We start from the raw sequence: 144,179 nt of genomic DNA on the forward strand, positions 1-144,179 counted from the left end.
GTTACATCAACCAGGTAATTAAATGGCAGTTACTGCGAACATTATCTGACTTTCGCATCTTGCCCAACCAATCTCGATAAGTTGTATGTAATTAGTATGAAATTTAATCAATCTTAATTTCAACCTTACGCAGAATTGCTGCTTCGCACCACTCAGCAAAAGCTTCACGCAGACGGTAACGGGCTGTGGTCATTTGCCGCACGTACTAGTTGGCCATTAACATTAATTGCATTGCATTTACCATTTTAGGTGCTGGGTGGCTAATGTCTGTCATTAAATCAATCGTTCTTTTGCAGCTGAGGATCGACGGAAAATCGATCCATCCGTTTCCGTGAGCTTTTAAAATATACGAGTTTAAATATATGGTCTGTCGGTGGTTTCGAGCTTTATTCTGTCACACAGCAAAGTCTTCTGCTTGAGGCACGTCTGTAGATCAGAGGTTAGCATTTACTGACATTTAAACAACTCGCTCCTGTACTTTTTGATTGTGCCGATAATGTCAAAACAGTTCAAAGTTTATGACGGTGCGTTGTTGAGTAGCACCTAACCTAGAGCAGCATCCTTTCCGGAAGGTCCATCGTCATACCTGACCAACGCCACTTGATGTGCAGGTGCGAAGCGGAATTTTCATCCGCATTAGTTAACGTTTATTATGCTTGCAGATGGACGGTTCGGTTCTCTCGTACGCATAGATAAGCAAGCGTTTGCCTCACCATCAAGGGTTGGTTGAAATATTTCACGGTAATGATCATTTGAAGGGTTTCCCTTTATCCTTTCCCTCAATTACCAATGGGAAAGTTGCTCCTGCTGTTGGTGACGCTTTCGCTGTAATGATGATGCGGTGTGGGTGGAAAGTCATGCAGTGAATTGTCCCTCCAGCCATGTCTCCATGTCAGCCGGAAGCCGCCTGCCGGCACAACTCACCTGACAGATGAAAGACAAACGAGCAGGCAGATGAGTGGTTATAAATTTTCATAGAAATAACGTGACATTCAACTTACCGGAAAATGGTGCACAAAATACAGGCCAGATGTAGATCTCGAATTCAGCAGCCAGTACAGGCAAGTAAATATTTTAGCTCAAGGCGCTACCAACCTCAATGGAGGACGCGCGCGTTTGGCTGTTGGCTGTTGGGTGTGGAATTGCAGGCGAAAAGCTTGTATTTTAGGGAAAACGATTGACCTCGATACCGGAAGGGAAACGGGCGTCAGAATGGCTGGAAGGGTTGATTAATTATGTTATGGAAATCTACAAAATATGTTTTAATTTCTCAAACGTCAACGTCATACACAGTGTTTTTGTGGAAACTGTTCCGGATGGTTCCCATTTTCGAGAGAAGACGATCGTTGTTTGTGTGGTTGTGTCTTCTGAAACAGATTGCATTTGGGTAGGAATAAATGATTCTGCCTGTTTTTGGTGGTTAGATTGGGTAGATTAATAATGAATTTAAAGGATGGATAGCATTCGTTCATAATTTTAGTAGAATAGCTAAATACACGCTGCATATCAAGAACTACTACACATGTGTTGAGGATGTTTTTGGCATTTCCATCTGACAACGCATATGAAGTAAAGGTTTTTTTTTAAATCATTCATGAGTAGTGTAATATGTTTTAATGAGAAATTGTATGAAAAATTCATTTCAAATATTTCTAAATTATAATAGTACTTATTTTCATGCTAACCCCTGCACAAATGTTATTGATTGGAAATATTTTAAATCGACATTTTCATATTTTAAATATCACTAAATACTCTTATCTACATCCCTTTAATAGCACAAAAGAGGGAGACCTCCCTCTTTTTAAATTAAAAATGACAAATATTCCGAATCAAACCCTTCCGTCACCATATTTATCATCACAACACACCGATGAGATAATTTTTCATACTCAATATATTTGTGCGCTTTATCATGCAAACCTCACCTGCCGCCGGGTTGGTCCACACAGGGCAAGAGCGTGGTACCAGCTCGTTAGCAGTGAAATATGAGCAAACGGAGTGGCTCCTTTCACGCAACGCAGCTACACCGACCGATTCCGCTTGTCAATGGGAGTCAAGTGTATTATAAATGATGCAATTTAACAAATGAAAGCAGTCATTGTGGCAGTTTGCTCAATTTGCGTTCCGAGTTGTAGATTTCTTGCAGAAATGGTGAGTGGAAACAAGTGCGAAAGAAATAAAAAGAAAAAAACGAAGGAACTCACACAAGAATACGTTATCGATCGACATTTAATTGTTTCGATCAATCATGTGGATTGTTTCGACAGCATTGAGCAAACTTTCGGCAGATGGACTGTGTTGTGTCACAAAGGGATAGAACAGTGTTCGGATAAAAAAAAGCTATCCAAAATCAATCATTCGTTAGACCTTGGAAGCAGCTAATGATTTGTTTGATAGAAGAAAAATAATGTCAAAGGTTGAAAAAACATTTTGAAGTTTGCACCAGCTGAAACTTTCATAGTAATTTATTGTTTAAGAAATAGTTTTATCCTTTCCTTCCTTTCGAGTCGCTACGTTCTAAAAGTCGCCGTAAAAGGGAAAAGAAAAATGTCTCCATTTCCAGCGTACAATCATTTGATACAATCGCAATCGTCACCGAAGCCAAAAACAAAAGAAAAAACAATCCACAAGCAAACGAAAGCCAACCTGGTGGTGTTGCAATCTGAAAACGAAAAGTTAAAAGTTCGCTTTCTTTACCCTCTTATGCAAATGTCTTAAACTGTGCACCACCTGACCTTCATTTCCGACGCTTGGCACCGGTGGCTGCAGGCACTAGCGAGAGTAATAGATGGAAATTTAATTCAGAAATCAATCACCAATATTGTTTTTATCCGAAATCCAAATCGATGAAGACGCTGCGCTGCGAATGGAAATCCGATCGTGCGCGGGAATGATTTCGGTCCGTCATTATAAGGGCCTCTAGCGCGAGGGACGGTGCATGTTTGAGTTTTTTCTCAACTTGTTTTTCTTCTCCATTTTGCTGAAAGTTAGTTGACCAGTTGGCCGACCACCGGCTGTGTGGTTGTGAAGGGAAAACAGTTGAAATAACAAAGACAAATCAAATTGTACGAAACAGTCGGAGGGTAATGAGGATGAAACTTTATCGCCCAACCGACCGGGAACCTTGGTATGATCTTTGACTTCCTAGGAGAAATAAAACTTCCACCGAAGCGGACCGGAGGTTGAGGCAATCTATTTTTCGTTCGATCTTTCCAGGCTGTCCACCGTCAGACTGAAAATTCGGATAGAGATAGAGGATCAATTTGCGGCACAGCTAACCGTAACGATTCCATTTCTCTACCGAAGAAAACAACAACATTGACAAGGAACGGACACAGTTAATACCGGACCGAGATGGTGCAACCGGAAAGAAAATGGCTCCCACTACGAAGGATCGTTACCGGCTTTTGGCTTGCGGGTAGGAAATTGAAAACAATTTGTTTGAGCAAACGTTATCCGAAAACGTTTGAGTGTGAGTGGGAAGGTTTAAGGGATGGGGTGGGTTGTACGTGGGGTTGTTAGGGAGCATGATGAAGGAAAGGGGGGGGGGGGGGGAGTCTATTATTATTGTCAATACTTTTGAAGCAATCGGGCGTACATTCGATTGCCGCCCGGAGGAGTCGTACGTTTTACTAACGATGGCGTAGTTTATGTACCAGTAAGCAAATGATGATTGATTTTAGGAAATATTTTGATTAACTTCATTTGCTGCCGGATAGTCTTTTCTCGATTCAAAAGAAATGGTACAATCGTGTTGTTTTTCTATGTGCTATTGCATCATAATGTCAACTCGAGAGCAAACCATCATTATGAATTTGAAGAGGAAAGCATCCTTAATTAAGCTGAAGGAAGAAAACTTTCGTTCGCTTACAAATTTATGCAAAGTGAATATTTATTCATATATTAAGAGAAGGATCCACAAAAAAGAAACAGTAAGTCACCATGCTTTTCCGCAGTGCGTCCAAGCTTTGTGTGTCTCATAGCTCAAAAGTTAAGTGTTGTCTTTCTACTGGTATACAAAAGCAAAGAAATTTTCGGTAGGATCATTCGTTCGAAGCTAAACGGCAATTATTGTATTATGTAGCTCAAGCCAATTAGTGCGGCTATTACAGCTTAACATTCAGCGCCACTTTCTTTCAATACACACTATGTTGGCTTTGCGAAAACGCACAACATACAAAAGGGGCCAAATCTAGCACAAGTGACTGCAGATTTGGTTACGATTTGCTATCATTTCGAACAAAACTCCGGCAGAGGACAGAACCGTCCTTTGCAGCGAAAAATTGATACCAGAGAGCTGCAGAACGGAGACATAATTATTTACGCTCATCAATGTTGCTGTAATACCGGGAAGCGGTGGACAAAACTTTACAAACAAAAAAAAAACAAAACACACAAAAGGGAAAAATTATGCTAAATGAGTGGGCCTACCAGGGTAGCAGTGAATTAGATGCGACAAAATGGAGACCATTTAGGTGGATCGTTTGGAATGTCGTAAGCGTTTCGTAGGCTTTTCCTGTTACTGGCGACGATGGTTTGATACGGTTTCCGTAGTCAGTTGGAAACTGTCGAATGTTGCACGGCATGGTAGCAGTACAACTCAATGGATGGTGGGGAAATTTAATTGGCCAGTCTTTTGTGTACTATTCGCGTTTTGGGTTGTGTGCCGGCAAAGGTTTGGTAAAAGTTTTCAATGTACCGTACTTTTCACCAGCAACGTCGAAACCGTTGGACCTTTTCGTTTGGTTCTTTTGATGCTTATTAGACATGGTATGGTATACTTTTTGGGTTGTGTGCCTGTGTTTGGATGATGTCCTTTTTGTGCTATGGATTTGATATTGTCCATTTTAGTTTGAGTCTAGTATTTTTAAAACTATTGAATTGTTGTTGGAATTGTAACAAGCCAATTTCCTTTTATTTTTGAATGGTTTAAATTCGGACTTTATTACCTATTTGGAAACATTTGTTGTAACTTTTATTATTGCTTATGCTTGGTCGCGTATTACTTTATGCTTGATGAGGAAATAACAAGAGAGCAGTATGAAGGTTAATGAACGCACTCTAGGGGGTACGATCAGTGGCATTTCTAGTAACGCAAGAATAAAAACCGGCTCCATTCAGCTACAAATGCTACACATGATCGTGTTCTCCCGATGGCAATGAAACCTGTTTTAGCGATCGCTATCGCCAAGGTCGTTCAGCCTACGTACTTCTACGTTTCGTACGACCGTGTTACATTATCAGTGTTACGGTTGTTGCGGTGTGAGAAAGATGCAGCTCATCAGACAGACATTCGTTGTGTTTATATTGTTTCTGAATCGTTTTAGTGAGTGGTCGAATGGTAAAAATATGTTTAACTGGAATTATATTAATCAAAGCAAATGTTTACAGGTCATGGAGATCGCTCGTTTATGGCATATTTAGAGCGAAACCGGATCGAACAAGTGATGATGCCAAATGTTCGTGAATCACTAGATGGTGAGTGTTAAATAGGAGAAATTTAATATCTTCCGATGTATGATTAATTGTTTAAATTATTAACGCATTGTAGATTGTCATATGAGGTACTACAAACACAATATACCGACGCAAGAATATTCTGTTTTTGATCGGCCCCGTTTAAAGTTCCGCGAGATCCCCCATCTAGCGTTGATTGGATGGACTGGATCGGATGGAATCGTGCAATGGAACTGCATCGGAATGTTAGTGTGGGAGAATTTTGTGTTAACTACGGCTCGCTGCACTAGAAACGAAAAGTATGTGTGCGGAGGTTTGTATAATTAGATTGGAATTAGCATTTTAATTTTGTACACCATCCAGTCTCGTGGCTCCCGATGTGACGCGTATGGGAAATCCCAATCAACAAGCTGCTGGTGAAGTGCAACAGATAAAAATCGCCCAAGTTATACGGCACGCGGAGTATAGGGAGTATAGCCGGCAGCATGATATTGCTTTGTTACGATTGGAGACAAAGGTGGAGTGAGTAAAGGTGCAATGGATGCCGGTTGTGATAGAAAACTAAACGCTCCCTTTTTACAGACTGGACGCTTTAGTGGTTCCGGCCTGTCTGTGGAACAAGGAAGAGATGGACTTTCGTAACTTGGAAGCGGCACAATGGAGTGTGGTAGGATCTGAAACTGTTTCAAAAGTAACTGTTCATCCTGTATCAGTTGATTGTGATAAAGCCGTAGAAATGAGATCGCAAAGTAGCAACGATACTGTGCAGAGTTCTGATTTGTGCGTTGATAGCATCGAGACGGATTCATGTTTGGTAAATAGGATTAAAATTTTTGTGGAAGTTTCTCGTCTTTAACCTGTCTTTTTATTACAGAGTAACTCTGGTGGATTTCTTCAAGTATCGTTACACCACAATTCGAAGGTGTCTCCATTCGTCGTTGCCATCGGTTCCCCTTTCAATGGTTCCTGCGCAAAATCAAAACCTTCACTTTATACGAAAGTGTCCCCATACGTCCAGTGGATACGTTCCACGATTGAGGCTAGTGGAGAAGAGTCATGGGGTTAGTGCTAATTCAAAACCATAACAGGCGGCAGGTTTAATTGGAAATTGTTGTTACAGAGTGGAAGTTCAGAGAAGCCGAGTGTGCTCTTCGCTATGTAAACCTAAGACCCTACGAAAAGGATGTGTTGATCGGTGAAACGGATGCCAACGTGTTGGTGACGCCGGCTAGTAGACATATCGAACCGAAGTACACACATGCGATGGTGGAAATACACTTCGGATACTTTATGAACACGCAGGAATGTCATGGTCTGATAATAGACGAGGATACCGTACTGACGTTGGCCCAGTGCACCACCAAATATGGGTAACGAAAGAACCATTCCAATTTTATGAATAGTATAAAGTATAAATTTGGTGATCTTTCCAGAAAACGAGCTATGTATGTTATGTACCTGGGCAATGAGCGGAACTCTGTTGTGAAGCATTACAACCATCCGGGATATCGCGAGGGACAGCTTCACAATGACGTTGGATTATTGAAGATGAAAATGCACTTTACTTTCTTCGCATCCTTTGTACCGTACTGTATTTGGCATGGTGACGAACTTCCTGAAGGCAAGGTAGAGCTGACCGGTAATGGAAGGCGCGATCTTAACTACTTCAGCCTGCACGATAAATCTGTGGATGTGTTTGGTAAGAAATATCTTAAACTCAATTTCCACAGAAAGAAGTACATATGTGTTTGTGGTGCATTTTTCACTTTAGAGCCTCAATCTACTCAGTTGATAACACGTGCTGATGTGTTTCCTATTAAAAACTGCTCTTATCCGGAGGAGTTCTCGAGCAACTTGACACGAGGATTAACTGAGGAACATCTCTGCTTTGGCAACGAACCGTACATTGTTCCGGAAACATGTGACCAAGCGCTCGGTGGTCCAATCGGAGGACAAGTGGACAAATTGAACAAACCTTTTCGATACGCGTACGCACTGAATTTGCATGGACGAGACTGTGGGTTTGGTTGGTCTTCATTAGGCGTACGGCTCGCTGGCCATGCTAACTGGCTAAAGTCTATATTGCTACCCGACTACAGGAAAGATAGTGGATCACTACACTTCTTCCATTCGGATTTGGAAGAAAATGACACCTGCCGGCATGTAGATGGTACGGATGGACTCTGTGTGGATGTGGCAAGATGTCCCAAGATACGGTATGAATTTTCAGTCAACCGTAGGGTGGTGTTTTGTAACGCTTCTAATGTTGTTTGCTGTCCGTATGAAAATATGTTGAATGAAACAACGCCGGCTGGTCGGGAGCTGAACGAATGCGAAGATCGCTACAAGGAGGATCGTATACGTACAGGCGAAAAGTTGCTTGGATCTGGACCTGTTGGTGATGAATTTCCACATCTTGTAAGTTGCTAAACTGTTATCTTTACACACGGGATTCAGAACATTAATACAATTTCTTTCTGTGCAGGTTGCGATCGGTTGGCAGATGAATGGATATGGAAAAGTGCGTTGGAATTGCAGAGGAACCATCATTACCTCGACAGCAATTTTGACGAGTGGGAAATGTGTACAGCAACAACCAAACACACCGTCTTTTGTTCGGCTAGGAATGAATGATACAGCTCCGATGGTTGATGTGCAAGAAATAACCAAACATCCAAAGTATGATCCAGTCACTGGCAAGAACGATATAGCAGTGATTAAATTGAAGGATTCTATTGCACAAAGAGCATCAACGAAATTTCCTGCCTGTGTCTGGACCAACCAAACTCATACACCCTTCAAAATGATTCAGCTTGTGATTAGTAAGTGTCGAAGGCCGGTGAGTGAAAGTGAAGGGTATTAACCTTATTTTTCATCCACAGATGAAACGGCGGACTCTTACGTTTTCCCAACCGCTAAATACAACAAAGATTGCGAAGAATTAGTGGAAGGGATAGCCTCCAATCAACTTTGTGTTGATGTACAGCCTCCGAGCACGATCGTTTCCGAAGGAGATCCTATGTTTTGGTCTAAAACACTACAGGACGGTACGAGCATACAGTATTTGGTAGGAATTATGAGTTATGCTGCAGCAAACGACAAATCGGTGAATGTTCACAGCCGCATGTCATCGTACTTTGAGTGGATAAAGAGTGTTTTGTAGATGAACTACTTGTTTCACTGTATTACAAAAATACACCCATTTTACAATCGAATTCAATATAATGAGGAGATGGAAAAATGAAATAAACTTGATTCGTTCAATCGATCCAAGTGTGAACAGACCGTCCAACCGTAGAAAGAACTGATTATCCTGATACGTGGTAAAAATAAGCCAGAAATGGCCGACACGGCCACGGAGGTCGTTCAGTCAAGAAGAAGAAGAAGAAGAAGAAGAAGTTGTACAATGAAGTATGTCTGTTAGCTTCATATAGTATCATAATCTACAAAAAACTAGAATGCGTAAACTAGATGTGCAAACTGGTCAAGGCAATATGGGGGTGCAATACGATGATGATCCTCTTAGTTACAAAACCAGATGTCCATGAGAAAACCTTAATCAGCTAACTGGAATGTGTACAGACATCATGTTATGAAAATAAAACCGGTAATCGTTTCACTGCACTTTGCATCAATGCAATCCATAGTGTAAATATGCAATCAATACAGTGGGAGTGATAATCGTTACGACGATTGCATGATACCTTCAGTAGTAGTTTGAAGCTCGGCAAGATGCATTCGCTGATTACGATTCTGTGTTTAATTATTTGTTTGCAATTGGGTAAGCAATCATTTCTAATTTGACTAATAAAGGAATAACTAAAATAATGTTTTCTCCTTGCACAGAAATAGGAAGCGTATTGATTCCGGGAGGAGATTTAAGTGCTCCTAATATAGAGGATATAGTTTTACCTAACAGAAGGGAATCGCTAACTGGTGAGATCGCAATTAGTGTAATTTTTCCGCGTTCCATTAAACTTTGATCATGTTTTCAGATTGTTTCTTCCGTTACTTCAAATATGGTAAATCATCGATCATAAAACCTGCCTACGGGCAACCAACATACCTACGAGAGTTTGCACATATGGCAGCGATCGGATGGACGCAACCGGATAGCAGTATTACGTGGAACTGTGGTGGATCGTTAATATGGGAGAACTATATCCTAACGGCAGCGCACTGTGCGGAGGATACTCAGTTAGTAAAAGGCGAACGGCAGAGGGTTGACCAGATAACACAATGAGCTTTAAATTTGCTTATACTTTTAGAAACAATAAACCGGATGTGGCAAGATTTGCAGATTTGGATCTGTTCAACGACACAGACGATCAGTATGCTCAGCAGGTAAAGATCGTAGAGATCATAAGACATCCGGAACATAAGTTTCGGGCGCGTTACCATGACATTGCCCTCATGCGTCTGGAGCAGAAGGTTAAGTAAGTTAGGACAGTAAGAATGGTTATGAACTTTATTTTATTTATTTCTTTATGCGTATTTTACAGAGTTCATGACACTGTTGCACCTGCCTGTCTGTGGATTGATGATGAGATTCGTTTCAAAACCTTTGAAGCCACCGGCTGGGGTGACACAGGATTCGGTAAGGAATCCGATATGGAAGGCAGATAACGGAAAGGCGCTAATATTATTTATATAACAGGTGAAGAAAGGACACCGATTCTACAGAAGGTTTCTCTATCTCCGGTTGATAATGAGCGCTGTAATCAACATTATCTGAATCTCCGAGGATTGCGAGACGGTTTGCATACAAATCAGTTGTGCGCTGGGGATGCTCGTATGGACACATGTCCGGTAGGTGTCTGTGTGTTATGTTTATGAGATAGTGTTGAAATAAGTTCTACCAGGATGTATATCATAGGAATTGCGATGAAAAATGTGTCTAAAAGTAAATATTGCAAGAGTTCTATTGCTTGTTTTAGGGTGACTCCGGAGGCCCGTTGCAGGTTAAGCTGCTCCACAACACCCGCATTACCCCGTTCCTTGTCGGAGTGACGTCATTCGGGACTGCGTGTGGTTTATCTGTGCCAGGAGTTTATACAAGAGTAGCTCCTTACATACCATGGATTAGGAGCGTGTTAAGCGATCGCGGTGAAAATGCGACAGGTTAGTTTTGTGTCAATCGGTGTGCAAACTGAAGACAATTTACCCATTTTAATTGCTACAGAATGGAAGTTTCAACCACAGGCGTGTGCGTTACGCTATGCACAGTACCGTGAATACGAACCGAGAGTTGTTCTATACAAAGAGAATGGACAAGAGTCGGTGGATCTATCTGAAGCTCATCTGTTTAACGAAGCATCCGAACAGTTGGTATCAATACATTGGAATGACACAGACGATCGGAAGGAGTGCTTTGGTGTGATAATAGACGAAAGTACAGTGGTTACTCTTGCCCGATGCACAACAAAGGAAGGGTATTTTTATGTTCCATTTGGTGCGATGTTGTATAAAGCGAATAGATTAACATTATGTCTTTTGCAGAAAACAGCCATCTTATGTGACATATCGAGCAAATGAGACAAATGTAGTTACTCGCTCCTATATGCATCCCAATTGGACCGAAGGTTCGCTTTATGGAGATGTAGGACTACTCAGACTGAAGGAACCAATTCAGTTTTCTTCGGATTTTACACCTGCCTGCATATGGGAACGGGATGACTTACCTGATCCCGAATTTGAAGTATCTGGTCGTGGATTGCTAGAGCTCAATACCATCTACGTGGATGAAGATCCTTTAGAGACAAGCGCTTGTAAGTTGGTTTTATGTCACATTCAGCACATCACCTTAACATGACCGAAACTTCCGTTACAGATCTTAATCGTACTGTCGAAGTGCTCGGTGTGGTGCAGTTCCACAACGGTACGAACTGTACTGCATTACCTGGTTTGTTAGCGGCAGAACATCTTTGTTTCGGAGAAGTGTCGTTCCTTGTTCCGGGTACTTGCCAACAAGCACCAGGAGGTCCGATACAGCGTGAAATTATGCGATCCTCCCGCAGCTTAATGTATGTGTACGCGTTGAACCTTTTCGGTCGTGACTGTGGCTATGGAGAATCGGCTGTAGGTGTGCGATTGGCTTCCCATATGCCATGGATGGAGTCGATCCTGCTACCAAGAACAGACGAACAAGCCGACCCAACTGAACCATTTATATTTTTAAACCCTGATCTGGAAGAAGGGGACACTTGTACTGTTGACAGTGGCACTGGAAATGGTGTGTGTACCAGTGCGGTCAATTGTCCCATCATGATGTATCGCTTCCGTCAGAATCAACCGGTGAGATTTTGCCAGGCGGGATCATTGTTGTGCTGTCCGCGTGAGTACATTCGGAACGAAACGGATGCGGAATGGAGAGAGATAGAAAGCTGTGTAAACAATCCGATTTTTGCAGAAGATCTTAACCGACATTTGGTTGGTTCATCTGGAACGTTTTGTTGTTGCGTACATTATATGTAAGTGCTCTATCTGCAGGTAACGGTTCGTTGGATGGTCGGACAAGAGACGCGTGGTTGTATCGGGACAATGATCACTAGCAGAACCTTTTTGGTAGCTGCCAGTTGTCTGGATGATGGAATTATTGAAATGTATGTACAACTGCAACTTATTGAACTCTCAACGGAAATATTGATGGCCGTAGAGAAGCTGATAGTACACCCAGAGTACGATAGTTCAACAAAGCGGCACAACATTGCACTGGTATCCACTTTTAATCGTACTGAAACATACTTCGGAAAGGTGCCAGTATGTCTCTGGAGCAACGCAACCCATACACCATTTTATCTTCAACAAATTGGTGTGGCAGGTAGGTTATCATTTCATTCGGAATTTAAACTAAAAACTGTAACATATTTATTCCCTTGGATATAGAACAAGAAGAACTGACAACATCATTTGCCTTCACAAAGTTCAACACTGACTGTGATCGTAAGTTTGGAAGGACTCTGGCATCGCATGAATTGTGTTTGGATGTAGAACATCCCGAGGATAGATTTGTAGTTGATGAAGGTTCACCTGCGTTCTGGACACAGCAGGGATCCGTCAACTACCTGGTTGGTATTGCTAGTCACAGTGCTCCAAACGATAGTAGTGTGTTCATGCACACGCGTATAGCACCGTATGTATGCTGGATTAAAAGTGTCTTGTGAGATGTGGTTGGTAGGGTAGATATCCTGACTTCAAACGGAGGAATTTGAAAATAAAGGATCTATTTCATCAAGCAACACAAAGCGACGAAACCAGTTGCATGCTCAGTTAGACTTACTAAAATACAAAAAGAACCCAGGCAGCTGAGCACTACAGGTCTGCAGTCAAATGTTGAACACTCGTATTTTTGGGCATATTATTGTCAACTGCAAGTTGTTGCATTAATTCAAAGGTTATAAAAAAATATATGTTGTCAAATTATTTCTGATAGTTAGCTGTATATCCATCACTTTTAACATGATCCGTTGATTTCCTTTCATGCAATAAGTTTTCATTGTTTTTACGAGCAAACTTTTGCATTGTTTCCCATCTTTCTTTGTTGTCAATCACAGGCGGAAACAGATTTCCATAGAAGATAATAAAAACGGTCGGTCACGCCTAATGTTGTTATCATTGTGAATTAGAGCTGAACGGAAGGGAACAAAGCTCATGTTTCGATTTAGAATCGCTTACCACTCTCTTTCTATCAGATGGTTTTACTTTTGCTCCTCCGTAGGGCAGAGCATATGTAGTTACGAAACAAACAAATAAAAAAATCCTGAAACTTTCTTGCCGAGTTTTTCCATAATGTGTACAGCTATACAACTTTCAGCATGATATCAACATCCGGGCGTATATCCGGGTGGACGCTAATTGATTTCTTAGTATTGTGATTACTTGCAACGATTTACAACGCTTTTGCCTTTCATTCGATTTCCGTCGAGATATCGTTCAGGAGATAGTTGTAATGCTCATGCAGATGATACGGATACGATAAAGAACACTCAAATGGTTAAACTAATTGAATAATAAATAGAATTACAGTGGAAGGATAAAATACAACAATCTGACATGGAGTGTGAAGGAAACTGGAACACAGAACGGGATACACTAATGAACTCAATCGAGCGACATAATTCACCATAATGGCTGGAATCGTGAAGATGGGAACAATCGAAGAAGGTTTCATTTTTTTCGCTAGAATACAAATAATTTCTCGATTGAGAGGAAGTTTCTTTTTACCGTTTGTAGCCTTACTGAAAATATAGTTTGATTGCAGAGTAATATCATTTTGCCGTTGTCACCCGGAAGCAACGCCGAGCACCCAGAACAGCAGGTGTAACGATAGACTGCGTACGTAGCGGAAATTAATGCCACCAAAACCCACCAACTGTCCGGAACTGATGTGTTGGTGCTTCCGAGTGGCGTAAGTAAATTTTCTCCCCTACCGGTTTGGTGCATTCGGGACGGGCAACTTTAGCATGTTCTGTGAGCTTTGCGGAGAGGACTTCGACGACGGTAGAGTGCTGGAAGAAAATTAGATAAAACAACAAACTCGCACTGCCGCCCAAGTGAAGGTGGCGTTTCGTTTACTCTGCTGTTTCTTGGAGTGATGCTGGCGGCTTACACACTTGCTGTTGTGACAGTGTGTGCCGTCGTTTGGATGATGACAGGAACGTTCAAGGTTTTCCTCCAAGAAGGAATAGTTTATGGTGGAAATATAATTACATACGTTGATAAACATGTTTAGCAGCACTGCTTTTTGCTGTGGGAAATGTGCGTACGTAGTTAGTTTTGCCGGGGAGACTTGTTAGATTGTGTGATTGGTAAATGAATTATTTAATTTTCAATTTTTACATATAACAGTACAGAAGCATACGAAATTGTTAAACAATTTTAAATAATTTTTTTTCTTTTTCAAGCAATATTTTTTTATTTAACAAATATTAAAGCTATCAATGGTTGCACGCAAAAAAAAACTCCTTAAATGTTAACTTTTTACGACAGAAAAAATCCATAGTACCATTTTGTAAATCCTGTTAAGTAGACACATGTAACATGTGGCACTAGAAAGCGCACCGGTAATTCAATATGTTTCATTGATTGTAGGAAAGAAATCAAACCATCACTTGAGGAGTGTACATTTTGTTTTGCTGGAAGGCACGATGGTTATTTTTATCATCATGAAGTATTAGGAAGGCAAGAAAGGACAACAAGAACTGCTCACGAAACGAACGCGCCAGGAAGACGCACGTGTCTATAAGTGCCTTCTTAAAAATTTGCCAAAAAACGAGACACGTTCTGAAGTTATTTCTCTCGTTACGTTTGCGAACGTTTGGCAGTGGTAATTAATGTACACTGTGCAATACGGCACTTACTTACCTTTGGTGTTTGTTGTGTGTCCGTGTGTCTGTGAGAGACAATTTAAATTGAAATGATTCAAAGCAGATGCTCATTTTCAGTAATAAGGCTTTTCGTAGGCTCGCTGTCTATAAATCTAGCTTTAAAAGAAATGAACAAACTTACTTCCATTCTAATTACACTTTAGCAGCGAAATCTGGCAAGACAAGGATGTACAGATATTTAATTTTCGCATTATGTATTCCATTCTCTGGTTCGTTTAGCTCGTTGTTGGTGGAACTGGTAAACTTTGAAATGAAGCTTTATCAATTGGTCACATTGGAAATGCGAACAGCCCCATATCTTAATGTTTGCAATCACTCTGCGTCAATATTTGCAGAGTAATCGATCAAACCCGTCGATGAAAAGTCCTACTGGATGGAATATGCTACAGGAAGGTTTAAATATGCGAAGTGTGGACCTTGTGAGCTGTTGTATTTTAAACTGTGTTGTATTTAAATTTACTCAATTGTAGTGATTTATTTGGTTGAAGATTTCTTTTGAGTTTTTAATTAATATTGAAATATAACACATATTTTAGGCATTAAATAAGAACGAAATATTTCCACACAGTTGAATCTTTTTTAATATGTCGCTGATACCAGGTTTATGACCTTAAGTGTGAGCTATTGAAATCTCCAATATCTGCATTGAGCTCCGAAGAATCAATATGGCTTGATTAGTGTTAATTGTGCCGCTATGCTACAGCTACAGCTGTCTATCTATCGATGCGGTGTTCACCGTTCAAATAGACTGCTCGTCCGGGTTGGATGTTGGTTGAATAATTGATCAAAACCCAAGCGGATACAACCATTCACCTTTCGGTTCCATCATCCAGCAGCACCAGAAGTTGGTTTAATTATTTGGCGTCAATCATTTATGCATCAGCAACGCGTTGATCGGAAACGCTGTTTGGTGCGATTTTCGATGCAACATTTCTGTCGATAAACTTCTTGACCCGGTGAGAGGAAAATCAATTCCGGTACTTCATTCACTTGTTCTCGAACGGTTCCTTAACGGTTGGCACCATATGCCATTTGAATGAACTGTCGAGCGTTTGATGCGAAGCTCGAAACAAGTTTCCTCAGTCATAAGAATAGAGGGTGTATTCCCTCGACGGCGCGATCAATTGACATTCAATACCCATGGTTTGGCTTTTCTCACCACATTTAGGCGTGTTGGATGTTTTCACCATCGAAAACCGGGAAGCCATCAAACACACGCCTGGTATGTAGCTTTGACGTCAAGCACAGACGAAATGGGCCACTGTGTTACATCTTCTTCAGTGATGAGCAGAATCAGCTCATGCAATGCACGTCGTTGTACTTTATGACCTTAAGGTACGGCTCGAGCCGTCCGAGGGTTACGAACGGGAGGAAAAAGGGTACGTGAAAAGAAAATCGACCCATCCTGACGATGATTGCCGACGTCGTTTCGTGTGCTGTATCTGCTTATTGCATGTTTTTGTTTTGCTCTGTTTATAGTTTACGATCCTCAGTACTGGTTGGTGTTGTCAGGGAAAGTCATAAAAATCGACGTGCTGTATGACAAAAGGGAAACGGTACTGTAAATGCGACTAACTGAAATGTACATGGTACAACTCTTTTGAAGGTTTAAGATGATTCATTTTTGGTTGCATTTCTGTAAATTCCAATTTAATTTTAAAGTCTTTAGTACGTTAGTTTTTTTTTTAACTTTTTTAAAAATATGTTTATAGATATTAGAGGAAGCAACATGAAGGAAAGAGTTGCCCTTTTTTCACTTAATATTTGTATTAGTTTTGGATTTTTGATATGCAATGGCGTGAAATTTTGCCCATATTTCTCAAGTTCAACTACCTAGAATAGCTAAGAAGAAAACTTTAACAATATTCTTTTATTTTCAAACTACCAATACGAGCTTCTTAAAACTTCTACCATCATCATGACGATGTGACGCGTCGTTGCGTTTTGTCACCGGGAAAACAGCTCGTCGTAATGTTTCTGCTCTCCCTCACTCTATCTCTCTCTCTCTCTCCTTGTACACAAATATATACAGATGTAGTAGTTCCGGTTGTTTTATAACTGTTGGAGTTTCGGTTTTATTTCCCTTCATGCACTATGTCGCGCGAGAGCATTTCAAACTCCAAACCATACACACATGGTAACAAATCGAAAGAAATAAAACTAAAATCAAGAGCAAGTTGTTCTTTGGGTCGACCAAGGGGACGACCAAACATTTGCCCTTTTGTGATCCACGCTTTCCCTTTCACCCTTTTTCCCTCAAGCGTTCACATTCGCTCGTTCTGGGTTTTGTATCCGTCGTCACAAAAAGTAGCCCCACCATTAACGATGCATACATGCAACCATGCATTTGAATACAAACTTATCTACGTTGCACATGAAACGTGTACATCTTGTTTATTTTATAGCGCACGAAGAACTGTATCCCATCGGTCACAGGATGCGATGAGAAATGGGTGTAGAGGTATGTGGGAAAAGGGTACATTGGGGCCCCATTTTGTATGGGTTGAATTAAGACTTTTAGCACAACTCTTCAACATAATTCCCTCATGAGTAAGCCCTAACTCGTGGTACACACTCGGGTGCCGAGTTCAGTTAGTTTCATGCGGGATTCTTTTGTATTGCTAAAAATCCCATAAAACCAACGTTAGCAGATAGGAATAGCAGTGAAAGGGGTGCGTGAGCAAAAGTGTTCGGTAGGTAAAATTCTGCAGTCGGGTCAGTCACGTGCGTGTAGAATTCAGCAATAACAAAAAACAACTCATTGAATATAATGCTGAATAATGTTAAAGCTCGGACACAACGTTTAAAACACCGTGGACCACAGATCGAAGCTCTCACCGGGTGGTACACATGGAGTTCCATTTCGCAGAGGTGCAAAATACACAATTTACAGTGCCGGAGAGTGTTTTTAGATGGGTGAAAAAGTTATTGGATAGGCATAATACCCACGAGTCATATCGCTGTTGGTTTGGTGTACAAAATTTCGCACATTTGAGCAGCACACAACCTAATCTGTTTGGATGATGGCGTTTCTTTCACGTCCGTTGTGTTGGTGGTGTGTGCCGGAATGTGATCAGTTTGGTTCAGATGATGCTGATGGTATCTTTCGGCGTGGAGCGTTGATGAATATACAAGTTAATAATGTTGTTTATACTTTTTTACGACACTGTTGCTAATTTTATGTGATTATTAATACGTGTAGAGACACAAGAAGATATGCAAAGGGAATGACGGTGGTAGTAGTTTGATAAGGCTCCGCATTAAGGCATTAGAAACTATCGGTAAGTAGATTGGATAAGTTTGCCCGAGGCCGCTATGTGACCTACTACACGATATGCATTTTAACGGAGGGTTTTTGGTAGTTGGTGTTCGTGAAAGCATGCAACGCAAATAGGTTAGTTCAAATTGGATTCATTGCCACGTCACATTTTGTCGTAACCTAACTAAGCCTCACAGTTTTGTTTTCGATTAGTCGTTGTTAAATCTTAAAAGAAATTTTATTGGCTAAAGAATGATAAATTGCTATTGGCTCTGATTCATTTATTCTACTTCAAACAGAATGTTGACTGTTTACATTGATGTTGCTTCTTCCGGTTCATTATTGGCTTTGAACAATAACATTCACAGATGAAAAACAAACAGTCATCAGTCAGCATCCTCTCTGTGGATCTCGACCTTTTCTCATTTGTAGAATATGCTGCAAGAGAGCACTCAGTAAAGCACTTACCTTTTAAAACGTAAACAAACGCTTCTTGTCTCGCTTTAAACGCGTGAGTGTCATATTGAGTGGTTGAGTGGAAATTCTATTCAGAGAATGCGTGGTTTTGACCTTGGGTAAGCAATTACTGATGAAAAGCGGGGAAGGTACTCTCAATTGTGCTTTCAATTTGACACTCAGAGTGGGTTATAATGTGTACGCTTCGATGTATCATGAGTTTACTTATATGAGAGCCAGATTGTTCACACATCAGTAGCACAATCACAGCAGAGACGAAGCTGTTACGGAACCGGAAATGCTATGACATTTTGTCGTCCTATTATTAATCTCACCACGAAGATCGTTACAATCGGTTGGTGCGAAAAGCATTCTTTGTAGGAAGTTTAGGAGATTATCTCATTATTGTATTGACTCCCAGCAGGTTTCAACGCAGAATTTGGTTGGTGTGAGTGAATAAGTGTACTGGGAAGTGTTATGATTAAAGAATCCGGGGCGTGGAACGGGAGACCTTGGTAATTGAATTAGACAGGTACCATTGTTCGGGCGGCCGGGTTGTTATGCTTTATTTGACTGGATGCGAGATGCATATTAGTTGAACGAAACTAATTATGATGATAATGTGTTTATGAAAGATGTATTCTACATAATATGAATCTCATATCGCTAGGTTTGTTCTTGTGCTACCTCTAATGATTTCGTTTGAATCTGTTTGTGTATTAACAGCGTTTGTTTACTAGTGCTTTGAATACACTTATGATGAAGTGAATTTAAGTTGATATTGTTCAAACGCTCAAGGAAACATGTTACTGTCTGCCAGTCGCTGGTAGGAAACTTTATGACATAGTTTAAAGAGGTCAACAGTGGAGTTAGCGAGGTGTATGTATCTGTGGTTATTAGTGCGGTTACTGTAGTGCGGATTAAAACTGTCCGACAAAGCATACCGCACTTGATGCCGTTCGTTTACCAAACACATCGTGAAACATCAGGTGATGGTTGAGGTTCTTGTTTGTATATTATTAAATTCTGAGTGAGTTCTTTAGTGTGTAGGTCACGGACAGTGTCTGTTGCGTTAATTGACAATTTGTGTTGTGGTCAGGAACAGAGCCTGCAAGCAACGATTGCAAAACCACATTATGCTACGTACAACATAGCAAGATATTCTGTATGCTTTTTTATGGATAACTGTGTAGTGATAAACTTCTGTTTAAATGATGTATTATAATGTATAATTTGTATATAATAAACTCTTTGAGAATGGCGGTAAAATACTTACATTAAACATTATCCCAAGCTAGGCGCCTCCATCGCTTGACATAAAGTACTGGGCGTCTCCATCAGAAAATATGAACACTAAACGGTAATAAATGGTTTTGAAAGTTTTTTCGAAAATTTATGTTTTCAGCAAAAAAAATCTTGTTCATTTTTTCAATGAATTTGCTTTTTGAGGGCATTTTGAAAATGTTATTAAGGTGTTATATACGCAAGATGGAAAGCACTTTGCACCTTTTCAAGCAAAGTCGGATCCATAAAAAGGAGCGTATTCCCACAGTGAAGAGAAGTGTGTTTTATGATCCAATTTGTTGACAAATGTCTTGCATGCTACAGCTTTCAAGTATCAGTAGCGCAGAGCACTGATGGACAATATTATTGTTTCGTTTGAAGCTTAAATATTTTGATGGAAACCGCCCAATAGACAAAGCGAAACGTTTGGCTGATTCCGTAGAATAACAAAATGAAATTTATCGGACGCACAACACCAGAAAGAATGCTGCAAGAACTTGAAAGCATTTTGGAGAAGCTTCTTATCGTATGTTTTTAGTAAGGACATACCTCCTGTGTCATTTTTGAGCAGCGAAATTGGGGTCGCTGGCAATGGTAATGGTAAGAACACTTTCAACAAGTGCCAGTAGGACGGATAAATGGGAAACAAAATTCTAGGCGCCGGTGAAAATGATTGCGAAAAAAATTACAAGCATCAGTGATTAAACCTATTGAAGTGGGTTTCATTGTTTTTTTTTTGGGAGGCTTTTATATTTATAGACCGTAAATAAAGTTTTGAAGGAAGGCGTAAAATTCTAAAATGCCCATGAAAAGAGCATACGAAAAGGGAATACGGCGGTATAACGACGGGAGCGTGCTTATGTTTCCGTGGGTTAATTCGGTTGATCTGCGGTTGTTTATTGTGATTTTTAGCACCATTTGATGGAGATCCATTACATTTAATGAGAAGTTTTGTATAACATTGTTATAGACGTCCAGCTGAGGGATGCTTTTATAACCTTCTCCGTATGCTTTCCTTATGCAAAATCGTCGAAGTAAGTTAAGATACACACATCCTGGCAATGAAATTAGTGTTTTATAGTACTAGGTAGATAAGATAATAGGTATGATTTATTACAGATGACTTTACTGAAGGATTTTTTATAGGAACAAATGATAGGAGATGATAGCAAATGTCACTCAAAATTTAATTATTCTTCAATTTTTTATTCTGTGACCAGATTAGTCGAATTGATGTCCTTCATTTTACCCACACATTTCTTTACAATGGCACACGACTGAAAATGTTTGGTCCAAAAAATCTACGAACATTTCATAGTGTTTCACCGGTGAATTTTCACCCATGCACGTGCTCTGAAAAGAAACGGCTCGATTTTGGACTAAATTGATCCTCCAGCCTGTTGGATGCCGCCACTTCAAGTCAGAAAGTTCGCTGGTGCTGTTATGTGGTGCCCAGCTAATGGTGCAGAAGATAATACGTTTCTTCGGTGGAAATTCTTCGTAACAACACCGGATCTCTCCGATCGGGCGGTAAGAATTTCAATTTTCCCATCACCGCAACGTCTAGACAGAATAAGCAATCTTTTGAAATACCACCAGCCCGGGGTCCGTTACGTTCGCATGAGAAAGCTTCCCATCGATTACCGGTTTGGTTTTATGGCACTTAGTTAAGCCGCGAAACCACACAGCACACGTCGCTCAAGTACACCGCTGGTATGGTTTGATAGTGTTTTTCGTAAGTATGTACAGTTTATCCGTTTTCCTTTTTTAATGTAAATCGATGGCAAACGGTTGAGATTTTGCAGCGCCAGAAAGTGATTCAACGTGTAACAAAACACGTCTGGCGAATGGAAATGGTTGTGCTATACATAGGTGTTGGAGCATAGCCTATTACACCTTTACGAAGCGAGAAATCGTAGAAATGTTCTTCAACATGAAAAAGTTTTTCGCTTAAAGTTGAACGAGTCTTAAGTGTGACAACGCGATCCATGAGCAAGGATAACAACAGACGCAAGCCATTTGAAATCTTCACCCTTTCTTTTGTGAGTGAAAAACTCTTTGATTCAGTTTTGGAGTGGATGAATTATTAAATCGAGTCCTCTGTTAATTAAACAGATTGCTTATCCGATTACCGTCTGAATTGACGATGGTGGATACTGTGCGATTCAAACCAGGTGCAAACATCTTCATCAGAGCATCGGTTTCACTGCAGCGAATGGACGAAAATTAGCCTTTCCGTTTCTACTTCGCATCGCTGGTTTTTAACTTTGATACTCTTTTAATTGGAAATTGGGAGAAGGGGACGGCAAACGTGGCAACTTTCGTCGCAATTTGAGAATGATTCATTTGTTTGGTAATTAAGCTAAGGTATAGTGAGTAAAGGGTTAACTTTGCTGAGGTTTGTCCAATTATTAGCAGAGATGGTTTAAGTTGATTACAGCTCTTTAAGTCGTTACAGGTGGAGGATAAAGCCACCAATCTGCATAACGAGCCAGGCTGAGAAATGTTCAAAACTAGTGAGCTAGAATGATTACACTTTAGCGTTGGCAAAAAGTAAACAAATTGTACGGAGAAAGGTACCCAGGTGCACTATCTCTCCAAGAAACTGTCATAATTGAAACAAGTTCATCCAACCCACCGGTCGACCGCTTGGGTGGAGATGTCCCTTTCAGTACAGTTGCTGCTCAACATAAACGGAGACAATAAAACAGTGTTGTTCATTGTTTAAGAAATTCTTTATCATTTTTTTAAGCAATGATAGGCGAAGATAAACTTTTCCACTCAGTAGTTGCTGTTCCAATGGGTCAGCTCCATAGTTGTATGGTAAAATAAGCAGCAGGTACAACGTTATCTATTGCAAATGGAATAAAGTTTAATCAAGCATGACGTTTATCCGATGAAAATGTCAAGAAAGTTCTAGACTGTTTAAAAATAATATTTTTCAATACATTTGTTTAAATTAACAAAAATGTTCTTCTTTTTACTCGTTTTAAATTTTGTTACCCTGCTTTAAATCTGTGTATAAAACTACATGCATATAATCCGGAAATATAAGTATAATTTGCAAGAAACAGCGATCAAGCGGCTGCACCGAAATGTGCAGTCGTTTTGCACGAAAGTTTATGCATCGGCAAAACTGCTTTGAAAGCAACGAAGAATGAGAAAATATTAGATTGATGTAATCGGCTTTGCTGGCGGTCAAAACGATTATGATACAGAAAAAAAGGAGTCGTTCTCTGTTTGTACAAGGCAAAGGCAAATGGTCTATGTAGTATAGCACTGATTTTACGAAACTAAATGAAGAAAAATGTAAGCACAAAATATGGTTAGAATTATATTGCTAATTTTGGTTCAAAATTGCAAAGGTGATTTAACTATATTGGGGATAAAAAGTGCAGTCAGAAGTATCGTGATAATGGCATTCGTTTCAATATTTATTTATGTAGAATGGACTTCATCAGATTATTATATAGATTATTATTCCAGATTATTCATATTTTTAAACGTAATATTACTTTAAACAACCTATACGGAAAGTCTAAAAGAATATTAAAGAACCCAACGATTTTCTATGATTCTTTTGATTCTGATTTCTTTTGATTTTGATTCTTTTACTTGATTATTTGTTATGCTGGGTGAATAAGGTAATTTGCTATAACGAACACATTGTGAAAATTCTTGTCATTACGTTGGCTTTCTGCTATTAAAAAAGGTTTGTTCTTAAACATTAAACCTTTAAAAAAAAAAAACAGTTAAAAACAGTTATCCATCATCTCACATAAATATTACTCGGTTGAAATTGGAAGAGTTCGTATAGTATGAGCAATTGTGAAATTCGTCTAGCGAAGTTTTCAACTGGCTTAGCGGAAATGATTTCATGCTCACTTTCCCTATTCATTGAATTCGCACTGATGTCACCGGTGATGGATAGAGACAAAAAAAGGTAAGCTGAAGTGATTTTCCGGTGGCATTTTAATTATCACAAGAATTTAAGAAGTTTTCTCACCGGCAGGGAAATTCAATTACCCATTCATTTCATCATTCGGTGTGCGTGAATCAGTAAACATTGCTTGATTGTTTAAAACAGTATGTAAAAAATAATCATAGATAAATGAAAATAGAAACATATAACAGTAGAGAAGGAAGAATGTAAAATAGAGGGTTTTCATCATAAATGTTATTTTATTTGAAACACTCTTTTACATTTGATGTTGCGCATTTTTCATACATACTTTTTAATATGTTTGAAATGCTAATAATGTGTTACATCAGACCATTATATTCCAGTTTTTTTTATACTACGAATGCGTAATACATTATAAAAAAATGAGATTTCACATTAGAATGCGCTTTAAATATCCATCCCTGCGGTATGTCAACCATGCATAGCAATGGTAGTACAATGTATCTGGTGTGTATGTTCCGCCTCGACATGAACACTAATTAACAAAAAATCATAATATTGGAAAACGTCTGTACCTACCTACCATTGAGGATCGTATGCATTAGTAACACATGAAAAATTTTGAAGTGGTCGTTATTTCTTTCTTCACTCATTCCTTGTAACACTTGGTTGTGGTTGATAGCTAGACATTTAGAAGTTTTTGCACGCGATAAGGGTAAAATGGATTAAATGTGTTCAACGTCGGTGAAATTCGTAGAGTTTGGTAAACATTTTATTATTTTGACTGTTTGCGGTAGTAGGTTTAAAGAGAAATACCTCTCTGACGTTAAATTTCTTATTTGTTCGTTTAAATTATTGTGAAATATTAGATAGTAAAATGTTTTAGATTAATTTTTTTTAAATAGTTAAAAAAATCTTTAAAGTCTTATTTAAAAATGCTGAATGTAACTTTTCCTAATTTTTCAACAATTCTTTTGAAGAATTATTTTGTTGTGAATAAATGCCTAAGGTTATAAATTTTCAAGGATATAGCTTTTGAAACTTTTTACAGTTTTTCTTTTTCATTCAGATCATTCGGAGAAAGATGAACAGAAAGTTGTGCTAGGTACGAAGGTTCTTCTGTACTGCTGTAACAAGCACGCTCGCGCATGCATGCGTACGTGTGGAGACGTAAAACACAAGCGTTGTGAAAGAAATGTCGAACTAATTAAGGACTGATTTATGTCGCACAGCTCGGGGGAAGCGAAGGAAAGTTAGATGGGATACTTTTATTTTCGGTTGCCATTTTGACGACCAAGAGCACGTAATTGACGAAACGACGGGCTAAAATGATGATGAAATATTTTGAAAGGGTATGTAAGAATAAAAGTTCTGCCATGCCCTGCTGCTAGAAGTTTAATGAGCAGGAATATATTTTACGGAATAAAATTGATCTAATTGCAATTTGTAATTTCGTTGCTAGCATAGCATAGCAATTGAAATCCTTGATTTTGATCATTCAATTACTCGGAAGTTTGGCATTATTTGTTGGAAGTTTGGGATTTCTAAAGATGACGGTACTGATGTTGTACGTAGTCTCAAATGTTAAACAATCAACAAATTCTCATTTCTTGTGGACAAATTCCCAACTGCGATGAAGAACACCTAATGTCATTTATGATCAACCGCCACTCGTTTATACTCTTAAAGGAGAAATGTTTTCCGCAAAACTGACATGAAACACAAAATAATGCAGCATGAGAAAAAAAACGAATGAACTGTTTCAGCGAACTGTGATGAAGAAAGATAGCAAGTAATGTCCAATGGTTGAAGAAAGCATATCCTCCAGCTATTTGGTAGTGAACTTGATTAGTTTCCATTCCGGATGACGGTACAATGCCCGGTAGAAACAAGATTATTAATGACCAATGTTCAACAGACATAAGCTAACATGATCTGGCAATTACATAAACTTACTGTTGTATGATCCAGCTTGTTCGTTTTGCTGCTGGACATGGTTGCGTAGCCACAAACTGGTATGATCGTTATGCAGTTAGTACATTTGCATATTCCAGTACAATGTGGTTCCGGTTCCAAAATGTGCATATGTTTACATTAGTATGTGGTGTACCGTGGTCACCGAGGTGAAAACAACCTTCTTGACAGCGAGATATAACCCACTGAAATATTAGGGTTTTGTTGCGTTAAGGTATTGTAGAGATGGATTAGAATGTATGTGGAATTCCGATGTTTAACAGTTTGTTTGCCCAAAAAAAACCATTATTTATAAATTTTATGAAGACAATCAAAAGATTCTCCCTTTCCTCTAAAGTGCAACAGGTGTTGGGTATTCTATCGCCTTGCAATTTACTTAAGAGTAAATGCAAATACTGCATCTGTAATTGCATTTCCTAGCATGATCCACAAAGCTGCCCGAAGCAATCAGTGCTTCGAACGAGAGAACAAAAACCAGTCGATGCATAACAACTGCTGACAGACCACAAATCCTCAACAATAACGAGCACCTGCGACCGGATTCTTCCATCGACTCGAAATCGTGCTGATGTAACCCAATGTAGAGTACACTCGATTGAAGTTGACATCGAAGTTTCTTGATTCGTAGCGAAGCAACGTATTGCAATGAGAGGCATGGCACAACGATACAATAACATGCAGTAAGTTGTTGCTAGGAAAAGCAAACAAAACTGCCCAATACAGATGAACATGGCGCAGTGCAGTTAGAATGACACGACGAAAACAGAACATCTTCCAAATGGTGGTGCAGTGTGGGGATAGTAAAAGTGTGTAGAATAGTTGAACGAATGGAAAAACTTCAAAATAAAAAAGAGGTCAGTTAAATAGGGACAATGTAAGAAGCCTTTCGGAATTACCACTGTACTTCATCCATACGAAAGCCATATTTCTTAGAAAAGCAATCTCAGTATCACATTCTCAGAGTTTACCAATTCGTTGTACTGTGTATTTTCTTGACCAGAGTATTCGTTTACAGGGCCTGAAAGAACGAATCGAAAGAAGCTTCTGCAATGCTTTATTTTCATGCTGGAAGCTGGATATTAAACTTGTCTATGGCTGGAAGGAATATCATTGGTATTGATAATATTTCACTATTGCATGTTCTCCTGGTTGTCACTAAAGGAAGCTCGGTTCCTTAAGCTGTCGTATGAAGGTTGGAATTGGAACTAAGAGCAATCATCCGACTGGTGTTGTGGTGTTGCATTCCGTAAATCTCCTCGCTTTTCTGATTTTCAACACTTGAAATACGAGTCGCTTGCTACGGGACGAGGTCAAATGCACGTACGACCAGTTGACATCGAATGTACAAGACACGAAGAAGGGTGCATTTAGCTTGGAGAAAATCGATTGGTTCGAAATAGAAGACACTACTAAGAGGCTTCTGCTATGTGGTAAACTGGTGACGGAATGTATTTTCCCAAGAAAACGCTTCTTCGTGCGGCACCGGGTGTTCTACACGAGATAATGATTTTCCACGGTATGTTGGCTTTTGTTGGTGCCAACTCTTATTACTGGTGAGATCTGAACTTTTCCCCAGCATTTGGATAAGGTTTAGACACCTCAGATGTTTACAGAGACCTTGTCACAAATATTTTCATGGACGAGAAACAAAATTAATGTAATTGATACAGCGATGTTTGGATATCTAGAAGGAAACGCTGACGGATTTGTATTCATAGTCACAAACAGAAGTGCAATACTGCGTGCTCTGAGTGTGTATGATCCGTCACGAGTAGTAAACGTCGTGTCTTGGCCGAAATCTTGAAGATTCTTTCAGCCATAAATGACGCTAATCATGACAGTACAGGCATTCGTTGGGCCGTTGTTTTATCCCTACGCCTCTAACACGAAAATCGCTCAAGAAAGATGAATGGCCACAGATTGATGACGGCGCTCTCGAGTCACTGTGGCATGCCTCACAAATGTTGACCAATTCAAGCCGATGGGAAAGGAATTTAAGAAAGAAAACCTTCCTTGTAGAAGAGAAAAATCTTGCTCAGCAAAGAGAAAAGAAGAGCCAGAGAGCTTTGATTTGGGACAGCAGGATGTGTTATTTAATAGAGACACAGGACGACATTATACTGGAAGGCACGGAGCTTCTGGCGACATGTTGAATCCAAACAGAGCCTTGGGGCGTGCTATTTTCCGTGTTAGATTTATTTTTATTTTGAGTGGTTTTTGATTTTGTTGACCAGTGAAGGCAGGACAGGATGGAGGAACAGGGCTGACTGTTCTGTGGTTGACGTGACAGCAGCAAAATTATGCTGGACAGTTGGGGGAATAAATGGGCTGTTCGCATTTCTATAGTTTTCATTCAATTTGTTTTTTCAAGGTGATAAGTAATTGACCACGAGCAGTCGAGAAGAAAGTAATTTGGAAAGATGATGAATGCCGTAATTGAATGTTTGTTTTATTTATAGAGCATCGATTGAAATAAGGAGATGTTTCGTATTACAATTCCCGTTGCGGCTATAAACACGATTCCACGCGACGACAAATGTTGCATAAAAAGTTCAAGAAAATGTACCACAACTGCAATACATTAATTTACGATGATACGCCGAACCATAGGTAAATGTTGTGTTAAATGACTTGGACAGTATCCAACATTCACGTTAATAGGGCGTGTGATTTACAATTTGAATTTGCTAGACCCGTGTATATGTTTACGACCGCAGAGCTTTTACTTTACTAGTCAAAAGATTCGAATCATAATGGTTAGGCATAAAAAGTTGGGTTATGCGAGCACGCGTTAGTAGCATGAATGTATAACTGTTTATTATTGTTTTAACCAACTTATTTGTATGATTTTAAATCACACTCAAATCACTGTAAAGTTATGTATGCATTTTGTTTTTTAGACACGATTTTCACCTCTTTCGGGGAATGGAATCGAATTAAGTGTAAAAGATTATATTAAACCGGAATTCCATTACAGCACGGTTATCCATTAAGGATTTTCATCCTTTGAAAAAATCAGAACAACTGTAAGGGAAAAAAGAATTATATCCCATTGTTATTCCGTAACGGTCTATCTAATGGTTGCGTGTTGGTACAATGTACGGAATATTTGTATTGCTACGTTACAACGTACCTTCTGTTTCTCTTGCTTCGTATTACGATGAAATTTATTTGCCTTTGGCTTACCTTTCACATGTAAAGCGTGTTTCGCTTTATTGCAGATGGAAGCTTTTACAAGAACCTTTGAACACTATGCACGAAGGCGAACTGTATGATTACGGTATTACCTTGACAGACAGTAGACTTTCGCTTGTTGATCTGTTTCCACATCAAACCATCATTATTTCCCGTAATTCTTTTCTGGAATGGACAACACGATGATGCACAAAGTATTTTCTTCTTCTTTATCTGAAGCACAGTGAAAGAGTCAAAGAACGTGTTATGCATTTAAAATCAAAGTTGGACAGCTCGCACTGATGGTCTCGCTTCATGTTATGTTTTGGTCAATTTTGCTGGCCTCAGTTTTTTTAGACTTGCGACAACTTCCTCTAACTGTTATTTTAACAAGGTTTATACTTAATACGACATGTCCTTGCTGTGGTTAATTTAATAACAATTTCCTGATTTACCCATAGTTCCTAAAGCAGCAGTCAAAGTTTACTCTCCGAAATTGACCGGCAATTCAAAGGAAACCCAAAATGATCCGGTCGTATGAAAGTTCACAAGAAGAATGTTACACACCAACGCTAATCGGGTACGTAGGCTCGTCTTCACGATGTTTAAACGGAGTGTTCTACAGGATGGACTAGTTTAGGTCAGGTCGAGTGTGATCATGATTGGAATAGCATCAGGAGAACTCCATTTTCTTGGTGAGTGAGTTTTACCGTGTCAGCCAAGTTGTATGCAGCTTCAGCTTAGTAGACATGCTGTGAATATCGAATGCAATGTAGTTCCATGAATAGTGAAGAAGTTTGAGTGAAGAAGGAAATCCACAAACGTTGAAACCTCATTCACAAGGCTTTTCGGATAGGCTACGAAATGAAATCAGGGCCGGATCTTGATGCAAATGAATGGTTGGAATAAAACAACCCCATACTCTGTTTGTAGGCAGTTGAAGTACTGCAGATGAGTACGATTAGTGATGGTTGGGTTTGGTTTAGAGTGGTGTTGATTTATCATTTAAATTTGCTTTGTTTCAAGATTGTTGTCATTGACCAATTCATTGGAAGTACTCGAATTCGTTCTGTTGACACTGACATCGAATAACAATCAAGGCAATTTTGTGATGCGGTAAAATGTTAGCTAAGCCCAAAAAATACTAATTAATGATAACATGATTCACATGTTGTTTCAGAACAGTCAAATTTAGTTCAAGCATTTGCCTGGGTCGGATAAATGATGTTGCTTGCCTTGGGCAACAACTTGCGTTTGCTAAATTCTTCACGTCCTCGAAATAACTCTTCCAACGGTGAAGAACTTACATCATACATCCAAATGTATCGCACTTGATACATCATTTTATCATTTCGGTTTCAAAGAAATCATCCACAAAGTTGATGATATTCGTCTCTGAACCGAAGTGCCTTCAAGAAACTTCCTTTAGGCATACTTTATATTGGTGTACTCTACTGTGAAGGCAACGTATGTTGGGAAATGCCCGTTAAAGCTGATTTGTAGCTGAATCGTTTCCAGCCGCTATATTCAATACGCTATTACCACGCACTGTTACGAGTATAACAGTCGCTCTAAGTCACACATACAATTGAAGTTGGATAAAATTTGAAATGAACAAAACAGATTAACAATACACGAGGGAAAGAATCAATGTGCTCGATCATGAGAAATTTCTTTGTTTGTAAATATAATACAATTATATCATCGTGGCATCGATTAACTCTGATAGTAAGGAAGGAATCATCTTACGGGATTATATATTTTGCAAAAATACATCAGACATTCATTATGAAGGATTACACTTACTCTTTCTCTTTCTTTCACATGCATGTTAAACTTACCAACCAGCATATTAAGCGTTAATTTAAAACTTTTTCTTTTATTTTACGCTGACGTCGAGAGCAACAATATTTTATTTATTTCCAGCTTCAAGTTATACTGCCTACTTGAGAGAATATGTTTTATAACAAATTTTCTAAACAAAAAAGTTGAGTGTTGCGAAAGAAACATCTAAACATCTCTGAAAGGAAACGCGTTTAAAAAATAAAAACATGTTTTTCACAAGACGCAAGAAGCCATGATTTAAAAGCTCAGTACAATGTTTGTTTGTTAGGTCTGCAAAAGGAGCGTGAGAATATAATTCCCACCCACATCAATGTAAGCTCCTCGGGATGGACCAATGTAGTCAATAGGGTTTCGCACGCCATTTTCTTCAGGCGACTGGCAGCTTGTTGATGTGTTTGCTTTTTCTTCCGTTTTAGACAGCATTCGATACGCTTTCAATTTCATCGATAACATTGTGCGAACGTACGATCGATTCACTCGAGCAACCATTAAGTTGATCCATATTGTTGGCGACAGTGTGGTCGTGCGCTTTTTAGTCAATAACATAAATCATTTTCTAAGCGATTCGAACTTTTAGTCCATACGTACTTATGTGGCATCATCGCCGACAACCGCAATCGATGGAAGGTACAACGACTTGAAGTGTAGCAATATTCGAAAGACACTCTATATCGAGGGGCATGGATTGACGGACGGTTTGTGTGAGATTTATCATAAAACGGCCTACGGCTGGCGTAGCTCATTCATCTGAGTGCTGCACTAGGAAGCTAGATTTATGATCCAAGCTAAACACTTGCTCACACGGAAGCTCTTTTCTATGGAGAGCGCTTTGTAAAGCATAAGTGAGGCGTTTGCGAATAGCTAATGGTTTACGCTATCTACAAGCTTTCTTTCATCGACTGTTTCAATAGCTCGTCCGGTGGAGACGCTTGGTAGGCTTCAAGGTAACATGATTTCCCACGGTTTATCCTGCATTAACTCGTTGGGTTGACTGAGACGATTACTTTCTCATTCAACATATTGTGTACATTGTGTCATTTTTTCTTATCAAACGACACCAAGTGATAGAACAGCTAAACCAAGCAATGTCTATTGACGAAAGATCCAGGAATGATTGGTTATCAGTATTGTATACTGATATGGGTACATTGAAACTTTATTCATGGAGAAAATTGACACAGATGAAAGGTTTATGTACTGTTGTCGAAACGCTTTTCGTGTGACACAAAGCAATTGAATTTGACGATCGTTGATTCTTGATATGGTGAGGTGTTTGAACAGTCAATATTGACGCCATTGAAATTTCTTTTTATAGCGTGTGTGTAGCGCGGGATTGAATAAAGTAAGGCGTACTTCAAACACCTTTTTTCACTAATGCAAAAGCTATTTGATGTTTCATGTGTTGTAAAGATTATGGCTCAAGTGCTATGCCGTTATGATGGGAAAAGAATTGGCCTTAGAGATAGTATTATTGGACAAACACATTCTATGCAATCAACTGTGGCGATAGGATTTAACAAAGCATTAATTTTGTTGATTCAAAAATGTGTTTAAAAATTAGAAACAATAACATATATTACCACTTTAAACTGCAGCCAAAGATGGTATTCGAGGCAACAAGCCAACAAGGAAGACAAAACAAGTTTCATGCCTCCTAATGCATTCCAAACTGTGTAAGTGTGTGCAGTTCTGTCGACTTCCAGTTGCTATTCCACAACGTTTTGCTACGACGTTTCGTTGCAAAAATCGATGAAGTGAACAGGAATTGGAACTGGAGCATATGCAATCAGATGGTGTCGGGATCGTTTTCCATTTCTCCGGTTACGCTTGCGGTGCACCATGTCAAGCATGCATACTCGTAGCTGTAACCCGAACTCACAGAAGAGTTTAGCAGCAGGAAATGGATGGTAAAGAAAGCCAAGAATGATTCTTTAAAAGCATTCCGTGCTATTCGTTTTCTCTCTATCATTCGTTTAGCTGGCTCTCAAGATGGTAGGATAGTCTGGCGCATACAGAGTTGGGCAAAGGCATAGTGGCACGAGTTTTCCAATCGATTTTTGGTTGTGTTTGTATTGCTCAGGCTTTGCAAATACGCTTACGAATTTGGACAGAATTGTAGATGAGTTCGCCTAATTTCGATGTGGTCTTGCCTTTTGAATTCGTACGTTATATTCAAAATGTTTTGTTGGGGACGTCTTGTAGCAACATAGTGATAATAGAATTTTTTCAAATGACAAATATTCGATCATTTTTCTGTTTTACTGTGTCATCATTTTTTTCACCAAACACTATATGAATAATGTATCTTCACTTAGGGATCATTTTTCAATGGCTGATTGGTCATCCAAAAAAGGGACGGACAAGCATTGCAGTTTATGACTTGGTCGATTTGTTTGATTTTTTGTTATCATTTTGGTTTTGAGATTAGAATGGAAAATTTTCTCTTTCATTAAGCAGTCATCTTATATGGTTTCTTTATGTGTGCTCTGACAAAACACATGTGAAGCATAATAAAACGTGTGCTTTATGTCTTGTGTTCCATATTCCATTGCCATCCCTAACTATCTCGCTTTGCGAAAGGCATTGCTGAATGAATGTGATTGTTGCATTTCAGTTTGGGCTCTCTTGAATATTTTTTTTCCTAGTTTATGACCGTTTGTTTATGACGATGAAAGGGTTGAATAATTTTCATGCATATGTATCTTGATTATGCATAATGGGTGCTGCCAATAAATGTTTTTGTTACTGTTTTTAGCATTACCACAGCTTGTCTAATCATTTTATGAAAATTACTAGTTTAATAGCCTTGTGAACCTATAGAAATGATTTTTAACACTCTGATTGTGAAGAAAACGATTGGTACTAATAGGGTTTATTGCAATGTTGTTTTGATGGTGTTTTAAAGGCTTTTAAAAGTTTTTTTAAACTGCTGGCTGTAAAAATAAACCCATAGTAAACAATCAAAAAAACATAATAATGGAAAAAAGATGTCTGAATGAACTTTTTATGATACGAAAGCGTATGAAAATACATTCTTTTGTTCCTTTCAGCATGTTAATAAATAATCAGCGAAACCATCATGCTGCGTTTTGGTTCCTTTGCAAACAATTTATGCTAGGTTATAAAGAGGATAATTATTGCTGTATCAGCTGAATCGTAAAAAAACCCACAATTTCGTATCGAGCAGTATGATCATTGGTAATAGGGAACGGTAATGGCGCAAGTACAGCATCCGAAAGGCAATGATACGAACGACCGTTGGTTGTCTGTGAGTCGGAACTCCTAACCTTGACGAAGAACAAAGGATCATCTAGCGAGCAGTTGCTTGAGTGAAGGTAATTATGTATGACATTCAAACGTCTGCAAATCCAGCAGAAGTTACTCCCATCAAAAAGCTCTGTATCAGCTGTTGTACACGAGCGACGAGTAATAACTCGTTTGCTTATGCTTTTGGTAACAAAAAAAGCATTAAGTCCACCATGTCTATCAGAGTCCCCGTGATATTTTTTTATTGAATATTGTAGCTAAATGATGCTAGATGTGCAGGCCAGCGTTGTGATCCTTTAGAAATAGCAGACATGGTGGCTATTGTACATATGTAGAATTGAAGAAATGGTTGAGAAACAGTTTATTGTACTAAAAATCCCTGCGTTAATTGAAGTTAAATTACGAACCTTATATTTTTGTCCAGAGGACCGATCAACGCACAACAAACTTCAGCTACGTTGACTTTCTTACTGGATGAAAATACAAGGGCAGCTTCATTTGCATTGATCTGAATTGCTTATCAGATACACGTGTTGGGGTACTTTCCTTTTCATTCGAGCGTGATATTTTTTCCTCATGAACTATTTCTACACGATGTGCCTGCATTACTGAGCACCAATCATAAATCTTACGCTGAAAAAAAATGAAAGCTTCTCGGAAGGCATGATTTAACTGTTGAAATGTTTCATTTTGTGTTGGATTTATACTTTAAACATACCTGATCCAAAGGCAACCTCGTATAGCATCGGTCGCCAACTGAAGAATGGTAGATAAGTAAAAAGAAATAATAAAAAACAACAATCTCACAGCAAAAAGCTTCTGCCCGTAGGGATTTTCATGTAAAATGGACGAGAAAATGCTTTTACATTATCACCGTTGTTTTGCAATCAGGTGAGTATGATACCAGATTATTTTTGACCAAGCAATGTTATTCTCGGGCTGTACAAATGTAGTCGTATTTGCAAGCTTTAGGCTATACCGCTGCGTGATGAGATACAAATGAGACGACCCTCTTTCGAATCCGACTCTCAACTGTTACCTCATAAAGGTTGGAACCATATTTGTCATTTCAATTACAATTTATTGCTTGTTTTTTGGGGTGTTCCTGGAAGGTACGAGTCAACTATATCGTAGAAGAAGAAATAAAAAAAGCATAGCATAAGCGTTACAGAACACCATCTGAAGGTGTATCAAATACCCAACACAACGAAATTAATAATTTTCAAAACAATAGTTTTCAACCTCCTTGTCGTGATAGCGCTTTAAGATTGTTAAATAGCTTTCCAAAGTATGTAAAGTCTTCAAGAGACTATCTCGAAAAGGCTTATTGATATTCCAAGATCTTCTAGATATATTCTGTTATGCTACATAATTTGAAAGATCCCATTGAAAAGCTGCGACCTGGAGGTAATTTAAACATCTCGTAGAAGTTAATAATTAAAGTTTGTGCGGAGGCGTGGTGTCATATGTACGCTATGGAGCATACTATCAATAGATGCCATCGCTACCGTACCCTATAACTTATGCTGGGGTATCAGTTTGTGTAGGCACAATCTCGCGAATATCAAAGGATTATGTTGCGCAGTGTTGCTTAATTTAATTAGCGACACTGCAGGCAAAGTGTTTGTGTTGGGTTCTTGGTTCGTGAGCTGCATATCGGTGTTTGCGACCGAGAAGCAATATCGAACGATGGATTTTGCGTGTGGAAACAAGAACCTTTTTGTGGGTGTGTGAGGATATATATGCTAGAGAATGTTTGTATGGTTTTGATAATATTATTACAGCATACCTTAACGCAAACGATTTTTTTAAAATATGTTTGGAGTAAAGTATATGAGCCAATAATTCATCTTTAGCTTTTTATTCATTGATGTTGCAAAAATCTTTAAAACTAGGGAGTAGTAAGTTTTATTATTTAGCCGATTTTTCTTGTTTGAAAGACACATGCTGTAGTTTGGCGAATATTTAGCAATTTTAAATGTGTTTATGTGGTTTGCAGTCTATCTCAATCGCGAGGTTATTTGTGTAGTAAGTTTTGAGAGAGTTTTTACGTACCACAATATTGAAATTCAAAATCTATTTAAGGATAATAATTTAATTTTATATTAAAACTTTATTATTAAAACTTTTTCGTACACCATTATCCTTAGCTTATGCTTCTTTCTATTTAAAAAAAAAAATAAAACAAGAAAAAATATCAGATAATAGAGTTTAATTAAAATGCTTAACTCGTTTCGTATGAAATTTTAAAGTTTTCATACTACATAATGCTTTAATGGAATTTACTACGGAACTTTCTCAGGTTTATCAAGTTGATAGACGTTTGCACAAACTCTCACGCGCAGGTGTGACTTCGACAACCGTTGATTGTTTTTCTAGAAGGTCTCTTGAATATTGGAACGATGGTTCTCACCAATTTCGACGGTCGAACAAAATTGGCGGTTAGAAAATAGTAGGAAAAACGTCAACGTACCGATTGGTTTTGACCTGAACTATCACTAGACTGGGGTAGGTAGGAAAATGTTTCAATGAACCTCAACTATGCGCGCGCCGGCATTGGAATGTTTTTGCCAATGGCAGTCTGCGTATATTCCTGCTCACTCTTGTGGGATGAGAAATTTGTGGTTTTACTGCCGTTCGTGAGCACAAGAGTCTTCCAAAATGTGTGTAGAATGCAGGTCAACCGTTAGCCGCTAATGAGTTTCCGGTGTGGATGTAAAATTCAATGAAAAACGACCGCTGCATCGCTGTGAACCACGAACTACCAAAGTGTGCCAGCCTCTCGATATATCCGCAATGAAGGTACGGTATCCTACACAGCTGGAAAAGATAGGAAAACAGTGGCTTACTTTCACACTACATCATGAGTAACGTGCACGCTGAAAAGAAGACATCCGCATCACGATAACAGTTGCACGTGAAACATGAAAATTTGAATATTGTCTACCATGGTGCTGCCTCCTCAGGTCATTTCGGAAAGGACCCTGTGGAAAACCGTGCGTGAGGTCAGTTCCTGTCGGTGTGCTTCGAAAATGATCATCTAGTGAGATTTCGTTTTTCTCTCCGTTTTTCCCGATTTTCCATCGGTGATCTTGTGCATGATGCATGTTATTCTATTAGCTACTCGAATGGTGCCGATGCTAGTGTTAGTGGTGTCACTCTCGACAGTCGCTGATGGCGGCATCTCTGCTCGATGTGCGTGTGACATTAGCCAGTTGCACAATCAGCGAAATGTGTCCTGTCGGTGTCGTTGCACGAGTGGCAGCCGTTGGACATGCTGATGCAATAAATCATTCAAATGTTTTGTATCGACTGCAGATTTGTCAGTGACAAATTTCCTAATGTTGTTTTCAATAAGTTTTACTTTCGTTTTATTGATTGTTAGTAAGGTCATAAGTAAAATAAAAAATGTCATCGATGGTTTGGAGTTTTATCAGATGTGGTGCTTTAATATTTGGGTTATTTAATTTCGCTAAATGTTATTTGAAAGCACTTTTGATGAACTTTCAGTTTAATAGTTTTTAAACGTTACAACATGTTTAAAGATTTATGTTTAGCTTTAACCGTACGTTTCTAATGCTGGACTGTACTTTATGTTTGTTTGCCAAATGATTCATCGTGCAAGGGTATCATTTAAATACTGTTTGGTTTTCAAAAATCTACCGTCATGATTTATAATTATTCTCGATTCGAATGAAATTGAATCGGTTTCGAAACAGCACTCGAAAAATACACTGGATGAAAGACTGGGCGCCTCCATTGATCGAAGGGTTTTGCGGTTGGTGCAAACGTTGAGTTAGTGTTTGCGTGTCGATGAGCTAAATTCATTCACCGATTCATGTTTAACGCGCATCATTCATCGTTGTTGCCGTACGCTTTCACTAATGAACGTTCCGAAACCCTAATAAGCGAGCCATCCGTATAGAAGGAGCGGGTGCGCAATTATTCTAAATACGTTTCCATTTCGGGTACGGGTTTAGATACGTTATTCCCACAGCAGCACAAGGTCAGAAGGTCAGCCAGTAAATCATTCCTGCAATTCGTCAATGTCAATCAACATACCGTATCTTAAGCTTGTGCTGGCAAGCTAGTTCCCGTATCGTTCGCCATCGTTTTGGCTGTGGAAATTGGGGTATTTTGCTAACCGTTGTTATGGACCTTCCAGCCGTTTGCGTCACGGATACGGCTGACCGTTTTATCGCGCGGAAGAATGGAAAGGTCGTCAGAAGTGGGACAAACGCAGATTCGTTTCAACGTGCATCAAAGCAACCGGTCATTAGCAGATCCCAGTTCTTGCAAAAGGATGATGACGATATCGTCATGGTGGCTTGCGGGGTTTTGTTGTTGTTGTACTGATGCTTTGCTCCTGAAGCCGCGAAGTAAACCCGGTACTACACGTAGCGTGTGGACAAACCAAGCAAACGGAAACCATTACTTTCATTTGAATAATTTTGAATTCATCTTTCATTGGAATGCAAAATTTCTCGGAAAATTGAAGTGGTTAATTTTTGGGTCTACTTGAAACCGTAACAAAGGCAATCGTTTGCCGGTTAATGGAAGATTTGGTGGAAGTGAGGCAAACGTTGAACAGTAAAAAACACTTAACTTTGATGGTGGCTGATGTTTCGGTTGCTTTTAAATTGAAACGAAGGCGTTCTAATTACTGTATCAAAATGGCGGGAAAATAGAAGCGTTTCAGAAGCGGCGTAAATGAAGTAATTGTATTAATATTAATAAATTCTATATTTACATTTGCTGGGAGTGCTACCATTCCTACCTATTAAAAATTTCTATTTGCGGTATATTCCGGGTAGAATTTACCTTTAACAAAATGTATCCCGAAGTTCGGGCAAATGCACAAAAAGCGGTCTGAGCAAAAAAACATTGCCTTAGATTCGAATTTACTAACACACGAACGCGCACATTCACAATATACAATAAAAACATACACAAGCAAACAAATATCAGCCTCCGGTTGATTGTATTCGAATTTAATGGTTTCGGCCTGCAGCGGATGGATCTGAAGCAAATGAAAATGACAGTAAACGATAAGGCCAGATAAGAGGAATCTTGTTATTCATTTTTTGTCATTCTTATTATGCGTCCGAAAAAGGTATAACATGTGTCGGTTGTGCTTTTGCCTGTATGCTATCACACTGATTGGAAGGGATGTTTTTGGGGCAAGAACAAAATGTTGAGATATTGGGTTTATTTCGGGACTTGTTTCATTCCCAAGAGTCACATTCAGCCCGTAAACGATATTTGATGCAATCAAGGCCATGTCAATAGTGTGTTTTGTCGACAATGAATAGTACGACAATTATTTCTATAATAATGTGGTTTTAATACAAATTTTTTGTTTACTTGAAAATATTTAAAATGAGAAGGTGCTCAGAATGAATTGGTTTGCGTTTAAAGCTCGGTTCAATTTTCGTATGGCGATTTTACTTCTGTAATCATCATCCTCAAAATCTGGTTTGAAAGCATCGTTGAACTGTTGCGTGCTAAAATCTCACCTAGATCGTTATTATTCGTACATTTCTAGAACGGATTTACAGTTAGGTATCGTTGACCAACGTGTATCATGACCATCAGTTGAGTGCTGTTTCATCATATCGTTGAATTCTTTTTAAAACAACATGGTGGTGGAGTAAGGTTCAACATTTCACCAAACGGTTGAGCCGCTTATGATTTTTACCATTTTTTGTGGTAGCAACACAGTTTGGTACCACATTGCGAACGATGGAAACTGACACAAAAGGTGTAATTTAAATAAAAAATGGTTCGCTTATGTGAATAGCCGTCGGGAAATTGTTATAGGCTTCAGTACTCTATACCGATGTGTGGTCATTCGCGAGCACAGATATGCATCGTGCCAATGTGCCTGAACGGTTCCTGATGCAAACGATTCACCAACCGGTGGTTGATGTTGTTTAATGGGAAATGCTCGGCAAGCACACGTGTAATGTTTATTATTGTTAACAATTTACAGCGCTCTCGTCCAATTTACCTCGTGCGGCTGTTTATATTAATGTGATACAGAGTGAAGAAAAATTTGTAATTAATTTTTAAATCAATGTTTGGCTTCATGGCGCGTGATTGAGGTGGTTATTTTTATTTGTTCTGGTCAGCGGAATGTAATGATAGCTTTGAAGGCTGAAACGGCTGAAACAATTCAATGTAATATGGAAGATTTAATTAATGCTATAGACGATGAGTTGTAAAAACCAAATTAACCTTTTTTCTGTAAGAAAATGTGCTTTACACATTTCTTTAGACTTTTATATAGATACAATCAATATGAGTATGTTTTAAGGCACGACAATATTTGTTTTATAGCAATTTTATAAATAATTTGTTTTTTTTTTGTTTTTTTTTTATGGGAACATGGGATGCAAGAGATGCAAAAAATATGGATTCATTAATAAAAGTTAATTTTGTAACAGGAAAACTCAATTTACTGTAAGGTTGGTTCATCAATAACAATCAGCTGTACTTACGTTACTTGAATATGAATTGATGTCTTTCACTCTGCTGAGGTGTTTTCCTTATTCAAGCTCGTGTTTCCTTATTCAAACCCGAAACCCCAATAGCATATTACAACAAACACGAAAGATAAAGAAAATGGCTTCTATTTTTATTAGCACCTAAGACTAGCCAAAAGCCGTCCTCACAATTTGTGGATTGTGTTGTAATGGGATTTCTGCGCTTTCATTTTTTGTTTCTTTCCGTTTCGGTTTCCTTTCGTGTTTCCGTATACACACACACACACCATCGAGGCAGAAAACATAAAATATCAATTTAAAATCGAATCAATTGGATTGGAAATGAGCCAGGCAATGTGCGATTAGGTTTGTCATTATTGGAAATAGCGTGCTATTCGCAGTTATGCTGTGAGTTTGCTGATTTCGTTTTCTGACTTTTCCATTCATTCATTTCGGATCGCGGAATTTTTATGTTTATAAAGTGTGGAAGAATATTTTCTTGTTTTCATAATTTATAGGATACATTTATTTGATTCTTAAAAATGGTCGCTTTTTTATTAAATAATAAATTTAAAGAATTTAAATAAAAAATTAATAGAAACTAAAACAAAATTTAGTTTGAGATTTTCAACGTTTGCCATGGAATATTTAGCAGAAGTAAACTTAAAAAAAGTTTTGATGATTTTATTATTTAAGGATAATATTTCCTACTTGGTTCAACAAACATGAATGTTTCATTCAATGCATGCTTTAACTTTCATTTGTGGAGCTTAAATACATATCACTCAACCAACTCTGCTTCTCGTGTATATTTTAAATAACATTAAGCTGCATTCTCGCACACAGCAAAATGCATTAATATTTAAACTATCACTAATTCTCTATCTGTGCACATTCATCCCAGCCACGACACTCTCGATTAGCTCAGACGGTTGATTTATGTTTCACATCTGCGATAACAACTCACACCTTCCCGCAGAGGTGTCGCCTTTCATTGACTTTTTCGGTTTACGCTGGTGGACAAACAGTGCCAAAACCACAAACCAAGCGACAAACGGTGGATACTGGGAAAGAAGATTGATATCAACGATAAATTAATTCTCACTCTCAGCGACGACACTAATACATCCCAAAGGCATGCACCAACCCGGATTGAAAGACACACTGCACAGTCCGGGTGGTGTCTTCTTTCATTCGGGTAGCTTCAGAACTTTAATGTCGCCCGAAGGAAGGATACTCCGACCGGGCTTAGGATGTCCCAGTCGGTGTCCATTATGGTTCTAGAGCTTTTGTCTGACGCATTATGCTTCGGGTCTCGCAGTAATTAATGTTGAAAAGGTTGATGTACTAGGTGCTCGTGTGTCTTTTGTAGAGCTTACGGCTTCGAATCGTTCATTCTGTTTGGTGGTGGGTTGTGTTGTAAAACAGGCGAGTAAAGCTCAGAGATTAGAGAATATCAATAACAAATTGTTCTTCTGACACAGGATTACATAGATATTTTATTAGACTGCTTCATATAAGGTGCGTAGACAAGGAAAACTTAAGTCTTCTTAGTCAAGAAAATACCTCTAGACCATTAAGATGAAGGTGAAAGAACCATTTTGGTATCTGATATTTGATTACCGATCTGGAAATAATTGTTTGAATCTTATTTTAAGGGAAAGAAGCGTTCCGTAGAGCCATTGGTGCTGCCTAAATGATAGGCCTAAATATCCTTGGTGCCGAAACGACCAACGTTTGTTAATGCATTTATTTGAAAATTTCAATATACTAATAGGGTCTCATTTTAGACCAGCTTTCTGATCATCGATTTGCGTTTGACGCTTTAAAGTTGAAAGTTCTAATTTGTATTTACATCCTCTGTCATTCCTAATCGTTTAATTTCTCCATGTACGATCTATGACGGCCTGCCATTTAAAACCACCTCGCATTCACAGGCATTGCAAAGTCATTGCAAATCTATTCGAGAAAACAGTTCCTGCTGATTGGTAATCGAAGTAGCTCACAGGGAGCTCATCTAACAGTACGCGATTGACCACCGTATCTTGGAAACATGCACATTGGCTTTCACCAGCAACACCATCCAGCACCGGAAACGAGTGAGAACGAAATTTACGACTCGGATGAAAGTAGTCCAAGCAGCGCTCGGGTCGGGAAGACGGCCTATCTCCATTGCCGGGTGAAAAACATCGGCAACAAAACGGTAAATTTCAATTACTGTACTGCACTGTGATCCCTCTCGGTTCTTATTGGCAGCAGTTACGATTCCATTCCAGTGGTAATCCAAATATTTTGCAAAAGTGTGGTTCGCTGAATGGTTTCTTAGTATTTAGTTTTTTAAAAAGGAGTTTTTATTTAAAATAATAAATTTGAGCAATATTATGCTGTTTGGAATCGTTTGGACAAACTGATCGATCCATTCGAGGATTCAATTATCACTTCTCTGAATTTATGCTCTCATAGGCGAAAGGTAGGTCATCGTTAATGGAAATAATGGCCAGAGGTGCAAACATGCTGATCTTTCCCCAGTGCCCGCCGTACCCAAATGCATTTGCTATATGAACACGTTACCAAAAGAAAATCAAAATATAGGTGGTAGGAGTGAATACGCAAAAAAACACATTTTGAACTCCAACTTTAAAGGATATGAGTGAAATATAAAATATTTTCCACTGAATCCTATGTTTACCTTATTTGTACCTGATTGAAGGTTTTTTTCATGTATGTCACGTGCACACAAGCATTTTCAACAAAATTGTCACAGAAGGATCGATTCTGTGTGCAAGGGAAGGTGGTGAGAGCAAACGTGTGGTGTGGCAAAAAATTTAATAAAAACGTGATTTCAGTACCAACTTTCACGATGACTGAAACGCATCGCACCTATCATGCCGTTCCCATATTTACGAGGGTTCATGTTGCATGCGTTCATTGCATCAATTCCCGGAGTAAACACCAATGTGACCATCTTTTTTCAATGAAGCAAGCGAAATAAAATAACACAAAGTAAGGGGTTGTAAAATGTGTGTAATGTAAAGGGTGTGTAGGTTAAGGGTTTGCGGCAGTAGTCCATCTATAGTTGTGGTAGCAATTTTATAGCTCTTTTGATTTATTGCTTGACACGGGAACATGTATAACCAAGAATAAATAGAGAGATAAAGAAGAAAAAAGTTATTATTTCCATTCATATAATTTTCATTTTGCTACCCGAGGTTGACATTCACGTTCATAAAATGTAATTATTACGACTTGCATAAATTTAAGAAATTTGATTCAATAAATTAAAATGTATTGAATGATTTTGGTAATTATTGATGGCTGTTGCACAAAAAATTCTAACTATACTTGCTTAACTAAAATAAGTCACAGTTGCAAACTTATTTTTATTTTTAAATTATTAATATCAGTTTGTAAGCGGTTTAAAAGTCACTAAGAAAGGTAGCATTAACACATTTTAAGCAAATTTATCACCTATTCGTCAGTTGAGCTTCAAAACGTGTTAGAATAGAACTTATCCCCGTCTCACCAAAAAACACTGAATGCAAGTGGAACGATTAAGCAATTTGTTAAAAGTTAGCTGTGACTTTTACCCCATCAAAAACCACGAAGAATGCAACTGGTTCCAGTTTACGCTGCAGTTTGTAGCGTAATTAGCTTATCAGGATTTTGTTTGTGTAACACTTTCTTCACGCTTACTCATACAAACGGAAGACAATAGAATGAGGGAAATATAAGAATTGTGCAATGGCAAAACGCGTTTTTTTTTCTTTTTTATAGTCGCCAAACTTTTTGTGCTAAGAGTCTCGTCAACGCTCGGGGAGCTTAATTCCAAACATCTGTGGGATTTAGTTAAACGACAAAACTAGTTGGGTAAGTCTTTTGGAAAGAGAAAGAAAAGTCATGACTGGTGGAAAATGTCTTTTTTTATTACCAAAACAACGTAGAGTTTTTCGCTAAGATGATTATGAAGCGAGGAGATTAAAAGAGAACATCCGATTTTCGGTGCATGGTGTGCTTTCAAATAGAACGTTCTAGGTTGGTGGGCGTTAGGTTAGGTTGTAAAGAATAAAATGCGAATTAAAATGCGTTGTTATTTGTGCTGTTCCCTACAGAAGCTTTGGATGATATAAAGTGAAGTGTAAGATTGTGTTGACTTTCTGAAAAAAAATAATAAAAATTTGGTTAGAAACGCTGAAAAACTTGAAAAGCTTCGTATCATTTGAAAAAGTTTCACTCAGTTTCAAACCATGCGTGACAATTTTAAGCCAAACTTGTTGATATTCCTTAGATGCAAAATGGCAACGCTTCGTAGTCGCTCAAATGCATTATCGCACAAATTCCACACCCGGTAAGCGAACAGGTTACAGAATGGCAAAGCCAAGCAAGCAAGTGGCTGACCGAAACGCTATAATAAAAGTAAATGAATTGGAAAGAATGCATTCCGCAATGGTAGAAGCTACATTTGTCCTTTCTCTCGACTCGATCGACTGCAAGTGCACTCGTGCATGCACGAGTATGTTTCCGGGATCTTTAGTTTTATTATATCTCGAGTACTACCTGAGCAAATCCTTCCATGGTTCCATCCCATCGTGGTGATGATTTATTGCTCCGAAGCGAAAGCACGCGTTGCGCGTCGTGTGGAAAATGTGATCCGGAAGCGGGCCCGGAAACTAGGGCTAGGTGGTGTGTGTTTCCGTTTGCTCAATCGTCAAGGATGTGAACTTCTTGCCCGCAAAGAGGAGGTTCCTTTATTGCATCCTACAGGTAACTCGTTACGTACCGATTCTTACTCTCACACACGTTTACGCTCGAGTTAAATTGTTGGAACGGAAATGAAAAATAGCAAACTTGGTTGCGGTGGGATGTGCCAGCACGCCGTGTGCCTATTAAAGTAATGAATGTCTACGGTATTATCCTGCATTGGGATTTGTGATTTTTTTGTATCCCTTTTTGCAAGGTCACAAGCAATTGAGTGTGCCCGATGTCGCTAAGGCAATACGGTGGTTGCGGTTTAAGAAGTAATATATTTTAATTTGGTATTATAGGAAAGGGTTCCCGTGGTGAACATGGCTAGTGCTAGAGCTGTGAAAGCACATTTCGAAGCAAGGTCAATAGTGAATAATCGTTTTATATAAGGTGTTTGAGCTCAACTTGCAAATTAGGAGCCATTTATGGATTCTTTTAAAGTTAAACTGGAAAGTGTTGAGGTGGATTTAAAGTTTTTCATACTTTAAGTAATTTTCCTATTCTGAAATTCTGTTCAAAGCATTCTCCACAGACGCATTGAATGTTTTGCAATAGTGTAAATATAAGAACAAAATTCCTTGTAAAGAACTTCTGCTACAGTTTATCTTACGAGCGCCTTTTTAATACTTGAATGGCATGTCCTATACAATATTATGTACATTTATGGTATATCTAATACAGGTTATATTGTTTATATAAAGAAAACAAGAGGAAAGTTCGAAGCTATCGTTAAAGTGTTATAATATTACTGGAAATGTACCTAATATCGTGCATTAAGTTCAAATTGATTGTCTTTTTATTTTTAGTAAAGACGACGGTACCGTAAAACACGCGGTGTAATAACTATCAACAGTGTAAGACGTGTTTATGAACCAGTTGGTGAACGTTCTTTTCGCAACGAGACGCATTGGGTTGATCGAAAAGGATCATGGTTCGGATGTTCATTTGCTGGAAACGTTTCATCCACTGCCAAACCGTTTCACATTTTCATGTTCTCACTACCGATGAAGGATGGTTCGTCTCAATGGATCCAAGTGCTAAAATTGATGTACCATCGTAGTTTACCACACCGGATCACCTGTACACGGACGAGCAAGTTTATGAAAGGGTCCGACGGTTGCCCCAAAAGTTGTTGATCTCGAAGAAATCAACCGACGAGACATTCATCGGTCTTTGGTTTTCGGAGGGTTTTCGAATTGGCATGTTCCGGTCGGTGTAAACCATTTGACGTTCTACAAGAGGATGAGTAACCGAACGTGTTATAGGATAACGCACTTGGCACCGAAGTCTGTTGAAAAGGAGCCTTCAGTTGGTTGATACTGCCAGCATGGCGTAAGTTTCGTCGGCACTGGCGTGTTAAGAAGTGACGTTCGTTGTGGCACTTGGTGGTGATGGCAGATGAGAACAAAAGCACTAGATAGGAGGGTGTTGAAATGTGTTGAGGGAAAAGGGGAAACACTATTGATGGATAAAATCGAAAAACATGACTTTGTACGGTATGTACTGGAAATTGTTGAAGGGCATTGAAGCTTTCTCGTGCCTCATTGTTCAGACATTTTGTGGCACATTTTGCAATTGAGGAAAGTATGCGTGCGATGTTTGTGCCGTACCTTACGGAGTATGTATGGTAAAATGTTCGATAGAGCAGGGATTGTTTGTAAGCATTTGATCTAAAGGTTTGTGATTTTGCAATACATTGTTTGGCGTTTGCTGAGTAGTTGGAGTTTTTGACATATATCCTTGGAACGTACGTGAAACGATTGGATCCTGGTCTAATCGGTTCCATTGGAAATTTTGAAGAAATTGATATTTTTCGCTTAAGTTAAAAAACAAATTGTACAAAATAATCTCCCAATTGTAAAACATTACTTTATGTTTTAAAATTTGTGAATATTCGAGAACGTTGTGTGGTGTGATTGTAGTAGTACTGCGGAAAAACAATCCAGTAGCTCGTACGTTTGACACGATGATGATCAGAGGACGTTATGCAGATGTAGATTGCTTGTTTACATACCATGAAACCTTGATTTTCGATTCGGTTACCGGCAAGAAAATGCGAAAGAGGCTTCAGGAGACAGTTCAAGTAAAAGCGTTCGTTTGCGGTTTGCTTCAGTTTATGGAAATGCGTTTCGATTGGTTATCCCTAGAAACTAGCATGGGTTATGTATCATAAGATGGGTTGGTTTATGTTGCCTGTAGGCTATTTTCAACGCCGAATAATCACTCGAAATAAATTTTTGTTGTGGTAGGAAGTAGTTGATGATGATTTGCAAAACGGTTTGGCAGGGAGTGCATGGGCTTGTTTGCAAAGTCCAAGTTCAGATTCCACTGAAAACCGTTTTTCATATGATCAAGGAAAAGACTAATTAGCCGAACTTGTTAGGCGAATAATGTTCTTATGATTAATTTTCTTTTAGTAAAATTAATTTCAACCAAATTGAAAGAATTGCAGAATAAAAGTTAAGAAATCTGCTCCAAAAAAAGGAAACGCATTTCATTATTTTGATAATAATTTAAAAGATTCTATATTTTTCTTAGAATTTAGAAAATTTATTAGGCTTCATATCCGGTCTAGTCAAGAAGCAAATGTTTAGCTGGATCTGTCACAGATTCCCGTGTATTTATATTATTAGTTCTATTATATCGGAAATCAGTAGCTCCTTACACGGTGCTTCAAGTAAAAGTGCTATGACTAGCACAATCATACATCGAAAAACAGGCAAACCCCCCTCAAAGACGACAGAAGGCGCTGTCTGATTGTGAAAGGAAATGAAATTATGTTTTCTGTTTTATTCTCAGCACTTGGGTTGTCATTTCTTCCCATTTAGTTTCTATTTTCAGTTGTGTGGTGAAGTCAGCAGCAAGAACTAAGGTTCGGTGCTAAAATTAGATACAAGTACTGGAACTGACAATTGGAACCGTTGGGGATAGATAGAGACCGCAAAAAGGGCAAAACCTGTAAAAAGAAACCTGTGGGGTTTTTGCAAAGCTCTTCACCGGAAAGCAGCTTTTCCTGTGTTGGACATTTTCAGCTTAGCCATAGGACGTAGCTGACGCTAACCGCAGCCATACAACGGCTGCAATGATTGCTGATGTTAATTGTTTTGTTTATTAAATTTGAAAACTTTGCTTCATTTTATGATTGCACTGCTGCAAAGGGGAAAAGCTTGCCTTTGTCGGTATGGGGGGCAATTTTGCATGTATGTATGCTCTTGACAATATTGGATGGTTTGGATAGCATTAGGTGTTCACGGATGGGAAGTATTCAATTTTCACCACTACGGTAACGAGCGCCGTATTTGATGCACAAAAAATACAGGGTGTGATTCTTTAATTATAAATTCATACCCTACCGCTTGTTAATGATAAAGCTAGGGCAAGTTGATAGCTACTAGACGTCGTGTTTATTTATGTTTATATTTGGCTTAATATAGCATTACATTCTAGTTGGTATTTGCTGTATAATTGCTTCTGAAGAAAATCAATTACAATACAAGCTAATACTATTCGTGACCTACGTCATTTCGAACCAATATGAAGTTAAATATAGTCTTCAACTAGTTGCAGCGATCCATGAAATCAAAAGGGATACAGAAAAATTAATTAAAAATATTATTAAACTTTCTGGAACAATTATTATTTCGCTGGGGAAACAGAATGGTATCTCTTTAAAACATCTAAACAATCAACCAGTTACAATTGTATTTTTCCAAACAAAATGCAGCGAGTTTTGGAGAGAAGATAGACATTTACAAACAATATATTTCTACAAAAAACACACCTGAAAAGAAATGCGCAGAAAAGATTGATGATGTTGGAAGTTTATCACCCTGAGGTAATAACGAAATACACACACCAAAGGAATGTGTTGTTTTAATTACAATCTTACTGTTACCTGCACCACAATCAGTGTCTGGGGAATTGTTCCGGGTTCAGTTTCGCATGATTGTGAATTGTTTCCATTTCCTTTAGCGACGTGATGCCCTGATGGTACAGCAGCTCTTTTGGTATACAGTAGAAGGTGTGTAACCACTTAAAACCATGTATGCTTCAAACATAGCACCAGTTTGGTGGTTTGGTGAAATGGAATACAAAGTGATTAAATGTAAATTCAGCAGGAACTCAGACATCTACATTTTAGGCTACTTTGTGAATCGAAAATGTCACTGTAGTAATCATTTGTGTAAATTAATTGCTCAATTCGAAACACAAATCACCATCGTGCGCGGAATGTCTTTTCGGTTTCGGAACAGCTGTAAATTAATCTGTATTTGTACTTTGATTAGTGTTGCGTACATTTCATACACGACAAGTTGGTGGTTGTAGCAAGACTAGGTTTACCTTCCTGAAATCAAATAATTTTCAATGAACTAGGGATTGCTGAAAAAGGTGTGTTTTGGTAAAAATTAATTCAAACGAATTTAAAGAATACGCATAACACATAAATATTCCACAGCCAGGTTAAACCATAAACGAAGATAAAAAAATCTTTTGAGAAAACAGGATTGCAAGGGTCATACTGGAGTCCGTTCGGATTGTCGACATTAATATTCCACGTGCAGGGTTTTTCTTCTTTCACCGAATAGGCGCAAATCACTTTCGTTTGTTCATCAATAACTGTAAGAAGTTGCCTCAAATGGTTCTTTGATAGGGTACAAGAAGGATCATTTGTTAGGCTTCTTACTATCTGTTAAGAAAAGGGAAACGGATTCTGGAGAAAGTTGTTTCGTATTTAGGCACGTAAAAACAACATGCGTTCAGCTCTCTCGGTCTAAGAGGGATATGACCTTGTCTATCATTTTTTTTACCGTGCAAATGCTTAGTTCAACAGTCGTTTAATTTGTGGACCTTGCGTGCTGATGGATACACTGTGCCAATTAAATACCAAAAGTTATGACTGCTTTATGATGAAAAGCGCTGAAAAGAAAATACAATAATCAAACTCATTTTTAGGTTTTAGAATGATAGTTAACAAAGATGTCTTTTGCCTTTTTAATGATTCGCCAATCCCATCGATCGTATACGATACCAGAAGAGAACCGAAACTGAAATGCACACAGACATTGAAGAATTATTTTGATGCAGATTCCAGAAATATATTTCAGCTGATGGTATATCACAATTCTATTCTATTTTTAATGTACATAGAGAGCTAATGAAACAACTTTCCATTGCAAATAGGTTAATATTACAATCTACTATCGCAAGTGAACAAACCGAGTAAACCGAGCAAATGAAATGGAACTCTTGATAATATCACAGTTGAAATACGCCACTGTCGCAATGGGAAACAGCAGTAGGCTCACCCAACCAGTGTGCAGCTACATTTCTGGTATCATTCTAAAGCGTGGAACAGCACGCGGGTACTGGAAGGGAGGAAAAATTAATTGGCCAGCTTAGTGTACCGGTCGGATGGCAGTTGCGGCTCTTTTAAATGTTTTACTGTAATTGGGACGACTCGGTACCAATTCGCAATAACACTTCCGGGTTCTGGCAACGTTGGGTGGAAAATTTGGTCTCTGGAAACGGTTTCGCGATTCCTTTGATTCCCATTAGGCGCTTTTGGGTCCACTTGGGGGCATATTTTTGTTGAATTTTCTTTTTTTAACTATGTTTTAGAAAACGATTCTTTTCTTAATTCTACTCTCGTTTATCGTTAATGACCTTAAATTATACTTAATTTTCCTATTGTTGGGAAATTTTAATTTTGCGGTGATATTATGTTTCTAAAATTCATTTTCTTAATACAATATTGAATTTGATCTATGAGATGCAGACCACATATTATTTAAGAACAATGAAATCAAAATGTTGTGAAAAGAACAATGAAAACTCCAAAAAAGTATTTTTAGACTTGTATGGTCTTAGAAGTACATCGTTCCTATGAAAAAACACAGTCACGCTTACCATTTTCGTTCTTTCATCCTTCAAAAATACAACCTTGTCTTAAGAATAAAACATTTCCCTTTCAACAGCATGATCACGCATGCTTTCCGTGCTAACGTTCTGCTCTACTCTCGGAGAAACCCACAAGGGACAGCATGTGTTGGCAGTAAATTTGCAATCCGAAGCCACGATTAAGACGGAAACGCACGAACTATGTTTAGCTGTGATTCGGGAAAGAGGCGTCAGATGAGATGTACAATTGGTTCCGATCTTTTGTATGTCCGCAGCGAACCATACATTTCCGGGACATGGTCGTTCGCATGAATGGTAATCGATTTCGGGGAATCTGATTATTTCCTACGATTTTCTGCAATTCGGTCCTATTCTTTTGGAAGGATTTTAATGCTAGATTCTGCAACTAACTATGTTTATAACTATACACATACAACATGACTTGAAATGGCGTGTACAATAAAGATGCTAGCAAATATAGTATTATACTTTCTTGTGCGAGGTGTGTGGTTCAGTATAACCATGTTTCGTTTGAATGACAAAAATAAATGCACATTTAATTTCCCATCACAACGCTCTTCCTAATTCGTGTATCGCTCGTAATAGCTGCCACTAAAACTTTCGCAATGTGCTTTTTCTGGTTGCAGGTTTTATTTTTCGCTCCCGGAAGAGCAATAAACGTTGCCACCGCCTTAACCAAGTGTTTGTATCTATGTGCCGGAACCTACGAAAAAGCAACCCAAAAACTGAGCCAGAGTGTGCGTTACGCGGAAATTAATGCTGGCACACTGAACGTAACCGTACGCGGTGTACACGGTTTCTTCGAGCAGAGCAGATGGAAATTTTCTGTCACAGCCGCCGTAATGTCGGCAGGAAATAACCAGCTTTCGGGAAACAGGGTCGACCGCAACGCACAGGAAGTTTTGCGTCACCCATCGCTGACGTCTGATGAACGGCGACAAACGAAAGCAATGTCGTGCTGTGGCAAGTACTACAAGCAAAATTAGATAAACCAACAATCTCCTGCTTACGGTCGGTTGGGAAGTGAGCTCGGTTTGGTTTGTGTAGCGTGTTTTACATTTTGGAAGCGCAGGAAATAATGTTCCGAAGGTGCTAAAGTGCAGTAACTGCATGGAACGGAGCAACAGCAGGAAGTAATAAAGATTTTACTTCTAGTTGACTAGATTGTGTACAAAATCTAACACAATCTATTTCGTGTGTTTTCACCATTGACAAATGCTGCAAAGTCTTGTGCATTGCCTCTACACAGAAATTTCAAAAATATGCAAAACTGTCACGAAATAATGTCTTCCAGATACTTCTCAAAGTGGCCTTACAGTACACGTTACTTCCATCGAATCATTTGGGAAAGGTCCCAAATGCCACACATCCACTAAGAACAATCCCAATGGAGTACCATTTTGGAAAACCCTGCTGAGTGGGCGCAATTTACCATGTGGCAGTCACACTCATCGAACATTTGCCATGATAATTCAATATTTTCTGCTGATTGCTCGTCCGGAACCGGATCGTTTCCTTTCCGAATCGATGTTCGGTCGGCTGCTGCTGGCGGTTCTGTATCATTTGCGAAGCCCTTTTTGAAGCGATTCAGCGAGATTTGACGATTGGCGTGCTGTAGATACAGTTTGATGGAGAGATTTTATGCCTGCCGGCTGCTTAAAATCTGTCTTTGAAGTGGGAACAATCATTTCCGGGAAACGGAGGTTTTACCCCAGAGAGTAACATAAACTCATACTGGGGTGCTTGTATGGAATACGAACGCGACGAGGCAACCCTGAGAGTAAGTGATTTCATAAAAATAGGAGTAACACTAGAAGGAAAAAAAATCGTTGTATATTCTTTAAGAGTGTAATTAATGTTCTTGCGCTTGCAGGATACCACGTTCCGAGAAAATAATGCAATTTCATTATTAGCAGGCTTATCCTTGTACAAATAAAAAATCTATTCTCAAAGCTGGCTTTCATTTTTTAACGCTCAAATATATTGAAAACTGTAATAGAAATTATAGAAACAGCTAAAAGTTGCTGAAAGCTTCTTTTGCGGACTGATTTATTACCAATACAACAAGTTCAATATAATATAAACCTTCCGATTTAACACATTATTAAACATGAACAAATGGTTTTGCTACCGAATAGTGGTATAACAAATCGGAATACAAACAATTGACCACACTTCGATGTATCCGTAATAAGACCGTCCTTTCAATTTTCAACTCTACGTATGCATAAATATTTGCAAAATGATCAAACCGATGGAACAAAAATTGGAGCTAACGTAGTAGAACGAAAAACTGAATGAAAAAAATTAAACAGCAAAGTATGGCGGGAAATTGGCCCACTAGGGGAAAAACCTTATCCATACACATTTACCAATTGTACGTTGGCACGTTGCTGCGGTAACAGTTACCATCCGTCCTGCAGGGATTAATAAGTGAGCTGGAAATATGTGGCATTTGTCATCGCTCGTCGTTTCACCATCGAAATTGAGCAGTTCGTAATATTAATAAGAACGATAAGATATTGTGTGAAGCACACGCGTGAAATTGTTATTTTATGTATTCGGTGAGCGCATTATTTATAGTACCGGAATGAAATTTATGACGCACATTTTATTTCCTTTTTGTGCTTTTCAACAGAAGCGGAAGAATTTTTTAAATTTAATTTTGATGTATAGGTTAATCGTTTGATTAACTTATAAAAATCTTTCATAAAAATAATTGGTTAAGAAAAAAAATCTTTTCACCTTTCGTGTACAAAATCGGTTTAATATTCCATTCTATTTTATTTTTACTATGACATTTTAGTACTTACATTGCATTGCTTGACAGTATATACTCCAATGGATTAATCAAATCATGAATCAATATGGCTTGATTAGTGTTAATTGTGCCGCTATGCTACAGCTACAGCTGTCTATCTATCGATGCGGTGTTCACCGTTCAAATAGACTGCTCGTCTGGGTTGGATGTTGGTTGAATAATTGATCAAAACCCAAGCGGATACAACCATTCACCTTTCGGTTCCATCATCCAGCAGCACCAGAAGTTGGTTTAATTATTTGACGGCAATCATTTATGCATCAGCAACGCGTTGATCGGAAACGCTGTCTGGTGCGGTTTTCGATGCAACATTTCTGTCGATAAACTTCTTGACCCGGTAAGAGGAAAATCAATTCCGGTACTTCATTCACTTGTTCTCGAACGGTTCCTTAACGGTTGGCACCATATGCCATTTGAATGAACTGTCGAGCCTTTGATGCGAAGCTCGAAACAAGATTCCTCAGTCATAAGAATGGAGGGTGTATTCCCTCGACGGCGCGATCAATTGACATTCAATACCCATGGTTTGGCTTTTCTCACCACATTTAGGCGTGTTGGATGTTTTCACCATCGAAAACCGGGAAGCCATCAAACACACGCCTGGTATGTAGCTTTGACGTCAAGCACAGACGAAATGGGCCACTGGGTTACATCTTCTTCAGTGATGAGCAGAATCAGCTCATGCAATGCACGTCGTTGTACTTTATGACCTTAAGGTACGGCTCGAGCCGTTCGAGGGTTATAAGTCCGGGGAAAAGGCAACAAAAACGGCCAACCAAGTCGTACTGACGATGATTGCCGACGTCGTTTCGTGTGCTGTATTTACTGATCACATGTTTTTGTTTTGTTCGGTGTAAATTTCACGCTTGGGTTGTGTGTAAAGAGTCCACAACGATTTTTTCCATCGTCAGTCAAACCCATAAAAGAATCAACAAAATTGAAGCAACCATGGACGTGCTTTCAAGCGAACACATCATCATCATGGCAGCATCATGAATTGAGGTCGATGAAATAAATGCACACGAAGAAAGGCGTTGTATGTAATACTTTTTTAAATAACGGAGGATTTTGCGAATTTGCATTAAAGACGGCTGTAGACATTTGTAGAACAAAAAGAAATACAAACATTTTTCGTGAAAAAATTCCGCTGGCTATTTAAAATTCACTTATTGCGGCTCTATCCATATCATTCTGCAATATTTTTTTTTGGGAAAAATAAACTTGCAAAAATACTTCCAAATTCTTGATAAAGCAATACAACCTCAAGAATACGGTGTGTACATTTTCTCTGCTTGTCCAAAGTTTCGATCATAAACCCATGTATGAGCAGCGGCTTATGACATCAAACGTTCGCTCGCAAAATTTCCCCTCGACGCAAATCTGACTCGAGGCACCGAGAGGCTAACGTCAGTCCAGTTTATCTTCACAACCAGTGAGCTTCCCGATGGGAATATCTTGTACTTCTCTCTCTCTTTATCTCTCTCTCTCTCTGTCATACACACACATAGCCGCTAAACTATTGTGCACCGTTTCATGGTGATAAATGCCGGTACAGTTGTGTGGGGAAACCTCGAGTCGGAAAATGAATGGATCGGGGCAGGATTTCTGCTCTGCTGGAAGCTTTCCATACTGGGTCAGTCACGTGCGAATGATTCAGATGTGATCGCTCTGGGTGGACGCTAAGGGTAGCTGGATTGAGGTGATGGATAATGTCGAAGTCGGTACGATGCAGGCGATCCAGCGGACCCATCGTTTTAAACCGACGGAGGCCACAGATCAACGCTCACTCGACGGGTGGTACGCCGTGTGAAGTTTCCAGTAGCTCCCTGGCAATGTTTGAGAAGTTTGCTGGGAAGGGTGCATTGGTGGGTGAAAAAGTTATTGGATAGGCATTATGCCAACGAGTCGCTGTTGGCTGGGGCGGAAAATTTCGCTCAATGAGCAGCGCACAACATAATCTGTTTGGATGATGGCGTTCCTTTCGCGTGCCGTATTGCTGGGCTCTATACCGTGGTGTTGACTCAGTTGACGTTGATGATATCTTTCGACAACGAGCGCTGATGTGTATACAAGTTAATAATGCTGTTTGTACTTTTTTACGACACTATCGCTAATTTTATGTGATTATTTATGCGTGGAAGAGGCATGATGGTACGGAGGGAACAAGTGCTGGGTAGTTTGATAAGTCGTTTCAATAGAAACTATCGGTAAGTAGATTGGAAAAGTTACCCCGAGGTCATTATGGTCGGCTTATCTGACCTACTGCATGTCATGTGTAGGAAATGGATCCCAATGGCGTAACATTTTTAACCTATTGTTTGCGGTTATAACGCGTTCAAGTATGGAGAGACTCACGAATACTAATTTGTTAGTATTTAGTATTAAACTTTTTAGTAGAATAAGAAATTGTTTGAAGCAAACTAAAAAAGCAAACTAATAAACTAAAAAATGTAACAGTCCGAACCTTCACTCAGAAGTCTGCTATTTTTTAAACGCTGTATTCACCAAAACTGATAAAACTATGCAGGACATGAGGAGAGAATCGAAATTCTAACCTCGAAACGTAAACAAATGTTGGCCGACAGCACCTTCACAGAGCAACAGAGCGGTTGTGTTAGTGCAGCAATGAAACACTTAACTTGAGAGGACAACTGAAAGTGAAGAAAACCCAGTAACTCACTTCGAGCAAGGGGAAGTCACTCAACTCTCAGCAGGAAAATGCTCAAGTTCTGCCATTTGGAAATGGAATGAAACAACAGTTCAGTAGCTCGGTGACTATCGCTCACAGTAGTTGATAGACACGTTAGCTCCGGCATGTAGTGAAGTGTGAAAATGACAAGAAACTAACTTTTGCCGTACTTCCTTTTGAAACCAGTGCAGTAGAAGGCAGAGCAGTGTTGGTGTTACATGAGAAAGATCGTCACCGAAGGAGTACCAACTTTATGTTGGAATTCGGATTACTATCACAGCGGTGCTTGTGACCTTACAGACGTAGTTTATTTTTCATGCGGTAATATATATTTTCAAAGTGTTCAGTTACAAACTAGCAATAAGTTTGTTATCGAAATGTGTAACGATGACGTTTAGTTTATCGGCATCCTGGTGGTTTTGAGTAAACAGTGTGAAATTTATCAAACAGATGAAATGATGCTGTTTAAAATGGAGTAAGAAAATCTACTCAACACCATCGCAGAAAAAAGGTTTGCCGTGTGGAAAACGTTAGGCGAATGTTGGAAACGTACAAAAAGTAATTTAAAAACGAAGGAATTGAAGAGCAATAAGTGTTTCAAGGATGTGGTTGTGAATTTCAAGTTACCTTTACCGACGAGAGTGCTTCACACCTGATGATGAAATTCCTTGCCGGTAAAGTCACTGGCTAGTGGAACATAAATTACTTACACACAAATGCCTGGTTGATAGGCAGTGCTAATCGTTAATTGCTTGGAATCAAGTGCAGCATTCCTGTTCGCAAATGTTGTGGTGTGATCTTGAAAGCGATTTGAAATTCTTCTCATCCGTGTCCCAAGTTGACGATGGTGATGATGGTGATGATGGTGATGATGATGATGATGTACGCAACGCAGTGGAATAAAACGTATGCAGATCGACATTCCGACCCGGTTTGTTGGAAGATGATGCCACTGGAATGTGGAATGTGTGTGACCGGTTTAATGGGATTAGAAAGCAATTTCTGAGCAGTTCAGTTTTACTGCGGTGTTTGGGTACAAAAACCGGCATATAACGACATACGGTGATGGGGGAGAAAATGGTGGCAGGACAAACGGATGTCGTCTGGTTCTTTAGCTGATTTCTATGTTAGGCAGGCTCCCTTCAAGGATGCGCAAGGAAAATGTGTTTTGTGTGGGGATGTAAAAGTGTGATTTCTTTTTCTCTACGCCATCCATTACATATCGATAAAGTGGGTATTGATCGGTCCAGCTGAGCAGATGGGCGATATGGTTTAAGTGTACCGTTCACTTGTGACACCTAGTGTGGTAAAATAAATCCCGTATCCGATTATACGCGCACACGTGAAACTGTGTAGAATAGCCATAAAGGAGGAAAAATAGATAAAAAATAAACAAGTGTACCCGAGGATCCTCCCTAACTGCTCCTGTTCATTCCATTTGGGAGATAGCGCCCATCGGCTTATCGAAGGATAAAGGAAGATTCTGCATGTGGGCGTGTGTGTACGAAACAGTGTTTGTGCAATTCACTGTACCATGTCCTTGTTGTGAAGCGTAAAATTGTTCACCTCCAATCGAGGCCTCACTTATCTATTTGCGTCAGTTCACATATTTTTCGTTCGTTTTGCAGTAGCTGCATCCCGGGCGGTGTACCAGGTGATAGTATAAGCGAGTGTTTTGTTTTTATTTTGTGCATTAAGCACCCAGCTGCTGTTCGGTATGTGTCGCGGAACACTGACAGCGTCTGTTACGGTAATTGACAATTTGTGTTGCGGTCAGCAGTACCGAATGTGAATTCGAATAGCAAAACCACACACCGGAACAAGCGTGAACAACGATACAAGCGATCGCGCCTTCGTGGAAAGGGTTTTGTGGTTTTGAGTGGGTTCAATTAAAAAACAAAAGCTTTTATAAAAAAAACCCACATTATAACACAATTCCCAAGCAAAGTGTTTAAAGCAGAAAGCATCGATAACAGGTATGTAGTGGAATTAAATAAAGGTTCTGATTATTTTCGGTTAACATTCGAAATTGCGTTGGAATGTGCTAAATAATGTATTAATATCCAGTGTGTTTTATGTTACTACCAATCGAAACGTACATTTATTCGCAAAACACAATGTATGTTGGATTCGCAAATATATATTAAATACAGCACTTTAATACAATTAGCATAGCAACAGAAAATGATTATACAATTATTGTCAAAAGATCAAAGGTTAAACCGGTCCAAAAACGAGTCACCCTTTTATGAATTGTTGGCTTTAATTGATTGTATCAATAATTCATATCATGAATATGCACTGTCCATGATGACAGCAGCTTTCTTTGTTTTTCTTTTTTTTAATAATGATGCGCATATTTATAGCAAACGGGCCGGCCCTCAGGAAGAAAAACCGTATTGTTGTTTCACGCGATCTGCTTAACATGTTTTTTCCATCGCATTTTTTCCGATTAAACTGTACAAGCTGTGACCAGCTCCTTCTGGCAGTTTGTACACGAAATTATTTTTCACCTGGTTCGGTGGTTCGCGAAAGCGTTAAAACCACATCCTCGCCGGCGTACCGGTCCGTTGGGATCTTTTTCCGGCTGTTGGCTCTGCAGGTTAACCTCAGCTCGAAAGATTCATAAATATTTATTGAAATGCTTATGCCTTCATGCCTGGCACTGCGGCATACGATGCAGTGCGAAAACATAAAAGCATAAAAACGGTGAAATCGTCAAGCACCATACGGACAGAAGTTCTAGACGATAAAGTTATAAGCTGCTTGAAAAATGTGTGTACCCTATCTGATGCTTTCTCACGTCAAACCAAAGCACTACCGGTGGTAAAAGTTTGCAAAGGCGTGCATGTGCTGATCAGATCGTATGTGAAATATTTTAGCTGTTTAATGGATTTTTTTAATGAGCATAGGATATATATTGTGAAAATATTGTTTTACTTAAGATGAACTGCTTGGAAATTTGTGCACTGAGCAGAAAAGTTTTCGTATGTTGAAGTTTATGTGCTCTTATGTTGAAATAAAAAAAACTTTTGATTCTTTAATGTGGGTTGTATTAGCAGTACACATTGAAATACTTTTAAAAATAAAATTTCAATCCAGGTTCTCATTCTCTCCATGAGATTTTTTTTATTTTTTTACCCACTGTTTGATTGAAACTCATACAAACCATGCATGTGACAGGAAAAATGTAATGAAAAGACGGAAATCGTGGAACATGAAATGTGAGTTGAATTAATAATAACAGCTAAACGGATATTCACAAGCGCTGCTACAAAGTTGTTTGTGCATTAATGATGATCTTGTTGGCGAAGTCTTTCGCCGTCAAATGTTGCCATCAATTTGATGTTGGCGTGAGTGTGTACAAAAGCTAAATCACTCCCCAAACATTGTTTGGTTGGGAGTGAAGCTGAACGCCACAGACAGTGGATGTGAGTTAGGGAGATGCGTCTGATCAAATTTTCTATTTTTCTGTTGTTGTGATTGATCTCCACCACTGGTGTGTGTTTTTTTATTGTCAGCAAGAGGAAAATGTTTCTAATGGACTCAAATGTTCCGCTTTGGGAGCGCACATAATGGGAATTACTCGTATCTCTGCTTTTGAAAGCTACCAGGCGTCTCCATTATACGCAGACAATGTACAAGGTACTGGGCGGCTCCATTAAACCGAAGCTATTAGCGACCCATTGGAACACAAAACCAAATTTCGAGTTAAAAATCCCCTGTTTATGCTACATAACGATAAAAATTTTTATGATTGCAGTTGGAATTCAAAATCAATATATTAAAAAAATGTATCTCAGCTGACCTGGAATTCTATAGCATTCTAAAAGTGTGAGTGCGTTCCTAGAAACGCGCAAACAAATCATCGATCTCTGCATGTTTGATATTTCATGGAAAACACTTCGTAGCATATAACATTTTCACACTGGTTTTGCTTTGGCCAAGGTGTGGTGAGTGTACTCTGTACCACGCTATGGTTTCCTAGCTTGAAGCAATATTATTATTTCTTTTGACAATGTTATTCGAAGCAAGACGAAACATTTGCTCCATTTGCTCGATCGGTATGTTCTCTAGGCAAAAAAGGGAGCGATAATTCCATGGAATAACAAAATGAAATTTTCCAACACAACAAGCAAGCTAAGGGACTTCTCACGTAATAGAAAGCTTTTAGGACAGTGCTTTTCTTCGGCTATTTTGTTCAGGCATCCTTAGCGTCCACTCTCGAACACCTTAAGTATCATGCTGTACGGTCGTGTTTTCTTTTCTAGTCTACATTTCGCAAGTGAAACAAAAAACAAAAGAATAATGGAAGAAACGAAAGCTCAACAGCCATGAGTAATGTGTCGGTCAGGGGTACACGGATCGGTGATTAAACGTACGGTCGAATTTTTCCCTCTAGCCGAATGCCTAGACGCACCTTATGCCGTACGGCCGTTAATATTAATAGCGCGTCCGAAAATTGAGTTATTCCGAAAAGCGTCAAATTTCGTACTCGACCCGAGTTGGAATCAGCAAACAGAGGAAAAAAATGAGACCAGGTCGAACAATTTATGTAAGCCTGTCGAATGAAATGTGTTCATATTTTCGCGGTACATTTCCGCTGGCCCTAGTGAAAAACTGTTGGTCGGTATTTGTTGAGTCCATCGTACCGAGTGTCCATATTTTCGACCCGGTGAAGGATGACATTCCAAACGGACCGTAGAATGATACCGGGCAACACGTTTTGCAATGAGATTAGCGGTTGGCTTAGCGGTTTCGGCCGGTGTTGATCAATTTTTTTGTATTTTTTTTAGCATCATGTAGGTTGAGCTGCAAAAATGTGTCACCAACTACGAGAAGGTGCGCGGTTGTTCTAGGATGGTACAAAGGCGATATTGTTTTAAAGCACCACAAAAACTGGACGAAAAGAGAAGGATATCCAACAATCCTCAGCATGACAGGTTTTGTCGAATCGTTCGCAAGGTAGTGTTTGGAATGAAAACTCAAAATGCGATCTCAAACGCTTTCTAGCATTGAAGCACGCAAAAAAGTGGTGTTAAAAAACTGATGGTGTGTGAAAATCGATAAAAAGGCTTTTCTCGTTTTCGTTCCAATTGTCGGATCATGTTTCGGAAAAGTGTCGAAAAGGGTTTGCATCATGTTTGTTGAAAGGTCTGCAAGGTCTGGTTTGTTGAAGAATACTGCAATCACACCCGGAATGAGAATGTAGAGGTATGTTGCCTTTTTTCTGCCAGCTTCAAGAACCCTTCCCTATGGAGAACATTTAAAATCAGTTTACCCTTACTCTAATACTCTCTCAAAGATATGTTTCATTGTCGTTTAATGGTGTAGAGTTTCCGCTTTTGGCACAGTCTTAATGACCTGGTTTAGGAATTCAACGGGTTTATATTTTTCAAATATCCTATCGTTATCTTTTAATTTGTTTGTCAAATATTTATTTTCGTTCCTACTTGTGTTTAATAAAGTTATTTAAAGTTTCGAATAATGTGGCTCTTATTAGTGGATTTAATTGACTGTGTTCATTTGAATCATAAACACGTCTTTGAACCTTGTTTTTCAACATCAGAAAGGATTAACTGATAGAAAGGCACAGATTGCATTCAACCAGCATTCTCGTTCCTTTGGGTTAGCTGCTACTGGAGCATGAAATTATTAATTCGAACTGTTAATTAAGCAAATTGCTAAAGTGATTAACAGACACTGAATTCAGGAATCTTTAATCGTTACGGTACGTTTTATGGTAGGTACCAGAGATTTAACCAGATTGTCTCAACAGCAACGTAAATGGTAAAACAAAAATCAGTTGAAATCCTCGAATTTACTTTTATTAATTTTTTTTTGTTATTTGACACGACGTGAAAAGTTCATTAATTGAAAGCAACGAATGAATAGCAGCTTTTGGCGTAGTTGAGATAAATTCATAGGTTTAAAGATAATCTCTAGGGCTCTCAATGGGTCTGCAGCTGTAAAAGGATGTTATATTTCATTTTGCGAAGGTTTAATTTGAATTAATTTCTATGTCATTTGTGTTTCATTACCTTTTTTACATTCCCTGGTGTTGTAACGTTAAGCAATATTAATTTTTGAAAATTCCCAGCGGAATACTTTAAATGAAATGTAATATTCCTTTTGTTCTTTTACTCTTTTAGTATTTCTTATATACTCAAAATGTTATTTTTTTTTTTAATTGTAATTATTGCATGCAGGTTTTTAAATAAAATGAAAAAAATACAAAATATGTTAGCAGTAAAGATAGATGCTCTATAAGAAAGTATGAATTTCCTATTTCTGGAGCCATGCTTAAACGTTTTTGCCATTTATATATTCCCTTCACGGAAATGAGTTCACCAACAACAAAAAAACGCTTTTACTCCATTACGCAGCAGTAAACTACCCCATGTTTACAAATTGGGCAAAAACGGGTTCAAAAGTAAACCATAAAAAATGTTTGTTTAGTTTGCGAAAGTGGTCGTAATCGCAAAAACCGCCTGGGCACTGCAACAAATTAAACGCCAGAAAACTTTTGAAATGAAAACACAGTTGAAATCGGATGAATTCACCGCTTTTCCGCCCGATGGCAATTGAGCCTCTACATTTTTTTGTGTGTTTTTCCGACTATGGTTTTTACGCGTGTCAAAATGTGATGCCCAAATTGCAGTTTTTACCGCCAGTAAAAGTAAACCATCATCATTCAGTTTTTAGTGTCAATGTTATGTTGTTTAAAAAATCTTTCGGGTTGGTTACTTCCGGTTCATGGAGTATGTTTTGTGGTACAATTAATTATTCGAATAATTTTAACAGTATCACGAGAAAGTGAAACAGTTGAAAGCTTTCATCGGTTAATTTGGCAAATTGTTTTGAAGAATTCAAGAGAAATGAAAGTCAAATATTTTGCATAAAAAATCATTTAAAATTGTTTAATATGCTTTAATTTATCGTATAATTCATCCCGGATTTACTGACGTTAATAAATCCTTATTCTTCTTTATTCGAGATATAGTTGAGCCCAATCTTTCAGAGTTTATAAAACAATTACTTTATTTAACCTTCAATATAAAATGTCATTTCGATTTTAGTTGCAGCAATAGACTTTGAAATAAAACTCAAATGAATTGTATAACAGGGTCATCTGCATTCGCTTTTCTGGCCAACACAACAATGCCGGATAATTTCTCTGTGGTATATATATGTGTTATTTCTAGAAGAACAATGAGTCTACGTCGAAATCAACTGAGAAATATTTTCCACCATTTATGAGTCTGGATGGAAGCTGTTTTTGGCATTGCTATTGCAGGCAGTTATATGATGTTGTAAATTACAGCAAGGATGGCTGCAGGCTCATTTCATGCCTATGATTGCAATTGTGTAATCAGGATTGATTTGTTAGAAACACGATGCAAGTTAAGTTTTACAGCTATAAATCATATTTATGGATTCAGTAAGCCAGAAAAGTTCGCTTTTTACTGAATCTCGAAGATTGTTTTTGTTTGCCTTTGCCTAGTATGATAATGGAATAAAGGAAATTCCTTAGTTTTTGTTTTGCCCCATTCATTGGTTGGTGTGCAAAGTTTCCGTTCATCTGGGAAATGTGGTCAAAAGCAATTTTCGTAATTTTACAGGATTTTTCAATAGAGTCTACTTTTTATTTTACCTTTCATTGAGATTTCATGCTTTTTTTCAATGAAATTTGAAACTCCAAGAACTAGGAAGTAAATTGGATAGCTCATTTAAGTTTTGTTTAAGTTATTTATCCATGCTTAAATCATGTGTATAGAAATATTTGAAGATGCTAGTGCATATTTAATGGAAAATTGTGCCTTTGCATCATCCAGTACCGAGAAGAGCTTCATTTTTGATGAAAGAACCTTTTTTTTAAACAAAACATAGAAAATGGTTTTCCTGCAGCAGTCATCAACAAACTTTTCATTGTTTTCAGTATCTACTGTATCGTGCTACTCCTCTCGGCTATTAACATTTCAATTAGAGTGTTGTCTAAAAATGGAAAACAATTCTTTTTAAAAAAAAAGAAACGAAACAAAAGCTTGAAATGCAATTGGAGAACACCACTCGTGCCGGATTTCGGTGCTGAAGCGGCCATCAACAATGGAAAATGGGAAAACTTAAGTTCGGAAGGCGCAAAGCAAATGCTACCAGAGTGAAATATGATACACTTGACGAATATTTTGTAAGTTGTAAATTATCCCATCACAAAATTGTTTGGTGAACAAGCCGCATGGTGACCGAGGAGATTGGATCGATAGGGGTTGGCCGGGAAAGTTACAAACAATGTCTGTGAAGTTAATTTCACCAATGTGGGCGATGAAAATAATGGCTTTCAAGCAAGCAAATGCAAAGATCCACTGTGATTAGAAGTACCAAAGCAGTGCAAAAATAACAACAGAAAGTTAATCTTTTTGCTATGTTTTTGTTAATCACAAAGATGTACTGTTTCGGTTAGAACATTTGGACAGCTTTGTAGTTATTGATGTTGCAAGAAGGAATAGAGTGCCCAAAAACTGTATTGCTTAAGAATCTTTCTACTGTATAAAATATTTACACAGTGTCTTTGGAATAAATTTTTAACGTTAAGTAAAATTCGTAAGTTAATTGTCCATCAATTTACTATCTGTTAATTATGGTCACTATCAATAATTGTTTCATGAGCGTATTTTTTAGTGCAAAAAACTTTACTCGAGCACACCAAGCTAGTTTAGTTTAACAAAAAATATTAAAAAGAGGCCCCGACCCTGAAGAGGAATCGCATTTGCCAGTTGCATGATTCACTTCTTAATCCCTCTACTCAGCGATGCGTAAAATACAGCGTACGAACTCACTACTAAAGTACTTTTGTGCCAGCATGTCTTTCCTGGAATTCGTAGAATATTGCGTGTCGTTGCTTGCCTTTTCTTCCGGAGCGGACTTTTTTTGTGAATTGCTCCTGTTACTCAAGTGGTTCCTAAAATGAAAAGTTTTATAAAAAAATTATGCCAGAGTGCGTGTGGGCAGAAGTTTCTTTTGTGGTGAGGACAAGTTTTCCAACGAGGTTTTGAAGCACATGAAACAAAAGTAGAAAGCCATTATGACTACTACATCATGCTTGAGTTCGTAGACAATTGGTCCAACGATCAACCATTTTGTCTTTTCCACTTTATTGCGGTAAAGGTATTTATGGTTCAACAATGCTAAATAGCATAGTGCTATTCAGGGTTTATTGTTAAATATGATATTTGATTTAAATTTAATTAGTTTATTGAATTCAGTAACCGCGTATTCTAATATTTAAACAAAAGTTATAAATCGTAATGATGGTGTGTAAATTTTTATGGAAATCACAATTCATGAAAAACAAATAATTCTTAAAGATAGGGAAACTGCGCAGCTGATTGTACACCTCAAACCCATATCCGAAACCCAGTTCTATTTTAAAGCATTTTTAATGAACCCTTCAGTGGCGGCCTTTTGAACGGTATTTGCAGCTCAACAAAACGCCAGAAGCGCATTGTCTTTGGAGACGTAGTTTCTCCATGTTTCAAAGACAAGGAAACGATTAAAAGTTTTCCTAAGAAATTATTTCAACCCCTGCGTGCTTGAGTCTGTTTCATTCCTTTGCAACAGAATTAAACCGGGTTATCTGTTTCCTCCATTCTGCCACGAGACACCGTCTGAGCACAAGTTTCTAGTACACTTGTGCTGGAAAGGACGGAAGGCGTCCCTTATTCAGAAGAAAAGTATTCAATTGGTGTCGGGTGGCGTTGCGGAATGGAATGTTTTATCTGAGATAAATTAAAGCTAATGTATGCTTACTCGTATTGTTGAGTATTCTTCGTTTTATGTACTCGTTTTTTCGTTCCACTTAGAATACTGTTTCCTGCTGCTGCTTCTTTGAAATATGGTGTCATTTTTTGGGGGCAATTTTTTACTTCTTCCTCATGCCAGCTGCTACCGAACTGGAGTCTGTGTGTTATGTGTCAGAACCTTTTTCTCTCGACTCTAAACCTTGAACTTAAGCGTGTGGCTTGGCAACAAAACTCAACTGAATGTTTAGCGCCTTGTTGGGGTTAGGGAGTCATTTTCGGTTGGTTTTTTTGCTTCTCCAAAAATGTGTATTAGAGTTTTCAACATGTTGTAGGATTTTAGTAGGCCTGTTGTTGAGTTCGACCACAAACTCATTGCTTTGGTTACTTCAATAGGGTGGTGACAGTGCCCACACAAAAAAAGAAATGAAAGCAGTAGTATACGAAAAGAAAACAATCTCACAAAACCCCCTTCTCCGCGCAAATACACACAGGACACATAATGGTAAAGTTTGTGGTTCAAGCAACAGAAAAATTTGCATGCAGCACTCGTCTGCGTTCATAAAGCATGAGACAAGTGGTCCCTGGTTTAGGTCGGCTGTTTTGTTACACTGTAAAGAAGGTGTCAAATTTACGATACTGTCTCGCTCCCAACAAGTCCCCCGTGTATCTTGTGAGGGAGCTCGTTCAATTCGGATACGGGTTTCTTTATTCCGTACAATTCTATTTTGCTACACTGTGCATAAGCCCTTCAGGGGGTCCATAAAGCATCAGTTGGGCTTGTTGCGACGTTCAATTCTTGCTGGAGGCAGGATTAGCTGCGCCGTGAAAGCAAATTCCACGCACGAGACGAATAAGGAACCGGAACCGTCGTTAGGGAACCGGTTCGTTTACGCGGATGGCAAGGATTACATGTAACACGCAAAAGCCATCGACGCTGAAACGACCGGCTTGGAATGTCTCATAAAATGCTGTTATGAAATGCTTTTCTTCCGCTACTCCTCTACTTTTGTTTCTTTCATGCGGAGTTTTACAGTTCACCACTTTCTGTTAGTTCGGTGCGTATTTCATGCAAGCATAATTCTTCAGATCTTTTGCTTATGAGAAAACAATAATTTTTCTGGCGCAATTCACAGGTTAGACTAATAGAGCCATAAGCAATATGAATGCGAAGCGAGTTCTTTAATGGCTAATTTATGTTTAAAAATTCGTACCTATAAGCTGCTGTAAGATTGTTTTGTTAAAAATCTTCATAAAACATGGAGCAGTGAAATGATGATTTGACTGGCGCTTGTCATATCACAGAATCGGCAAAATTGAAGGACTCTGAAACCCCACTTCAGTTGATATTATTGCTCTTATCACTTGTGCAACAACACTTACGTAAGTGCCATTTTTATCCGTCATCGCTAAAACCTGTATATTGTAAAATTCCACGTCAAATAAACTCGATCTCTCACATGTTTATTTCATGTTTCTTGACATAAGTGATTAACGACAGTATATTTTCTTGATATGTGAAATGTATGAAACTGGAAATCAAACATCAAAATTGCTTCTGGGTCACTAGTATCGAAATAAATCAGCTAACAATTTCTTTTAAAAAGCAAACGAGGAAAATGGGTGTAAAAAGTATCTTTCCGCACACCGGTCTGTTCCAAGCTTTTCAACCCTACCCAAACACGCCCATAAGCTGGACAAATAGAACAAAACGTATGACTACGCGAGAAGGGACGATTACCAAGCAGGCGCGTAATGAATGCAAACACGAGCCATCCGAGAGTGTCATTAAATCACGTCCACCCCATATCCGACAGCAAAAATCCCGAGCCGACCGGACGAGCGACGAACAAAACAACTGTTTCTGTTCCGGTTCGCTGAATTTTTCCAGCTTCATTCTTATCCGGTGCAGCTTTAGTTTTCCTGTTTCTTTGTTGCTTCTGTTTTTTTTTTATATTTTGTTTCAGTTTTGCTACCCGGCACCAGCTAGTCTAGTGTTTAGAACACGGAAAACGAACGAGGTGGTAGTGTTGACCTGAGCCGCAATAATTCTCCGAGTACCGTGTGCTGGCCTGGTTGCCCGGTGGCTGATAAATAGCCGTACATTATTTATTCGATATCATGTGGAAAGACGTTTCAGCTGCAGTGCAAGGTGGAGAACATGAATGCATGGATGCAGCAATGGTTACGATTCAGCTTACCAGCGGAACAAGTGCACCCGGTGAGTTCCGATTTCGTGACTTTTTTTTGTATAGTACGGTCACAGGGGATAATTTTAACACCGAAATGGATCGGGGAAAACAACAAGCGGTAAAATAAAGAAAAGTGTTGAGAACTAGATACCTGCTAGATGCCGCTGGAAAACGGCATGGGCAGATGTGTAACCGGTGCTTCAATATTTATTTCCATCACGGTGCAGATCGTTGCGTTCCGATTACTCACTGCACTACCGATGACGGTGTAAGAGGATATACCGTGAAAGCGTTGTTTTATATCGTTACATTCGTGTTTCCACCCGAGTGAAGGCTAAAGTAAACGATGCTTCTCGATATAAATTACGTTCCGATGGCTTTGGTGAGCTATGTTGCGTACAGCCAGATTTAACTAAACATATTCCGATAGCGCTTCCGTGAACGCGATACGTTGTCCAAGTTATTAGTCACGCAGATAAACATCGGGGTTGTATGTGGGTCGAGCAATTTTCAAACGCGTTTCTACACATATGAGTTGGGAGTACGATTCAGAGCTTTTAATTTCCAACCCTGTTGCAAGCATGAGATAAATGTGGCATATGCTATCCTGGATCTAGTGCACATGCATATGATATCTGGAGGAACAACATAACGTAAGTACGTTTTACCTTAAACTAGCACATTTTTTAGCGGTTAGCTTTATCACGTGGGTTGAGCTAGCGCCAAATATCCTACTGCTCAAGAATGAATGATAATGAGTGTGCTAGATGACGCTACGTTTCGGTAACCCGATGACGTCAACCGGTGTCTATTTTTGGCATACCGTTTCAGCTAGTGTCAGAAGAACCAAGATAATCTCACCTCCCGACACATGAAAGCAAGAAAAATAAAGCAGCTCCTTGAAAGGGGTAGCAAAAACAACAAACGACATGAAATGAAAACTAAACAGGACAACATTTCCGAGGTAGAAAATCGTTTGACATTCACCTTGATCCTGGAATAGAGCAGCTGGTTCATAGCTTGTCATTAGCCATGGTGTAAGGTATGTTTAGGTAAAAAGGGCGCATTTCGAGTCTTATTTCAACAAGAGTGTTTTGAATTAGGAAAAAAACTTTCTTCCTTTCAAAATAGCTTCGACAATTATTTATTATTTAACATAGGTCATGAGCGTAAAATCATCATGTGTATAGGTATTTGTATTTGTATAATAACAGTAAACTTTTATTCAAACTTTGGATTTAAGGTTTATGAGACTGAGATTACCAAAACTTGAGTTTGAACAATAAACGTTACGAAAAGTTTAATTTTCTTTTAAGCTTTACAAGTCTGAGATTACTAAAACTGTCGGCAGTAATAGCTTCACATAAACGATATGTAAAGAAAGGAAAGTGTATTGTATCTCAGTGCAATTTACATTAAATTTGTTTCAAATAGGCGGTAGAACAAAGAAAAAAAAATAATTCAAGAAAAAAAAGGGACAGAATAATTAATTTTCCCAAAATGTGCCCTTTGGCGCACATTAACCGTCCGTTCAAGAGCTTTTATCTCTTGCCGCCCAGTCCTACGTTTTACTCGGAAACCCATTTCGGGAAAAGGTTTTTCCGGATAAGTTTTCTGTACAGGCCAAAGTGTGGCAAGTGGTAACAATTATTAGTATTCATTTTATTGCACTTCAAAATGCTTTCGCTTTCCGCGCTATTGTTCGGTGCTTAACGTGCGTAACATACCTACCCCTCTTTTGGCTATTTTCAATTCATGTTCGGTTCGTTTTTTTGTTGTTGCATTTATGATTACAATTCAAATTCTGGTTTTGTATACGAAAAGATAAAAAAAATTGTAAAATTTTTCAATTTCATTCAGAGTGTTCATGTTATTCAAATGACCAACTGTTTCCTACCTATCTTAATCGCTCTCTGTTGGGCTTTTGTTGGAAACGCGATAGAAAAGTGAAAAAAAATTGAAAATTGAAATTTATTCTATCGTTGATCGTAGCGCCAGTCTCTGCTCTGTTTCTACTTCTTTTTTCCACTGTAAAAGGTTATCGATCGCCTTGTGTTTGTGTATCTGGAAGGTCTTTTGTGCAACACAAGGAGTAGAAAGATTAAGGCAAAGTAGAAAATAGAAGCAGAACAAAAAGGAAACGATTGAAAAATGTTATATTATACTCAATAGAGAAACGTATAAGAATAAGCTTTTCTACTGACCATGAAAAGCAGGGAGAATGGTGTTGAAATGGGGAATGGCCAGGAATAACAGCGTTTCTACCGAATCACAAGCGCTAAACGTTCCGGATGTAAGGAGACGAAGTAGAACGTACAAGAGATTATTAATGACCGTTGTGGAGCAGATGCACCGTCGGTCGACAACTGCATCCGGTAGCTCCACATAACCATCTGAGTAACGTAACCCACACCAAAACACTGTCTATCCTGCAGCCCACTTCAACCACATTCATACCCATTTAAATGGATGCACTTTGTGCATTTGCATATCGCCGTGTACAATATGGGTCCAACCGGGTGCAATATGCACAGTAAGTGCGGCATCGGACGCATTCTGTTTACACTAATGTGTATCTCGGTGCGCTCATGGAGGCGAAAACAACCTCCTTGACAGCGAGTTGGGCAGCCGATGGCTAGTGCGATTGCTACCGCATCACATTGTCGGTTTGCGTCAGGTCAGCGACGTCATCGTGACGGGAAATGGCAGGTAATGCTAATGCATTTGTCGGTATGTTTCCGGTAAAGAGGTTGAACAGTTTCCCGAAAATATGTTCCACCCCACGGGGATATGCATGGACGGGATGGATAACGTTGCAAACTTTCTACATAATATTGTTAAAGCAGTGACATGGCGGAAAGGAAAATGTTTCCGACATGAGTAACGGTCGACGAGTTTGTTTAAATTTTGAAGTGAAAGTTTAATTTTTTTACTATTCAAAATAACGACTTTGTATGATTTAACTTGTCTAATGATAATATTAAATATAAGTTGAAAATCATTGTTCAAATATATTAAATCATAAGTTTTATTGTCACCCAATTGTATTGAATGCCAAACTTTCATACTTATCAGAAAAGGATATGTTTAAATTTATTATTTTAGACATTTGCTTTCCGCTCCAGCAGATTGTAACTACTATCCTCCAGTAACTAATACCATTTTGCAGAACCACAACATTTGTGTCGATATACGTCCTGTAAAATGCTCTTTCGATTCTAAATGAAATTTGATTGACGAAATTCGAGAAGCCTAGCCTTCCGTTCAAATGCAAACTAAGTCCACATCCGTTCTGCACCAGCGGTCAGCTCCAATAATATTCGTAACCATTTTAACGAAAATAGAATTCAATTGTAGTCCCGAGCAGGTTCACCACAAGCGCTGAACAATAACAAACATCTGCAACTTGCAGCTGCGGTTTGAATTTTGCTGCAAATTTCATGTCATCAGTATAAATGTAGGTTGAATTAAGTATTATTTCGTGTTGATATGACTGTAGCTTAGACTAAAATTTTATCTAGAACGAAGCTATTATGGTAGTTTGCTAGACATCGTAATTTGGGTGAGTCTATTCGGTACATTTATAGGAAGTTCAATAGGCAGTTTGGTAGGTAGAGCTGCAATCATTTGAAGAACATGATTTGCACCATTTCTACATGCTGCTTGTACTGGTGATTTAAGGGTAAAAAAATGAAAAATAAAATCGTTCCTCGCTTGAGGCCATATTTCAGTGAAAGCAATCACTGCGCCAGCAAGAAATTTTATTGTGTTCCTCCTGGCGTATTGATTTACAGGGCCCATAGGAACAGGCCAAAGGAAGCCAACATCTTCTGCAATCCTTTCTTGCCCTGCTGGAAACTAGATATTAAATGTCTATGGCTGGAAGGAATATCATTGGTACCGATAATATTTCACCATTGCACGTTCTCCTGGGTACTACTAGAGGTTTCTCTGAAGGTGTAAGATTGGAACGAGGTGAAACCTTTCGACTCAATGGCTGGTGTTGCATCTCGTAAATCTCCTCGCTTTTCTGATTTTCAACACTTGAAATACGAGTCGCTTGCTACGGGACGAGGTCAAATGCACGTACGACCAGTTGACATCGAATGTACAAGACATGAAGAAGGGTGCATTTAGCTTGGAGAAAATCGATTGGTTCGAAATAGAAGACACTACTAAGAGGCTTCTGCTATTTGGTAAACTGGTGACGGAATGTATTTTCCCAAGAAAACGCTTCCTCGTGCAGCACCGGGTGTTCTACACGAGATAATGATTTTCCACGGTATGTTGACTTTTGTTGGTGCCAACTCTTATTACTCGTATCCCCAGCATTTGGTTAAGGTTCCTCCTTAACCTCAGACACCTCAGATGTTTACAGAGACCTTGTCACAAATATTTTCATGGACGAGAAACAAAATTAATGTAATTGATACAGCGATGTTTGGATATCTAGAAGAAAACGCTGTCCAATACGAGATGGGATATTTGATTTCAGCTTTTTTTGGAACGGATTTGTATTCATAGTCACAAACAGAAGTGCAATACTGCGTGCTCTGAGTGTGTATGATCCGTCACGAGTAGCAAACGTCGTGTCTTGGCCAAAACCTTGAAGATTCTTTCACCCATAAATGACGCTAATCATGACAGCACAGACATCCGTTGGGCCGTTGTTTTATGCCTACGCCTCTAACACGAAAATCGCTCGAGAAAGATGAATGGCCACAGATTGGTGACGGCGCTCTCGAGTCACTGTGGCATGCCTCACAAATGTTGGCCAATTCAAGCCGATGGGAAAGGAATTTAAGAAAGAAAACCTTCCTTGTAGAAGAGAAAAATCTTGCTCAGTGAAGAGAAAAGAAGAGCCAGAGAGCTTTGATTTGGGACAGCAGGATGTGTTATTTAATAGAGACACAGGACGACATTATACTTGAAGGCACGGAACCTCTGGCGACATGTTGAATCCAAACAGAGCCTTGGGGCGTGCTATTTTCCGTGTTAGATTTATTTTTATTTTGAGTGGTTTTTGATTTTGTTGACCAGTGAAGGCAGGACAGGATGGAGGAACAGGGCTGACTGTTCTGTGGTTGACGTACCGCAGCAAAATTATGCTGGACAGTTGGGGGAATAAATTGGCTGTTCGCATTTCTATGTAATACTTGACATCTTAAACTAAACAATTGGTTTGAATTTCTTCTTTGCTTATATCATGAGAATGGTTATATTGTTTGTTGATTGTGAAGACAATTGCTCAGATATTTTTTTAAATTGAATTTATACCGTATGATTTTGACCTTGGTCTTACAGCTCTCATCGAGTTGAACAGATATCATATATTATAGTTGACTATTTTATCTTATCACCTATAACCCTACGATCAGTGTCATGTGCGTTGATGTAAATAGCAGAATTGTGTGGCTGGATACAACTTTCAGGTTTAATGCATTAGAGTTATGATTAATCTAATTATACGTAGATTTGCAGTGAAGCAGGGCGCATGTACAATCTTAAACGAGATACAGACACAAGCAGCTTCATTCTATCTGATTGGATTTATGCCAACCAATTTATGTTTCACCAGTAAATGTCTTCTCTAATCAACTGTGATTGTTTTGTTGGATGCATACAGTCATAGTTCTGCATCAATATCGACGATTTCCTATGAAACCGGTCAGATTGTAACTAATCGGTTTTGAAACAATTGCTACATGCAGCATGTGTGCTGTTCCTCAAACTGCAATTATTTTGCACTATGTTGTTTCCTCTCATTTGAGCAGTTAACTTTCGAGAACTCCATAAAGACACAGTTCTGTTTATGATTAATTGTGGCAAACTATATGAAACATAGATTAATGGAAACTAAATAGATCATGCATAATGAGTGTAACATTTCCATTGAATGTATTTTCCTGTTCTAAGAAACATTTTTTCAATTTAGAACGAAATTCAAACTAAATAGCGAAATAATGAGAATGCGAGAAATTTCTGCGAAATATATAAACGGACAAAATAATCCCACGCAGCATGCTTCAGTAGCATATTTTATTAGCAGAAGTGGGTGTTAAGGTCAACATAGCCATATGAATTTTGTAAAACAAGACAAACAAAACATCCATTGCTTGTTTTGCACTAAGAACAGGCTTTTGACAAATGTGTAAGAATAAAAACCATGGTCGTTCCTTGATAGCGTTACATTTTCTCACATGAAAGTATACTTGAAACTATTTATGAAGCTGAAATACTTCATGATTATTTTACCCTACATGAACCGACTTTAACTTATTTCGATCGAATTTCCACATTCAACCATTATTTTTTGCTGTGATTTTTCCCCACGAACCTATATTACGGTGGTACACGAAAGATTTTCTTCATGTTTTAAGCGCGTTGAAAGAGTCAGAGAACGTGTTATGAATGTAAAACGAAAGTTAGTTAGGTCGTCTCTGGTAGTCACTGCACTTGTGGTCTCGTATCATTTTATTGGATGGTCATGTATGATGCGGTTTTATGTTAACTTTTGTTTAATTTAGAGTTTGTTTGAATGAGCTCCAGATAAAGTTGTCACTTCTCGTACATTGTGCGAGGTTTTTTTAATTAAATATTAATTTCCTGTTAGTCCCATAGTTCCCAGAATCAAACAGTGTTCACAGCAAAACTGTTCTGACCAAAAATTGACCAGCAATTCAAAGGGGAGCCACTCGTATGAAAGTTCATGTGAAGAATATTGCATGCCAACACCAGCCGGGTGTGTAGGCTCTTTTTCCCGATGGTTGAAAAGAGTGTCCATTGGAGTGACTAGTCTAGGTCAGCTCGAATATGAACATGATTGGAATAGCATTAGCAGGATTTCATTTCGTGGCCGTAAGGCTTTTGCAGTGTCAGCAAAGTAATATGCATGAACCGTATGTTTGAAAGGAAAGAGGAAATATCTGTTAGAGAAACCTTACTCGTAGAACTTTTCGGATGGGAAATGACATGGAATCAGCATTTGATATGAAAGCGTATCTAATCTTACTTTATTTAATACTCGGTGCAGTGCTTATGGATGGATTATCCTCGAGTACAAGCAATGCTTTTCTGTATCGGTTGAACTAATATTTGTGTTTGTATAGTTAATCATGTCGTTTGTATTTCCGAAAATTTGTAATTGATTCATTGATTTTGCTTTACAAGCAACGTCCTAGCTACTTACAGCAAAAATAGCAATTTATTCCTCAGTGAAGCCAACAGGAAAGCCAAAACATTGTATCATAATAGAACCTTGATTACTCTCTATCGATACGTCAACTTTCCCGTCAAATCCCAGTAATTATTGCTTCGACAACCAGCTATCTCTCGCTTCCGTACCTTTAATGTTTGCTCTTCGTCAAAGTTTCCTCCGGGTAAATTATTCACGTTCTACGAATAATTCATGTGTATGCGGAATCTTGAACCACACTTCACCCATCCAAATATATCACGCTTGATTTCCCGTTTCATTCATCCTTCGGCACCAGAAAACTGTCAGGAAACGTAACGATGTTCACCCAGGGATTCGATCGTTTTTCGCCATTCTTCTACGTTCCGAACCCCGACGGCCTGCTTGCGAAGTTTCGCTCAAGTACTGCGTAAAGGTAAATTATGCAACGTGTGTCGGGAAAAGCTCATTAAAGCTGATTTGTTGCCGAATCGTTTCCTGCCGTTTGGTGCGAATCGTAAACCACTTTGTACTGTTGCATTCACAACCCTGGTACGGTTGATATGGGTAGAAGAGGCATAACGAAGGTTATAAGCTATTCCCGAATCGTTAATGTGGCGCGTAAGGCATGGGTGTGTGCTTGGTGAGGTATTATTTTTATGTGATTCAAGACGCTTTATGCGGTGAAGGTAAGTTTGATGAAGTATCGGTCTTATGGGAAGAAAATGGTTGCATTGGAAAGTAGCCCCAACGGGATAGCTAAAACATCCATTAAAACAGTATATGAAGCACATTAATTTCATGAAACAAAACAAAACTCATAATGATAGGTTTGCTAATTTTATTTTGTAATAAAATGTATTGTAGGCTAAAACTTAAATGTTTCCAGCTAATTAGACGCACGCTAACCTACAAACATTGCTTGCAGTGTGGTATACACTTCATCATGATAGATAGCCCACATTGCGGCTTCATATAGGACCTACTGGTCTATTAATGTGTACCCCTATATGCAGTTTATGACCACATAAAATAAATTAATTGTTCGATGGAAACAGATAATTCATTCCTGAGCCTCTTTTTCCGATGCCGATGCTGCACGGTGCACGATGACGAGCCAAGCGAACGGTAAGAACTTTCCAGACCGTACGATTGTCCGTATGTCTGCTGGGGAGACTAACTATCGGCAAGCAATAGGCAAGCAAGGATGAAACATGAAGTATGTGTTGCTCTATAAGCTGTAAGCTTTAAATTTATGGACAAGCTGTATGCAGTTCTTTCATTGGTAACAGGGCATGACAACTCGTTGTTTCTCTCATGAAGAAGTTGCTTTATGCTTCTGATGAGGTATAGTTTTTATTAAAAAATAATTCAAACATCGATCATTTGAGTTATTTATTTAAAAAATATTGTTTCACACTTATCGTTTTTAAAATTGAAAAATATAACAGAAACTTATTAAAAAGTTGACATTAACATATGATTTATATAACTGAATACAAATTAAATAAAACAACAGATAAATAGATGTGTAAGGCAAAATCCAGCAGTAAAATCAATACGGACATTTACCAAGCTGTACATTGTTAAACAATAGTAAATTTTGTCCTTTATAATTAATGCTATTGTATCCAAAATAAATAGCAGCTTTCATTCAAACAAAACTATAGTAAATGAATGTGGCATCGCGTTCATACCGATTTAATGCATGAAGCAAACACGAGATATTTCAAACGAACATAAACTTTCTTCTCGAGAACAACCGAAACCGAAGCAACGAAGAGCTTGGTCAACAATACCATGCTTGAACGCAACCCTTTTTACGGTCGGAAAACTTATCAGAAAGTGTATTTTGTCCTTGCCGTTGTTTGTCTTTCAGAAAGCCAACGAATCAAGCGTTTCCCTAACGCCAATGCCACCATTTCGATGGTGAAGTGAAACCGCCACAAACGTATTATTCTTTCCGATGGGTTTTACCACCAACACTCCACAGATGGTCTTGGTAAAGCATCATTCCCGACTGTGTACGTTGCATTAGAAGTGTGTGTTTTTTTTGTCTCATTTTTTGTTATCACTCGTTTTCTACTCACTTTCTTTTGATTTTACCGGCAAAATTGTGACAACGAATCGTCTCAAGGAGCCGCCGTTCCATTACATTGAACGGTACAGTAGTGTCTTGGCAACTTTGTCTTCTCCAGCGGCACATAAATCATGCTCGAAAGGTCACGCGTACTTACATTGGCAATATCGTGAAAGGCCATTCAATGGGAAGCTAAACGATTTGACAGCGACCTTCGTACCGATACACTATCGGCCGTTGTGATGGAGTCTATCGATGGAGTGGTTTATGTCGCAGTGGACCCGGAGGCTGTCGAAGGTCATTTATCTAAGTGCCACACTAGGGAGCTAGATTTATGATCCTGCCAACACTCAGCGCAGTGAGCGAATGTTTCGGCAAAGGGGTTTATATGGCCAAGATGGTGGATATGCGATATTTGCATGATTGAGTATCGCTTAACGACTCAACCCATCAGACTAGTTCCGCACACCGTCAAGATTCCGCTCAGGGATTTTAGTGGTGGAAAGAGCAACCTAAAGAGTGTAAGCTTGATTGCTACTTTTCATTTTGTTTAACAACAGCAGGAAAACATATCTCACTTCAAACAAAGTTGATTGGAAAAAGAGATAGAAAAAACCTTCAATGATATCCACCAGAGTTTGATTCGGAATCAGTTTTGTGTTCGCAGATTGCTTTCCACTATGGTTTATTCACACAGAAAATTGACTCCAACCCTACCTGTCCATATGTAGTATTTCAATCTGTAAACGAAAGACATACGGAACATTTGAGTTCGTACCTATCGTACCTATGGCGTACCTATGGCATGTTTACGATGGCCTGTTATGTGGAAGAAATCCGATGTATTCTGATAGGTGGTCCGTATCCGCCGTTCGTTCCTAAGGAGAATCGATTTATCTAAGCTACATTTCAATTGTCAATATTTTACCGCTGAAATGGTGTTCCTTTGATTCGACGTTTTCGTTTGAACTGTCGAGCTTTTCTTGTCGACGAAGTTGTATGCGGAGTAACGCTGGCAGATTGGAATGGTTGAATCAATATTGGGACGAGATTATCTGGATCCTGTGAAGGTGCTATATTTTTATCGGATTACAGTTAAACGTTCTGTGAAAATAAGATACGGTGAGTCGAGTGAAATGTGCCACACACTTGAGCTATGACTCATTTTATGTTACTTTATTGCGTCTTTTATTTTTCTCTTGTTTATTAATAGAATAAAAAATATGAGTCGAATGAAAATTTTCGTTTCGTGCCCATGTGCGTTTTAAATACACTCTTTAAATGCTTTTAGTATTGAAAATATGAGTTATATTTAACGAAAATTTAAAGAAACCTTTGAACTAGTTCGTCGAAAACTAGTTTTCGTTTATGTGGAGAAGATTTAGGGTTGCGTGTGCATATCACAAGGAATAAGATAGCGATCGGTTGGGACATCTGTACTATTTGTACAGTATCACAATCCATTCCTGTGTTGTTCAGCTGCAGCACGGTGCATTTGGAATAGTATACATTCGGATTTGCATTCCGAGAAATGGTCTGTCAGGGCCAACGAATGAATAATAAAAGATTTGAAGTACTTCTACAACACAACACGATGGCCTTTCGTTATCAAACACGGCAACAAATAAGATAAGCAAAGTGCATGAATTTGATCAAAAAAGCAGTCGATTTTTATGGCACCGCAAGTTGAAGCGAGTGTCTAGAGAAAGCTTACCGTCTTGAAAACGTTTGCCTTGAAAAGTTGGTTTGTACGAGGTTCATCTTTTAAAAACTTTGTGCGGAGAACACTTTCGTATAATATGTTACTTAAATAGCGTTTTTTGTATAAAGAAGGTCGCCGTTCCTTAAAATTAACGATGATTTGTTGTTTTTTTCGGAAGTATGCAGCAGTTTACGGAATGGAACACAAGGAAGAGGAAATAGAATTATGTTTTTAAAGAACATTGTTGTTTGGAAACGCTGGATTGCATAGAATGTATCCCTGCCCTACTGCCTTCTTTAACATATTCCCGGAAGGATAATGTTATGTAAATATTCTAACAGCTCTTCGTACACTGTGGTAGTAAAAGTTTTAATTCAATTCCTTCCATTATCAAATTCATGCAACAAGCACTCATGTGTTCCAGGTGTTGTCAAGGATACAATTTTCAACTTTACATATTTTTCGTGTATTCTGTCAAACCCTTCAAAAGTGAAAGCAGAACACGTGAAACTTTGCAAGGCAATTCCCTATCATTATGATGACAGACTGACAGCTTCTTCTCGTGTTTACTATCTGCTTTAAATATTCATGACCATCATCGAATTGTATGCATCTTACTGAAAATTTCTTTGGTGAAAATATTAATTTGTCCCTTACTTTGGTGTAAATTTGGGAATTCCGCTACACTTCATTTATAATCCAAACTTATCGCTAGATGCCTTCTGGTATAGCTTGATTAATCTGTTAGGCGTCATATGTGCGTAAAACAATCTTACTCAAAAATAAAGTTTAAAATGGTTTTTTTCTTCTACCAAAGTAAATAATCCTTTGCAGGAGGAAAGCTCGCGTCTCTCGACACATCACTTAACACGTTAGCTGGTAATGTTTCAAGCAGCAAAATTCCAGCCCAATATCTGAAGCGTTATGCTGTATTTGTTTTAATTCAATTAGTAACTCGTTCCAGTAAGAACGCATTTATTTCTTTTGATGCTTCGACGGTGCGTGCCCTGTGCATGAAGGATGCTTACTGCCGGTGGGGAAATTATCGAACGCCGGATTCTTCGTGAGCATGATGTGCTGCATCTGTTACGATAATCATCCTTCTATTTGATCTCTGCATCACATCAAACAAACTGAGCGCAGAGAATGGGTTAGTAAGGAAAAAGTGAAACGATATCAGAAAAGCAACAATGAAACATTTTTGCCTTGCTCAGCCTGGCGCACTGATTCTGCCAGTCTTGATGCTTGGAAAAAATGCAACTGAGAGTTGCTGAGCTAGACGAATAACAAGTCAACCGGTATTATCCTTTGGCTCGGTCGATGTTTGTGAGCTGATCAAAGGGTTCTTTCATCTTCTTGCTTGCTTAATTCGAGCAACTTTTAAACGAAAAATAAAAGATAAGCCAAAAAAACACAGTTCGTTTGCAAAAGGTCTTCGAAATAGTTACTGTTTTTTTGGTTTTTCCATTGTTTACTTGCTTACTGCTTCTATGCAGCAGTACAGAACGTGTTGTACTAAGTCTGAGATAGAAATCGCGTAATAAGAATGGTCGGAGCAAAGAGTCACTCAAAAGTTAATTTGATTTGTGTTGCATTTTGGACCTGCATCGATAGGTAGTGAGTATCAACGTTTAACCATGCAGTTTGATGCGTTTTGATAAAAACAATTTACCGCAGGGAAATGATTTTCTTTGAAATACTTAGTCTGGTTTGGATACAAAAGAATGTTAAGGGAAATATTTATGAAACAACTTAATAATTAAACTTAAGTAAAGCGGAACCGTTTTGAATAGTTATCCTATTTATTTTCAAAATCAAGTTCTTTATGTTGTGAATGCCGCACAATTTTTCATTCTAAACACATTTTTTTAAAGTAGTTCGATCCTACGTTGGTTAACCAAATTGATAAATGGTGACACATGACTACATGTTGAATCATCATTGGCTAACAACTGATGTTGGCAGTGGTTTTTAACGTTACCCGTAGATTATGGTTTTTTTCTGAAAAACTTTTGAAAATAGAACTATTACGAACTTCACTAAGTATTTTTTTACGATATGACCTAATTTGCTAGCAGGCATTTTTTTATGTTTGAAAACGTCGCCTTTATAATAGGTAAAGCCCTCTGTCAGCAAAGACCTCTAAAAATGTGATCGTAAGTACCCAATTTTCCCAAGGGACTATGCATAAATTCCTGCGACACTCTTATGTGGTGAGAAATTTGTGGTTAAGCTGAATGGCTCTTCATGATCACAGAAACTTTCCACAGCGACTATGAGTGTTTTTATATATGTATATCCGTGTAAAGGATGCAGGTCAACCGTTAGCCGCTAATGAGTTTCCGGTGTGGATGTAAAATTCAATGAAAAACGACCGCTGCACCGCTGTGAACCACGAACTACCAAAGTGTGCCGGTCTCTCGATATATCCGCAATGAAGGTACGGTATCCTACACAGCTGGAAAAGATAGGAAAACCGTGGCTTACTTTCACACTACATCATGAGTAACGTGCACGCTGAAAAGAAGACATCCACATCACGATAACAGTTGCACGTGAAACATGAAAATTTGAATATTGTCTACCATGGTGCTGCCTCCTCACGTCATTTTGGAAAGCAACGAGACCCTTCGACAAACTGTGCGTGAGGTCAGTTCCTGTCGGTGTGCTTCGAAAATGATCATCTAGTGAGATGATCGTTTTTCTCTCCGTTTTTCCCGATTTTCCATCGGTGATCTTGTGCATGATGCATGTTATTCTATTTGCTACTCGAATGGTGCCAATGCTAGTGTTAGTGGTGTCACTCTCGACAGTCGCTGATGGTCGCATCAGCTCTGCTCGATGTGCGTGTGACATTAGCCAGTTGCACAATCAGCGAAATGTGTCCTGTCGGTGTCGTTGCACGAGTGGCAGCCGTTGGACATGCTGATGCAATAAATCATTCAAATGTTCTGCATTGTCGGGTACGGTTGACAGGCCGGAAGGGATCTTGGTTGTCTAGTGTCGTTTTCAACAAATTTTCATTCGTGTTATAGATTGTCAGTTTGTTTGAAGGATGTGTGGAAAGTGAAAAGGGGACAGGAGTAAAAAAACTCTCGGTCTCCGAGCAGTATAGGAGCTTGTACCAGATGTCCTGTTTTATTATTTATTTTATTCAATTCGTGCTGCAGTTTCTTTTTTCATCTTCTAACAAGCTGATTGTTTTAATTGGTTGTTGCGTTGATGTAGCGGATGCATACTCGGGTTTTCACCCTTTTAAATGTTTTCTTTCTTCTAATTGCAGTTATGGCTAGCTGGCGCTCTCAACACGGGATAAATATATTGTTTCTTTTTATCGTGCATTTGAATCATGGTAAGTGTTTGAATAATATGCATTTTTTTAAACTGTATTATGTGAGATTTGTTGTATTAGTTGCTGTAAGTAAAAACTCTGAAAAATGACGAAGTATTTATTATTTTTTGTTCCTATTGTGCATTAGACAACCGTAAGCGATTTACGAGCAAGGTGAACTTGGCAATTTGAATCATTCTTTCTGTACTTCTTATTCAAGCAATGAATAATCAGAAATTTTTTTAGCCTTTAAATTATCTTCTGTATTAATGTTCCTTATAATAGGATTTATTTTTCTTTTTGATTAGCTAATGGAAAAAAATTTCTCTTGAATGTTAGAAAGCCCATTTGGGCATATATTTTTCAAACAAAGCATATACAATAAGAATACTTGCTTGGGCTGGTTAAATAAAACTGCAACAATAACAAAACATCCCATTGACTTGATACACGATGTTTAGCATAGAACCGCTTACAAAAAACCGAAAAGCTGCAACACATTCGTCACCGTACTATTTGCAAAAACGGATTGTTGAACAATCTTTTCAGCTCCTCTTTCCACCTCCTTTGGGACACACGAGCAGTTCAGCCTATTGCTAGCAAATGTACCGCATTTTGATTTATTAGCTCTGATTGCCCTCCGGTACAACCGACCGGTTTCGGTAGTGCCACGGTTGGTGCATTCACTTTCCCTCGGGCTATTGAAATGGAGCAGAATGAAAGGAAAATAAAAAATAAAAGCGCCAGCATATTTGCTGAACCTTATATTCACCGGTACATCTTTGTGTGGTTTTAAATCGAAATAACGAAAAACCACGCAGAAAGCATTGTGGCGATGTTTGTCGGCTTGTCACGCACGGCTAGAGGAGGAGCACGTGGTGAGAAACGGTGAACAAACAGGGAGAATATGATTCACTGCGGCAGCGGAAGCGCATTGGAAATGAAGCATGAAGCAATACTGCTGTAATCTGCTAAAAACCATCAGCCACCGCTAAGGTCAACCGAGCCGGTTTTCAAAAACGACCGGGCGTCTCCATCGGGAGAATGGTTTTTAAGTGAGTATAGGGTAGTGCGTTTGCTTCTTTTGTACGTTGGCTTAGTGGAGCTGTGGAGAAATTTATTCATCATTCGAGTGCTGAGAAATGTAGATATTTTCCCATTCTAACCTTTTGTTTTGTCTCGGTGGAATCGGCATTTGTTTCGTTCACCAGACTCACTAAGTATAATTAAGTGTATAAAATTTGACGTGAGGTAAAGCAGCGTGAGCTAATAAGGTGTGCCCTTAGGTTGAAAAAATGTTATTTCCATCACAATGGCGTGCCCAGCAAGTAGAGATCTCTTCATTTTGCGCATACATCAGTATCAATGTTTGTAGGTAATGCCCAAACATACCTTAGTAAAGTTTTTATAACGACGAAGAGACAACCATTGCATTTGTTGGTGTAATCTTTTATTGAATGTCTTTTTTATTTTGTTAATGTCTTTTATACATTTTTCCAAAATCTTTTGCAATAAAATAGTCAAACATGCTTCAAACCAAACAGTTGTCTAATGCATTTCAACATTCGAACCATTCTCATAACCAAACCAAAAAGAAACAAACGAGTAAACCAGCTTCAAAACATGTGTGCTGTCTACCGGCACAATTGCGAGAAAAAATAACAGATGAAAATAAAAGATTCCAAGGATATCAACCCTTTTTGTACGCAACCCATATGCGCCACAGAGTGGGAACTCTGGAAACACTGGCTGAACATTTTCAACCCACCTCCAACATGCCTTTGGCGGTATGTGAATGTGTTCGAATGAAATGGATTTCTGGCTTTTTTCGTACAATCCTCCCGAACCCCCCGGTCCCTCCTTTCCAAACAGCAAACGGAAATGACAGGAAGTGATAACGCCAGATAGTCGGAATCAGATTTTGATGGTCTGTGTGCGGCATCAAAGGAATGGATTGTTTTTTTTTTTGGTTTTGTTTGTGGCTGCTCACTATTTTTTTTCGCCTTGTCGAGATTGAGTTAAGAAGAACAGTATCGTTTGTTTCAGCCTCTTTACAGGGTTACTCATATCAGAACGAATGTTTGTATTGGAAACAACTTTTTATAGACGAATAATTGGTTGTACACGATATCAAAATATTAATTATTTTTGAGAATAATGTCATAAGTTATTCGTCTTATACAAATCCAATACAACATACTTATATTACCTTTTGAAATGAAGACAAAGTTTACCTATGTTATACATAATACATGTTACGTGTAGGCGTGTGGTATACGCGTAAGAATTAAAGCATTAATCTACTTCTTGACTAGCGCATCGCATTTAACTTTCTTTGAAAACTTTTCAAAAAATCCCAAACAAAAAAAACTGGTGTGAATCCTCAAACACCAACTTGCCATTCACTTATCATGCGTTTGTGCCTGTTAGAATGTGAGAACGAAAGGACAAGGATGAAAACACCAGCTTGCCTGCGGTCACAACATACGTGTGCTTTTCATCCGACTGGCGTCAAAATTGAATTTGATCACAGAACAGAACGTTGCACCATCAGTTTTTACTGCTATACTGCTCGCGGTAGGCTGAGCCAACGTGTTAGCTTAGCTGTGGGTTTTATTGTTAACGCAGCTCGTGTTTTTTCCCACTTGCTTCCCATCACGCGTACAGGCTGAGATTGTAAGATCGTGTGACGTTGGCACTGTAATCTGCGCTTCCAACAATTCGAAATCATTTTTCCATTTATCCAAAACGTGAACGTTTTCTAGTGAAAAAAAACGATAGCAAAAAGGAGACTCGCTCTAGATGGTCATTTGAGAATGGGGAAACAAATTGAAAACGCGTCAAACCATCATCAAATGTCTTGATGCGTTGAGCCGAAACGGTTCTAGCAGTGGAATTAGTTTCTTTTTGTCCTCGTTTTATTCAAACGGCTAAAAATTATTCAAACGGCAACAAAATGGATGAAATTCACACCGAAACAAAACATAACTGCGTTATCTTTCATCAGTAACGTCTAGAATGATTTATTAAATGCCATTTGCGCTTAACGAGTGGACGCATTTTTGTGAATGGTTTTGCATTTTGCGTACGCATGCAAGAAAGAACAACAAAAAGCAGGGGGTTTTGGGTGGAGGTAATTCACACCATTCGATTGACTTGTTTTGGCTCGCGAGTTCTCTCTCACACACACACACAAACCCACACATGCGAAATAAAGCAAAACGATATCAGCTCACACAAATGGGGTGTAATTTAAATAATAATGGTTCATTTCGCTTCCGTTGTGCCTTCGGGCACGAACGAAAGGCAAGTTCAAGCACATGAACATTCACTTACGTCGTCCATTGTACACGCAAACCTGTTTTGCATTCAGGGAAAAAGAAGGGTCCATGTTGTCTTTTTTTTGTCGCACCCATTTCTGTACCTTTTTGTAAAGCGATATTGTATTGGCAACACACCCTTAAGAACATGTGTGAAGCGTGCTGCCATGCTGGGAACTAATTTCACGGTTCCCGTGAGAATCATGTGTGTGATCATGCGATGGAGAATTCTAATTAATTTGAAATTAATTTGCTGGTTTCGTGTTTGTAATTGTAATTGATACCATCGCTGATGGTTTTTCTATTTGTTCATACGTAAAGTGGTTGGAAAATATATTTGTTTAACTAGTAAAAAAAGCAACGAATTAAAGAAGAAGTTTTATAATATTGTTGGTGGGTATTGGAAAAAAACAAAATCCAATTATAACTTGGTGTGGGTAATTAAATTAACGCATTGTACTGTGTTGATCTGAAATCTATTGTATATTTCGTAGCGTAACCTTGTTAATAAAATTACTTGGCAAAACGTGACTAAGAAGCAGTTATCTAGCTCGTACATAAAATATCATCCCGCAGTCTATAAATCGTGAATTAATAAGACAAAAACACATTACGCATACAACGCAAACGAAAGAGTTCGTGCATTAATGCAAAGCAAAACAGAATAAAAACGGAATCGGAAACTACGCTTTCACTTTTTTGTGTGTGTATGGATGTAAGTGCACACGATCGTAAAACCATTTGTCTTGTTTTTAGCGAACATTGTGCAGATATCTAATTCGTTGAAGTAAAAAATGAGGCCGCACAATGGCGGCCGGGAATATTCATGAGTCCCTGAGCACGGAATCTAAGAAAAGCGGTTTTGTTCGCTCTGTGTGTAAGAAGAAGCTTGAATACATATTTTGCCCCAACAGTGACCTTTCTGAGTCGAGGCGTAACTTTCGCATCCCTGAACCTATTCGAAATATTGCGGTGAGTTCCGGAAAGTCAAAGAAACCTAACAAAAAAAAGGATCACCGGAGATGGAATACCGACACGCTACCCGGAACCGAACTTTCCTGCAGTACAGGGGGACAAAGGTTCGAGCGGGTTATTTAAGGCCAAACCGTCGCGCAGTACTTTACCGGGGTCCGATGTAATCCTTTTATCTGTTATCTGCTTTGTTCACGTTCTGAGCGGCACCGAAATGATGATGGGCTGTCGGGTCAGCATGAAAAAGCAGAGCAATTCCACCGAAGGTAGCCATCTTTTAAATGTGTGCCCAACATGCAAGGACAGTGCGAGATGTTACCGCGCAAGAATGAAATCTTTCGCTCGACAATGGTCTTAACAAGTGGAACCTTTTGTACCCTCGGAGTGAAAACATATGAATATTAATCTGAAATTTTAACCCTCAGAGTGTGGGGTCACTTGTCCGATTGTTGCGAACAATGGATTCGAGTTTCGCAAGAATATTTTACCTTCGTTTTTCATACTTTTATGCACATAAATTGCTATGTTAACGTCATGCGAAATAGTAAACTTAAACGTACAAAATTTCTTTTTCATTTTAATATTGGACACTATAATATTGTTTCTTGGTATACTTATGTTGTAGTAAACATTATTTCTTATTTTATATAATCTATTAAAGCAAATGATATTGGAAGAAAAGATGTTTTTAAATTAGAAGGCATTCTAGTTGGAAACATGATTTAAATGGATGTAAATACAAAGACGCTATACGAATTTATTTTTTGTGTAGTTGTCATTTTCAAGTGAGTTTTTCTTCTTAATGTTTTGTCTATTCATCAATACTATGAATCAGAGAAGCATAATTATCTGTCTAGAAGGAATCTATTGCAACTAGCCCTAACGAGATGAAACACCAATCTTAAGTTAACCTCGCCCCACAAACGAAGATCAGTTCATGTCTTTTCAGAGCATTTCAATGCGACTTTCAAGATTAGATTTGTTGATTTGCTAACCAACTAACACTGCTGATCAGATTTTCGAACGTATACCATTGGTGTCTCGAATTGATTTCATACGAGTTTTGACGAAATCGAACCGAATCCATCCCAATATGAGACTTACGCTATTTCCTGGCACCACAATGAGCATATAAAACCACATCAATAAATCTACCTCTCGATCGATTGTGGTGCCACAGCTGCATGTGCTCTATTTTGGCTGTGGTGAGTGTTTTCTGTTAATTAACTGTGTTCCCTGTTCGCCCAATCGCCAATCAGCTCGGTTGCTATGCAATCACAAACACATCTGGTAAACGGGCCTTCAACAGCTTTGTATCCACTGGGGATGTGTTCCAGATTTGGGATCAACAGTCCCCAGTGCTTACTGTACGGATTGGAAGAATCCACTCACTACCAGTCGCAGACTGTGTTATGGCAATATCGGATTGACATTTTTCGACCAGATTTTCCTAAAAATGTCACCAAACCCAGATGGGAATCGACTATTTCCGGAATTGATAATCAATAGCAAAGTGTATGTGTGTGTGTTTACCTACCCAGAGGCCATTTTCCAAACCAAATTACGGGGAGCTTAATTATACGCTTATAATCGTTACCAATCAATTTGGGAGTTTGACGTTCGGCCCTAAACCTCCCAATGGATTAGTGAGCGATAGAAAACATTTTGCTATGCCCTTTAGGAACGATTCAATTTGGTGCCAATTTTATGATCACACAATTAACGACAAAAATTTGCTAACTATTTGGCAGTCAATTGGAATTAAATTACACCCCTGTTTTGGAGTTCAAAGGGGGATGGGAATTTTTACTGAATTCTGTGGAAAATTCTCTGGAGTAAACTGATAACAAATCTGGTTCCCGCGATAGATCATCTGCACAGGGAAATCTTCGGCACACTGGGCCGCCAACGATCGCACACCGTGGTATCAAGAGCAGAAACATACTGGTGATGTTTGCTGGTAAACTTTAATTACAAATCAAATTTCTGAGGGCCAAAACAAGGTTCACGGGCTCAGCTAGTAGTTTAAATCTGCTAAACAAACGATAACGACATAATAATGTATTGAGTTGAAACGTAAGCAAACGTTTCGCTGTAAGCACACAGCATTGTTTAAATGCTTGCCAAGGTTCAATTCATAAATATTTGATTTACGAGTTCCTTCGTTTGATGCCTGCTTTCCAAACGTATCAACTCATCAGCTTTCCAATCGGCTTTGTGTATGTGTGTGCGGATTGTGTAGCAAGCATACATAAAACCACATATATCATCCGATGGTATGTTTCGTAAATATTTAAACCAACGCTAATCCTCTCTTCCATCTGGGTTCAATTCGCGCAATCACGATGCATTATCGCTACACACTCTCGATTAGATGCGACAGTTGATTTATGTTTCGTATCCGTGATAACATCTCACACCTTACTGCTGAGATGTCACTTTTCATTGGTCTTCGGTGTTTCTTTTTTATCTCGCTGCAAGCGATACAGTCTCGTAAAACCACAACCAGGCCAGGGAGCAAGATTGATATCAACGATAAATTAATTCTCGCTCTCGGTGGCAACACCATAAGCTAGGGGTCGGGAAACTGGAAACACCCAATCAAAGGAGGCACCCTGCTGTCAGTGCGAATGAAGTGACTTCTTTCTTCTGGGTGGCTTAGCTGTTTAATGCCGCTGGGAAGAAGGATGGCCACAACTTTGCTCAGTGTATCTTAGTCAGTGTCGATTATGTTGTTGGCAATATTTGCAGTGTGTAGCTAACGTTAAGTAGTTGATAAGGAGGCCTTAAGGTGGGGTTTCTTCATACTCTAGCAATAATTAGAAAATTAGAAATTGTTCGGGTTATAAGTACAAAGACTTAATTTAAGCATTTTATATTGATTACCTTTTTCTTTCTTCTTGAAAAATAAAAGATTTATTTTCAAAGGTTCTTAAAAAACTTTTGTGTACGCACTTCAAGTATTTCACTTTACTACCACTGGTCTGGAGTCAATTTACGAGCGCAAGCAACAAACTACTTACAAAAAGGAAAAGTGTCTCATTTATAACGGACCTTCTGACATTCCGATTTCCGTTTGACGCTTTCAATCTTCCAGTATTTGTATTTGTAATTTGTGTCTTTCTTTTTTCTTTCTCCTTGTGAATCGTTCCATTTCCCGATCTACGATGGCCATCAACTGAAAATCACCACCCACAGGCATCACAAAGTCGCTGCAGACCTTCTCGGAAGAACAGTTCCTGCTGGAGCTGAGTGACGATCGAAGTAGCTCACAGGGAACTCATCCGACAGTACGCAGTCGGCCACCGTACCTTGGAAACCTACACCTTGGCTTTCACCAGCAACACCATCCAGCACCGGAAACGAGTGAGAACGAAATTTACGACTCGGACGAAAGTAATCTGCTCCGGACGCCGCTCGACCGTGGGCCACACTTTGATTTGTCCGCCTCGAAGAACATTACAGCGCTGGTCGGGAAGACGGCCTATCTCAATTGCCGGGTGAAAAACATCGGCAACAAAACGGTAAATTTCAATTACTGTACTGCACTGTTTTTTTTCGACATCCATTTGGGTTCGTTTCGGTTCCTGTTGCCTGCAGTTCCGATTCCATTCCAGTGACAATCCCAACAAATTTTTTTGTTTGTACGGCATTGCGTATTGCAGCGTGCCAATCGAATAAGTTACCGTCTGGTTCGATAAATTCTAACCTTGTGTTCCATTTGTTTTTGTGCATCCTCCGTGCGGTCCATTTATCAACACACGTTATCCCTCCTGGGGCTACATTCGTCCCTGGTAGGTGTCCTGGGTGCGGCATCGTGACATTCATCTGTTAACCGTAGGTAGATTCACCTATACATCCGACCAGCGTTTCCAAGCTGTACATAATCCCCAAACAGACGATTGGTCACTACAAGTAAGTTCCTTTTCCATCCCCAGTTCATTTTTTTTTAGTTTTGTTTGGTTTATCACAAGCTCATGGGAATTTCTCGTAGAGCTTTTTTTGGTAGAGAAAAGACAGGCAATACAGCAACAACAACAAAAAAGTTGAACCGGCCATATTGACACTATAACCGAGCCTGCCCAAACCATCGATCATCGAGAGGCGTAGGCACTGGATTCACTGTCAAGCTCTAGAGACATTCCGGTTTTTTGTGTTGTCTCTGTATCACCTTTTGCCATTGTGCCCTGCAACCAACTAATACGGTACCGTTCGTTGTTCTTTCAGATTAGATACCCACAGAAGCGAGACACGGGCGTGTACGAGTGCCAGATCTCGACTACGCCACCGGTTGGACATTCGATGTTCCTCTCCGTAGTAGGTAAGCATCCAGAAGTGTTTCTAATGGACGAATACGGTTTTTGTTCGCAAGCGAGACGCGAGCGTTATTGAGCGTTTTTCACGTCTCGCTTTACTTCATGCTTCAGATATGTACACAAATCTTTTTAATGCTTGCCTGTGATGCATTTAGCACGCACTCTACTCTTCTGTCAAGTATTTCCATTTGTTTTCTACTTCTACTAAAATCATATAACTCTACTTGTATATTTCTGCACCAGAACCAATCACCACGATCGTTGGTGTACCGGATCTGTACATCAACACTGGCTCAACTGTAAATTTAACCTGTATAGTACGGAACTCACCTGAACCTCCTTCAACTATTATTTGGACACACAACAATCAGGTATGGAGGAGAAAAGAGGACACCAACGGGAGGTTTGAGATCAGGGATTACGTTAGTATGAATGTGAGAATATTTTAGACAAGATGCGGCTGGTATCCCGGTCTTTTTTCATCGTCCATGTTGCTGAGTTTAACAGGAAGAGTGTGATTTATGCTTTGCCGTTATGGTGGGATTTAGGTGTCAAACATTCAAACCATTGTTAGAATTATTTGCGTTTTATACAAGCGCTTTATATGGGATTTAGAGCAAATTCTAACAAGATATATTCCTTCTTGCAGTTAGCTTATTCATTGTTTAAAAGCTTCAACAACCAATTCTCTTTATTGCTGTTTAAAACAATTTCATTTAAATTCCAAACTGTTTGCTCAAGGAAGCAAAGCGCGAGTTTTACTTGCTTAAGTGCTACTTTTAAATTGCATCGGGCTTTCTTTTTTTGAGTATCATCACCGATGCCTTTCGTGTGATTTTTGGAAATGGAATGGAATATAAAGATTAAAAATGGAAATAAAAGTGAACACACCAGTAAAGTGATCTGGAAATGGAAGAAAAAATGTGGACTTAAGTTTGAATTTCTGTGCAAATTATTCCAATGAAATATGATACCCGTGTTTGCTTTTTCCATGGTCGCTTCTGAATAATGAATAATGAAGCATCGAGCAATATTGCACCGGCAGGTCACGCGCTATCTCAAACCCACTATCGAACATTTCATCTTGGGTAGAAAAAATCAATGAAATTAAAAAATAGAACGAATTCGATATCAATGATTCTTACTTATCTGCGTTTTCTATTCCTTCTTTCGGTTCTCTCTACAGGAGATCAACTACGATTCGCCTCGGGGTGGTGTCTCGGTCATAACGGAAAAGGGTGAAACGACGACATCCTACCTGTTAATACAGCGTGCCCGTACGACAGACACCGGAAAGTACGTTTGCTCGCCATCGAATGCCGATCCTTCTACGATCAACGTACACATCCTTAATGGTACGCGGGCTTTCATTACTTCCGTACCAATGTAGCTATGTTTAACATCTGCTGTTTTTATTCACCTTTTTTCTACTTCCAATTTACTTTAAAGGGGAACATCCGGCGGCCATGCAGCATGGCGGTCAGCTGCGGATAGGAGATCCACTGAACGTGTTCATCCTCTGGCTGATTAGCTTTCTACTCGGACGGCGATGAAAGTGCAATTCCGGAAACACAAACCACGGATGGAAAGGGTCAAAGTCCGTCTCCAACCCCTTCCAGTATGACCACAAAATTTATTCCGCGTAAACAAGCAGAGAGAGAGAGAGAGAGAGAGAGAGAGAGAGAGAGCCGTGCATCACCGTGTGGCACATCAAAGTGTGGCGCACAAATTAGAGCTAATTAGATTAAATGTGCCAGTTGACCAAAGTTGTAGCAGGTGCAGTACGCAACAACGGAATGTGACTGGATGTAGGATAAATTAATTTGCGGTTTTCAAATGGCCAAACGATTGCGGGAAAATATTGTTCACGTACACATACACTGATTGGCGCTAAATGACGAAATGAGCAGTTACTAATCAGGCCAATGATCGATTTGACGATGGATGGCAGCATCATAATTAGTTCGAAGTGTTAAGTGTTTTTTTTCTGCTGGTAAGCGTCCGGTATAGTTGACATTTCATGTTGATATATTTGCATACTTCTATCGGGTGTTTGATTGCTTTCATTTTTAGTTCTGCTTTTAAAAAAAGGAATTTGAAAATGATAATCCCACAGATTAAAACGCATTTGTTTTATTTCGTTTTTATTGCGTTAGACAGAAACTCCTTTCATCGAAAATGCATGAAAAACAGTTTTGGATTATACGCACTTGATGGAATTCTCTATAAAAGCAGGATAAGGAGAACTAAACAAATGAGGGATTTTTATTCTTCAAAATTATTTAATAAATCTCTAATTGCTTTCGTGAACGTATTGAGTCTCATTAAAAGGATGCTACAGAAAAGGAACTGTGGAAAGTGAATAAATTAACTGCGACTAAATATGAAGACAGTTGTTTGATAAATGCTGCGAAATTTGAACATCAAATGTAAACAACCTACCCGTCAGTCGATACAATGGTCAAGTGGTTGTTTTAGGTAAATGAATAATAAAGAGAAAAAAACAATGTATCTAATTTTCAATATTATTTCCTTTCGCCTTATTTTATTCATTTTGAAAGAAATGTTATATGAATATAAAAACTGTTAACAGTACACGTTTACACGGTTTGTGACCTTGATATTACATTCGGTTGCGAAGCTCTAACTCTAATTTGACAAAAAAATTAACATAACGCAAAATTTGACCTTAATCAGTTAATCTATTGTATCGAAAACGTGTTATTTTGCAATATAACTTAACGTATTCATGTTCTAAAAAAAAAACAACAAGTCCTTCAAAGGTTTATTTTATGGAAAAGTAAACTCATGCATACGTTGTAGAAAAAAGCACCTTAAAAGCATCGTTCAAATCGCACCACATTTTTCACGATTAAGCGACACTCCTTTCTCGTTTCACGGGTACAAACGACATGTCGAAAACACTTTACGATCGTGTGCAATTCCAGCACCAGCACTGCCTTGACGAAACCATTCAACACACCTTTGCCTGGAAGACGAATTCACTCTACCCTACCACTCCGTAGTACACACAATACAAGCACTTAGCCGTTGTAATGGTTCGGAAGTAATTTCGATGTTTTCCGGTTGGTTGAAATTAACCTTCCTCCTATGTACGAATCCCGCTGCCCCCGTCTCATTCCATCCTTACCACGAGGCTGCGGTAGGAGGCTGAGCATCATATGTTATGCTTTCATTTCTGCACCTTTTATTCACCACCACGCCATGGTCGCTGTAGCGGTTTGAGAATGTGGCCGCGTGTTCGGTGGTGAAGGGTGTCAAAGAAAAATCCATATATGAGCAAACCGTACAATGGTACGGGTTTGTGTGAAGGATAAGAAGGATTTTCGCAAGGATCTATGACCGACGCGCGTGTATATCCCTGTACGGTTTCGGGTCCGTTCCGGTTCGTTGTTCGCAAACGATATTGGGTCACCGAGATGACACAAAGAACAGGGCGGGGGGTGTTAAAAAGAGAAAAAGCACCTTCTTTTGTGTGTGCGTGTGCAGCTGTGGAGACGACGTCACCTTTCTGTGGAGGATCGTGGTTACATGGCTTAATTAAGATTGTCACCATCGATGGGTACAGCGTGTAGAGCGGCGGAAAGCAATACAAAGGATAAAACGAGACGTACATAAATAAGATAACGAAAATGTAGAAAATTGTCTCTCCAATGCAGGACCATATTGAGATACGGGTTTCTATTTGTACACATGTCCACCGTTCGTGAACGAAAATCTGCAGTATTGTGTTGAGTAAAATTGGTAACCTGTTGTTAAGCGCTTTCATGTTTTCGCTCCACTCTACAAACAAACACGGATCGAGCTTTTCTGGGTGGTGATAGCTGTAACCCACCCCTCGTGCTATTGAAATTGAAAGAAAACTTTGTTTTCAGGGAAATTGGTTTGGATACTCGTCCTTCAGATCAAACATCATAACCTTCCATTTCCTATCTTACTTTCTTATTGATGCATTAGTGCGCGAGGCTTGAAGTAAACGAGACAACTAATTTTCCAGTTCATTATGCTTCAAAATTCAAGGCTAAAAAAACGGCAAACGGAGCTTGAAAGAAACGGTACTACCTGCGAGTTAGAATTGATCGGTCGAATGTGTTGTCGAATAGCTGTGAGATGGAAATTCTTTTTTGTATGCATGGAATTTCTTACTAAATATGCGTATCAGCATTTCTTCGATAAAGACAAATTGTGTGCTTTGACATGAGCTTTAGTCAGTTGCTTTACGATTTTGTAATTTCATGAGCCGTTTGGTAAAGTGTTCCAATCGGTTGGCGTCGGATGAGATGCAGTGCAGAGAGTAATTTATGCTGACGTCGAATCCCCAAAAGAGAGAATTCGAGATGAAATTGGACATGCAAATTTGCTGGTACTTGATGAGATTTGCTGATGCGATTGAGCAGCTTGTAGTGGCGCAATGTTTTAAAATTTCATCGCCGACACTTTTAGATGAGAACATTTACTAAAGATCGAAAAACGAGATGCGCATGAAACACATGTTGCCAAGGAGAAACTCTTTTAAATTCCGTTCAAACGTTTATCAGCACAAATGAATTAAAATAAATAGTTCGACGTTTGTTCATTGTAAAAGTAGATGATCACACAGAAATGAGCATTAGCCGAGAAACTTTATGAAATTTTAATACAAAGCAAAAAAAATTAAAAATATGCGAAAGTCATGTGTATTTACCATGTTTATAAATAATAAACATCATTGAATTTAGTCATATTTTCATTCTTATTCTCAAAAGTGGTGGACAAAGTGGTACTAAAACGCTTTTGCAAGCTCAACTTTAGTTTGAACTTTATATTACGGTTGTTTTCAATCTGCCATAATCATGCTATAATCGTCCTTTATAGCACCAGCTGGAAATCAACACACAGGAGCTTTACGAGCTTTTCCGTTTGCTGAAACTTATTTACCAAAGAAAAAACATGGGAAAATCACAACGTTTCTCTCTTACATTGATTCTCTCTTTCCTTGCGAGAATCTTGTTTACAAACGATTTGAAACTAGGGAATCGCGTATTATTACCAATTACATGACAAATTTAATTTAATAACACAACAGAGAAATGTTCGTATGCTTACAGTTGTAATAGTTTTGAAATAGTATTAAACTATTATTTAGGAAATAATATTAATATGATATTTTTCTGTAGTAGATATAAATTTTAACATTTTTTCTTCTTAACAACTTAATTCAAACAAGTGTTTACTTCGTCTGTAATTGGGTCAAATATTTGTACATTACACATGCATCTACTTGCCGTAAGCTTTAAACAAAAAAATGAACCGGTCAAAGCTGATTTCCGCTTAAGGTGCAGCACCGTTTTGTTTCCGGCTCATCAGCACGTGCGAAGCATTAGCCGTGAATCGGTACCAGGCGCTTAGAATGGTCGTGCCGTATTTTTCTTCTTTCAAGAAAAACCGTGTGGATTGTTCCCCGATACCATTTCTAAACAAGCATGGCACGACTTTAGAACCACAACGCGCTGTTTGTAAAACACAGCCGTCACAGCCAGCAAAGCATGGATGGCTTAAAAAATACGCTACCCAGCACGGCCCAACATCGGGACATTCGTTCCGATTTTACCACATTCTGTTGCAGATTATCGGCTGTGAAGTGTTATCGGGATCATTTCGTAAGCGAAACGATGGAATAGAAATGACCATGCCGCAACGGAAACTCCCCGGAAACGACACGTATTGCTGGCACAGTGTTGAAACGGGTCCTTGCACGGTCGCCAGAGACGCTCGGTTAGCCTGTCGTTTGGTCGTTTGTGTTGACGGCCATTCCGTGAGATTGTTTGCGCTCAATGACCGAAGAAACGAAAACACACAACAAGCACGAGGAAATAAGATCACGCTCACGTCAGCATAAGAATATGAGCCATTGTTCTATGCTGCAGTTGTACGATGTGCTTAGTGCTTACGATTTTCCCCGTACGGTTTATTTTAGCACACCCATCGCAAATGGGATCGTTCCGGGATAAGGGGGTATGCCGTTGTCGCTATTACTTACAGCCGATTATTATCGCAGAGAAATAATCGAAAGCCGCACCAGTACAGCTGGGACTGGGACAACGCTTTGGTGGCGAGATGTGTTCGATGCAGATATGCATACGATTTGAATATTGTGATTTCTTGCATTGCGCTCTCTATTGGTTATGTTAGGAATGGTTATTTTGTGTGCGCCATGCGATTTTTCATATTTACAATGGTGATCGTGTTTCGATCAACTTTTCGCACTCACCAAGCACTAGGCGTTTCCACGCGAAACTGATTTCTTATTCGTTGTTTAAAGATTATATTGAATAATCCTTGATGTACTTAATATGGCTCAATGAAAAATCGAACTAAAATCCGTTAGCTTAAAATCGGTTTATTACAATTGAGTGCACTTAGAATAAAAACAAACCTGATAATTAAATGATCATACAAGAACACTCCTGTTAAAGTTACAAGCTACCAGGCGTCTCCATCTAACTTTTGTTTTTGTTTCAAGTACACTACTGGTAAAGTTACAAACTACCAGGCGTCTCCATAAAGCTTTTATTTTTGTTTTTTAATAATAATTTCAAAATAATGCATGGCACAACTACTGAAAATAGGTAGAGAACCATTACCAAATTACATTCGGAGCATGCCATCGCTGGATTAAGTATACCGATACAGGTAAATGAACCCAAAGAAAGTCACACATTAAGGCCAAGATCAATTCCAGTCAGAACAAATTAAATATCAATCATGTAATGAAAAACTTTAGCATTCCATCTTCTCAGTGCTTTCGACAATATGGCGAACAGCCATCACCCTAAACTATAAATTCATTAAAAAAATCTCAATTGGTTCATTTTGCATAATTGATAACGTTCTTCAGAGATTGCTTACAACGCACAACCGACCTACTATAACGTCAGTTGACAAACCTATTTATCACATCTAGAACTGTTCATACACCGCAACATTGCGATTCACGAGTGTTGGTACCGGCAGGTGGGAATATTCGGTGGAACATATTTATTTTATGCTTCGGTTAAACATAAAGTTGACCGTTTTATTGTTGGCTTCGGTAAACCGTCCAGCCAGCCAGTCACCCACCGAATGTCTGGCACGAATTTTTATGAAGCCATCATTTGGGCAACCATGCGGCGGTGGAATCATGTTGGCAAACATTGAACTCAGTGTCAGGTGAATTGTTATTTTCATTACCAGTGTTTCTTCCCGCTGCACATCGCTTGCAGGTATTGGGATATTTGGGGGTGTGTGAGTGCTTTACTTTTCTGTTGTTGTTTCATTTATCCCATTGCTGTCTGCCATGATTGTAGTCTATTTGTCGAATGATTCTTTCCTTTTCGGTTAGTGGGGTTGATGGGGTGGGGGTGAGTTTGGTTCAGTTTTTTCGTGATAGCTTTGCTTCCTGCAAGCAATAAAATGTCCCAAGGTTTGGGTTGTTGAGCAAACATTTTGTGGACAAACAGAAGCACCGCACAGGCATCGGATAATGGATTGATTTAGTGTATGGCTTTCGATGCGCTGGTCGGTCAAAGGGTATTTTCACTGTTCTACCTGCCCATTCCTCATCGTGTTATGGGTTGGTGTTAATTATCAATTTGTGGAAATTAATTCGACGCGAATCAACATTTTAATATGCAGCTCGTTTTTTGCTTTATTCAGCTTGGAGTAGATTGGGAAAATGAAATCAAACAATCACTAATTAAATATTTGCCATCATGGGAGGATCACCACATGATGCTGTTAAACAGGGAAAAATGGAAAAGTTATAATTAAGTAACAAAGATGAGTAATATTTACCACGAGAGCAGTTTTCAAAAATATCCACGATGAGATGGATTGATGGATTGAAATTAGGTTCATTGAAAAATTGTTTTATAATTGATATGCAAATTTGAATAAGGAATTTTAAAATTCGTATACGACAAAAGTCCATTAACACTTGATTGATAGCGTAAAGCACTCATTCAAACATACGAGTTTTGTAGCCTCCTTGCGAGAGTTAATAACTGTAATCAAAGCACCATTCGCTCAGATAAACGAGCTTTTTTGTGACACTTGAAAACAGATCAACATTTTCCAAATTTGTCACCCCGCAAAGTTGATTAACTCATAAAATCCATAGTTCATAGCTCATTCCTTTCTTCAGTGCGTTACATTTTATGCCGTTGCGAATGCAAACAGATCGCGTTTCACGTATTGCTTTACAGCGCTGATTTAAACGCCATTCCGTTCCCGTACAAGCTGGTTGTGGGCGCTGCATGCCATAACCATCCCACAGGCATGGATTTAAATTGCTAGCAGCACGTGAAAATGGTACGTTGAAGTTTTAGGATGGTTCTGACGATAAAATTTTACCGCACATCGAGTAATGATCCGGGCTCGCGAATAGGTGCTATATATCCACCCGCAGCTATCGTGAATTGGTGGAAGGAGGTGAGGGAGGGACGGGGAAAATCTTCCCAACACTCTCTTACACAAACACACACACACATTCACCCTTATACGATCGTTCGTACTATTCGTCCGTTCCGGAAAGCAACTGGTTGTGGGATCGGTTCTTCCGGATTGGTGAAATGGTACGAAATTTGTGGTTTTGAGAGGAACCGCTCGGAATGGGTTGGGCTATTACCGCGTTTTATAGAGCAATGAGCCTTGAGGAAGTTTAAAATTGGACCATAACGTCAGCGGCATGGAATAGATGGATTTCGGGGCGAGCATCAATCCTTCCTTCCGTTGAGCAAAAGGCCATTGGTTTGATGATCGTGATTTCCTGAGCCGGATTATGATGCGGTAAATGCGTGTGGTTTTATTAGTTGCCAGAAAAAAAGATTTTGCAGACATTTGTAATGAATTTTCAATGAATTAAGATTAAATTGTCGAAATCTATCAAATCCACTACTGGAAGCAACTTAACCCATGTTTCCACACATCGTGTGTTATCATGTTGTCACTATCATTCCAAGTCCAATAAAAAAGAAAGCATTCTTAGTTTAACTTTTTCTCACTAACCATAAAAAAAGGAAAAAGGACGTGACAAAACTCATTTACAACGAGTATCTGTATTGTCCTGTATTGTCCAATGCCACACACTCACCATCAGACCTTCTAATCTGTGGGGCGTTTTTAAAGGTGAATACGATAATGATATCGTTCTCCCTCCTCCATTCCTTCAACCAGTACAACAATCATTTTCCTTCAATTGTGCCATAACGTGTAAAAAAGAAAACATACAAAAGGGAGAAAGTTGGCTACCGAATTAGAAATGAAATTGTAGAAAGTGAAATTGAATTGCATTTATATTAAACTTTAAAATCGTGTATTGCTGGTCACCAACAGTTGTGGCGGGTTGATCAAACCCGTACATAGAACGAGAAACAAAAGTAATGATGTTCGGAGACCAGCTTAAACACGGTAGTACAATTGGTGTCTCGACGCTATAACAAATAAAAAGAAAAAAAAAACTAGTATTGTTGATGAGTGTCAATTTAAGCTTCTTTCTATTTTCCAAATATGTACAATATTAATATCGTAACTTAAAACTATGTCTTCTGTATTTTTTTTCACAAATTTAAAAACAAAACAGTGAAATACAAATATAATTTAAAAGGATCCACATCTTGTTTTGTTCTTTGAAAGCTTTCGCTACTTGGCACTAGGTGGCGGGATAGTTGTTAAAGGGAAATATTTTCCGTTACGGGAAATTGGTTTGTTTAGGGTTGATGGCTTTTTCCCAAGATATCAGAAAACAGATTGAAGATGCTTGTACTCATCATAATATTTCCATATGAGTTTGAGATCTCTCGAGTTTTCGAAGATTTTAATATGATTTGGTTCAAATTTCTTATTAATCACATATTGCTTCGTTATTGTTCAACAAACAGCATTCAAAGCAGTAAATCAATAATGTTTGAAAGTCTAAGCAGAATTCATGCAACACAAAACTTTTCCCATCATAGATCAATGAGCACCATGATGTAAAATTGCATTTCGATCAAATATTGATCTCGTGCTCTTGTGTTTTCCAATGGTTAGCTTCAATTTTCAAAATGAAACGAAGAGCATCATTTATTTAACAGGTTAGGCAAGTAATCTGCTTAACATACAAAAATGGATTTTGTGCAAATCAGTACAATTTACTGTGTTACCATTGCTTTCGCACACATTTGCAGTATGTTCTATGATTGTTGTTTTTTCCGTTTACTTCAATTACGAATAGCCTCCATCGTTGATCGTATCAGGATCATGTTGCTAATTGATACAGTTACCTGGGGCAAACAAATCGAACGTATCAGTTTGATTTGAGAATATGCCAAGCGTAGTAACTTTATCGTACGATAATAATGCTAATCGATTGTAAGTAAACATAAGTACATTAACGATTGCCAGAGATTCAGCGAATTACCAAGCTTCCATTGTTGTCCGTGTTTATAACAGTCGGATTGTGTTACTAACGTGAACTAAATCCCGTTTTGAGTTGATATTGGTAAATTGGATGAATTGCATACGTTAATGTGATTTTCGTTGGATTAAATTTTTCGCAAGACTGCTTACAGCGAACGTAGTATAACTATACACTTTGTATAACTTCCGAACTGTTAAAAGAAATACAGGTGGACTGAGAATACGAAAAAGTGCATACAAATTTCATTTGCAAATAGAAATATAATAGACATTATTAAAAAGAATTATTTATTAAAGAAAAGACCTCACCAACCACAGACCCAGCAACCATTTAACGCTTCAAATCACAATTTGTAACAGTTGAACCACCACGAGCCTATTTGTTTTTGGCAATTCTTATGTAAAAAAATCATCGAGCTTTGAGCACCCCTCTACCCAGCCAGCAACTAACACTACATGTACGTATACAGCGACCGACGTGAGTAGGGAGCGTAATCCCAATGTTCAAGCAAACAATGTTACGCCATTCACTGCTAACCAGGCGATGCATTTGTTGCACTTCTTTCTTCCTTGCATAATGCAGTATCGTGTCTATTTCGAACCAGGCAAACAAAGAATGGTCGAAAAAGAAGGAGGCTCTGGGTACGCCGCTGTATTTTAGATGCAGTGAGACACTCGCTTGTGAGGTTCAACCTTACGCTTCAATCACTTTCCCTCTACATTGCGGCGTTTGTTTACGCTTGTGTTTTTCGACCAGAAAGGTAGTGCAAGAATGAAAGGTTTCGGTTTTTTGTCTGTCGGGACACATTATTTTCGTTCCCATTTTGTGCACTGCCATTCGCGGAATTGTGATACATTCTGTAACCATCGTTGCGCCATAACAAATCGGTTGCATTGTCATCCTTGACGAGCTTATGAAACGTGCATGCGTTACAAAGCACCGTGTAGCATGGATTCGGTGGAGGTGGCATTTTTATACTGTTCAACCCTCCACCTATCCGTCCGGTCCTTCCGTCCTCGGCTCATTCTTTGTTCAATTTCGGCCGTTCTTCCCTCGACACAGGACGTTGGCGCGTTTGACGTTTACTTTCGTATATTTATTTATTTATTTATATCAGGCTCAACTCAATTTCGCTTCACTGGTTACGTTTTATAGCTCCGCTGGTCACTGGGGCTCCGAGCATCCGAAAACTGTTTTGTTCATCCCTAGCGCTAGGGCAACATTCTAGCCGTACCGTACGGTGAAACAAATAGATCGCTGGCGTGGTTCAATCGCAAAACCTACTGGCCCTCTTGCCCCATCAGTCCGACCCTAGTAAACCTAGTAAACAGGCAACCATTTTCATTTTCATTTTAGCATGCCATGGGAAAACGTTTGGAGTACTTTTTGGGGGATTTTCCATCTCTCGGGAGTGGTCGCATCTTTCGCCCTTCTCGCGCCTTCCTTCCACTCCTAGATGATCAACCGATGTGATCATTCGATATTCTGATGTGGACACATTTTTATCACTCTTTTATTTTATTGCCCCAGCATGGCGTCCGAACGCGCTGCGGGTGGATGTACAATGCTCCCGCGTGCGTTTCCTTTTCTCGGCCCTGCCATCACTACTGTTGGGGGTAATATTTCGCGAACCGCCCTATCTCGCTGTTGGTAGGGGGCCAAGCGATGATAGCCAGCTTTTGACAAATAATCTTCTCCAAAAAAAGGGAATGGGGACTGGGAACTGATGGAACCCCGCATCGGCTCGTTCCTATTGTTGATGTTGATTGAGAGAACTAAGGCATGGTGTGAAAGGTAGATAGAGAGAGAGGGATAGAAGGCGCAAGGATGACACACTTGATTGTTCCTGCGAATGGAACAGAACGCCTCCATTTTTTTTAGTTTGGGGTTTTCTGTGCATTTTCATGAATCTTCTCGTGACCGTACGAACGCACAATAGAAGATTTGATCTAGTTTCTAGCGATTTTGGTGGGCCAGCGAAAGATATTGTTAGATACACGCTGTAGCTGGCTTGGTTTCAATAAAGTCATCCGATTGTAGACCGCCAGCTGTGCTAAAGCCTTCATTTCATATTCGACCACTGTTTTGAGATATTGAACCATGGCAAATCATCAGTCACGCATGACTAGCGTATCTGCGGAAAAGTGGAAAATGTCTTTATTTTATAATCGAATCATCAAGAAGCATATGCTTCAAAAAATCTTGAAAAAAGTTATTTTAGACAATGAATTATAAATTACTCATCCAAGATAGTCATTTGCCATTGAAAAATGTATTTATAGTCAACAAATCCCATAAAAATGTGTTGCTGAATGCTTCAAAGTAGCAGAACTATTTTGTGCACGCTATAGTGATTTACAAGTAACCATTAAACGTTTGCTAAAATCCTCACGTACCGTATTCGATAACGAAAGTTAGTAGCATTTTCACTATGTTGCCATTGCTTGCCCAACGTTGACGTCGTAAAAAAAATCCTCGTAAATAGAACACCCATCACCCTAATTTAGCTCAATCTCTGCTCGCGTAAAAGCCTACCATTCGCATTACTGCGGCCACCAATGCCTGACAAAGCTATGAGATTCGTTGGCAAAGGCAAATTCGTTGGGCAAAAGCAGCTCACCTCCAGCTAACCATGCTGACCGTGTTTTAATGAGATAAGTTATCAAACTAATTCCCCACACCGATTGGTGGTGACCTTTCGTAAGCATTTGGTATGGACGTTTTTTTTTTTGCTTTAACATTGCATTTCTGCTCCTAATTTGAGGCAGTGGGTTGCACAGGGTTGTGTGAGATTCCTAAAGGGAAAATTAAAAATATAATCATGGGGAATATTTTAACATCGCGGAAGGATTGTGGTCTAGCAGGCAAAAAAAAAATAGAATAATCCTTGTGCATTAAACATGGATGAACAGCGGTGGGATAATACGCACATACGAAAACATTCCTGTATTTAAATTACAGGATTGGATTACATCCTTGTATCAAAGGTTATCCATCCGAGACAGAATGGTGTTAGCCGTGAAAGAGCACCAACGAATACATTCCAACATCTACAGAATATAATAAGCATAATTTAAATGTCCTTTGAGCATAAGGCATACACATAAAATGACCATTCTGACTTCAAGCATTTCTGAGGAATAAATTGTTTCGATTTAGTTGGCAGTGAGCCAATTTCAATTTTTTAAATGAAATTTTCAACCGCAATCTTATCAACTATAAGGAATGCTTTCCCTGCCCTACACTGCAACTCACTTCATACATACCAAACGCATTCCTCTGGGATTGTTGTATTTGCAAATAAAATTCCTAATCTTCTTACCTACTCCAACACTTTTCAATCACATAATTGTTCTCCGTGCCGAGAAAATACAACCCCCCGACTCGCAAATCAGTCACCCGTATCCGAGCCTGACAGGTCCGATTAGAAGTTTCCAAGCATGAACGACATACGATGACGTTTCATGTGTAGCAGTCCATAAGTCGAACTCGGTGCACATCGTACGTCGCTTGCTAATTGAATCGAATAACTAGCAATTAGGGCGGTCACGTGGAATCGATTCCAGAAATTGAAGGAGTAGAGTCTCTTTTTTATTATATAATTCGAGTAGTGATAGTGTTGGTAGTGCCAGTGTCAATCCAAGGAAGAGTGTAGTTTTGCAACAGTGCGTAAAGCGACTTGAGAGAGATGTGCCGCTCGATTAATGAATTCCCAGAAGCTTTCCAGCGGCCTATTGTACGAAGCTGATGGTTTTGACAAATAATCAGCACGGAACAAAAATTGTCATGGAAAGCACATGACTCGGTTCAGTTCATCAAAGGCAGCACTGTGGGTGAGTTGTGGAGTGACTTTTCGCAGGACAGAAACCGGCTGGAATGTGCTTGTGGGATGCCATAAATTTAATTACCGTACAGATCATAAGCCGCAGTGGGCCGTAAAACGTTGCTGAAAGACACACAGTGTAAGAGTTATGATTGTGAAAATAACTTCCTTCACCAGCAGAATGTATTATACCTCTTCCATGCTTTAAATAGCTTAAAACAACTAAACTTCTCTGCGCCATACACTGCCTGCCACAATATTGAGTCAAAGGGCATAGGATAGTGCCAGAATATAAAAAAAGAGTAAATCGGCCTGGGAAAAGTTTTGCTTTCCCGATGGCTGGAGCGAGAACAGCAGAACCCGGTGCGTGTATGAGTGGAAACAGTCCCTTCTGGACAGTTCCGTCCTGTGGGTAGCCTGTGTTTGACATGTTTTCCGCTCGACCAGACTTCCGTCCACACTGTCTACCGAGAGCATCGGTTTCATTCTTTCTGCACTACTGAACCGTTGGTGGAATATAGTAGTTTGGCCAAAGCTCTACTGCGTCAGCTAATTTTTTTCCTCCTCCATTTCGTAGACCGGGTTCGCTTTCTTCTGCACGTTTCATTTGTTCTTTTATCTGCTAACGCACCGTGACAGGCAACGTTCGCTCGAATCGATGGTACCATGTTCTTGTCGTGTACGGTCACTGCTTGTAACGGGCTGTGTGTAACCTTCCTTGCGATGTTACAAAATGAACTATTGCAAAACACATTTTTTGTTAGCAGCTTTTATGTAGCTTAAAAAACTATTTTAACATGAAATTTACATTATACCTGAACAGTTTTTGAAAAATGTAGTATATACGTAGGTAGTTTAACAGTTATGGACATTAAATAAATGTCTATTCCAGTAAAAATAAATATATTAATAATAATTACACATAATCCAATAAACTGACCAAATAAACTAATTAACGAATTTGATTTCTGATACCTAGGACTGATACTGACAAGTTTTATCAACATGTAATTCTGATAATGTATCTAATTACAGAATACTTTATTGACCTTATTTCCCTTTTTAATTAATCGTAGGCAAATACGAGCTGATCAAAAAGCAAATTGTAAATTGTGCAACGTCGTAACATTGGATTGCAACGGCTTTCTAAAAATGCACTGCAGCCACTAAATACAATTCCAAGAATACCATCGGATTTATCCCTTAACCCTGTCGTAGCACAGGGTTTGTAGCAAAAAAAATACCCACAACCATGCTCCTAGCATTCCAGCATACGCTTAGCCTCTCGCGCCTTCAACTTCTTTTCCTGCAGCGTGTCTGTCGGACCGTACATCCAATCGGTACCGAACGCAACAGCACCGTAAGGCAAAACGGCACAGGGATGAAAACGAAATAAAGTTTACATTTATAACTGTCGTATTATCCGAATGCCGCGTGTGTCATTCGGTTCGAATTTATACGTGCGATTACAGGCCTCCGAACCAGCACCCCTTTCCCTCTCGCACTCTCGCTGTTCGATCTTCCCAGGAGGGATTCGTACATGGGTTTCGATACCGAGGGTCTCGATTTTCCGAGTTTGCCTACGGCACTGGTACTGGAATCGCTTGGCGAGCCGCTGGATTTGAAGGCCCATGGAGGCTTTGGTGTTGGCTTTTAAAATTCCCCAACCAAGCACTTCTCAACCACTTCACCACCACCCACCATCCCTCCGAAACCTCGAAAGAAACGAACGTTAAACGAACGGTTTAAGCGCTGATACAGTGTGAATGGGGAATCGCCGGTACGTACGCTGGCTCTTGGTGGTGTTACTCGACGAAAAGCGAACGACAACCGCTGAACGACGACGACCGGTTGAAGATGATCGGAAAGCATTTGCCAGAAACCGCCGGGGGCCAGAGGTCGATGCTGGATCTGCTCTGATAGTGTGGATTATGGTTGACACTCGTAAACTTGCTATTTTCGTGGAGGTCGGTAGAGAAAGCCTACACCTCGTTCGAAATATCCCACCAGCCCAGGAGGACATGGTCGACCCGGGAATGGATTACACCCGAATGCAGGCAGCGACCATCCACCGAACCGGTCCCGGTTGAGGCATTTCCGCACTAACCCGAGGTTATCGGATGGATTGCTAATGGGATCATCTAGTGCAGCCGGTTTTGGCTGGTGAAACATTTCACCCCGCCTTGAAAGGGGTAGAACGATAAGGGAAGAGAGACCGAGGGATGGATAAAAACCGCAACTACAACGAGCGCGTGTTCGTTATCGGTGTAACACGATCTTGACGGAAGATTGAACAACAGATTGTAAACTTTTAATGAGATATATAAAGGATTAAAACTTGTGCAAGTGCGCACGGGTTAGATTCTTTTCCTTGTGAACCAGTGTTGCCACTTGACGAAAAGGGAGGGTATTTAATAAAGAACACTTTTCTGCTGCATGGTATGTTTCCTCTGACCAACTTGTAGCGTCTTCGTGGAAGAACCACTTGCAAACTGGTCGTTTAGTTGGTTGGATCGCTAAAAGGTTTATACAATAACATTTATTTCTCTCTTCTGTATATTTTTTACAAAACACTTGTTCCATGGCATCAGGAAGCTTTTCTCGTTTAGGTATTTTTCTCTGCGATTCAAATCCTTCATTTGAAGGAGTTTTGAAACCTATGAGTGCAGTAGAATGTTGCGAAGAAGAATAATGCTATTTAAAAGGCTTAGGTTTTTCTGTTCTAAATTATAAGCACAAATGTACAGGTGTACAATTCACTGCATGCAAAAGCACAGAAGAAATGCAAAAGAGTTCTAAATTGTTGATCAAGAGCAAGATAAGTTCCACAAAAAGGGAATGTCAGTCAAAAGGCAAGGAAGGTCTCTACAAAACAGATAAAATAAAACAATCTTTGAAAATTATGAAAATGTCGTTGAAAAAACACTGCATGAACTAGTTGTTCATATAGAATGTGAAAGCTTCTCACCCTATAAATAAACAACTTCACCCATGAGTATGTTTTGTATCTGTTCAATGGGATAGAAAACCATCAACAAATAGCCCTTTTTTATTTCACACCCGAGAGAAAGCGGTTTCCTTGCAATATGTGAGCTATTTTACACCTTTCTTTCGTGCCCTTAAATTCCTTAAAACAAAAAAAGGATCAACCCGAAAAGGCATTGAACTGATGAGAAACGCACCATGCAAGGAAAACCGATGGAACGGTCTAATGGGAAGAAGAGCAAGAAAAAAAAAGATGACAAAAAATGCTTTGTTCTCAGGGTGAGTGAAATGGGGTTGTTCTTTCCTTCAAAACCACAAATTCCTTTTATTTCCAATCACCATTCAACCCCCTATCCGACAGTGGCTGCAACTAAATGGCCGGCAGGAAAAACTGATAACATGGGAAGGGAAGATTGAAGTTGCTTCATTAGATCATTGTTGTGCCGGAAGATGGGTGTGTTTGTGTGTTGGTTGGATGCATCAAGGGTGAAATGAAGCCGTCGGTGTTCGATGGTGAAGTAAATTCTCTTTATGAGAGGTCAATGATTGGAACAGCGCAAAGAAAGGTGGGGTTTCGGTTTTCTAGATACCAGCATAATGTGGCTTATCGTGTCCGGGGAAAGCTTTCTTGACGATGGGTCATGGGCTCCTTCCGTGTTTTCGATGCCCTTTGGTACGTGAGTAAAAGGGATCGAACATATTACTGTTTGGTTATTTTCCTATCTCACTCATATAACTTTGGTGCTTTTATTCCTATCACGTCTTTCAGTCGGTTTCTGGTGAGGTGAAGCACTTTTAATCCTGCAAGTGGCCGCTGCAGAATGGTAGAAGGCGTCCTTTTGTCCAGCCCTACACCAACAAGCCTTGCACAATATTATTTGATAGCTTTTCAATGCTTCTTTTCCTTCCTTTTGTTGTCGTTCTCTTCTACAGGCGACAAATTGCTGATTGGTTTCGACGATCGACGATCGACACGAAGAACATCATGAATCTGCTCCACATACTACAATGCAGTTGCTATCGGTGTGATAAACTTATCGTTTCAAACACCAAAGTGTTGTAGGAAAAAGAAAATTTAAAATTTATGTTTCCCCTAATGCTGGAAACAGGAAGGGCAAAACAATTTTCTAACCATCATCGTTACAATAAGACAATATTGCTTTTTCACCAATGCGTCGGTTTTTTGGTGAGGAAGCTTTGCGATTATGCTCACAAAATGTTTATTCATTGCGCTGCTTTCAAATTATCTTCGGAAAAATAAGTGAAAAGAAACATTATTTCAAATGCTGCATTCAAATTGCACGAAAAGGAATGAAGAAGCAACTTTACAAAATTTTACTTCACCGTAATTCCTTTGCATTCTTTCAACAAAAGTTTTCCCTTTTCTCCAGGATTACCTTCCCCCCACCCCTGAGTCGAGGCTCAAGTAGATGAGCGCACAAATTGTAGTCAGAAAAAAGGGAGAAAAAATACGTCTTAAACTTAGTAACGCTTCGGCAGCTTCTTAGTGGTGGTGAAATAAAAATTTATCTTTCACTCATCCGACGCCGCTCCATTGGAATAAAAATAAGCGAAGTAATTCGTTAGCCTTTTGCTGGGCGCAAATACATCCAAACAAACGCACACTCTCTTCCGTCTACCGAATAACGCGATCGCTATTCTTTTCCCAGTTTTTGAATACCGTTTTAGGTATTACTTTGCCTTTTTTTCACACATAAAGCAAACAAAACATGGGAAAAAGCAAGGGGAAGAAAAAATAGCTAAACTTTTGCTCACGCTGGACAAAGACATTTCGGTGCGAGTTTTTTCCCATCTCGGAGGAAAGCTCCCACGGTGGTGCTGAATCCTGCTGGAAAACTTTTTTCATTTCATTTTTGATCCAGCCGCTTCATTCTTCTAGCAATGAATAGTGGTGCCGAAGTAATCACTCATCACCGGCACTGACCGAAGAATGTGAAAGAGCGAGTCGGAAAGATGAATATTGTGAAAAAACGAAGGGAAGATTGGAATGCATCCAGTGGAAAACGGACTCGTAGATGGAAAACATTTTGCAGCACACACACAAGCAACTGAAGAGTGATAAAAAACGAATAAGCTAAAGGAAAGTGCACTCTCGTCGCGATGGCACAGAATATGCTTGAGCAGAATTGATGGATTTACCGGACTGGGAAACTATTAAACTTCGTTTGATGTAACTTCTGGTACCGGTGCCGGAAGTAGCTATGAATTTTTGCTGATGCTTTTGAATAATTCTTGTACGATGGAGCTTTTTTGTTTTTTTTTGGCTGTTGAAACAGTCGATGATGGTGTAATTGAGTGATTTGCAATGTAATGAATTCATCATATTGGACAACTTTTGGAACATTTTAGAATGGAGTATAACGCAGAAGGGATTTGATTGAGCCAATTTCGTTTTCGTTGCTGTGGATGTGTAAAAACTTTAATTTTTTATATGATACTATCGACTATGAAATTGAACTGGTATGCTCATTTAGTTTTTACTTTTCAATCAAATTATCATACTCGAGATGATTAAAGCGGAAAGTTGCGAAAAGAATAGTTTTATTGATTATAAAGATTACTTAGCATTTGCGTGAAATTAAACACAATTATTACCTCTCAATATCACAGATAAATGAAGTAATTGGGAATACAAAGTATTTCATCAATTTATGATACTTTACTGTTGGAGATATGATTCACAATGTGAATCTTGATTTGCAGCAAGAAGGGAAAATGGGTGTTTTATTTCTCCTTACCCAAACAAATAGACAAATCATCAGTTTAATTTTGGCATTACAGTTCACTCACAATAAAATACGGTATTTCTCAATTTCTATTTCATTTTAGATTGTAAATGTATATAAAATATTGTAAAAGTTCCATTAGTCTCCGACGACTCCCTACAAGAGCTGTATCTGCTCAATGTATATTCATAGCTGCATCATAAACATTATTAATTCCATAGAGGATCTCCAATCAGCTGATGAATGATCAAGTTATTTCGACAAATATTTGAACACTGTCCTTTAGTTCAAACTAACCGGTGTCAGAATTTACCACCATTCTTGATCGTATAGGTGTATACATGGGGAATGTTTGACAGGCACTCAAGCAAATCCTTCAAACATAGCTTGTGAATAGTGCACGAGAATGTTCCTATCCATACCTGCCATACCATCCTGACTGTGCCAATAATTGTTTGATAGTTCTTCCATTTACGCGTCAGGATCGTTTCATTCGTACCAATGGTGTATTAATCTTCCACGTTTGATTAACTGAATGTACAGCCGAACACCGTTGGGATGTGCTCGAACGTGTAGCGTTATAAGTTCTGCCATCGAGGACACATCAGTAAACCTCACGCGTCTCATACCTCCTGCTCGGCACAGGCCAACTTCCAAGGACGAAAACAAGTCCAACATTTCATCGTCAGCACTCGTTGAACACCCGTTGAAAATAGCGGCTTCTTCATCCATCAAACACTTGTCAACTCGTTCGGTGGAATTTTGATGAAATTGTAACGAATTGGCAAGGAAACGAGCCGAACAATCCCGTGGGCAGGAGGACACACTGTTCACACTACCAGTTGCACTTTGTGCGACTTCATTCGTCTTTGCCATTCTACCAAACGAGTCCAAGCATTTCCATCGACCAAGGACAAAATCGAAATATTTGCACGCTTAAACGTTCCCTTCTGATGCTGCTCGTTCCCATCCCAGAATACGAGTGAATTTAATTTACATTTTCAATGACTTTAGCCGTGCATTGCAGGGCATGGAAGTAGCGGGAACGATTGTTCACGAAATTTCTGACCCCAAACGACAAACCCGTCTCGGGAAGGTAGAACGTACCGGTCGTACAGGTCGTCCAGTGGACAAATGTTGCGACATGGTTCGTATCAATTTAGCTCCAATGTTCGTCCAGCCAAAATGGGTGTACCTTTGGGGAATTTCACTGCAGCACAAATGACCTTTTGGCCGCGTTACCTATTTTGCGTGGACAAGTTTCCGTTCTGTCCGGGGCTAGGGTGTACATTTTTCTCCCGCGGGTAGGTCAAGTGCATTGGACGGTTGGTTGGTTACCTAATGGTACCTGTGTAGCAGCTCGCTTGGAGGGCTTTTACACCAGTTGTGAAAATTGGCAGCCTGAAACGAACGAATAGTCAAGGACATTCCTTTGCTGAAATTGGGACAATTAAGTATCAAATCAATCTAGTTTTTAAGGGTTGTAGGTGAAAAATTATACGATGTATTTAATCTTCTGTTTTGAGTGTTTAGACTCTTCTTTATGACAACTGTTTAAAACCAACTCATAAAACATATCTGTATTTACTCACAAATTTAATAATGATCGATCATCAAAACTTCATCATTAACTTTATCTATCTGTTGCTTGTTTGTTTTTTTTAATGTTGCACGATTTCCATTGTAATTTACATTGCAACACACCGAACTTTCTCATTTTGTTGGCTAACGCAATGCAGTTTGGAAAAGTAATTTTCCCAAACCGAACAAAAATACCCATCACCAAAAACGATGATCCTTCAGCATCAGAATGGCAGTACAGTGTTCATCTCCAATTCCTGTGACAGTTTAATGAACTGATCATTGCGAAGAATGGCTAGTTATTTTCTCGCTTTTCACCTACTTGCATTGATAACTTTCACTTCCGGCCAGAACCATCCCGACCGAACGTGTTCAAATTTTCCTTTTCTTCGTCCGCTAGAAGAAAATGTTCGAGAAACTTTTGCAAACGATTCTCACACTGCTGTTCTACGCCCCTTTTCTCAGTAACAGGGTGCTAGAAGCTGTCGCTACCGACAAGGATCTGCCAATGATCGCACCTTGTTTACCTTAGGAATGGGTGTAAAACCGCAAGCGTCTGTCAACGTGGCGAAAGTTTTCCTCATTTCAATTTTCAATTCTACAATGCAAAAAGAAAAAAAAATCTAACTCTCAATTGCTTGCCGTCAGCCATTGGTGGCAGTGTTGATTCTGAGGTGGTGTGATATTACAGATATATATCTGTTTTTGCTTCCTCCCGGGAGATGCATGATCATCTTTCTAGTACTGGTGTCTGTTCCAGAACTGATGCCGGTCATTTCTTTCGTAGTGCTGTTATAACATCGTTCACAAGTCCCGTATCCTTCTAAGCCGGGTCGATACTCTAACAATTTCAACCAATTCCCAGCATTGCGGGGGTAGTCCTTCCACTAGCAGTTACTAGAAAGTTTTTCCAACAAGCAGCCGGCAAAGAAATGTCTGCTTTTCGAGACGGACCAGAAGGATGTTTTGTAATAGGACACCAGCATTACGTGAATCTATTCCGGTGCTGGACCACCCGCAGGCATCCTATCCAATATCGAACTGACCATTTACGAAAGAAACCCCTTTTCAAGCGAAGGAAAACTATTATTCCAAAACGATTGCAGCTCTCTAATCCAATATCATTTTCACCGTAAAAGAAGGGAAAAAAACTCTTCTTACTTTGTGGGCAGCTTACTGTGAGGTGTAATTTTAGCTTTTAGCTCTCATGCCATTATTTTTCACTTGGGCTTAAAATTGTTTTACCCCGTGCGCACACCATTTATCCCATTTTCCGAGAGATGACAATTTTCGTAGAAAATCGGAAAAAAAATCATGAAATTGCTACCGACCAGCTACATTGAACGGAGAAAGGTTTTGGCAGAAGGTGAGATATATTAGTTTGTCGCATTACTCGAGGTTCACACTCGATCACACCGACCACCGGATGCTAGCAGTGGGTTCGTATGTGGTTTCCTGGTAGCAAAAGCTATCTTTTACCCATTTTTCCGATTTTGTAGGCGTGAAACATTGCAAACGCTCCCTCGCTAAGCGGGCTTGCCTTACATGCTTTGTCGAACGATTTTTATTACCTTTCTGCATTTTTGTTCTCGTACCCATTGGCACCCATTGGCCAGTGGTGAATGTGGCTCGGTTGCTTGAATGGTTTAAGGCACAAGAAATATGTTTCTATCGATGCGCTATCGTTTATCGAATAGTGGTATATGGAGTAAAATGTAATCGTGGAAAGGTTGGAAACGTTTGCTTCGCATCTTAAATTAGTTGTTTTATTTACTTTATAATGGATTAAAATAAAAAAACGATTAAAATTTTAATAAGGTACTTTAATACAAACACTTTTAACACACATAAATAACCTAGTATTCATTTCAAATCATTACAGACGATAAGCAAAAACCCTTCAACCGTGAAACTAAAATCAATTCAAGTGAAACACTTTATTGTTCGCTTTACGTTCAGTGCACTTTGCCGGCCTGGTTTTGGCAACGCAACGTCCATTTCCATCGCAAATGCATCGAACATAATGAGCAAAAGTTAGGCGACCGGAGAGAATCGTTGACTGCGACTGCGGCTGCCAAAGTTTCCGCCTCGACAGCATCCGAAACAGATGTCCAAATAAAGAACTCTTTGCCATCGTCTGAGTCGCGGTGCCGCAGTCGTGATTTTTCTTTTAAAGTAGAATAATAACATCGTACTTTTCGCGTAATTGGTACGAAGGATACACTTACTCCTTAACTCTTTTTCCCATTTTCTTCGAACGGCCGATTATCGTTCCGGGCGCAAAACAAAAGTAAAACCTTCGGTAATGTGCCTCAGGATGGGTAGGGTTTTTTTTTGCTCAAGGGTAAAAAGCTTTCTTCAATCTCTGCCGAACAAGTAGTTCAATGAGCTTTCTCGTTAGAGTTGTTGCAAACGGCAGACAGAGTCGTACAGTCGTGAAAATGTGCAGCCGGCATCGTACTGCGTTGTTAATCAACCGAAATTTAAGCACTCTAGGCTACCACGTTTTACTAGCACTGGGCACGGTGCCCGACACATAAAACAGTGCAGCAGGCGAACGTTTTTATTGAGAGGAAGGAAGCGTCAACGAACTTAAGCGATGAAGTTGAGCGCCAATGATGGGTAACAGCTTCAGCAAATAGGCAAATTTGAACTGTGTCCTGCAAAACGGGACCTTAAAAGGGTGGAATAAACGTATTGTCTTAGTTATTGGAAAAAAGATGTAACAAGAAAGTAGCTTTGAAGCAGAAAAATATCTGCCCCTGCATACTGTAAGCATGTTGGAAGAAATTCGTAGCGTCCCGGGAAGTGTCCCTTTATACCACGACTTATCGACCAGTTTTGTTTTTCAACATGGATATTATAAACATGTATTAGAGTTTAAATATCTTAAAGATAATACCTATTGTCTTTCTCAAACCTATGTTGTGGTATGAGATGGTACTTATTATCATCATTATAGATAAAAAGCTGAATCGAAACACTGACCAACAACAGTAAAGCAAACCACCATTGCCGATGCACCATAAATTTGCAATTATCAGCTACGTCCATAATTTACTGCATTTCGAAAGGAAACGACTTCACCTTTAAGCCAATTGCACCCCACTACTGTCCAAAGCAAAAGGCAAGGGAAAACTGCTTCTGCAACGTTGTCTGCAACTTGCAAAGCCACAAGCAACCACTAGTCGAGAAATCTTTTTCCCCATCGGGGTAGTTTTTTAATGTTTTTATTTTGCTTCATTTTTGTAGTGTGCGCTAAATGGGATGCTTCTTAAGATTTTCCACCACACTGCACGGAAAGAAGATTATGTGAGCGGTTTATTTATTTTTTTTAAATGGTTTTTTCTTTCCTATTTCACCTCTCTCGATTGCTTCTCGATCGGGAGGAAAGTTGACGATGGTGTTTGGTTTTATTAGTCTGTCCGGTTGGCCCGTGAAAGAAAATTGGAAAATGCTCCCGGTTGTTAGTGGTCGGGATCGCATTAGTGTTGTGGCGGCACTAGAGCAATGTTGGTTGATCTTTGCTCTGCGTTGGTTAAAAATCAACTACAGCTTGGTTGTGATGGTGTGTCGATGAGGGCCAGTGTCCCTGCAGTCGATTGCTATTCGCGTTATCTAATGTGAAACAGCAACAGTCGAGCTCTATATGGTGTTTTGAGGTTGCGGTGAGGCATTCGAAAGAAACTTCGTTGTCAATAGGTTTATTTGTTGCGAAGGAAGAAGTGAAGAAATAGACGGTACAACATTTAAGTATAGTTTTAAAGGTTTCCAAAGGTTAAATGCTTGAATATCGGATGGAAGCGATAATATTACAGCATTATATTTTTTTTGCAGGGTCGTGAACAAAATTCATTTTCCCTCCTCCATTATACTCATATCACCTTGATAACCAAACGTTGGAAAACTTAATTTGTTGACGTTGAAAAATTAACCCCCTACTCGTGATCACATTCAGTGGATCAACTTAAAAAAATGACATGTCACACGAACCCTCCATAACGTGTCACAAAATGGTGGTGTTTTCGATGGTAACGAAATCATCACGCATAAATGTGTTTAAACCATGTGCACACAGGAACGCGAATCAACCATCGATCCATCAACCGAAGCGGCCATTCGACCGCGAAAAAATTAACATTTTTTAAAAGCTTCTTTTTGCGACAAACCTAGAGAGTGAGCGAGAGAAAGAGAGCAAGAGACGAGTCACTCAAACATGGATAGAATAATTTTCCAGCAATGAACACACATGCAATACACAACGAGCAACCGACAACACACGTTTGGAATGGTGAAATGTTTTAAACCATTTTGAGCAAAGGTAAGCGGATAAAATGTGACACCCTTTCTGACTGAACAAGCGAACAAATGAATAGGTGGGGAGAATTGAAAAAAATATACGAAAACTGGCTGAGTTTGTTCACTTGTAGAATGCATATATTATTCCTCGGCTCGGTAATTTCGTCACGGCTAATTTGAATATTTATCGTGTTTCATCTTTTTCGCGCTTGTCACAATTTATGCGCTTGCACCAGTCCCGTTGGCCATTCCATTTCACTTCGGGCAAGCGTGGCAGGACATGGAGGCTACCGAATCCAGATGCTTTTGGCACCGCTCCCTTCAAAAGTGATGATGAAAACGGCGATTGTGTCAATGGAGCTTGGACGGATGACGATCTTTCAGTATTGCGTGTGATTTTGATAAAATTTTTATGTTCGACAGTTCCATCACGAAAAAATATACCATTCGTGAAAGTGCAACCAAAACCTAACAAAAAAATCCCTTTTTTAAGGGGAGAATTGTCCCCTGCTTGGTAAGGGTAGGAATTTGTTTTTATTATGTTGTGCAGCTTATCACGTGACGAAGCACGTTTTATACCTTTTTCTTTTATTTTTATTTTCCCTTTTGCTGTTAATACTATCGGTTTTGTTTTGTTTTTGTAGGTTTTGCCTTTATGATTCCGCCCCTTATTTTGTTTGGTGCTACTTTAGTTTGCACTGACATGGTAGGTGGGTGGTAATTTATGCAAATACCGCACGTTTAACTTTTACGGTAACACTTTTACGGTGCAAGAAAAGATTCTGTCACTTGATGAAAGGAATTTTCTGATAGAGTAAGGAGGAGAAGGAAAGAAATAGAATGAAGAATGATAATTTTGAAAAATTGTATTGGGACCGGTTTCATTAAAGAAGTTATTAAAAGTGGAAATATCATTGTGAAATTATTGCTGAAGGAGAGAAACTTAATATGTAATGATTATTTAGGTCTAAAACGCATTTTCAGCATCTAGTATTTACATAGGGTTTGTTTAATAATGTTCGTTAAAAATGCTTAAAAGCAATATTTTATTCATAAGAACTTTAAAATCAAAACGACTACGGTTTCTTTTATTTATTTTTATTATATAAAATGTCTGCAATCAATTGTCTGTACTAACTTCTCTTAATTACTTTGAAATATCTAATTTATTAATAGCTTTTGTTGTCTTGTTTTAAATCATAATCATAATAAAATTTTAAATTAAAAAAAAACAATTAAAATTGTTTTTCATCAATCGGTATTATTTGCTTCGTTGGGAGTTTCATGATTTTTGTTTCATTTCTTTATTTCGGTGTGGAGAACTACACATTTTTACTGTTAAAATTAGTTGCTTATTCCACAACTTTCTGTTCTAAAAAATGACAAAACCACGACTGGTATGTTCTTTACAATGATGCTGTGTATTCGAAACCACAATCATCCTGTTTCTTTTTGCTTTTATTTTGGAGTAAAACTCTGAAACCGGCACATCGAACAAAACGTATCACATGAAAATGTAAATTCCATTCAAAAATAAAACCTTCACTGGAAATGCATTTCGGAACAGCGGTGCATTGATTGACACAACAGCATCGGTGTATTATTGTTTCATTTTTAACGGCACGTTTTCCGGGCGGATACGTGAAAGAGGTGTATGCTTTCCAACACCATCGCTCCATCGCCAGTTAGCAACGTCACTTGCAGCTGCGGTACTTTGGCACATGTTCGCCCGCAGCACGTTCGCAGGAAGAGTGACACCATGTGCTGGCCACGCATAACGGAAACCGCAGTGGTAAATGTTCTGTTTCTATCATACCGTTGAGCACCGGTTTCTAATCCGGTCGGTTCGATTTTACGGAAAATTCCTGACCAGAACAATACACTTTTCGGTGCTGTCGTAAAGAGAAATCAATGCACTCGAAGTTCGTTCAATGCAAGGGTCGATGCTGGATCGACTCGTGGTTTTCGACCGGGTTAGTGGCACTGTAACTCATGTCACATAAGTGATCGAGATCCTTTAGACGTGAGCATCAAAGTGTGGACTTTTTATACTTCTTCTGTGGAACTGACTATCAGTGTTGCGGAAGCATCAGTAGTGTGGTGTGTGCGGTTTTCCATGGGGGATTTTAGTCCATGAGAAATGCATCGTAAAAGTGACACTGTATAGTGTGACGTTCAGCCGTAGATATGCACTAACCGCTTTATAAGTAGTGAAGGAGTGTTAACATTAAATTATATTTTACTTTGTGTTAATTTAAAAAATGTTTGATTAATTTATTGCGTAAAAATAAGTTCCTGCAACATAAGTGATGAAGTAATCCGATTGTTCACAAAAGCACAGCCATATAGTCTAAGTCTAATGTTAGTTTTGTAAACTGCCACTGGCACGTGCGTCATATGTATTCTTCATCCAGACAACTGAAGTAACCCGTCACTTACAGACTTGTACCGGATGAAAGGGATAACCGTTCGGACATGATTGATGGATGGAGTGCCGCAAGTAGAATGGAAATGCGACGAGCGTTTCCGAACGAACTCATGGAAGCATCATCATGCGTCAACAGATAAAATGCACCTTTTCCACCATTCAGATTTACATCACCGGCCGTATCGGGTTTGCAAATCCTTGGAATGATGTAACAGGAAATCCAAAATCAATGAAAATAGAATGCTCCAACGGTATGGAACATAACAAACAAAAGCGCATTAAACGATCAAAGTGTATTGAAGAATATCACGGGGAAAAAATGCAGTAATGCGCTTTATCCATCGTTGTGCGATGCGTTAGTTCGCAAAATGTGATTCATGTCGGCACGATCTGTTGTTTCAAAAACTTTTTTTTTTGGTTTGAAAACCATATATTCTTTTTTGGGAATGCTTAAGCTGCATTCATCGTCCCTTACAAAGAGCTGTTTACAGAGAACTGTAAATCCATTTAAATTTATATTTAAAAGGAATTTATTTTGTTGAAAAATGTATTCCATAAAAAATAAAATTAAGTCATCTAAGTGTTTATCTGTTGATAGATATTTGCTAAAGTATTTCAAAGATTTCAAGAATTAAATTGTCTTTTTATTGCTGAAATTTCGGTACCCTTGAACGACAGTATTTGAACAGTATGGCAAGTTATACAATTTAAAGTAATAATACAATACAATACAGTTATCATTTTAATTACTACTAATGGTGTGAGGCTCGACCCGCGTATAATCATCTGTAATTCTCTTACTACTCAAGCAATTTAAGTCCTTTTTTTTCTCAACTTACTATTGGCTGCTATAGAATCAATACAACATTTTCCAAGGAACTCTTGACTTTAACCATAAGTTTGCATTGTAATTCACTTTACTTTCCCCACCAGCTCATCATAACGCTCTTTCGCACCTGAGCCATTTACTGGGCAGGAAATAACAAAAAGGCAAAACCTTAATCCTTTAAATATTAATGTATGCAAAGAGTAAGAGGGTTCGCAAACTGCAAAGGCTAGGCGAAACGCTAAGCTCATGAGCATGACTTGCTGGACTTATGCTATTTCACAGTCATGCACTAACTTAGTGTCATAGCAAATATATATCTATATTTGTACAGCAAATATATTTCTTAAAAATGGTCTAATAAAACACAAACGTTAAGTGGATATGTTTGATACTTTCCAAGTTGTTTCATCTGGAACAAGAAATAGGTAAAAATGTGCACTTCCAATATACACTGTGTACGTTTTTCAAGCAGTGCATTGTAATGCCTTCATCATACATGCTCTTTCATGCGGTTTTGTTGAAAAAAAAAAAGAAAACTACACTTTCATGCACTAACATAGCTCAAACGTTCTTCATACCAACATATGGTCGACAGAGTTGCAGCATCAGCATTAGTGCATGGACACTCTCGCCAAACCATCCCAGCACAAGCATCAGTTGGACCGTCTCGTTTATAGCCTGACATACCTTCACCTGGATGGCAGCATCTCTAACATCGTGCAAAGGTTAACCACGTACATGTACACACACACAGTCACACCAATATATATGTTATGACCAACGTTCAAACCGTGCGTCAGCTCGTCTGATCCTATCGCGTTTGCTGATATGCTGCCATTTTCCCAACCTCGAAAGCGGAAGACCAAATGCGGTAAAATTTATGTTCATAACATCGCACAGCAAATGCAGTGATGTGAACTTTAGCAATATTTAATTTATTTCTCGTATCCTTTAACCCATCCGGAGAGCGCACGATGGCATGCCGATCCACCACACCGGTCTGGCCAGTAGGTACACAATGCATCAATCTGACGGACAGTCATCACTTTTCGCTACAGCAGAGAAATATGCAGCGAAACAGTAAACGGAAGTGATGGTTGGCTAGCGTTAAGCTTTCTTCCGGAAATCAATCACTACCGTGGTAGCATCGTTAGCGGGAAAAACTTGTTAAGTGAAGTGTGCTTGCAAGGAAATAGAAGGGATTTCGGAGGGAAGGTAATAATGGAAATGAATTCCGGAAAGAAGAGAAGCAGTGAGTGAATAAATAATACGAAACGACTACGTAGAGCAATAATTATTTATTAATTATAATTATTTCATATTGAAATAAAAACATTCAAAAACTAACTTTAAAAACATTGTTAATAAGAAGGATTCATTGGAAACATTTAATCTATCCATTCTAAAAAGTACTCATTAAAAAGCTATGGTTTAGTTTTCTTTTCAGCACAATAAAATTGCAATCATTTTAAATCCGACTGTACGAAGTAGGAGCATAATTTTTGCTTAAAAAAACTTACAGTTTTTTTTACTACTAGCAAGTCTCGCAAACCCCTCAAACAATATCGCAAGACACCGTTGCAAATAAACCATAAATTAAATCAAACACAATAAACTCCAGACGAGCGCAAGCTGCCGAACACTGGTGTAGGGTTTTCGCGCGTTCTTCATCGTCGTCCTTCCTCCATCGAATAAAAGACCTACAGGTTCGAACTGCTGTGTAAGGTGCGGTGGTGTAATAAAATTAAATCTCAAAAGCTTCCTGAAACCGAGCGCGTCCAACGCTAACGCTCTAGCACCGTTCGTAAGCTGCTCCAAAGTTGTTGCTTTCGTGGTAGCCTAGGCAGGACGTGTGAGTATGTATGTATGGGTGAGGAAAATCGAAGCTCTATCCCGCCTATCCGTAAAAGTCCAGAGTCGGGGACGAGGGGCGATTGTATTTAGTGTCCGTAATTCAAAGTGTTTTCTCACATCGAAACGCTTACCAGGGGATGGTTCCGTCTCAAGGGACTCTACTCTGTATGGAGAGCTGTATGGTGAAACTAGACCGAGAGTTTCACTGTGGCAGGTGGTAGGTTGGACAGTACCTTTTCACCCTCCATATGTTGAAGCTTATTTATTTATCTCGGCCGGATATGGGAAGAAACGGATAAACTAACTGCCTTCCGAAGGACACAAACGCGAACAAAGTTCGAAAGGTAATGCAAAGCACAAAACTGTAGGACAATGCATTTGGTGCACTTTCCCTTCAGCTGGCTCTTCAGGTTCAGGATCTCACTTGGGAAATAGAAATAAATGTGAAAATCAAATGGAAGTTAATAAAATAAATAACAATCATTGCAGCATCCTTCTCTCACCCTCCCGTCGAAACCTAAAACACGGGTAGATTGTTGGAAAACTCAGCCCATGATTCCTATGTTTACCCTCAACACTCTGACACAGCTGGAATGGTTTGGAACAATCTCCATGAATTACCGATTGGTTCGAAAGCGCCGAAAGAAACAAACTTTGATCAAACAGACAAAAGTGTACAATCGGCAGAAACTTCGATGTAGTATTTTTCACCAGTGCCATGGTCTGATGAAGCCGTAAGCAAGAGAGAAAAAGCGCTGGCAAAAGTACCTCAAATGAATAATGTATGTTCTTCCGCTTCCGCCCGATCGGATCGTGGTCGTAGGGGCGGAAACTGCTGGCATGTTGGAAGCACAGATCAAGGGGCTCTTACGAGCACGAGGTGCCACCAGGGAGATGCAAGTGCATGTGCTCGATTGGCCGTAACAAATTGAATTACGTCCACCGCCAGTCGAAACATTCGTTCACAACTGCACAAACCGATTTGCCTAGGGGCCCGGTATGTTTTTGGACGAGAGTTGAGTCTTGAGTGCAATGCAGTCATGTGTACATTGTTGTTTTTAATTTTCTCCCGTTTCTTTCTTGCACTGGGGTCACACTGCAGTTGGACGAGGGTATTTAAATTAGCTCCAGTGTGATGTAACGATTGTAATCAGATTACTGGAGAAGAATGAGAATGTTCAATGTTCAAGAGTGATTGTATTTATAATTAACTTTTTGTGTGATTGTTGATCATATTATTCAAATGTTTTCCTGATGTTACTTGTTTGATTAAATTTATAAGTTACGAAAGTAGACAATAATATTTGTGTATGTTTGTTTTGCTTTACATTCTTGAAAATAACTCATAAACGGAAATGATACTACAAAATGCATAAAAAAATGTTCTTCACATCTTTGAAAGTCATTTGCAAAGAAATTTGAACAATTTAGTAAATTAAAATAGCTATAAAAGGCGAAAAACTCTTTACGATAAAGAACGTGACATTACATCCTATATGACCGTATCGTTGAACGAATCCGGTACACGTCATCATAAAGCCGTTTAGTTTCTTTTAACGAGTGTCATACACATGCACGCGATACATGCACAGAATTCATACGCCATGAAACACAATCAAGAATCCCTGTGGATGAGCGATGTCTGGCTGAAGCTACATGCACGGATTCTTCCGATAATGCCGACGAACATTGGAAGACACAAGCGGAATCCTACTGCAACACCTTCATACAGTGCTGGGCAATTAGCTTACGCTAATTAAACATTGATTGTACGTGAGACTGCATTTAGATTGGTACATTTATGGAAGCAGCCAAGGTTCACGAAACTTTACTCCATAAAGGCCTTCATAAATTCGCGCGTGGTGCTAAAAGCTAGCTGTGGTGGAAGAATGGTGAAAGGGGATAAATCGCCACGTACGATTTTCTTCAGATTGGAAAGCGTGTTTTTTTTTTATTTCGTTTACCACCTCCACCTTCTGTAGCGTTATGCTACTGTTTGGTGTTTGAAGCAGTAGAATAACGATACGGAATGGTAGTAAAAAGCTTCATTTTCCATTGCAGGAGCAGCAACAACAGGCGACGGAACCAAAAGAAAGAGATTCGAAATGGAGCTTTAAAGTGAAGAGGTACCGGTGTAGATTGAAGCGCACTGAAAAATACCATTATGGGCGCTTTCTTTCGTTTTTATCGCTTCACCTCATCCTTTGATACTGCACGAGGCAGAATGTTGCAGCAAACGGTAGACGGTTGCACATCAACCATTCCGTGGGAGGATGCGGTGTGGCGTTGTTGGCGTTTCGCACCTTCGTTTGTACGGCTAAATCGGACGAGATGAGGCTGAAGTGTGTACATGGCTTCACAACACCTGCCGCATAAAGAAAGGCGGAGATCGTTTCGTTAAGACCAGCCGAGCCTCGTTCTTTCCCAGGTCGTCATTGAAAACGAGAAAATTGGAACCTTTTTTATGAGCCACCATTTTACGCCGTCACCGTTGATGATGCTTTTTCACAAGCTTTTCCTTAACCGCTACTACCGTGGGGGATTGCACGAAGATGAGGACTGATTTGACGTAGTACGCGCGGTTCGTTTACCACCAATGTGGTATTTGTAACGAAATTTACTGAATGATGTGTAAGGGCACACACAGGGTGCTACTTGTTAGTTTCGGTTCGTATCCATCAACGATACGACTACACAAACCGGGACACCATAAAAAGAAGAGGCACATAGCAAATAGCAGGAACTGCATACGATCCGTTTCGGTCCCAAAACCATCGCCACCATCGTGTCGTACGGGAACGTTTATAGTTGCCCCCTGTGTCAGGGAATGTTCCCACACCTTTCTGGCCTTCAACATTCACCTACCAGTCGGGTGGTTTGCCACCCGACGATAAATGAAGCCCGATGTTAACGAAACCCGGAAGCATTGAAGTATGAATTTAATAAACCAGCGGTACGGTAAAACCATTTGCCTTGCAGTAGGATTTTCCGACGCTCATTTTGGGCTTCGAGTTACGTGGACCAGATCTCCCTCCTCTAGACTCACCATCTCGCTCGTTGTATGATTTCATTTCAAGCAATTTCATTAGAACAACTCGGATTTTACCGACCCGTTTATTTGGCGAAAGGTTTTAGTTGGAAAATACAAACTTCATCACTCATTACACATACGGGATCGAGTGTTAGTAGTGTTCACGGTTAGTTTTCCGAACACGAAACCAACAAATTGTAGTAAACAAATACAGCAAAAACCCCGACTCAACTAACGGTGGATGAGTTTTGACTTTTGCTCTAGCATCTCACACTGATTTCGGACAACAAAGAAACGAAATAAAAATATTGACCATGAAAAGGTTTCCTCACGTATGCCTGCCACTAGGAAACCTTTTCTTGTCACTCAACCGTACAATCTCGGGTCGTGTGCGTGCTGTTTCGTGAAAGCTTCTGAAGCTTAAAAAAGCAAAAAAAAAAAACAAATTACCAACACATTTGTAATTCCATCACCTCGTTCTCGTACATGGAAAAGAGGCTTCTTTTTATGTATCCTTTTTTGGTGTTTTTCTAACTTTACAACTTTGTTATCCGCAAACTCACATGGAGTACGATTTTTGTTGATTTTTGTCACCCTCATGTGTCTCTATCAAAACAGGTTCGTCGTTCAAGCTTTCGGGCGAAACAATTATAAGTTTTCGTTTTGAGACGAATGGTTGAGGTTGAGGTCACTTTTATAAAATCCGGTTGTTCAGAAAAATAGTTCAGCTCCAGATCATACTTGAGATTGATTGGGATTGATTTGAATGTATCGCCTAGGCAAACTGATCCAACAATGGAAAATGATATTAGGCAGCTTAATTAATTAAATTAAGCTAATTAAAATAGCTTATAATTAAAGAGCTTTAAAATTTTCACATGTGTTCAACTGTTCTGAAAACCAATGCTTCTCGCATCTTCCTCGTAAGAGAAATAATGCCTTGTTTCGTTACGAGTACATTAATACGAGAAAAAAAAAACCTAAAACACAATGAGCTAATAACCGTAATGTGCTTCGTAGGTTTGAACCTGTTCAAACCAATTACTTTGATGACGTTTCCCTGTAGTAGATAAGGGAAATTCCTGGAATTTTAATTTTCGTCTACGCCGTAGCGATCCTACAAGCCTGATAATCAATCTCTGCCATAACTCACATTGCTTTGAAACAATTTGTCATTAATGATCAACAATGACAGCAAAGGCTTTTCCGTTCTGATGCGGCTTGTTGGCGCTTACATAAGTAAACTATTTTTGTTTTTATGTTCCACATGAATGCGTTTTCGCACTTGAAGTGTGTTTTGGACGGAGCGTGCGTATAACTAAATTTAGCACCACAAACAAAGATACCGATCGCATCAATTGATTAGAGTTAAGCATGTTAAGCGAGAATTGTTTCGACACGATTACGCTGCATATGCTACAGTTAAAGCAGACGATCTTGTGTTTTTTGTGCAAATGCGATGCGCGTGCTGGTGATCGGTTAATACAAACATAAAAACATTGCACCAGGTAAAGCAAGGCCGGAGGTGCACTGCTGCAGTACTTGCTCTGGGTCGATGCGTGCTCGATGAGCAACCCCTTGTGGTGAGGCAACCGGCAATCTGTGAGAGAATGAGTTGCAGTAGATGGATTGTAAAGTTTAAATCAAACTATAATTATCGAAGTCTTTACATGTTTTGCACTGACGACAATTATAATTTGAAGTTTCCTAAATAGTTTTTTTTAAGTTTTATAAACTATTTACTTCCTTTCATCCGAAATTATCTTCAATTGGAACAAATACACATGAACAAAAGAAACTAAATATAAATTGCAGAACGTATTGGTTTTTGTTTTGAATATAAACTCCACACTAAAGTATGCATAAAATGAAACCCACTTCGCCCACGGCTTCAGTATTGCAAAATTTATTTCTCACCAACATTATTTAAGCTCATCCCATAGTGCCAAATGGGTTAAAGCGTTAATGTACGCTTCACCGCTTACAGCCACCACATCTAACCTAGATGCGGCCTAGACACTGTGAGTGACTGATACGCGTTTTGTTTTCTTACGTGAAGCTACCTTGCGTGCTTCCATCTGGCGTATTTAGTGCAAGCAACGGTTTAATCTGGTAGCAGTTGCTCATTCGCCTCTCGATCGGCAATACACGTTACGTTTACTCCGGGGCTTTGTAAAATAATCGCTTACGTTCTAAGTTCAAGTGCAAAAATTATACAGTATAATTAATAAAACGTGCATAAAGTGAATTGCAAGAGCCATCGTGTTCACCGGATCAACCCCAGCGATTGGTAGTGTGATGCTAAAGCTACCCTTAAGCGTCAGGGGCTAATTAGGTCGTTATTACACATCGAGAACCTGTTTCGCTGCGAACTGTGCGTGGTTGTGCCTTGACGGTCATGTCGGAACTCACCACAATCTTTCACGGAGTGCTTGTGTTTGTTTTGTTTGCGGCGTATCTACAGTGGTTGATGAAGCGATGGCAACTGAGCCAGATATTCGATAAAATACCGGGCCCAAAAGCGTACCCGATAGTTGGCACGATGTACTCATTTTTCGGCAAAAAACCACATGGTAAAAGATGTTCTATAAATATTAAGTTTTAAAAAGAAAACTTAAAGAGCTATGTGCTGTTGTTAGTAGATTGTTTAATTAATAAAATTAATGGAAAATCTATTTTTTAAACGAAATCTTAAATAAGAAAAAAAGAATTGCATCATTAAAGCTAATCTGAAAAAAATCTAGTGATTTTCATGAATTATTTAAATTAAATATAATTGAATAATTGTTTTAATCAAATTTGTTTGATGGACTCGATTTAGCTAGGCTAACTTTCATAGGACAGTTTGAATATATTAAAAGCAAGTATCATTAATGACTTATTGCAGAGATCTTTTATCTGCTGGATGAAAGGACTCGAGCCTATCCCAACATCCATCGCGTATGGACTGGTATGACTCCTGAGGTTCGTATTAGTAAGCCCGAATACGTTGAGCAGGTTATCGGTTCCAGCAAACATATCGAAAAGGCCACCATGTATCGCTTTCTACACGATTGGCTCGGAAATGGACTGCTCACATCGAAAGGTACTTCCCATCGACGAAACTCAACCAACCAACCAACCAACTTCACCATTGCCATTGATTGACAATGTCATTTTCTTTCGCACTGCCTTGTATTGAGCATTCCTAAATATCCTACCACTTCCCTATCCACGTGCAACAGGTGAACGTTGGCATCAGCACCGTAAGCTCATCACACCTACCTTCCACTTTAACATCCTCGAGGGGTTCTGTGACGTGTTCGCGGAGAATAGCCAGGAGCTTGTAGAACACCTGCAGTCGCACGCCGATACCGGCAAACCGGTCAACATGTATCCGTTTATCACGAAGGCGGCTCTGGACATCATTTGCGGTAAGTGTCGAGCGTGAGAGTGATTATGGCAGAAACGGGATGACAACGGACTACACCACGGATCAATCGACTTGGCTGCGTTCCAAATGTGAACCCTTGAGGAAGGGCGTAAACCGGTTTTGATGTACGATGCTGGATTTTGGGGATTGTTTCGCGCGATGCGTTCTATGTTAACATGGCCTTTAATGGATTGTTGTGGTATTTCTGTTCTCTTTCTGTTCTCATGCCACTTCATGCACGGAAGAAACCGCCATGGGTGTAAAGGTTAATGCGCAGAGCGAAGGTGAAGAGAACGATTACGTCAAGGCAGTCTGCGAGTAAGATCCAATTCCAGTAGTTGTTGCATGATGTTTGCTAAACGGCATGCGGTGTATCTTTTCGTGTTATCTGTTACAGGCTTAGCAGACTGTTCGTTGAGCGTATGGTTCGTCCCTGGCTGCATATAAACTTTATTTGGCGTCGATCCCGCTTCGCTGCTCGCTACACGAATGCTCTGAATACTGTTCACACTTATTCTCGAGAGGTAATTCGTGATAGAAAAGCTGCTTTAGAATCGGCACAGAAGAATACCAACTCCGAGCCAAACGATGAGGAAACTTTCGGTACGAGAAAGCGCATGGCGTTCCTTGATCTACTGCTGCAAGGCAACCAGGCGCACAACATCATGACTGACGAGGACGTTCGTGAAGAGGTGGACACATTCATGTTTGAGGTACGTAAGAAGAATTATTATGAATTATCATTCTTTTAAGGTGATTCTAAACGCTAAGAAATCATTTACACTCTAGCATGGAGAATTAACAGAAAAACAAAACAACATTTCTCAGACAAATTGCTTGCAGTTGTCACATTTTTATCATTATTGTGCTGTAGTGATCGTCTCATTTGGTACCTCAAAATAGTAAATCAACTGCATAGTAACTCTCGTATAAAATTATTGAGTGTATAATATTGAAAGCACAATTCTTAATACTGCTTGATAGTGTACAATCAAGTGCAAAAGACAGGAATTTATGTATGACGGTCACAATTGCCGTTGATCCATATGTTGTTTCAGAAGCACATCAGGCCAGGTCAACCAATACCATCATTTGTTGTTCAATTTTCCAACCAAATACCCCATTTCGATGGATTCTTTTTGCTAAAGGGACGCTCGTACCTGGTACGCTAAATTACACCTCAGCGGCTCTCAATCATAACGCACGCACGGTTGTGTTTCTCCATTCTGTTAACTTTCCTTTGACCATCGATCGATTCAACGACCATACACCGAACTCAATTTGTACCCTTCGACAGGGACACGACACAACGACAGCTGGCATCAGCTGGGTATTATTTCTGTTAGCCCTTCATCCGGACGTTCAGGAACGAGTGTACGAGGAAATTGAGTCGATTTTTCCGACCGGTGACAACCGCCCAGCCACGATGCAGGATCTGAACGAGCTAAAGCTGCTGGAACGATGCATCAAGGAGGCACTGCGGCTGTATCCGTCCGTGTCCTTTTTCGGTCGAACGCTCAGCGAGGACATCCAGCTCGGAGGTTACCATGTGCCGAACCAAACCATCGTGGGAATTCATGCGTACCATGTGCATCGGGATGAAAGGTTGGACCAGAAATGAACCGTAGCCATAAACACCACGTGTTCTTCATTTTTGTTTATTTTTTCATTCATGTTTTTTCATCTGGATCTTCTGTACAGGTACTATCCGGAACCGGAGAAATTCGATCCGGACCGTTTTCTGCCGGAAAACACCGAAAACCGTCACCCGTACGCGTACATCCCATTCAGTGCCGGACCAAGAAATTGCATCGGACAAAAGTTTGCACTACTGGAGGAGAAAAGCATTGTGTCAACCGTACTGCGTCGCTTCCGCCTGAGGTCTGTGCGAACGCGCGATGAACAAAAGATTATGCACGAACTCATCACGCGCCCAAAGGATGGCATTCTGCTGTATCTGGAGTCTCGTAAATAGGGCATCGAAACGGTTATTTCAATTTGATTATAGATTTTTTGCTTATTTATTTGGTGTAGAAAGATTAGATGGGAAACTGGGCAAATTAACAACAGGAATTTCAATAATAAGCTTTATATTTACATCAAACGCTTACTTCCTTCATTAACTAATATTCCACTTAGAAGTTCCAAACCCGTTTTAGTAATCTTTCATTTGCAAACCCAGTTTGGATTGCAGAAAAAGGCTAACTTAAAGAGTTATTAGATATTTTCTTTTTACGAAGTACTTCAACAGATTGGCTCAAGTAATTTCATTTAATCAAGATCCAGATGGTGTGTATGTCACTTCCAAATACAAATCTCTTTGTGCTCCGTTAATAAAAAAACATCTCCGTTTTCACCTAAGGCAAGAAAATCTATTTCATACTGTTCGAGGCATGAATTTTATGATTCAATTACAAACTTAAGGACATAGGATATATTTGTGGATGAGTTATTTCACATTGGACGAGGCGTGTATCAATAAACCCCCCAAGTGGCGTTGCGGCAACCGTCTGTATCGTCAAATAATGACGGTTTCGGCGTGTCTCAAATCAACCAACACATAATTGACACCTTTTTCTGTTGGCGAGAGGTGTTCTATCGATCGACGGCCGGACCACGATTAGTGGTACGAATCAAGTGCCGATGTCCAACCCACCGGATGCACCGGGGCTGGCAAAGAGGAAATTAAAGGACTTTGTCCGGTACCGTTTTGTAGCGTCTAATTGCTGGAATTGTACCGTACTGCTAAACCACGAACCGACCGAAGCCTGGTTGGCAGCAGGTGGCAAATAATCCATCCCTTGTTCCATCCCTTGCCAAACAGTAGTCGTAACGGGTCCTTATCGGTACAGCCCACCAGGGTCTCAGCTGGTGTGCAACCACATTAATTGTCAGTCAACATTCTTGCAGCCGGCAACTGCACCGGATGCCGCACCATACCATTTGCACGCTGCGCCATTCACCGCGAGTATCCCATCCCTTGGTTGTGCTCACTCTCGGACACAAGAAGAAGGACTTGGCGGTCTTTGTCGTCGATCCTGAAGCATGCAATCACTGTAATGCCATCAATTACCGAAAGCACCTTGCTACCAGATTGCAATCAGCTTTCTTCCCACCCTTTCTACCGACGGTCTTTTGTTCCCCTGGAATGGCACGTTCGGTTCGTTGATGTCCGAACCGTTGAAGAGAGCTGCTGCAGGCTTGAAACCGTTTCTCTCTTCGCTGAGCCGTTTCTTGCTTCCGTTCAATCGCAATCGCCGGTTGGTTCCACTGTTCACTTCCGGTGCAAACGCTTCTGCACGATACTCCTGGTCGATTTCTTCGGACAATGGCCATGTCACAACAACCGTGTGGCGGTAGCATGCCATCGCCTTATATATTGGAGATGTTCGTTCGCTTCCCGTACATAACTCTCGCTTTTCTGACAATTCTCTTACTCGCTTCCACCGTGACTCTATTGACAGTGTCATGCGTCGTGCAGCTTCTATGACATCTAATTTTATTTTTCGCTTTATACCTTGCTTCCTATTGTAATTGAAAAAATGCAGGTCATTCAGAACAGGAACACAGCATTCCCAATTGGTACAGAAAAATACCAATACAGAAAGAGGCGAGTCTCGAAATCTAAGTTCTAGCACTACTGGTAGGGTAATGGGGCAAGCTGTATTTCACTGGTAAGAATATATGCAGGAAATTGGAACACCGTTTCAAGAATTAGTTGACATGAATTTTAGCCACAAACGTGCCATGCGAAGAAACATCTTTAGAGTGTTTCAAATGTTGTTCCATGAACAGAAGAGCAACGCTCGATGTTGATTTATCTGCCAAGTTTTGCTTCGAATACAATAGGTAAGTGAAAGTGGAAAAAATAAGTAGGAGATATTCTAAGAATTAGAAGAAATTTGGTTAGTTCTGGCATAATGCCTTGCTAATTGTTCTCTCTTACAGATGTTCGTAGAGACAGATAGCATGATTGTAAACACTGATACTCTTCTAAGAACTCTGTGCTGGAAATATTTTCCTACTTTTCATGGAAAATCTTGCAATTTATTATCTTGTAAACAACAGAGAAACAGGGCAGTATTTTAAAATATCTGGTTGTAACATTGGTTTTCAATTATCTGAGCCTAAGACGAAAAGAGCCTAGACATTGAAAGTACTTTAAATTTATATTTAAACTTTATAGAAAAATCTCGAATTACGATAGGTTTTAGAACCTTTACATTGTTTTCCGAGAATCTAAACTAAACCTCAGCGGCTCTCTATCCTAGATCAGGTTCTGTTACCTTACCATCGGCCGACCTGAGTGATACTTCCTTCGACAGGGATACGACACAAAGCCAGCTGGCTTCAGTAGGGTCAAGTCCTTCATCTGGACGTTCACGGACAAGGGTACGAGAAAAATGAGTCGATTTTTCCGAAAATTGACAATCGGCCAGCCACCATACAAGATTGTTTTCGGCTCAGCTACGTGAGGACATTGTGGAACTCTCGGGACAAATGCTTGCTTCTGGTTTATCCTCGCATGTTTCAGTTTTATATTAAATCTATCTTTTATAACACACGTAGTTTAGTGCTTTTCTCTTGCTCTTGTGAGGGAGCAATATTAAAAACTTCTAAACTAATTATTCCAAATATCGAAAATAACGTTTAAAGTGAATAACAGAGCTTTTATTTTTTTGTTCATTTTAATTTTCATCATCATTTCCCCAATTGTTTTACTTTAATTGTCGTTTTTAATTATACTTATGCGCTCCTTTATTCTTGTTATATCCCTGTTTTAATATCATTATGCTATTGAAAATATTATTGTTATGTTTGCAAGTTTTCTGAACACATTGAATTATAGAATCGATTGCTATAAACCTGTTTCGACGTCAGCAGCATTCACACTTACATACGAAACAAACTCCATTTATTATTGTGCGCTCAATTCCACTCAATTGACACCAGATTTTACAAAAGACTGAAACAATTTTCTACCACCACCCAATCCCGTTGCCTATTGCATCATTCCACACAGATGGGAAGGAAAAATTGTGCCCATTTTTCCAAAAACTTTTTCCCCCCACGGAAACGCTCCTCATGAATCTGTTTGGTGAACACGAAGGTGTTTCGTTCCATTAGGCAAATAGATTTCGAATGAGACTGCGTTAAACTTTTATCATTTGAGCGCTGGAGCGTACGGGATGGTTGATGATTGTTCGGTTATATGGTAGGCATAAAAACTTCGGCTACTGGAAATTGATAAATTATAGACGAATCTATCAAATACATCGATAGTACGAAAAGGGGATCGAACGCATTTTATAAAGCAAAAGCAATTGTTGGTCTGTTTCTGTAAACGAACTAGTGCAACATAAACCATTTTGTCCCAACCAACATTAAACATTCTATTTTTTCATATTTAAATTGTTCCCATAGTAGAGGGACTGGTATGCAGATAGATTTACTGAGCACTTGTACGTCACTTTATTTAATGAGGCTTTTAATTAAGTACACAGCTATCTTTTAGTATCGTGCTTTGTACGTGCAATGTACTTAAGCGATAATGCTCCACCAAAGACCAAACGCCAAACAGAAGCTCATTCCGAAAATGAAGAGCTTGCTAGGGAAATATTTGAAGAATAAGCTCTGCCCGGCAAGCTGAATTCCAAAACACACAACCAACCACATCGGTCGGCCAGCCGGGACTCCATAACAACTAGTACCTAAGGCACCTGCAAAACCATGCAAACGGACCTCATACCGGGAGCTGTGTTGATAAGAAAAAGTGAACTAAAACCAACCTTCAGGCAAACACGATGCATCCCTGCAGACGATGGCTGCATAACAAAGCAACACAACAACTGCAATGATTACAAATGTTGCACTTGTGTCCGAAAGCGTTCCGGCGAAACCCGGGGACAGGTGTCTTTGGGATCACAAACATCACGTTGGAACACTGGGTAGGATTCGCGTGCGCAATATAACCCATGGTAAATGTGTTGTACGCTTGGAAGTAAATTCAATTTAAAGGCATTCTATGAACTGATGTGGATGGAAAGAAGCGGTGAAGTGCAGACGCATGGTGCATAGAGTAAATAAATAACAAAAACACAACATTGCACCCTCATCACTCGCTTACAAGAAGAATGAGAAAATGTTATGAAAAGAAAAACAACACGCTCGAGATAAACCATTGCCTGGGATCATCAGTGTCCATCGCGGTAAATGAAACGGGGATGAAGGAAAAGAAACGAAAGGGGTGGATTAGTTTTTCCTCCATTGAAACACAAATGGAAACAGATAGCAAATGCATCACACGAAATAATACACGCTCGAGTGTTCTGGTTGGTATATTTGTGGGTTCCTTTTTACCCACCAGAAGAAATAAGCTTTTTTCCTGAACTCAAAGACACTCTGCACTACGTGTGAGAGTGGCCCTAGTGGGTGTGTCACTTTTGAATTTTCACCATCAGACTGAGAAGCATTTTCTCGTCATTCGTCCGGAGAAAATTCCGTTTCAAGTATAGTTTAGTTTCACAAGTACGGTTCTGTGAAGAGCGATGTGTCAGTGTTTGTGATTTTTGTTTGTTTGTTCATTGAAGATGTAAGAGTAGCCGCTGTCCTGAAAAGAAGGCGACTGGTGTAGTGATATGAAAATGTTGACTTATTCTAAACAACGTCATTTACATCCGATGTAATCCGATGAAACAAACTTTCGGTGCATAAGTAATGTAACAGCACAGAACAGGTGAAAGTTTGTTCAAAGAGTAAATTAGTCATGAAGAACCTAAACATATTAAACGTTACGAAGGGAAATCAAGTCTAGATGATCCATAACTTTTTATCTAAATTGACTTTCAAGAAGTCTCTCGCTAATGTGGTGGTTTGCATTTTACATATTTGCATCACTTTTATACTTCTATTCTTTTTTTATATTTCTGTTCTTTGAAACCGAAAGGTTTTCTCTATTTAAATCACATCCATTGTCTTTTATTTGATTTATTTTTTTAACATAGTTTAGTATTAAACAGTTTTATCCGATCCGAAAAGATTTAGAGCAATTTTTTTCTTCAGAAAACATTAGTGTATGACATTTCTTTGTTTTGCTTTTTCCTACTAATCTAACCCACCTGCAATCCTTACTCCAAGTATGCTCTTCAGCAGCACCGCAACAATCACTCTTATCACCTGCACAGTTAACGAAAAAGTGACCATACCACTCACGAAACGGTACAGCATTCGTCTACGTATCCTGCTGATAATTCCTTTTCCACACAAAGAAGAAATTCTTCTGTAAAGTCCACCTTCCGGCATCCAGGAGTTAGGGACACAGGAAGCGTTAACTTTCTTTTCCATTTTCTAGCAGAAAACAACCTAACCTCTAGCGTTCACCGTCGCCGGTGATGCTGGTATCTAAGAAATGTGTGCGAGTGTGTGATTTGTCCTTTTGTACTGGAACAAAGTTTCACACCTCTTCTCGGGCAGTATGAGCTAAACCTGCTGCGAAAGGAATCGTATGTTTGGGACAATTCAAAGCATCCTCCCATCTCAGAGTGGGATTCTTTTGGAAGGGTAGAAGATAATGCTTTTGTACTTGCCTGGGGCATTTTCCATGCAGTGGTTTTTGTCCGATGCGTCCGAAGCCGCTATTGAAAAGGGTAGAAAACAAAAGCCAAACGAAGAGGCAAGGTAAGGTAGTTCCGTGCTTTTTTTTACGACGACAAAATCCATGAGATGGACTGAGTGGATGGTAGTTTGAGGGATGAAGAATTCTAAGAAATCTGGCGAAAACCATTCGAAAGCAGTGAACTCTACCGGATGGAGTGAGTACTATTCGGTTTTACAAGTGCATCTGAAGGAACCGGTTGGAATGATGGCGTTGTGTACTTCCTTTTTTGGTTGGTTTCGGTAGAAAACTTTTTGAGGGGCCTATGCTAAAGTTGGTCCTTGTTATAGTAAGTTGTTAATACGAAGGGATGAAGCATCGTTCGGTTCCGATTTCTCGTGTCTTGACGAAGAAACTATTTCATTGTGTTAAGAACTTTCACTTTGAAATAGAAGTTTTTTTTTTAATTTGCTACGCTATTGTTTGCCTATCGTTTAATGTTTTTGATGTACTTCTCTACGAGATGATTTAAGATGTATTTTCTAATATCAATTCCCTTTTGCTACATTCGACTAATTGCAATGAAGAAAGGAGTCTTGCCTTTATCTAGATTGTTTGATGTTGGTTTACTAGTGAGCAATCAACAGCATTGCATAATTTGTAATATGAATAAAAGCTGATCAACCTTCATTTCCGTAGGGGTATATGAAAGAGCATTCGAGGGAGAAAAAATTACAATTGTGAAGCAATCCGATTCCTGTATCAAAGATTCCATTCGCTTCTTATACAATCAATGAATGAAAGATTATTTGAGGATAATTTTGCATCTACACACAAAGCACCATCGTCCTCGGTTGGATAATATATTACCCTCCAGGCATGTGATGGATATGGACTGTATTGAGATGGAAATGAAGATGAAGCGAAGGCAAAAGGTGAGTGGCGATCGAAATCATAAACACTTCAGAGAGAATGCTTGATTGTGATTTATTACAATACATTTTCTTCAATACGTGTTGTTTCATTGAACATAATTTCTTTTTATCGCTTTGTGTTGTTCCCGTTTTACCAAGCTATAAAGGTTTGGATTCGTCAAGATATAAAGCATAGCGCAGGAGAAAGTCTACTGGTTATGCCATTAGAAAACATGAACTTGTTACAGAATCCCATGCTCAAAGGTATACTATGCCAAATTCGTAATACTCGAACCATAAAATGAATTTTACGATAAAAATACTACCAAAAACTCAACCATGTGCTATCTACTCAGCAACATAAAGTGCTTTACAAAAAACCCATCACTCGTATACATCAATAGAACCATAGTCTAGTTCCAATTGTCCCTCAAGCAAAGGAAGAGAAACCCATTTGCATCATTCACTGCATTTCCGCGAGAAACAATTTATATGAAAATAGGTAAACATCCTGCGAGCGATAAAAAAACGAAAAAGCATATCAATTTCATCACATTTGCGATAAATAGGTTTCGTGTTTTCTATGCATTGGCCTATGCATAGTAAGAGACTGTTAATGGATGTAGTTGAAATTGATAATGTGCATTGAAGCTTTTGTATTGTTTTAGTTAAACAAATAATTGAAGGATGCATACAAATATTTCATTCCTTTATCCTCTACTTTGATAGATGTGATGAAGATTCTTTGGTTAAATAACTCCAACTTTTTATTAAATGAATAGCAAGCGAGTATAAATATTAATAAAACAGATAGCATACATAGAACAGATTTCTATCTTTTCGATAACCACTATCGACAAAACGTAGTTAAGAAAAAATTTGTATCAATTGCACAGTATAGCAAAACTGTTCGTTGAAAGTTCGTTGGCTTCAACACCCTTCGTCGATTTGACTGCTATCGGCCAATCGAATCCATGCTATTCGTTCCCCAAGCTACTGGGGAAGAGTTTCCTAACACAAAGAATGACACCTTTTGCGTTCGTCGTTACTACCCCTTTCCGATCCTGACCTATTTCATGCACAAAACAAGCGCTCGAATGCATTTGCTTGCAGCTGCAGAAAACGCATTACGGTTCGGTTCATTTCGTTTGCACACCATATGAAACCGTGATCCACCCTAGATCGACCCTAAAAAGCACTGGAAGAGTAGCTTTCAACAAAAGAAAACAAAAAAGAATCGGTTGAGAAGGCATGGCATCGGAAAAGTGCACCATTTTTCCAATATAATACCACAGGAAGAAAATGGTGCCCAATGCAAAAGAACATTCCAGCACCGACGACGTCAGCTCAGGGTAAAGGACGTACTATCGAATGGTTGGAAAAGTTGGATCTTTTTTCTATATCGTTACCGTTCCCGTTGCGCGTTGCCACCCCTTTCCCTCCCCTGTACGCTTAACTTTGACAGGATCACAAAAATGTGAAACCAAATAGACTGCCAGGAAGCGGATCCATCTGCAAGCTTACCAATCTCTATGACGCACTCCAAATAAATGCGATTGCTCCTTTTCTTTGGCGAGCGTATTTGGAGTTTCACACGCAACTTCCACTCCTTCCAACGGCTTCCCTCGGGAACGTGTAAACTGTCCTTCTTCGTTGTACAAAGAAGAGTCTCATGATGCATCCCGGGCACTAGATCGTATCGGAAACTGCACCCAAAACTCGGCAGCAACGCATTGTCAGTCGTGAAAATGATTTGAAATCCATCAAAGCAGTTTGGCAACGTGCTCGCTATCGCTATCACGTGTGTTCCCCGACCATGTTTCCCTGTTCCGTGCAAATATTGAGCGACGGATGGGTATTGAGATGCAACGATATGTGGAACGTAAGACCGAGCGGGGATAATGGCAAGCCAACGACCTGGAAATAGCATCGGATGGAAATTCTTGCCTTCTTGCAAACGTGAAGCAGTAGTGCTCGTTGAAAAGGATTTTTGCCGATGGATAAAATGCTCTTTCCGTGGGAGGGATCGTAAAAGTTTGCTAACATCGTTCGAAGATAATTCACTTGCAGATATGATTGAAATGCAATTAAAATGGAAGATTGGAGATTTGATGTGATTTTGCGTGAGTGGTGACTCCAGTTTATAGAACATGCATGAGAGAAAAGGGGTTTTAAACTACAGTACCGATTAGTGACTATCCTAACGAAATTGTGTATCAATTAAAATTAAATTACTTTAAGAGCTAAAACATAAGAAAAAAAAATCCAACATAATAAAGAGTCTTAAAAACTTTTAAAAGTTTTCATAAGAGAGGATAAGCAAATTTCAATTTTTGCTTTACTTAATAGTTGAATCCGGCTACGTGGTAGCAATAAGTCTAGAAAACCGGAAATGGTCGGCATGACCTCTAAGGCCGTTGAGCCAAGTCAAGAAGAACAAACTTAATCCCTAGAAACAATTATCACTAAACGTTCTGGAAAGTATCTAACATCATAACATATCATACTTGTGTAAATCTTTGTTTCTTCTAATGCAATTTTCTATTGTTGTAGTTCTGGCAAAGCGTTTTCCGCACAACAGCATGAAACCATACTAAACATTAGCACTCAAAAAAGGTAAAACTCCAGAATCGAACACCATAACTTAACCGTTTGTTCTGTTCTTCTCCTTTCGACCTTTTCGATATCATTTACATTTTTATGGATTTTATTCAAATCTTTTACTGCTGCTTGGTTTTCAACGAGAGTGGAAAAAGATTCAGCAACAAAAAATATACTTCCAAAATGAAAATGCTGATTGTGTGCTGATGCCTCCAGGACTCGATTGATGTCCCGCGATTCCGTGCCCCGTGGAGTACTTTTCGGGTCTATCTTGCCGTGCAAAACTCGAAAAGGTATCAGACAAATCGTTAGAATACAAAATATCTTCGATTGAATCCGATTCGGTTCATTCGATATGCTGGATGAGTCGGAACGGATGGATGATACGGGTAAATAGGAAGAGAAGGATTTTTATTACCTTTCAACACACACATCATCTACCTTAAGCTCACACCGGCACGGCACGTTGTTGAAGATAACATTTTCATATTTCGCTTAAAGAGTGTGTTGTACCAAAAATAGCACCTCGGATCGTTTCTCCCATTTTTTTTAAGTTGGAAAATTTATGCTCTATACCCAAATCAACCAAATAACTACACCTTATCGATGTTTGAATTGGAAACAATTGTTATTTATCTTTCAATTTGCATCAATGAACAGTTCTCTGACCGGTGGGACAGGTTTAAAAAAAAAATCTTATCACTGTACTATACAGTAATTGACTTTCGTCCTTAACATAGTTTGTGCTATCTCGTCTGAAATTCCACTCCACCCACCCTCGCTTGCGAAAATAGTTCCCGGCTAGTGACGTTTGCATTCCACCGAGAACTGTAACTTAATTAAAACTAAAATGATAAGTTGAGATTTATTGACATTCGTGCACCAACCGCAACCGCACCACAACTACTTCGAATCACTTGACGCTTTACGGGGATTCAGTTTATGGTAATTAAGACCACGGAACTCAAGGGCGTTTGCTGATGGTTTTGCCACGTCCATTGCCACTAGTAACGACCACAAAAGCGACCGGTGAACGGTTGCAAAACGAATCGCTTGTTAGACAATCTACTCAATTAACACAATCTTAAAATCACTTTTTCCAAGCGCAAAAACGAGCTGAAGCTAAAACGAGGTGAAAGCCGAGAAATAGACAAAAAAACTGTGTTAAGGCAACTTTAGTCACACTAGTGGCATAAATTCACAACGGGTGAAAAGTTGTAATGTACTGCAAAATCCCATCCCGAGTTGAAAGATTATCGGCAAACGACGACTGGGAAAAACGAGGCACCGTAAGAGCCAACTTTCCACCTCGACGGGACACCCGATAAGCCATGTCCGAGAGACCGAAAGTTACAAATGGACGAATGTAATAAGATAACTACAAAGACCTTTTTCTTGAGGACAGAAGCGAAGGGGGTGTGGATGACGCAGGAAGGAAAAACCAACATTTACCGGAAAAGTTTTAACTCAATTATTTCTTCCGAAAAACGAAAAGCCTTCATACTGTGCTTGCACACAACCAAGAAGCCTGTATGAGTTGCTTTCTAATCCTGTGGAGATGTCTTTCGACCTACGCTTAGCCAGGCATTTTTGCAATATTTACTTGTCGTCGATTTTCGGCACTGTCTTTCTAGTTAAAAAAGGACCTTTCTCTATCCATGCTTATGCTCCGTGGTGCTATCTCCTTCACCAGCTCACTGTTGTTTCGTACTTGTGCTTGAGCATGAATTTATCAACGGTTGGTGTGTGCGAGCGACACCGACACCGTAGTCGGCTTACGTTGATGAACAGAGCAGTGTTTTCCGGTGCAAATCCTCCCATCCATCCTTCTCACGCATTTCTCGTTCAAGGTACGGTAAAAGCGGACGAAACGGTAGAGGTTTATGAATTTCCGCTGTTATTGTTATTTTTATGGTTGGTAATTTTATTAATGCATATAAATGTAAGAAACGACAATTTACGACACGTTTTTATGGTTAAATATCATTTTGGACACATCTAGGCAGAGAGCATTGTTTCCGCTCTGTGGGAAGGGTCTAAAGTTCAGGGAAGGTAAGTACGTTCGACGTAACGATGGTGGTTATTTTGTTGACACGATTCTGGACATCGATGGGATTCTGCTTTGCCCTTTGGGAGTATGAGCTTCCTTCTCTTAGCAGAAGAAAAAAGAAATACAAAACGGTAACACTTTGAGGTAGTGCTGAGAAACAAACAAAACACACGCTCCCTGAAAGAGTTCCGGTAATGGTGCCATTCAAAGTAAATAAAGCATGGTCAGTGAATGTAAAACATGTAAATGGGAAGGAAAAATATGAAATACAAAAGAGACAATTGGGTTGAGGGAGGGAGGGAGGGGAGGGGGGGGGGAGAAAAGAAGCATAAAAACGGTGAATCAACGTCAGAGGCTGGATGGACGTTAAGATTGATGTCGATAAAAGCTTGGAGGCCTTGGGTTTTAGTGTGCGAAAGATAAGCCCGGCCTAAGAAAAGCAAGATGGACACAAACAATTTCCACTGCCATGCGAAATGAGCCAGCGACCTTGGAGGATGAACATAAGCAGAACGGGGGGATGGAGGAATAAAACACAAACCCAAGATTACATGTTAATAAATGTTCATTTGATATTACAATAAAAGCCAGCACAGGAAACAATGACCGTTCCTTATGAGTCTTCGGGTGCTGCGGAAGCAGCGATGGTTGAATCATGTTTGATGGATTAAAGCTGTTTTTTTCTTTTCTTTTCTTTTTGTTTTAATTAACTTGAAACTTTCTGCAGCAAAGTCCAGTGGTACCGACAAACACAAAAACCAAAACCAACGAAATTGTCGTTAAAAGCACTCAAACGAAAGCCAATTATCAACATTGATTTTCGCACAGACTGGAGTCACTTTGCGCGATGGCGAGGGTAAAACAAAAGCGAATCTTCGACGCTACTCAGCAACAAAGAGGTCTTTCGATCAAATGGAGCCGCTTTAAATCCAGCTGAGACTGTTAGTTGGGACCGATTACTGCGCCTTATCCCTTGATGATAATCTGCTCCGTCTCATGTTTATTCTAAAGCAATAATAACACATAAACGATGGCACCCGGATGGTCCGAGAGTACACTTGACGCACCCACTCGGGATTCGGAATGGGGAGCGTAGGGTGCAGAACCGTTTTGCTCGTTACAATAATGCCTTTCATCTGCGTTTTGCTTTTTCAGCACAACATTTCAATTGAAGTTTTCCGAAAGCTCTCGAGTTGCGCTTCAGAATGTGCGCTTTCTACGACTGGCCTTTTTTTGTTGTTGTTTGCTTCACTCGCACCCATTAACCGAAAGCCTTCTTCGTTTCGGTAGAAGAATGTGATTTTTTTTTCTGTGCGAGCCTTCTAGCCTTTGTTCCTAAATGGAAAATGAAGAGAAAAAAAGTCAACAACTAAAAAATACGCCCTCGCGCAATATGGCCATTCTGCAGCTGGGGACCATTGGCAGCTGGTGTCCATACTTCAAAGCAATGTCGGTTGGGAAAACGTTTCAATTTTTGGGCCATGCTTTAATATCACTTAGCTGGAAGGCTGTCAACAAAAGCACTACAGGACGGTCCATGCGACCCGTCGGACTCGATACTAACGGACAAAGATGAACTTCCCTGTTTTCCGAGATCTGCCTGTCGGCTGTCGAACATCATGAGTGGTATAGAGAGTTCCAGCTTTATTTTTTATTGCCATTACACTCCAGTTTCCCTTTTCGTAGTGACCTTCGTTGGTTGCCGTGATGAAGGATAGGAGGCAAAAATCAAGCCTTATATCAGAAAAAATCATCGACTCAAATGTGTGTATGAGAATTCGAAATTGAGGATACATTTTAAGTTTTCAATAACAATTTGTTTTAACTAGATACGATTCCTACTATTGCCCTAGAAATTGCAATTAGAGGGCTTTTATTTATGTGTAAAAAACTAAAGCTACAGAGCTACTCCAGTAATTTATTTAGCGCTTTTAGTTTAATCACGCCCAGTATAATATCACAAAAAACGCACATAAATTCCTACAGCCGAAAATAAACGATACCGACAGCCGGCTACACTCGAAGTTGTTTATGGCTTGCAAT

General features: G+C 39.3%; 4 protein-coding genes across 6 annotated transcripts; all 4 read left to right on the forward strand.

Moving 5' to 3' along the window:
* The first annotated feature begins 5,135 nt into the window (after positions 1 to 5,135).
* LOC125766174 (uncharacterized) lies at positions 5,136 to 8,733 on the forward strand. The gene is made up of 11 exons (XM_049431893.1): positions 5,136 to 5,329; positions 5,395 to 5,481; positions 5,555 to 5,759; positions 5,824 to 5,982; positions 6,043 to 6,274; positions 6,335 to 6,521; positions 6,581 to 6,830; positions 6,894 to 7,159; positions 7,232 to 7,878; positions 7,946 to 8,282; positions 8,343 to 8,733. Exons 1-11 carry the CDS (start codon positions 5,275 to 5,277, stop codon positions 8,621 to 8,623), a joined length of 2,706 nt encoding a protein of 901 aa, XP_049287850.1. The 5' UTR covers positions 5,136 to 5,274; the 3' UTR covers positions 8,624 to 8,733.
* A 102-nt stretch (positions 8,734 to 8,835) lies between these two features.
* Positions 8,836 to 13,229, forward strand: LOC125766175 (uncharacterized). Its single transcript, XM_049431894.1, has 12 exons — positions 8,836 to 9,241; positions 9,307 to 9,396; positions 9,456 to 9,657; positions 9,729 to 9,896; positions 9,963 to 10,057; positions 10,118 to 10,269; positions 10,398 to 10,581; positions 10,643 to 10,892; positions 10,960 to 11,228; positions 11,291 to 11,889; positions 11,950 to 12,280; positions 12,346 to 13,229. Exons 1-12 carry the CDS (start codon positions 9,193 to 9,195, stop codon positions 12,621 to 12,623), a joined length of 2,667 nt encoding a protein of 888 aa, XP_049287851.1. The 5' UTR covers positions 8,836 to 9,192; the 3' UTR covers positions 12,624 to 13,229.
* Positions 13,230 to 18,252: 5,023 nt separating this feature from the next.
* Positions 18,253 to 94,073, forward strand: LOC125762348 (zwei Ig domain protein zig-8-like). Of its 3 annotated transcripts, none has more exons than XM_049424316.1 (9): positions 18,253 to 19,093; positions 58,295 to 58,642; positions 82,895 to 82,963; positions 90,433 to 90,758; positions 91,033 to 91,149; positions 91,462 to 91,555; positions 91,794 to 91,921; positions 92,737 to 92,905; positions 93,000 to 94,073. In XM_049424316.1, the coding sequence occupies exons 3-9, from the start codon at positions 82,897 to 82,899 to the stop codon at positions 93,101 to 93,103; spliced, it is 1,005 nt and encodes a 334-aa protein (XP_049280273.1). In that variant the 5' UTR covers positions 18,253 to 19,093; positions 58,295 to 58,642; positions 82,895 to 82,896; the 3' UTR covers positions 93,104 to 94,073. The 3 variants fall into 3 exon arrangements, with proteins under 3 accessions (XP_049280273.1, XP_049280272.1, XP_049280271.1); XM_049424315.1 differs by lacking the exon at positions 18,253 to 19,093 and adding an exon at positions 56,434 to 56,987; XM_049424314.1 differs by lacking the exon at positions 18,253 to 19,093 and having other exon boundaries at positions 56,434 to 58,642.
* A 33,438-nt stretch (positions 94,074 to 127,511) lies between these two features.
* LOC125762345 (cytochrome P450 4C1-like) lies at positions 127,512 to 131,475 on the forward strand. Its single transcript, XM_049424310.1, has 7 exons — positions 127,512 to 128,138; positions 128,453 to 128,650; positions 128,790 to 128,978; positions 129,223 to 129,295; positions 129,375 to 129,690; positions 130,275 to 130,582; positions 130,679 to 131,475. The coding sequence occupies exons 1-7, from the start codon at positions 127,964 to 127,966 to the stop codon at positions 130,950 to 130,952; spliced, it is 1,533 nt and encodes a 510-aa protein (XP_049280267.1). The 5' UTR covers positions 127,512 to 127,963; the 3' UTR covers positions 130,953 to 131,475.
* The last annotated feature ends 12,704 nt before the right edge of the window (positions 131,476 to 144,179 follow it).

This window comes from Anopheles funestus, chromosome 2RL (assembly GCF_943734845.2).
Source record: "Anopheles funestus chromosome 2RL, idAnoFuneDA-416_04, whole genome shotgun sequence".
NCBI classification, from domain to species: domain Eukaryota; kingdom Metazoa; phylum Arthropoda; class Insecta; order Diptera; family Culicidae; genus Anopheles; species Anopheles funestus.

What these genes read in the sequence shown, in the direction of transcription:
- LOC125766175 (XM_049431894.1), top strand. Translation starts at nt 9,193, where the DNA reads ATGCATTCGCTGATTACGATTCTGTGTTTAATTATTTGTTTGCAATTG. An exon ending in CGTCTGGAGCAGAAGGTTAA is followed by an intron (nt 9,897 to 9,962) that starts GTAAGTTAGGAC and finishes CGTATTTTACAG; the next exon opens with AGTTCATGACACTGTTGCAC. An exon ending in TCCTTTAGAGACAAGCGCTT is followed by an intron (nt 11,229 to 11,290) that starts GTAAGTTGGTTT and finishes CTTCCGTTACAG; the next exon opens with ATCTTAATCGTACTGTCGAA.
- LOC125762345 (XM_049424310.1), top strand. Translation starts at nt 127,964, where the DNA reads ATGTCGGAACTCACCACAATCTTTCACGGAGTGCTTGTGTTTGTTTTG. An exon ending in GGCTCTGGACATCATTTGCG is followed by an intron (nt 128,979 to 129,222) that starts GTAAGTGTCGAG and finishes CATGCACGGAAG; the next exon opens with AAACCGCCATGGGTGTAAAG. An exon ending in TACGTCAAGGCAGTCTGCGA is followed by an intron (nt 129,296 to 129,374) that starts GTAAGATCCAAT and finishes TATCTGTTACAG; the next exon opens with GCTTAGCAGACTGTTCGTTG.
- LOC125762348 (XM_049424316.1), top strand. Translation starts at nt 82,897, where the DNA reads ATGGCTAGCTGGCGCTCTCAACACGGGATAAATATATTGTTTCTTTTT. An exon ending in AAAACATCGGCAACAAAACG is followed by an intron (nt 90,759 to 91,032) that starts GTAAATTTCAAT and finishes CGTCCCTGGTAG; the next exon opens with GTGTCCTGGGTGCGGCATCG. An exon ending in CAGACGATTGGTCACTACAA is followed by an intron (nt 91,150 to 91,461) that starts GTAAGTTCCTTT and finishes TTGTTCTTTCAG; the next exon opens with ATTAGATACCCACAGAAGCG.
- LOC125766174 (XM_049431893.1), top strand. Translation starts at nt 5,275, where the DNA reads ATGCAGCTCATCAGACAGACATTCGTTGTGTTTATATTGTTTCTGAAT. An exon ending in TGTTCGTGAATCACTAGATG is followed by an intron (nt 5,482 to 5,554) that starts GTGAGTGTTAAA and finishes AACGCATTGTAG; the next exon opens with ATTGTCATATGAGGTACTAC. An exon ending in CAGTGCACCACCAAATATGG is followed by an intron (nt 6,831 to 6,893) that starts GTAACGAAAGAA and finishes TGATCTTTCCAG; the next exon opens with AAAACGAGCTATGTATGTTA.